The sequence below is a fragment of the Pseudonaja textilis genome, chromosome 1 (genome assembly GCF_049901715.1).
Source record: "Pseudonaja textilis isolate UNSWEBS1 chromosome 1, rPseTex1.2, whole genome shotgun sequence".
In the NCBI taxonomy this organism is placed as follows: Eukaryota; Metazoa; Chordata; class Lepidosauria; order Squamata; family Elapidae; genus Pseudonaja; species Pseudonaja textilis.
In genome coordinates, this window is record NC_141990.1 from 225,503,671 (window position 1) to 225,616,909 (window position 113,239).

At 39.6% G+C, this 113,239-nt stretch overlaps 5 protein-coding genes, 1 long non-coding RNA gene and 1 pseudogene across 8 annotated transcripts in view; 3 read left to right on the top strand and 4 right to left on the bottom strand.

Moving 5' to 3' along the window:
• The window catches only part of LOC113448861 (olfactory receptor 10Q1-like), a 7,131-nt gene extending 4,521 nt beyond the window's left edge, over positions 1 to 2,610 (bottom strand). The window contains exon 1 of the mRNA XM_026719671.2: positions 2,166 to 2,610. Coding sequence (XP_026575456.2) covers positions 2,166 to 2,610 — 445 coding nt within the window. The remainder of the gene's footprint in view (positions 1 to 2,165) is intronic.
• A 3,298-nt stretch (positions 2,611 to 5,908) lies between these two features.
• LOC113448862 (olfactory receptor 10Q1-like) lies at positions 5,909 to 6,863 on the bottom strand (annotated as a pseudogene).
• Positions 6,864 to 13,889: 7,026 nt separating this feature from the next.
• LOC148128054 (uncharacterized) lies at positions 13,890 to 22,114 on the top strand. Its single transcript, XR_015740858.1, has 3 exons — positions 13,890 to 14,050; positions 20,429 to 20,470; positions 20,687 to 22,114. It is a non-coding gene; the product is annotated as an uncharacterized LOC148128054 (long non-coding RNA).
• Positions 15,589 to 40,446, bottom strand: LPXN (leupaxin). The gene is made up of 9 exons (XM_026719689.2): positions 40,285 to 40,446; positions 32,194 to 32,351; positions 31,753 to 31,805; positions 28,850 to 28,952; positions 27,864 to 28,031; positions 27,351 to 27,524; positions 27,098 to 27,179; positions 17,473 to 17,621; positions 15,589 to 16,787 (listed from the first exon to the last, which is right to left on the bottom strand). Exons 1-9 carry the CDS (start codon positions 40,295 to 40,297, stop codon positions 16,521 to 16,523), a joined length of 1,167 nt encoding a protein of 388 aa, XP_026575474.1. The 5' UTR covers positions 40,298 to 40,446; the 3' UTR covers positions 15,589 to 16,520.
• Positions 40,447 to 46,576: 6,130 nt separating this feature from the next.
• On the top strand, positions 46,577 to 67,978 carry ZFP91 (ZFP91 zinc finger protein, atypical E3 ubiquitin ligase). 2 transcript variants are annotated; one of them, XM_026719607.2, is made up of 11 exons: positions 46,577 to 47,038; positions 48,256 to 48,281; positions 52,560 to 52,775; positions 53,133 to 53,169; positions 55,071 to 55,157; positions 55,793 to 55,921; positions 58,116 to 58,166; positions 59,996 to 60,074; positions 62,187 to 62,301; positions 64,208 to 64,307; positions 64,446 to 67,978. In XM_026719607.2, exons 1-11 carry the CDS (start codon positions 46,671 to 46,673, stop codon positions 64,954 to 64,956), a joined length of 1,719 nt encoding a protein of 572 aa, XP_026575392.1. In that variant the 5' UTR covers positions 46,577 to 46,670; the 3' UTR covers positions 64,957 to 67,978. The 2 variants fall into 2 exon arrangements, with proteins under 2 accessions (XP_026575392.1, XP_087776886.1); XM_087920760.1 differs by lacking the exon at positions 52,560 to 52,775.
• Positions 67,979 to 71,793: 3,815 nt separating this feature from the next.
• CNTF (ciliary neurotrophic factor) lies at positions 71,794 to 84,691 on the top strand. 2 transcript variants are annotated; one of them, XM_087920761.1, is made up of 3 exons: positions 71,794 to 74,052; positions 79,131 to 79,445; positions 84,275 to 84,691. In XM_087920761.1, exons 1-3 carry the CDS (start codon positions 73,939 to 73,941, stop codon positions 84,302 to 84,304), a joined length of 459 nt encoding a protein of 152 aa, XP_087776887.1. In that variant the 5' UTR covers positions 71,794 to 73,938; the 3' UTR covers positions 84,305 to 84,691. The 2 variants fall into 2 exon arrangements, with proteins under 2 accessions (XP_087776887.1, XP_026575394.1); XM_026719609.2 differs by lacking the exon at positions 84,275 to 84,691 and having other exon boundaries at positions 79,131 to 81,260.
• Positions 84,692 to 93,368: 8,677 nt separating this feature from the next.
• LOC113448804 (macrophage-expressed gene 1 protein-like) lies at positions 93,369 to 98,016 on the bottom strand. Its single transcript, XM_087920762.1, is given in 3 exon segments — positions 93,369 to 93,569; positions 93,571 to 95,714; positions 97,934 to 98,016. Coding segments are annotated over 2 exon segments (2,163 nt in total). The 5' UTR covers positions 95,677 to 95,714; positions 97,934 to 98,016; the 3' UTR covers positions 93,369 to 93,512.
• Positions 98,017 to 113,239: the final 15,223 nt, after the last annotated feature.

The following is a 113,239-nucleotide window of genomic DNA, read 5'->3' on the forward strand; positions in this document are numbered from 1 at the left end:
CAATAAATTCATTTCAGCATTCGGTGTAGAAAGTTTTGGGCAAACTGTGGCCAAGTCAGCTAGCAGGATCCACCTAACACTTTCAAAAACCTTAAAGGCTCTAGAAGCTAATGCAATATGGTCAAAATTAACTTTGCCAAGCATTATCAAGAAGATGCTATCAACTTCATCAATCACTCATATCATTTCTGAACAATCAGGTGATTGGGATGCTCTTCTCTCCTCCTCCTCCTCGTATTAAGTAATAGCCAGGAACTACTCTCATATTGCCACATTTCAGATGCATTGAAAATGCATGTGGCTATTCAATGTGTATATAAATAGCTTCAATCTCTATTAAAGGAAAAAGGTATATTCTGTTATGTTTGTTCTATTCTCTTCCAAACATTCTGCATTTTCTACTGCTTTACTATGCTTTCATAGTAAAGTATTTTCTACTGTCACTATGCTTCAGGCAACCATGCTTTCTAGTTTCTATTTTTAAATACTTTGGTTTAAAGAATTGCACTTGCCCTTTCCACACTTGTCAATGTGACTAGGAAAACACATTGAACAAAGATGCCACACGGCTATTTGGTGTCAGGTGGCATTGTTTTTTGGGTCCAAGTATTTAATCTATGAATTATAGTTTGTGTTCAAACATGATATGCAAATTTGACAATGATAATTTATTCAACAAACCATAGTTAAAGATCCAATTTGTTATAATGGTTAGGGCATCATGTAAAAGCCTGGAGACTGTGAGTTCTAATCCTGCATTAGATATAAAGCATGAGCAACTCTGTGCCAGTCCATCTCTCTCAGCCCTACGAAGCAGGCAATAGCAAACCATTTTTGAAAACTTTGTCAAAGAAACTGCAGGAACTTGTCCAGGTATTTGCCAGGAATCGAAACTGACTTGAAGATACTAATTTCCATTCTTAAAGTTAAAATACAGCATCTCTTCACTGATGATGTAAAGCTGTTCAATACCACAGGCAATACTGCTACCCTTCAAAAAGATCTTGACTATGTATTAGAATGGTCAAACAAATGGCAACTTCAAATCTCAACAAATAAATGTTCTGTCTTACATATTGGCAAAAAAAATCAGAAAAGAAAATACAAGCTGAATAGTCAAGACCTTGTTGATGATCCAAGCTCTGTAAAGGACCTTGGAATACTCATCTCTAATGATCTAAGTGTTAGAACCCACTGTAACTACATAGTCAAAAAGGCATTAAGAGTTGTTAACCTAATCCTACGTAGCTTTTTCTCTGGCAATATCACACTACTAACTAGAGCATACAAAACATTTGCTAGACTAATACTCAAATACAGCTCATCAGTCTGGAACCCACATTACGTATCTGATATTAGCACAGTTGAAGAAGTCCAGAAATATTTCACAAGAAGAGTTCTCCACTCCTCTACTCATTGCAGAATACCTTGTGCCACCAGACTCAAAATGCTAGACCTAGAAAACCTAGAACTACGTCACCTTCAGTCTGATCTAAGTATAGTATATAAAATCATACAATTGCAATGTCCTACATGTCAATGAATACTTCAGCTTCAACTATAACAGCACAAGAGCACACAATAGATACAAACTCAAGGTTAATCGCACCAAACTTGATTGCAGGAAATACGACTTCAGCAAGAGAGTGGTCAACGTCTGAAATACTCTACTTGACTTTTGGGGAAGAAACCACAGGGTTTCTTCCCCAAACCCCAAAAACTTTAACCTTAGACTGTCTACTATTGACCTCACCCCTTTCCTAAGAGGTCTGTAGGGGACATGCATAAGCACACCAACGTGCCTACCATCCTGTCCTATTGTTTCTTTTATTTTTCTTATATGTACCCATTTCATGTATTCATAACTATGTATATACTTATACCTATTATCTTGTAAGCGATTGACAAATCAAATAAATAAATAAATAATCTGTGGGCTCTGTATAAATAAAAAAGCTCAATCCCTGGGTGTTAGGAAGCATCTCTGCCAAAGGTGGGCTGCTCTGGGTTCACTCGGGTTTGGGTAAACCTGTTGCTAATGTTATGGCTCGTTCAGCAAATTGTCAAATCCCACCCCTGGCTGGCATCTCTCTTTATTTTTCTTGCTGTTTTAACCAAACATTCTGAAACACCAAACTTTTTTGCTGTCACCAGTATCGACCAACTCTTTGGGGCCAAAGTCAATAATTGAACTTTTATCAATCTATCAGATATTTTAATTTTAATTTTCATATCTTTGATTAGGTCAGCATAATCCTGGCATGACTGGCATTCCTTAGCAGGAGATTCACTAATTTGCCCAATATCTTCAGCTGCTACTCCAGTGACTAACGTTATTTTGTCTGCTACCACTTTCTGCACGTGTTCAATTTTTTGTTTCACATAGCCAGTTTTATCCTTACTGCTCAACTTCTGAATTTTTAACAGAGAAGTCCCTAAATCAGTCAAACTTCGATTAACAGTGTCCAAAATGTCCATTTCATAATTATCCAACGACGAAGAGACTGCTGTGCTTTGAACTATGGAAATGTATTTGGCTTTACACTTGGAACAAATCTTTTGACACGGCTTCACATTTGTTTCTGCCACTTTTGTTAAATCATTGGACATGGCTAGATCGACTTTCAACAGCCCATGTTTAGCTACGTGACTGTGTTTGTCTAATAGGTTGCAGCATGACTTTTGCTTCATGTCATACTTTTTCAGATACATCACTTTGGGATGCAAGCAGATTTGGTCATCGTCTGCGAGCTCAACCACCGATTACCAAATAATGATTATTTTTTCTTCGGCAGACAAATTGTCCCACGTAATGCACCCCAATTTCATTAGAATAAAATGAACCATATTGATGACAATTTTTCTCCAACAATGCATTTGGGCAAACTAGGATTGCCAGTTGACTCATTGACATCCATTTCGTATATTATGGAAATTTGCAATAATATAAAGTGTATTACTGCAAAATCTGAAACACAGAAGTTATATAAGGTTCTAATGTTATGACAGTCATATGACAATTACCCCTGTACAGTTCAGAATCCTATAGCTGCAACATCCTAACGTGTGGTGTCACTAAAGTACTTACAGCACATTTAACCGCTATCATTAGTGTAGAAGCACCGCTAGTAAACTAACAGATTCATTAAACATGCAAGAAATGAATTACACACTTTAAACTCCAGCATAAATGAAATTACAACGGCATAATATAAAAGAACATATGTTGACGTACGTGACGTTGCCAGAGCAACATCCTCAACTTTGTCCCTATTTTTAGGGCTTTATACGTCAGCGATGAAAAAACACTTTTTTAGGGGGTTTGAAACATGCTCTTTCTAATGAGAATGATTTAACAGAGTTTCCAGAAGGCCTTTTTTTGTAAAAGCGGGCTGAAAATACCCTATTTGGGGCATTTTTACAAAAAATGTCATCTTTATACTCAATTTGTAAACTATTGGAAAGCAGTAGGAGAATGAAATTTTATATTAAAAAATCTTGTGTTGCTAAGTTATTATGCGCAAAGTTTCACATGTATCATACCTTTCCTTCCAGAGATATAACAAACCAAACTTCAACCTTTTATTGAGCTGCAATATTTTCAGCCAACTTTGCTTGAAATTATGTAGATGGAGATCACTCATGAGAATGTTTTTATTATTGTGTTTAATACAGTACAAAAAGTTGTACAAGATGGCCAACTTTTGTTTCTCTCAACAAAGTATTGCCAGAGATATTATGTCTCAAAGTTGCTGAAACCTCAGAGTCATGCTGTAGAAGGCTGCAGTATGGGGTCAAATGACTATATCTCTGCAAGAATTGCATTGGCAAATGTAACACTTTACCAATGTTAATTGGGGACATGTGTGCATGGTCATACAAAATTTCATTGAAATCCGTGATGGCTAAGCAGGGCACTTTTCTGAAATCACTTGACATGGAATGACCCAAGTATAAAAACTTCATTCTGCTGCTGGCTTGAGATGGAACAATGTCAGGGCAACAATTGATGTGCTTCTGCTGTCCTTATTGCAGATTGCTGGAATAAGGCTTTTTGTTAGGAATATAAGTCACCTAACAGGTATTTGGGTTAGAAATATATAAACCAGGATAAACATTTTAGTACTATATCTTTAAGGGAATGCAAGAGCATGCAATTGGGTGTGGTTTCTCAAACAGCCATAAGATGGAGCCAGAAACCTGGGTTGTTTAGTCTTAGTCTGAGTCTCAGAAGAGAGTGTATCTCTGTTTCCTTCTGTTGAAAAGTATTGCCATTGCTCCATTTCTTCTAATTGACTGATATTACTGGATATAATGTAAGTCTGATACTGAACTGTTTTTGACACTGGAATTTGATATTTGGATTATCCATGGATGAAAACTGACTGATTTAACTTGTGAATGACTTTGAATTGCTTATTTTGGACTTTGCTTAAACCTTTCTGGAAGTAAAAACCTACATTAACTGTACAGTGTATCTGTGTGCTGTATGTGTATTATTCAAACACTACTCTCAAATATGTCTCCCTGTATGCGCTCATTCTCCTAACGGGAAATTACCTCAACACTTTTATTTTGTTATCTTCTATAAAATCATCTCATAACCTGAAGTCCATTATTAAAAAATCTCAGGCTGACTGAGGTCAATGATAGAATCCTACCATAATACATATAGTTAAGCAGATAAGGAATAGACAACTGTGAAAAATGCAACTTGGAATCCCAGATAACATGACCAGGGTTAAGAGATGCTGGAAGATGTTCAGCAATTTCCTGAAGGATTCAAGATTACTTCCTTCTGTGATAATGCTAATACACAACTGGTTTTACACAACAGATTCAAGTCTGAGATGCAACCATTTTCTTCATGACCTTTCTTAAAGCCTACTTGATATCTTTATTCCTCAGGTTATAGATCAAGGAGTTCAGGAGGTGGGTGACAAAGTTATATGTAAGAGCCAAATTTCTATCGTCATCCTCTGAAGTGCTGGACTTGGGATGCAGATACACAAGGCTGCAGACACCATACTGTAGAATCACAACCATTAGGTGGGAGGAGCAGGTGGAGAAGGCCTTAATCCGGAGAATGGCAGCCACAATATAGACATACAAGATGCATATCAGGAGAAAGGGAATTGTTAAAACCATGATGCCAACATTATATAGCACAGTTTGGTGAATTTGTGTGTCAGCAAATGCCAGCTGTAACACAGGTGGTACATCACGTAGGAAATGATTGATCTTGGGTTGGTAACCACAGAAAGGCAAGTTGAAAATTGAGGCAGTTAGCTGCAGACATAGCACTATGGTAAGACGTGAAAGATTAGACAACATCAATTATCATATTCTTAGCTAATCTTTGCAGTTTTCTCCTTTTAAAAGTAAATTTGTTCTCATAAATGTGTAGCTACAGGAACTGATTATATCAACCATTTCAATTCTCCTTTACTCACAGCTATAACCAATTTTAATAGGGCTCTGAATGTCATCAGTAATCACAACTGATTACCTTGTGACTCGCTACCCATTCCAGCTAAAACAAAGGATGACACATTAGTCACGCAGTAGCTCTTGCTCTGTGCACATCCCCTTGCAGTCTTATCTTAGCTTCTGTGGTCATTTTGTGTATTTTTGCATCTTTTTTCATCAGTACAGATAAAGTGAAGTTTTTATTTAATATAAGTATGTATTAATTTTTAGATTTGTTTCTCATGTAAAGTAATCTATCTTTTTACATATTGCCTTAAACATGTACATTGTCTTTGGTTTGGGAACTCATTAAATATATTTATATTATTCCTAATGGGAATAATTTGTTTGGTACTTATCATTTTTGGTACTCATCATGCCTCCTGGAACCAATTAATGACAAGTACTGAGGTACCACTGTAATAATGTTACAGATGAATTAAGACTGAGATGTAACCATTTTCTTCATGACCTTCCTTAAAGCCTGCTTGATATCTTTGTTCCTCAGGGTATAGATCAAGGGGTTCAGGAGGGGAGTGACAAAGGTATATATTAGAGCCAAATTTTTATCGTCATCCTCTGAAGTGCTGGACTAGGGACGTAGATACACAAGGCTGCAGACACCATACTGTAGGAATACAACTGTCAGGTAGGAAGAGCAGGTAGAGAAGGCTTTGTGCCTCCCAGATGAGGACTTAATTGGAAGAATGGCAGCCACAATATAGATGTAGGAGATGCATATTAGAACAAATGGAACTGTTAAAAGAATGGTGACAACACCAAACAGCGCAGTTTGGTGGAGATGGGTGTCGGCACATGCCACCTGTAGAACAGGTGGTACATCACAAAATAAATGATTGATCTTGGGTTTGTTACCACAGAAAGGCAAGCTGAAAACCAAGGTGGTTAGCTGCAGACACAGCATTATGGAAAAGATCAGGGAGCCAATCACCAGCCATATGCAAACCCACTAAGTCTTGATGAGGGTGTAGTGAAGTGGGTGGCAGATGGCTATGTAGCAATCATATGCCATGACAGACAACATAAAGCAGTCAGTGTTCCCTAGAGTTGTAAAAAAGAACATCAGGATGGCATAGTTCACCAGTGGGATTGTTCTGTGGAAATCAGAAATGCTAGCAAGCATTTAAGGCACTATTACAGTGATATAACAGATCTCCAAAAAAGAGACGCTAGCCAGGAAGAAATACATGGGGGTGTGCAAGGAATTGACAATGTAGACAATTGAAAGGATGGAAATATTCCCAGAATATGAGGTACATCAAAAGAAAGAAAGTGAAAATAAGATGTCGTATCTCGGGAACAGTGGAGAATGTCTGGAAGAGGAACTCATGGGCCATGGACTGATTATCCCAGAGTGATCCTGCCAGATACATTTCATCTATCACTGCAAAAAAAAAAAAGGCAAGAAGAAAAGCCAATTAAACAGTAATGTCTAGTCTCATACATTTCAAAGTAAAATCCCGTAGACTGTATGATATTGAGGTCTGCCATTCATGAAATCTCAGTGATTAATCCTACACTTTTTATTCCCCTTCATCTCCTAATTTAGACTGTACCCAAGCAAATCCCAACACCTCCAGGATTGTTAGATGCATTACAATATCAATTATCCCAAACTGACCAAATAGATATAAAAGCTAATATTTACAGAATTTGTATTTTCAATAGATACAAACAAGTATACAAACAATAGAAAACAAGTTCTCACTATTATCATGAATGGGCAACCTTGGAATGCAAAGGAGCCTCTTAAAAGGCAATAATCCCACAGATGAGCGAGACCAGACTTTGATTTAAGTCCAGTTGTGTGAGTTCCCTACCTTTCAAGAGAGCATGGACACAGGGGTATATTTTCAGCCGCTTTGGTGTAAGAAGGTTTAAGACCCAAGAAAACAAAGGGTCGCAGAGTTGAAGGGAATGCTGAAAATACCAGAACTTTGTCTGAGATGAGTGAAGTAGCTGGTATTTCTGTGCCGAATATTATTTCATTTTGCAGCACTTTATAGTTTCGATGATGAGCTACGGTGGTGTAGTGGTTAGAATGCAATAATACTGCAGGCTACTTGTGCTGGTGGCCAGCTGCCTGCAATTTGACAGTTCAAATCTCACCAGGCTCAACTCAGCCTTCCATCCTTCCGAGGTGGGTAAAATGAAGACCCAGATTGTTGGGGGCAAAAGGCTGATTCTGTAAAACTGATTAGAGAGGGCTGTAAAGCACTGTGAAGTGGTATATAGGTCTAAGTGCTATTGTTATTCAGCTCTAGTCAGACCTCTTGGTTCTACTGATAGTTTTAATATAATATTGTTTGTCTTGCCAAGGAAGGTCCTTTCTCACTTCCAGAATTGGCTCGTTGTGGTGTTGCCTATTTTGAGCCTGTGACAAGGAAACAAGGTGAGGAAGATGAGAGAGCAGCTACTGGCTTTCCTTCCTAAGCAAGTCAGCTGTCCAGGCTGCAGTACTGATTACTGTTACTGTTATGTCTTTGGAACTGGTTGGAGTCCCCAACCAGGTCCGCTGTTTGAGCGGGAGCACCAGCCGCTCCCATTGGCTGGCTCCGTTTGACAGCCGGCTATAAAAGCCGGCTGTCGAGCAGAGCCAGCCCGTTGCCGCCAGCTAACCTGCTAGTTAGAAGGCAGATGCGGCAACCCTTTATTCCCTGTAATAAAGCCTGTTCCTTGTTCACTCTGGCTCTTGCCTCTTCCTTCCGCCGCTCTACAACACTGGCGACGAGGGCGGGATATGGTCGAAGGCTAGCCAGATGTGTTTTTCCAAAAAGAGCTGTGATCACTGAAGAGCGAAGCCACGGGCGCTGAAGCCGCAGCCGCCGACGCTCACAAAGAGCGCGAAATTTAAAAAGCCTCCGTAGCTTTTGAGCTGTAGTCACTGAAAGCGAAGCCACGGGCGCTGTAGCCGCAGCCGCCGGCGCTCACAAAGAGCGTGAAATTCAAAAAGCCTCCGTAGCCTAGAGAGACAGTCACCGCCTGTCAGCGCAAACCGTCAGCGCTCTTCTAAGAGCGCGAATTTTGAAATACGACTGAAGAGGACGAACCCTGCATCTTCAAAATGAATGCTAATCCAGCATTCCCACCATTCAAACCAACCGAGGAAACGTGGGACTCATACAAAAATTGTTTCAGCTATTTCCTCGATGCCATCAGTTTAGCAGACGCTGCTGAACACAGGAAGAAATCCTACTTCCTCAGCTATTGTGGAGCTGCAGTTTTTGACACCGCTACAGCACTAGTCGCCCCTCGCACTATCAGAAGCGTACCGTGGGATGAACTCCAAGAAATCCTCTCCAACCACTACTCGCCAAAACCATCTCAGATAGCCAGGAGATACGCCTTCAGAATTAGAAAACAGGCGGAGGGAGAGTCAATCAACGAGTATATGGCAGCTCTGAGGACAGCTGCCTTGCAGTGTGGGTTCAAAGACTACTTAGAAGACATGTTATTGGACCAGATCGTCTGTGGGGTTAGAGACCTGAGGCTCCAAAGACGTTTGTTAGCAAAAAAGGACTTGAACCTAGCTTTAGCCATGGAGGAGCTCTCTGCCCAATCAGCAGCTGAAATTCTAGGTACTCCATTAAAGCCCAGCAGTTCCACCATCCATTCAGAGGAAGTGCTCAATGAAGAAGACCCCACAGACTCATCAGACATTAACCGCCTAAAGCAACAGAAGTCTTCACAGGTAGGAGCGGGGCAGAGAAACAACTTCGCCCCCAAACAACCTCCCATTTGCCTAACCTGCGGAGGCTCCCATTCTAGGGCATCCTGCAGGTTTAAGAATGCCATCTGTCTGAACTGCCAAAAGAAGGGTCACCTCGCTAGAGTCTGCCAAGCAGGGTGTACTTTGCCTCAAAGACCTCCACCACCTTCTAATTCCCAAAGGCAAGTGGAGGACTGCTATACCTGCTACCACGCTAACCATACTTCCCAGACTCCTAATAAAATCAAAATTTCTGTTTCCCTAGAAGGTAAACCCTGCAGGATGGAGGTAGACACGGGATCTGCACTTTCAATCATCTCCTGGGAAACCCTAAAGAAGATCCAGCCCAGACTGTCGAAGAAGCAGCTACAGAGATGCCACCTGACACTGCGGGACTACCAGGGCAAGAACATCCCTGTCCTCGGGAAAGGCAAATTTTTAGTTCAATTCCAAGCCTTTAAAGGCCATTTGCCTTTAGTGGTTGTTAATGGTGCCCTCCCAGTCTGTTGGGGCTAGATTGGTTCCCCTCCCTCGGCCTTAGTGTAACTGGGATCCATGCTGTCTCAACTTCTGACGTAGATGCACTATTTTCAGATTACTCTGATGTGTTTAGCAGCGAGCTGGGTTGCTATTCTGGCACCCCCATCTCCTTCTCTGTGGACCCCCAGGCAATTCCTCTGCGCCTTAAGCCGCGCAGGGTGCCTTTCGCCATCCGTCCCAAGTTAGACGCAGAATTAGATAAATTACTAAAGCAAGGGGTGTTAGAACCAACTGATTTTGCCAAATGGGAGACCCCCATAGTCACCCCACTCAAGAAAGATGGCAGTTTAAGAATCTGCGCAGACTATAAAACCACCCTCAACCGTTACCTGCAGGTCAGCGCATACCCTGTCCCTGTTATTCAGCACCTGTTACACACCTTCGAACCCGGCACCATTTTCGCCAAGTTAGATATGTCCCAGGCATACCAACAGTTCCCTGTTGATGATCAGACAGCTGAATTACAAACCATAGTCACACATAGAGGGACATTCAAGTGTAAACGCCTCCAATTCGGTGTAAGTGTAGCCCCGGGTATATTCCAATCACTCATGGAAAGGATTCTCCAAGGTCTCCCAGGGGTTGTCCCTTATTTCGATGACATCTTAGTCTCAGCAATTGACAGACCTCAGCTCATACAGAGGGTCAGAGCGGTTCTAGAGAAGTTTAGGCAGCATGGCCTCAAACTTAAAAGGGAGAAGTGCACCATCGCCACTAGGCAAGTGGACTTTCTGGGTTATAGGATAGACGCCTCTGGCATCCACCCAATCGAATCCAAGGTAAAGGCCATCCATGAGGTGCCCACACCAACTAACAAGACGGAGCTCCAAGCTTTTCTGGGGCTACTAAACTTTTACGCTTCATTTTTCCCGACAAAGCATCTATCGCTGAACCCTTACACAGGCTGTTAGACAAAGAATCCCCCTGGCATTGGGGACCCAAAGAAGCCCATGCTTTCAAGTCAGTCAAATCCTTACTCACATCGGATGCAGTTTTAATTCAATTTGATCAACGACTTCCCCTGGTCCTAGCGGCTGATGCATCCCCTTTTGGGATTGGGGCTGTCCTAAGCCACAGACTTCCCAACGGTTCCGAGGCACCAATTGCCTTCTTCTCTAGGACCTTCTCTACGGCAGAAAGGAACTACAGTCAAATAGATAAAGAGGCCCTGGCTGCGGTGGCTGCAGTTAAAAAGTTTCACGAATTTTTGTTTGGGCACCATTTTGAACTTGTAACTGACCATAAACCTCTCCTGGGACTCTTATCAGGGGATAAGCAAACCCCACAGGTACTATCACCTAGAATGACCAGATGGACTTTGTTCCTGGCCACTTACTCATTCAAGTTGGTGCATCGACCTGGCAAAAACTTGAGTCACGCCGATGCCCTTAGTCGCTGCCCCCCTACCAGTCCCAGTCGAAGACCCAGCACCGGTTCACGCCATTTTTGAAGTTAATGAACTTAAATTACCGGTTACAGCCGAGGACATTGCTGCACACTCAAAAAAGACAAGATAATTGCCCAGGTACTGGACTGGGTGGGAAGGGGTGGCGGAAACTCAATGTACCGTTGACTTTGCTCCTTTTAAAACCCGTAAGCAGGAACTATCGAAGCTACAAGGATGTCTGTTGTGGGGTACAAGGGTAGTCATTCCAGCCACTCTTCGTGTACCCATCCTGAAAATGCTTCACGAGGGCCACCCGGGCATCGTAAGGATGAAGGCTCTGGCCCGCAGCTACGTTTGGTGGCCCGGCATGGATGCCCAAATCACCAGCTGGGTAAGCTCATGCCAACCTTGCCAAGAAACCAGGGCTGCCCCACCAGCTGCCACACCCACCAAGTGGGAGAGTGCTAGTGCCCCTTGGTCTCGCCTGCACATCGACCTGGCTGGACCGGTGCATGGCAGGACCTTCTTGGTGGTAGTGGACTCCTACTCCAAATGGATAGACCTGGCCCTGCTACCCTTGACTACCACTCAAGAAATAGTTAAGGCTCTGACCCGCTTATTCGCTACCCACGGACTCCCTGACACGCTGGTGTCTGACAATGGCCCGCAGTTCACGTCATGTGAGTTCAGTATGTACGTTGCTAACTTGGGCATCAGACACATACTTACAGCCCCCTTTCACCCCGCTAGCAATGGGATGGCTGAGAGGGCAGTCAGGTCAGCCAAGGAGGCACTCGCCAGATTTGGCCAGGAAAACTGGCACACTAAACTGTCACGTTACCTTCTGAGCCAACATACGACGCCATGCACCACTACTAATAAATCCCCTGCCGAACTCTTGATGGGGAGACGCCTTAGGACCACCCTGGACAGGTTGCATCCCCACTACTGCCCAGACGCCCCTTTAGGGTCTGACAGTCTGGTCAGAGACTTTGTCCTGCATGACCTGGTGTACACCAGGAATTATGCAGGGGATCCTTTGTGGGTACCAGGTCAAGTTGTGTCAGTCACAGGTCCTAGATCCTACAGGGTCCTGGACCAACTCAGAAGGCGATGGAGAAGTGCGACTGATGCCGACCCAGCCCAACCTTTCAGCACCAAGGACTCCCTGCCGGTACCAGTCTGCTCAGACGGAAGCTCCCTGCAGGACCCGGTCTACCCCGTCGACCAGGAGAGTTTGCTGGAGGACCCGAGTTTCCAACTAGAGACACCGAACCAACAGCCAAGCGAACCTGTTTGCCAGCCGGACCTAACGGCTCGCCAAGGTCAGCCCGAACAGGGGGACTTACCGAGCTCGCAGAACACCACACCTGACCTAGCCCATTCCCCAACAACCTCCGAGGCAATTCCCGGGGGCAAGGACTTGACGCCAGCCAGCAGTTTACCCGGGTTGCGACGTTCTTGTCGCCAGCGCAGACAACCGACTTACCTAAAGGACTACGCATGTGCCCAGCTGGGGGAAAGGAGTGTTATGTCTTTGGAACTGGTTGGAGTCCCCAACTAGGTCCGCTGTTTGAGCGGGAGCACCAGCCGCTCCCATTGGCTGGCTCCGTTTGACAGCCGGCTATAAAAGCCGGCTGTCGAGCAGAGCCAGCCCGTTGCCGCCAGCTAACCTGCTAGTTAGAAGGCAGACGCGGCAACCCTTTATTCCCTGTAATAAAGCCTGTTCGTTGTTCACTCTGGCTCTTGCCTCTTCCTTCCGCCGCTCTACAACAGTTACTATCACTGATGCTATAGTAAAAACCTGCAGGGGGTTGGCCAAAAAAAATTTATATAAATAGAGCAGGGGTACATAAGATAAGGCAAGGGAAAACTTATTTCCACTTAGAAAACTTTAAAATAAGAACAAATATGGGTAAAGTGTATGATGGCTTGTCTTGGTCATTAAATCGACAAATTTCCCTAAATCACAATTTGTTTTACCTATTATTTGTTGAATCAGCCTTAAGGGTTACCTTCATATTTAGCAGTGGTCATATAGCACAAAAATAGTCTTTTTTAAATGGAGCTCAAATCCATCAAGTTTTATTTATATAAAAATAGTATTGCTTCTAAATAGATATAACCTGTACATTTCCAATATGAATGGCTAGGACACTGTATTCTCGTAAACCTATAGCTAAACTGATTATACAATCCATTCCCCTTCTGCCTTTCTCACCGTTACAATAGATTTTAGCAGTGCTCAGAATGTCTTCAATACACACAATTATGGTCTTGAACTGGTACATATTCATTGTCATTATCTGAATGTAACCCAAGACTATTATTTTGAAAATTGTTCTGAATGTAAGCAGAATCAATCCCGTTTGGGGGAATAAAAACCTTTAATCAACAGCCATCTCTTAAAATCTTCCTATTTTTGCTCACTGCCTACTGCAGACTCAGTGCTGGAGAAGGAATAAATAGGAATTGAATTGACTTAAAAGTAAAACCCATGCATCTCAAGGTTGACTCAGCCTTCCAACCTTCCAAGGTGGGTAAAATGAGGACTCAGATTGTTGGGGTCTGACTGTAAACCGCTTAGAGAGGGCTGTAAAGCATTGTGAAGTGGTATATAAGTCTAAGTGCTGTTGCTATTGCTGAGTGCTATCTCTTCATGGAGCTGGAAAATTTCTGGCTGAGATCCTAGGTAGTCCTAGACGTTCAGAGTCCACTTAACTCTCCCAGAAACAAATGATCTAGTGAAACTAAATAATGTCCTCTTCTTACGTTGTAAGATGCTTCTGATCCAGGACTATGAAAACAAAGGAAAATTCTCTTTCTCTTGACAATCTTTTCTGGCTCAAAAGATGAAAGGTGAATGAATTTTAATCAAATGTCTATGAACAGATTGGAAAGTGATTTCTGGCACAGCTTTCTAGGTGAGTTATCTGTGAGTCCTTTTCTAGGATGAGTCCAGGTTATTTGCTAGATTGAGTATAGTTGTCAGGTTCTTCTCAATTCACTGAATCAGAAATGGAAGGCAAGCAGAGGTAGCCACCTATTCACAGCCACTATCTTTTCTCCAGCCAGTCGGGGTAGTCTTTATCTTGTTTTGAGATATTATCCCCAGTAGACATGACAAGTAGTTGTTATTTTGAAAAAGCATTCTCCTGTGGAATCCCAGTGTAGCAAAAATTTTAAAGAAAGCAATAAAAACTCCAGAGGCCAAAAGCTTGAAAGAAATTCATTTCAGTATTCTGTGAAGAAAGTTTTGGATCAACTATGATCAAGGTGCAGAAGAACTATAAGAAGAAGTTAATGTAGCTCATTCACATCATTTCTTTGTTGTACATCCTGTTCTCAATATTTTGAGAGCAATAATTTTGGAAGTTGAAAGCCTGTTCTATCTGCCCTTTTTCTGTCTCAAAGAGTCAATTGCCAGGGTCAATATAACTAGTTCAAAAGTCTTGAATACTCAATCTAGAAGATAGTGCAACATGTTGAGAATTAGCTTTGCAAAGCATAATAAAGAAGAAACTATCAACTTACAATTTTGGAACATGGCTTCCGCCCACCATAGCAATGGGAGATTGAGGCTCCACTATGAGAATATGCCCATGGCAAACAGGAAATGGAACATCTTTATATCATATTAAGCAAGCTGGATGAATTGACTTGGATTTTATTTAATTTATAATTTATATGAAACAAATACAAATTGTGTGTATTTAATATTTCAACAATTTCTTGAATAATGCCATTATGCACTTGGTGACTGCTCTGTTTTTATTAGGATATGCAGTGATTGATTCTGCTTTTATATTTAATTTTTACATTTGTTCTCTTGCTTAACACTGAATTATTGCATCTTTATCTTTCATTCCTACTTTTATTTTTTAGATAAATTTGTCCTGTTAAAGCCAAACCTAATAGTAACATAATGTCAGCCTTCAAGATTTTCTTCCTTTGCTTTGCATCTTTCGGCTGTCATAAGTAACTGGGGGAGGAGGGGGGACCTGGTTATGGGAAGTGAGCTGGAGGTGTTACAAAACAGAATTGTATAAGTTGGGGAGGAAGGTTCTTGCTTAGGCTTCTATCCTATGCTATGCACAGCTGCAACTCTTTATTAAAATATGTCAGGGTCAACGGACAAAGGCCTCATCACCACCTGGAGATGCCCACATGAAGCTATAAACAACTTTTAATTGGATGAGCCAATTGAACTATTGGGGGTGGGAAAGTTGCCATCACTTTGTATATGTGATTTATGCACTCATTTTCTCAGATTCAGAATTCTTTTGTTGCTACCACTCGACTTCCAGTAAAAGATATCTTTTCTCTAATTAATGGAATCTAAGTATTTCTTTCTTGATTTTGAATGGAGCACCATCTGACACATAGTCTTATTTTTATGCTAATCAGCATCAACCAGATTTGCATGCAAAATACTGTAGTTTTAAAAATCAAACACACAAAATTTCATGACCAACAAGAAAATAAAATTTATTCTTCTTTATGTATTATTTAATTGTTTACAAGCAAGATATTGAAAACAAAGATATTCTTCATCATAGTGTGTATAAAAACTTAAGAAGATTAAAGGAAGATAAATATTCAAATAATCTGGCAAGGGACTTCAAAACATTTATATAAAAGATACCTTAATGGAACATTGCTGCCAGAGCCATTCAGAATTAGCAGCATTGGATGGGCAAGATGTAAATGGTGTAGCACAAGGAGAAGTACACTGATTCCATATCATTTACTCCACAGACTATACGTGCATCGGCAGTGCAATTTTGCACAAGTCTAGCATTAAAAAGGCACTGATTTCTAGATGCATTGGTATATCTTCCCCTTGTCATCTAAATAAAATTTTAAATGAGATTATCCTACTCAAAACAGTTTTATCCACCCTGACCAGGAAATAAGCCTAAGTAGCTTTTGAAAAATTTTCATAGATCTCTGCTATTAGTTATAAAGATTATAGAAATAATGAAAGGTATTTCTGCAGATGAATATGTGTTAGTTCAAAAACCAACTTGTTTTATCAGCTGAAAAAAAATCTCAACAAACATTTATATATACTCTTAATACCGGTATTTCTTTAAAAAAAAACCAGATCTCCAAATAATGAATTCTAGTAAAGTTATTTAAATTCAACACAAAAGCTACATACCTAGCAGTTGGTTAATTTGAAAACACTAAAGTATAAGAGTGTTACAATGTGGGGCAAATTACCATATTTGTTATGATATTTAATTTTGCCTAATTTTGTGGGTTTTTTCTTTTACTCAAGAGAAAATCTCTGGAAGCTCTATGCCCCAAGAAAGTGTCCTAGGATTGCAGTCTTATTTTTTGTTTTGCAATAACATTCTTGGGAAGAGTAATGTTTTCGATGCTTTTAAGTTAAACGAAGAGCTTTTTAAAGCAAGAGTTACAGTAGGTTTTTTCATTCTGCTCCTGAAAAATACCATTGTGCAACTGAGTAAGGCAAAAGGCACAAACAAAATGCTCTGGGTGAAACTTGTGCCCCATGGCACTGACGCACCGTCCAACAATAGGTTTTCCACAACCATGGCACACTGTTCCCTGATGTTGATGGAAGTGAAGCTCACAGTATGGCTGACCTTTCAGTTCAAAGAAAGAACCATCAGTAAAACTGCAGAAACAATCCTGAAAATAGAGGAAAGGAGCTTGTGTCAAGGTATAGAAATATTTCTGAGATTGGAATATCGTTAGATTCTTCCCAGTGCTGCATTGGGTAGAGGCACATTGATTGCTAGTCCACTACTATTTAAAATAAACAACATTGAGTGTTTTTATTCTCTAATTCGTTATTTTCTTCTTGGAATTATGTTTGAAACATAAACCCATCCAGGATAGAAGCTTACAAAAACAATTAATCCTACCCAAGGTAGGATTTATTCAAGTCAACATAAGGACACTCAAGAATGGGCCCACTTTTTGCTAATATTACAGTTCAAATTGTGTTGTAGTATTCTCTTCCAGCTTTAACAAAATTAACTTGTTATCACCAATATTTGGATGGTGTGTTTATATGTGGGTGTGTATGCATGTAGGTATGTGTGTACATACATAAAAATATACCTTTGTAGCACAGGTTTAATATCAGATTTTAATATTTTTAGTTTGAGAGACTTTCTTATATCAAGATACAAATAACACATTAATTAGCTGGCATTTAAGAAGTCTAATTATATTCAGGGGTTGTGACCAAAATCTATCTGGAGCCCCTTAGAAATTGGCTGTACCACTAAACCCAATCCCACCACATAAATGTCCCTTAATTACCATCTACCCAAACAGGTACTAACTCTGGGTGATTCCATATACTTACTCTGCACACAAAACATTCAGGATGCCATACGGCATTCAGAGCTGACAAATATTGATTCATCACAGGACGATCACAGCCTCTGCATTTGGGAGAAAAAATGCTCTGGAAATCTTTCTGGCAGTATGGCTTTCCATCTTTCACCTGGAAACCTACAGAAGAAGGTTTGGGAACATAATAATTAAAAACAGTGAATTAGTCACACAGACACAAAGGCATGCTATCTCTTTGCTTGGAAAAGCAGTACAAAAGGAGAGGCTCTTTTATTAGGATCAGTGATCTTCAGACTAGTTCAACATTGATCTGTTCAAGATCTTGGTTCTCAAAGCAAGAACTATTTTGACATGTAGTTCTTTTTATGAGTTATTGCAAAATGCAGGCGTGAATGTTTCGCCCTAAAGGCAAAAACAGGGTGGAGACAGGAAGAGAAGGAGAGGGAGATGGAGACTTAAGAGACTGGTAGAAAGGAATCTGTAATTAATGGTTTTCTATTAGCTTCCATACAAGAAATGCAGTAGAAGATATTACATCACTGGCATTTAATTCTAATTAGATTAGCATGAATGATCCATAGTCATTCATCAAATTGTTATAGGGCTTGGAATCCGAAAGGAACATTTTTTCAGTATGGTAGACTTGTAAAAAGGTGATGAATTATTGGAAGATGCTATTTAAAGTTAGAATAATAACTAAACAAAAAATAGAATATGTTCGAGAGTTGTGATTATTACATATTTTTGATGGCAATAACTCTAAATAAAAAGGAGTTAATTGTATTCTTACTCCTGGCTGCAGAATTGAAAATTGCTTCAAACTGGAATTTCTAGATAACCTATAATTGAATAATTAGCATGCAAAAGTATGGCCAATTGTTCTCATGGAAAAAGTGACTGATAAAATTTGAAGGCTGACTTCTCTAAGTGCTGAATCACAGTTTTATTGGTTCTGGAAAGATTATATACAATAAGTTGTGCTTCTAATAATAACTCTTCTACTGATAAATTGAATGTTATGTAACCTATGATCAAATGTTGACAGTTAGGCACTGTTGTTTTATATTCTTCTTTCTTTCTTTTTGTTTTACAGACTATTAAACATTAAAAAAATAAAAATAGGTTGTGGTATTCTACAATATATAATAAAGGAAGCAATAAATGTTTAATGCACGCATGAATGACTTATAAATTTAAAAGTCTAGTTCTAAAAATTACACCTGTAATAGAATAGCTGGGGCTAGCAATGATGAATTGAGACAAGTGGGCAAAGAATCTGGTTATAGGTTGGATATAATCAGTGGTGGGATTCAAATTTTTTTACTACCGGTTCTGTGGGAGTGGCTTGGTGGGCATGGCAGGGGAAGAATATTGTAAAATCTCCATTCAGATGTGGTATTTGCTGGTTCCCTGAACTGCTCAAAATTTCTGCTACCGGTTCTCCAGAACTGGTCAGAACCTGCTGAATACCACCTCTGGATATAATATTAGATCACATGTGCTTGAATTCTATGTTTGCTGGAGGTTTTGAATAGTGGTAGCTTCATTGCTTCCTGGGAAGAAAATGTCCAAAATGGCCACATATGGTTGCACTTCAGTGTCTGCATGGTGAGCAATGAGGCTGCCCCTATGTTATTGCCACACCCTTCAATCTCTATTTCCAGATGAGCCCCCACTCACAGCCAGAGGAGGTGTGCTCTTGGTGCCAGGTTGATAAGGACTGAGTTTCTCAGCCAGAAACCTCCAGCTAGAATCTACTTTGGATAGTTACCTTCGATATACCAGAAACAGCTAGATACACAGACAGGTGATTAAATATTTCTGCTGGTTTCTAAGATTGAAAGACTTAATTAGAACATTGACTTACAGAACACAGAATAACAGAGTAGGAAGGGACCTAGGAGGTCTTCTCAGTCCCCAAGTCTTTATTAATTATTTATTGTTGATTAATAGTAATTAATGGTTTGTTAATAATTATTTATTATGTATTATTTTATTGCACAGCTTAATAACAGAAATATTATCATAATCCCAATTATTTGGAGTAGCTTTTAAAATGCAACAGAAAACTGGAATAAACTGGCAAAAAAATGAGATCTTAGATCTCTGTGCAGCAGTATAACTCGGGGTGTTCGGAGATCTCATTTTTGCCAATGCATGTAGAGTGTGTGCAATATAAAAAAACTCGGCATGAAGGGATTTCTATATATTCTATGTATTGGCGACCAAGCTGGAGAAAGAAAGTAATGCCGATGTGCATTCCTGTACCTTTGTGAGTATGATGGAGCTTTTCATTTTCTAGGGGAAAAAGCAGGCCCCTTTTTACAAGCCAACTTGCCCTAGATAAAGGTTTCATGATGTACTAGAATGAAATACTTTGAACATAAAATACAAGCATGCTGAGAATGTTAATGGATATAGCAATAGCAACTTAGACTTATAAAGCTTCACGGTACTTTACAGCCCTCTCTAAGCAGTTTACAGAGTCAGTATATTTCCCCCAACAATTTGGGCCCTCATTTTACCCACCTTAGAAGGCCCTCATTTTACCCACCTTAGAAGCAAGGCTTCGGCACGATCCCTGCTGCGCTCGCCGCCGAGGTGCCTCCGATCCGTTTGGATTTGGAGGATATAGCTGCCCTGTAGAGGCAGCTGAAAATAGGGGGAACCTGGACAGGGGTTTGGGGGTGTTGCAGACCCCTTCCCCAGCCGGCAAAACCCCCTTTTCCCAAGGCGGTGGAGCGGCGGTCAGCAATGGCCGCCACAAAGAAGCCTGCAGCTGGATAAGATCGTGCAGGAGGAAGAAGGTGAAAGTTTTTTTTTTCTGGCTGAACCGGACAAAGAGGAGCTTTTAAAACCTGGAGATTTGCCTTTTTTATTGCTACATTGCTTCCCAGAAAGACTGTGCAAGTGGTGAGAAAGCTGTGAAAGGGAAAGTTATTTCTTCTCACTCTCCTTCCCTACAGAATAGCAGATGGAAATCTGGAAATCCTGCTTGGGCAAAAAAGGTAAGTAAACCTAAAAATTAAAGCCAAGGGGATAAAAGATTTTGGAACATTGGAACTAAAAATCAAAGCTTATTGCTATAAGTGGGAAGGAAGAGGTAAAAAACTTATTCTAAGACTCCATTGAAGAAGACTGCTTGAAGTTTTTAAGATTAGAAATTAATGACAATAAGGCTTCTAAAAAATCATTTTGAAATTGTCTAATTGAATCTCACCCAGGAGGAGGGAGAAAAAGAAGAAGAAGAAGAAGAAGAAGAAGAAGAAGAAGAAGAAGAAGAAGAAGAAGAAGAAGAAGAAGAAGAAGAAGAAGAAGAAGAAGAAGAAGAAGAAGAAGAAGAAGAAGAAGAAGAAGAAGAAGAAGAAGAAACAACAACTGTTAATGGAACAGGTTGTGCTGATTTGGATTGTTTTGTGACTTTCTGACTGGGATTTTGGGGGGACTATTCCTTGAAGGACTAAAAACATTTGGGTTGCTCTTTCAAATAATAATAATAATAATAATAATAATAATAATAATAATAATAATAATAATAATAAAAAATGGCATTATCTGTGCAAGAATTGCAAATAGAATTTCAAAAGCTACAACAAGAGAAACAGGAAGGTAAGGGCTCTCTTGGATCTATCTTTTGTTTTTTGGAAATGGCGATCTCTACATACCAAGAAATACAAGAACAAGAGGACCGGGATGAAGAAGGAGAAGCCATCTTTAATGGACAAAAAATCATAGCTGAAAAGAACAAGTGGGGAAAGAAAATGGAGAATTTAGAACTTAAAAAAGCAACCAAGAAAGGGAAAAATAAGATGAAAAATCAATACAATGCCAGAAAGCAGCAGAAAAGAGAAACACAACAGAGAGGGAAGTGGAATTTGAGAGATGGAGGGGCAAAAAGATCAAAAAGATCAAAATTGATAAGAAAGGAAGGGAAAAAGGAAAGAGAAGCCATAAAGGTTTAAAACAAGATGAAAAAAAAAAGGCTTTTTTCAGAGACAAAGGGTAAAATTTAAATTAAAAAAATATATGATTCTGCAAAAATACATAAGATTGTATCGTAGATACAATCTTATTTGAAATCGAGTTAGAAAACTGAAATATTATATGAGTTAATAATGTACTAAAGGGAATATATAAAATGTTTAAGAGTAAATAATACAGTTTAATTTTCTGTGGAATGCTGTTTTGATCATACTATAAACTCAAGCTCTTCTTTATTTTTGTTTTATTATTTTACTTTGTGTTAGGCAGAATCAGTATGGAAAGTATGTATTATTTTAAGTATTAAATTTAGGGGAAAGATAAAAGTTGTCATGCTTCAACCAGTGATTACAGGAGAAATATTGTATTGAAAAGAAAAGATAAATAGATAATTGAAGAAAACAGACAAAAGATATAAGTATAATTATTTAAAATGAGATGAAATAAATATAATAGAATTATGAGAGTGAATAGAGGAGAGAAAATATATAGAAAATACAGAATGTTAATTAAGATATGAGGTAGTGTATTGAGTGAGTATGAACTTGATTTATGTCTGTATAAAAAGAGGTAACCCGGGGTAAGCTGCTTTCCAAAAGAAGTTTTAGGTATTTATGTTTTGTGTTTTGTATGTCCATGTTTGAATTAATAAAATCTTAGAAGAATGTAAGAAGAAGGATGGAAGGCTGAGTCAACCTTGAGCCTGGTGAGATTTGAATTGTCAAACAGCTGGTAGCCGGTGATCAGCAGAAGCAGCCTGCAGTACTCCATTCTAACCACTGAGCCACCATGGGTCTTATAAACTATGTGTTAGCTTACAAAAACTATAATAATAAAAGTGCATTCACAAGACATTATGCGACAAATATTTTCAACAGGAGGCTCTAGGATCAGAGTTGGTGCTTTTCATGAGTTGGCGATATCAGAGACTTTAAGAGGAAAGTTACTGGACTAATAACTAAAGGGTAAAAGATTTGCTGTTACGACCACAAGAGGATTCCAAGAAGTGAACCCAAGAACAGATCTATTATCAGTGCAGATGAACCATTCTAGACAGAATTCTGGAACATTAAGTTCTGCCCCCTTATCTTTCACACAAAATAGATAAACATGAACATTTAGATTTTTAGATTTGCTCTGTTTCAAGAAAGCCTAAGATTCCTCACATAGCTTAAAGAAAATATCACTACAGGCACCACAGTAAAGGCAAACCGCTATGAAGCAAAAAAGTGGAGGATTAAAAAAAAGATTTTGAAGCAAAAACCAGAATGAGCTTCAAATAAGAAGCCATTAAAGATAGAGCTTGACATTAGGAACATATGCAATTTGATTTCCTCTAAACTTTATTCTCTCTCATCTAGTGCAATACCAGGCTGACCTTGTCTAAGAAATATCAGTATGGTTAATATTTGAGTGAGGAAACTATCCAGATATCCCCGGTCTCAAAACTGCAAGAATACAGTCATCAGGAGTTCAACTCAATTTGCTAAATATTCACTTTTTAGATCAAATTGAGAAATTGGAGAATATTCTAAGAGGAAATGGCAACTGTCTTTTGGTACTGTGTGGTCAAGAAAAATGCATGGCTGTTTCCATGTAGATCAACTCAAGGGTATATTTATCTAAACTTCCTTATATAGAATTTGAAAGTGGAAACTACAGGTTGCTGCTAACAAAAGGAAATTGTTTTGTTTATTACCAATCTTACCTATTTAAATGCTTGGGATATTTTATACCACAGTTTGTTTGCAGATATTATATTGTGGGTGTTTATAAGGCTTCTTTTGGACTTCACAATCTCTAGAAAGGCACTGTTTCCTGTGAATTTGCTTTGTGTTCCTATAGTGACCTCATCCTTGATACATTCATTTAAGTTTCTATTAAGGCTTTAGGAAGATTATAGACTATTCTTATAAGGTTAGAGTGAACAAGTTTTCCCCTCAGTTACTAAGACTGTGCAGTGCAAAAAAAAAAATCGAGCTTGATTTCAGATGACTTTATGAACATGTGTACTTAATTTCCTTGGCAGCACTATGGAAATGAACTGTCATTGTCTTTTTTCAGGATTGGTTGATTGGTCAGTTGATTTCTTCTCTGTCTGGTCTATAGACCTCAGCTTTTTCTTTCATTGAAGTATTAACCAGATCTGAACAACCTTAGTTGAAAAGTTCACTCAATTACATTAGAAGTTATGAATGAAATGTTCATGAAAGAAACAACTGCATGTAAAATATACCTGTTAGGCCAAAACACTAGACTTTATAATGACTTGAGCAAAGCAACAAAATATGGTATAAGAACACTATCCCAAAAGACAATCATTCTGACTATTCTGTAAGTGATATAGGATGCCAAGATTTTTGCCAAATTAGATATTGCCAAGGGGTTTTGGCACTTACTACAAATCTCCAAGCACCAAAATCCAGTCATCTGGCAATTTTTACCACATACCATGAACGTTATCACTTGCATTGTTTCTAGTACCTCTGAGAGTTTTCAGTATACAGTCCTCAGTTCTAAGGCAAAATGACATAGTTTTAACATTATGGGTCTGATGTATGTTGCTAACAGTGCTAAAATAACAAACTTCAGGCTATGTATAAGAATAGAGAATATATTATTCTTTAACCTTTGCTGAATTCTTCCTTTGTCAGGGTTACAGCGGTAAAAAGAGGGCTCAGTTTAGAGTCCTTATGGAACCTCAGATGAACTGCACCCAGTCCCCCTTGATTGCAACTGAACCTTATTTAGCTCTAACCGGGTGCTGACTGTTAGTAGAGTATATATAGGCATAGGCTTTTAGCAATAAATCAGTTAAATTGAACACTCATGTGTGGTATGTGTTTCTTATGCCTGACAATTCCAGTGTTAAAGAAGGTACTTAGCAACTTTATCTATGTGGAATGAAAATTCAGTAGAGTATCAATTTGCATTGGCTTTATTGGAACTGTTTTTGCTCATTTCCATTAAGATTCTTCTAATTACTGGGAGTGATAGATAACACAGCAATGAAAGGTTGTTTTGTTTCTGGGACTGTGCATTACTAGATATGTTTGGGCTCTGTTGGGTTGTAGACTGGATTTTTATGTTGAGGCCCATTAATATTTAGAGAAATAGAGTTATTTATGGAATGATTCTATTTCAAATATGAGGTCAAAAGAAATCTATTGGATATTGTGAGCAGAATGTGGAGAACAATTAAATTAAACCAGTTGTCGCAATGACTATTTTAAGGACTTTCCTTGACTTCAAATAGAATTTTTTTTGGAATAAAGTTTTTTTCTTTTTTCTTTTTTCCCCATTTGTCTGTACACGTAATTCCTCAGCTTACAGAAATTAATTTAGTGACTGTTTGAAGTTAAACTGGCACTGAAAAAAGTGATTAATGACCATTTCCCACACTTACGACCATTGCAGCCTCCTCAGTCATGTGATCACAATTCAGACTCTTGGCAACTGATTGATAGATTTATGATGGTTGCAGTATCATAAATATACCATCAAGCAAAGTCAGTGGGGAAGCCAGATTCATTTAACAACTATAGTACTAACTTAACAACTGCAGTGATTCATTTAACAACTGTGGCAAGAAAGGTTGTAAAATGGGGCAAAACTCACTTAACAACTGTCTTGCTTAGCAACAGAAGTTTTGGGCTCAATTATGGTCCTAAGCCAAGGACTACCTGTATTTCTCTTTATAAAACATGTTAAGATAAAATAAATACACTTGATTAATAAAAAGTTTCTATTGAATTAACAATCTAGTCGAAGTCAGCTGCCATAGCTATGAAGAGAAGGATAATTGTTTAGACAAATCAAGCCTGCTCATGCCACTAGCCAGCTTGCTACCGTTCATACTGAGTAAAAATATAACTTGGTTCACCGTGAGGTCAGCTAGTGCTTTGCTAAACTTCTGCAATTCTTGCATGTTTCAAGAAAGAACAATCCATAATTGCACAAAGCAGTTATTGCATTGGAATCTGAGTCACCATACCAAAGAGGAAGGAATTCTGCCAATGCAATAAAGTTCTGAAAGTTGCTTCTAAAAGCATGAAGCAATAACAGTGAGCAGTGCTCAGGGGAAATTCTCCCAGATGGCCAAGAAAGAAAGAATAGTGCCCTTGGGTTGCCTAAAAGACTTAATTTGGTTAGAATCCAGCTTATCTCTAAATTGACCTGTAAAACTTTTTACACTTTAATTCTAATTAGGAGCTTGGGAACCCGAGTTTTATTAAAATGAGCTCAAAGATCCACCAGGAGCTAATTACTGGATCTCAGTTCCTGGTGTCCCATTAGTGCTCATCTGTGATCAAATCCCACTGTGAATGTGCTGATGCTTTTCTGATTTTTGTTTGTCAAACAGAAAAGAAAAACCAATTATTTGCAGCACGCTACCCGAGAAAAATGAAATAGAAACACTTTAATCAGTGCTCCCCTCTGATGCTCTGTGTATCAGCTTACACTCAGGAGATATAAAACGCATTCAAAGAAAACTACGATACTGGCTTCCATTAGAAAAAAACTGGTATGACCTGACCGATCATACATTTATGTCATGCTATTTCCTCAGAAGGCAGACAATATTGTGGGGTCCTTAGTATTCTCTGAGCTTGGTAGTTTTCTTGCAGATGTTTCATCATCAAATCAGGTAACGTCTTCAGTGCTTTTATCTAGTTTGATAATGAAATATCTGCAAGAAAACAATCAGGCTCAAAGAGCACTTAGGACTTCACAGAGCTACAAATATTCTCTTCTATCAGCGGACAACATGATATGACATGAAGAAAAAGCATAAGAAATAGTAAGCCAAGAAAAATTAAACACATGAGATAAATGAAAGGAAACAAACTGCAGCCAATTTATACTGACATCATTTATGATGCCTTCATACTTTCTGTCCTTGTGAACCTTCTATCCTTCCATCAAGTCCATACTCAACTTCGGCCATTGCTTTTTGTCCTTCAAGGATTCTGCTTCTTCTTTAGAAACACTTATTGACTCCATCCAACCGCACCTTTTTCTTACTTCTCCTTTTTCTCAGTGCAGTCACTCTTCCTTCACATATTCGCTTTACAGTTCAGCCCTCATTCTTTCTCCCTGTATAACTGAACCACCTAAGGTACTTCTTTAATGCGCTCATTTTTGAACCCAATCCACATTCATTCAGCACCCATACTCTCACTTATTCATTCCTTCTTCCTTGACCCCATCTTCTCTTGTTTTCTTGTAGAATATAAGTGCCCCATTTTCTTTGCATCCATTTTTATATTTCTCCTGATATACCAAATTCTGACTTCTATATAACAAATGCAGCCAGAAGCATACATTTATTCACAATCATTTTTGCATCTTTCAACAAGATTTCTTACTCCATCCTACTGGCAACTTTTCTAGTGACATTTTCCATCTTAAAAAATTCTCCATCCATTTTCTCATTTGTAAATTCATATACAGTACTTCCTTGAATTTTTCTTTGCTTGTGTATAATATTGAATCACTTCCCACATAGTTGGAATGAGACATCTGGGGCTAAGAATATGTCTACTTGGAAATATTTCACATTCATCTACCTAGATTATATTTATACCTATAGATAAAGACATTAAACAAGCTTGCATAAGCTAAGCCAGGAACTTTGAGAAATAATGACCCACCATCATCGCCAAACACAGTCCCACAATGTGTACAAAAGAAATGTTCAGGGTGCCAAGTCTGATCCATAGCGGTTAGGATTTTCTGCAGAGAAAAAAGAAAGCTTTACTGGAATAATATTATATATGACAAATATATCTTTGGTACATGGAACAGGGAGGGTGGCATCATTTTGTCTTTAGCCTCAGATAGCTAATGTTTGGGACCAATTATGAAGGCAGTTGATTACCAGAAGGCAGAAACAGTGATACATACCTCCTGGATGGGTGCCTTACAGTAAGCACAGCGAGGAGAGAAGAGCTGATGGTAGTCTTCTTGGCAGTAAGCTTTGTTGTCCCGCTCAAAGAATGGCCGGGAACCCACTTCTTTTCCACAATGGGTGCATGTGAAGTGTTCGGGATGCCACATCTTTCCCAGAGCTGTAATTACCTAGAATTCATTAAAAGATTAGTTGAAGACATTGGATAAAGATACTTCACTCTTTACAGTGCAGACTCTCTCAAACAGAAGCTACGTATTCTCAAAGATGCTCTGTTTTACATCAAACTCCCCTCATTGGCTTAGTGAGCAACTGAAGCTCTTTAGGCTAAGACATTAAGATTCTCAGTGATAACATTGCAAAAGAAACTCTAATTTTCATTCTTCATTATAGGTGTCATGCAGTTTAAAAGTATGACAAATAAGCAATTGGCTGTAGCAACCTTGGTGAGACTGAGAATAGTAGAAAGGGCAGATAGCTAGATCCACTATTCCCACCGCCATGCTTACCTTTCCAGCAATAGGTTTGTGGCAAAAGGCACAGTTACCCTTAGGCACAGTAGCAACGCCAAGGTCCTGCATATCATGAGACAAACTCTTCAATATGTTGTCTAGGTTGTCCGTGGTGTTCCCTTCTGCTGATGTTGACTGGCCAGAAGTGGCCAAGCTATCTGAGACCTACCAGAGAATAAATAATTTGCAATTGTCTATCTTTTTGTGTAGCTTTCTCTGCTTCCAGGACAGGTATTTATTGATCAATTAACCTGCAACGTTCACACACTTTTATAAAACATTTTCGATGACATATACTCTTGCATATATCCCCACATCTTTTCTCTCCTGAAAAAAAATGTTTGGAACAAACAGAATCATGCTTTTCCATTTGAATGGCAAAGCTAAGAACTCTTAATTAGGCAATACAGTAAAGACATGGTTCTTAAACAAGTTCTTTTTTATTTTGTACATTCATCTGCACAAGGCTTTTAGTTCCCCTAATTTCCTATGCTCAAACTACATCCCCAAATGATATTATGAAAAACCCTGTCCCACAGTTTTCCAGATCTGAAACACGGGCAGTTAGGGAGGCTGTATCAGAGTGATCAAAGATGCAGGACCAAGAAAAAAAAATCCAAGAACAAGATGGAATCATAAAATAAACTGGATATACACAGAAGCATATGGATAATATAATGTACACAACCATGGTGAGAAATAACTTAAAGACATTCAGAACAATAGTACTCCATTCTCGCTTATTTTTAAACCCTGTACTCTCCCTTTATGGTTTTTTTTCCTGTCAATGTGAATTTGAAGTATGCAAGCTGACTTTAATATAGCAAGTTCCATCTTTTCTTAATTTATTTGCCAGTGTTTTTCAACCTTAGCAACTTCAGTATGCGTGAACTTCAGCTCCTAGAATTGGGAATTTATTATAGTCTGTATAAACAATCAGTTTTCATTTTCAAAGGTATTTAAGTTAGAATCCCATTATTCACCTTGGATTGGATTGTTCCCAAGCAAGCCAAAAGATCGTCCAGTTCCTGAGCAACTGAGGTAGAAGATGAGGAGGACACTGTTGGCTGTGGGGGTAAAACTTTGCTACAAAAAATAAAAATATTTATGATCAACCAATTGAAAGGAATGAAAAAGTAAATCTTTAAATTCTTGCATATACTATCATTCTATCTGTCATTGTTTATAATACCTGCTCAAAAAACAACCCACTATTTCAATTATTTATTTATTGGCCTCAAAAGTTCATCTCAGAATATAATTCAAATTTATGAATGGCAAAACCTGTGATTTGTTTGCTGTTCTACTGTATTAGTATTAGGGAAACCATAATTCTGCCTGTCCTTTTATCAAGTTCCCATTTTCTACACAGCACTGACATTGTATGCATGTATAAAACAGCCAAATTTGTGAAATGCTTTAGAAATTTAATGCAATATGTGGAGACCACACATTTTCATATCATTTAATTCATCTGTCTTTTACACATCATCAAGTGATGAACTGGCAAATCAAAATATTCCTTTCATAAAGCAGTTGAAACTTTCACTATGAGGAAAAAATATTGAGTTGCAACACTCAACTTTTATGCTAATATCTGAACTAATTTATGATTTAAGTCATCCTAAAATTTTCTGGTTAATGGCATAAGAGTGTATTATATGGATGATAATAAAATACACTGCTCAAAAAAATAAATAAAGGGAACACTTAAACAACACAATGTAACTCCAAGTCAATCACACTTCTGTGAAATCAAACTGTCCACTTAGGTAGCAACATTGATTAACAATCAGTTTCACATGCTGTTGTGCAAATGGAATAGTCAACAGGTGGAAAGCATAGGCAGTTAGCAAGACATCCCCAATAAAGGAGTGGTTCTGCAGGTGGTGACCACAGACCACTTCTCAGTTCCTATGCTTTCTGGCTGATGGTTTGGTCACTTTTGAATGCTGGTGGTGCTTTCACTCTAGTGGTAGCATGAGACGGAGTCTACAACCCACACAAGTAGCTCAAGTAATGCAGCTCATCCAGGATGGCACATCAATGCGAGCTGTGGCAAGAAGGTTTGCTGTGTCTGTCAGTGTAGTGTCGAGAGCATGGAGGCGCTACCAGGAGACAGGCCAGTACATCAGGAGACGTGGAGGAGGGCAACAACCCAGCATCAGGACTGCTACCTCCGCCTTTGTGCAAGGAGGGACAGGAGGAGCACTGTCAGAGCCCTGCAAAATGACCTCCAGCAGGGCACAAATAAGCATGTGGCTGCTCAAACAGTCAAAAACAGATCCCATGAGGGTGGTATGAGGGCCTGATGTCCACAGGTGGGGGTTGTGCTTACAGCCCAACACCGTGCAGGACGTTTGGCATTTGCCAGAGAACACCAAGATTGGCAAATTTGCCACTGGTGCCCTGTGTTCTTCACAGATGAAAGCAGGTTCACACTGAGCACATGTGACAGACGTGAACAGGGTCTGGAGACACCGTGGAGAATGTTCTGCTGCCTGGAACATCCTCCTGGATGACTGGTTTGGCAGTGGGTCAGTAATGGTGTGGGGTGGCATTTCTTTAGGGGGCTGCACAGCCCTCCATGTGTCAGGTAGCCTGACTGCCATTATGTACTGAGATGAGATCCTCAGACCCCTTGTGAGATCATATGCTGGTGCGGTTGGCTCTGGGTTCCTCCTAATGCACGACAATGCTAGACCTCATGTGGCTGGAGTGTGTCAGCAGTTCCTGCAAGATGAAGGCATTGATGCTATGGACTGGCCCACCCATTCCCCAGACCTGAATCCAATTGAGCACATCTGGAACATCATGTCTCGCTCCATCCACCAATGCCACGTTGCACCACAGACTGTCCAGGAGTTGAGGGATGCTTTAGTCCAGGTGTGGGAGGAGATCCCTCAGGAGACCACCCCATCTGCCACCACATCAGGAGCATGCCCAGGCGTTGTAGGGAGGTCATACAGGTACGTGGAGGCCACACACACTACTGAGCCTCATTTTGACTTGTTTTAAGGACATTACATCAGTTGGATTGTGATTTTTTGTTGTCAGCACATTCAACTATGTAATGAACAAAGTATTTAATAAGAATATTTCATTCGTTCAGATCTAGGATGTCTTATTTTTGTGTTCCCTTTATTTTTTTGAGCAGTGTATATTTTCTAATATAATTTTCATCCACTCTGCAAGCCAAAATTTACATTATATACTAAATCACCCAGGGTTCTTGGAAATAAGGATGAATAATTTCCAGTGCTTTATATTTCTGACTCAGGATATACCATATTTACATTCAGCCATACAGATAAATATTCCTCCTACTTAAATGTTATTTAAAATACCAACTTGATTTCCTGTTTTGAAAATTAATGACATTATTATAACCATTTGGTGATATTAACGGAAATTAAAATAAAGTGACTCGATTGTACCATCCTACTAAAAGTTCATTGTGAGTAGCCTGGAATTAATAGCTGGGGGAATTGATAAACTTTTGTGTATATACAGTAACTGTCTATGCACACTCTGGTACACATTTTTTTATTGGGCGAGCGCCATCTCATTCCAATAAGGTGCCACAATATTCTATCAAAATGCAAAATATGCCTTGGTAACTCCAACCTACAGATAGTGACCCATTTATTGGATAAAAAAACGATATACTTACATTGGTAAATGTCCTAAGAAACCTTTATTTAATCCATGGGAAACTGCTTAAAATGTCATGTTACAGTTTGGAAATGAGCTTTTGTAATGAAATTGATCTTTCTAATTTCTTTGCTCAAGCATAGACAAGTTACGACAGTGATACAGCTTTAGAAGACATGAAATGCAAAACAGTGGTATAATTTGAGGTCCATTTATCTTTTTCTGTAGTTACCTGTAAATATCTGCATCTTCTTTATGGGTTTGAACATTGTGTGCTGGTTCTACCTGGAAATATATAAATATATAGCAGATACGTGTAAGAATACTTTGTATGCCCAAAGTCCCCCATATGAAGAAAATGCTCAGTTTCTAATTATTATCGTTCTGATAACTTCAATCCTTCAGAAAAAGTTGCACTGTCCTGTTCATCCAAAGCAGCCTTCAAACTATTGTCTTTCATTCTGGAACCAGTTCTTCTACATGTTGTAATGGTCAACTATGTCCCAGATACAAATTGGAGGCAAGCAAACGGACTATTCGGTAGGGAATCTGTTGTATATCAGAACAAGGATGAGCCAAAGGCTGGAATGAATTTTCTAGTAGGGTCAAATTTGTGAGCACTTCCTTTCATAACCTGTAGCTTCCTAAGACTTATATAGCTTAAGAAAAATACCTTTTTGGCTTCTTGAGGTGTTGATTTGTGGTGTTGGGTTAAATGGCTTTCTGTTTTTGCTGGTTTGTTGTCGCGCTTGAGAAGAAAGCAAACAGTTGGGTCTGAATCATTCACACTCAGACTCTCCGTTGTTTGTTCCAGTTCTGCCAACAAAGCATCTAAACAAAACCATTATGGTTCAAATACATCTGTCTTTTTGTCTTAGTTTTCTACAGTTTTAGTTTTCTATTTGTAAAACTATAATATTGCTATTAAATGTCTCCTTGATCTGTGATGGCCTAGACAGGGGCAAAGAGGAGTGGAGGAAAAGACCTCTTGCTATTCCAGACTGCTGCCACTATAGAAAACACCAAACTATATTTTGTAACAGAGAGGCAAAAAAGAATTGCTCATCAATTTAGGGATTATTCTATCCTCCCCAGAATGAATAAATTGACAGAAAAAGGTAGGTCCAAAGCTAAGTATAACCAAGAGATAGAAACCCAAATTACTATAATCCCGTAGAAAAATATGAGAACAATACAAGTTAGCATCCACACAGAGTTCCTTCTGGAACCAGTCTTGTCAATATAGTCATTAAAATGATATAAAAGATACAATGCATGAAAAAAATTAAAATAATTCAGTGAGAGAACTGTCTTGACTACTGATAGCACTGCATTAACCAAAAATATAAAAATTAAATATGCTTGTTTACATTTTCTCAGAAAAGGAAACATCAATATAGTCACAGAACATTTCTATTCTCGGTAACAGAATGCATGCTCTTTTTAAAAAAGATTTTTATCTAATCCTAGGTTAAGGTCTGAGTGCAGATTGCTATATGTGTTCAGAGGATATTTTGGTTGCACATTAATATCTGAATTTTAAATAGCACTATATTTTTAATTCATAGCCCCTTGTTCTGAAGTTAAGAGAACATGTGAAATGACACATTAAAAATATGACACATTAAAAAAATATATTAAAATATCCCTATTTTAAATGGCCTCTTTATTGTTTAAATCAATAAACCAATTTTTTTTTTTCTTTTTTTTTTTTTTATAAAAGTTTTTATTGTTTTTAACATACAAACAGACAGACAAAACATAAAAACATCAGCTCCCTATATTTATATACAAACAGTGAGTCGGTTGGTTCATCAGTTTTGTGCGTTCTCTTCATAGTCACAATTACAATTACCTTATATAATAATTCTTATTGTCAATACAAACTTATAAATCATCATATCATTATTAAAAAAAAAAGAAAAAGAAATTTGACTACGCTTTTATTCGATCATGCCTTTGTGAGATAACTATATTTTTAAGTAATTTATTCTAAAAACAAATCATATAATCGTACCAATTCTATCCTAAAATAAAAAAGAAAAAAAGGAAAAAGAATACCATTATATAAATATAATATCCAATACCAAAAATGAAAAAGAAAAATAAATTCAATATTATTCCTATTATCTCTAGCATTTCAAATACTTTCTATTTTTGTATTTCATCATTCAACCATTGATAGAAAAGATCCCAAATTATATAAAATTGTTTATCTTCTTGCTCTCTAATTTCAAAAGTCAATCTACTCATCTCAGCACATTCCAATATTTTCTTTATAACTTCTTCTTGTAATGGAATTTTCTCATTTTCCAATTCTTTGCAAATACAATCCTAACTACATGATCAATACATTTTACAATCAAATATTTCAACTCTTTACTATAAGCATCTGGTAAGATTCCCAATAAAAAAATACTCGGTTTCAAGTCTATGTGCTTCTTTGTCATTTTTTCCAGCCATGTGTGGATTTTGGTCCAATATTTTCTAGCATCCTCACAAGTCCACCACATATGGTAAGTATGAACCAGGTTTCTGATGACATTTCCAGCATTTTTGGATTTGTTCTTGAACATTCTTGCTATCCTTGTCGGGAAAATGCCACCTGTAAAACATCTTATACAAATTTTCTTTATAGGCTGTAGACATTGTATTCATTTTATAATTTGCAACCATAAATTCTGCCATTTCTCTAAATCAATCCCATATCCAAAATTCCTCCCCCAAGCAATCATAGTTTCCTTAACTTGATGTTTATGTGGCAGGAACAGAGACATAGAATTGATTCAATTGAGAAAGCAGAACTGTTCTATGCAGAAGTTTTTGGAGAGAGAGAAGGAGAGGCAGAAAAGGAGGTTCCATTAACTGAATCCCAAGAGGAACAAATGGAGATTGGAAAAGAAGAAGGTGCAGTAGGGGGGACAAGTGGATATTAAAAGACCAGCGTGAATCAAGACCCATGAGAGTGGTTAAATCTAAATACAAAATATAATCATGGAAGAGAAAAACTGATTACAATGAATATAAACGGACTGAATTCAGCTGCTAAGAGAGGAAGATTTTCCATAAATTAAAAACTAAAATTTGATATAATTTGTCTACAAGAAGTACATATTAAAAAGCAACATGAACAATTGTTATTACAACCAAAATTAGGAAATTGTTTACCTCTTTGACTCAATGTAAGAAAAGAGGGTGGTGGTCTTATATATTAAAGAGGCTATCCCAGCAAAACTGATTTATGCAGATGAAGATGGGAGAATGTTAATAGTGGAAATAATGGACAATAATAGAAAGTACTTTTTGACTGCAATCTATGCCCCGAATGATAAACAGGAAGAATTTTATAAAAATTACATATTAAGATGGCTGGATTGGACTATGTTAATATAATTATGATGGGAGACTTCAATGGAATCGTGGACAATAAACTTGATTATATTGCAACAACAGCAAAGTATAATAGAAAAACTCTTCCTAAATCTTTTTAAAATGACAGAGGAATTAACTTTAAAGAGACATGTGGAGAGAAGAAATGCTAAACTTAAGCAATACACTTTCTACTCAAATAGACATTTATCTGCGGTCCAGACTTGATATGATTTGGATTTCAACAGACTTAATGTCTAGCGTTCAAAAGTAAATATTGAAACAAGCACTTGGGCGGATCATAACCATTGACAAATTAAATGGAAAGGACAAAAAAAAAGATCGAGATGGACGTTAAATAATACTATTTTAAAGGAGAAAGAATTCACACAATGGATGGAGAAAGGAATTGGCCTTTTTCTTTAAAGAAAACAGAAAGAAGACACCTCATTACAGAATGTTTGGGATACAATGAAGGCTTATGCCAGAGGCTTGATAATAGACTATACAAGAAAAAAGAATATTAGGAAAAGGCAAGTTTTCAAAGCCTTGGAGGATGAATATAAAAGACTTCGAAAAAGAACTGCAGAAAATGCCACAGAAAAAAGGCGTTAAATTGAAACTGGATATAGCTAAACATAAAATGGATTTAATAGATAAAGAAGAACTGGCACAGAAAATTAGCAGCTAAACTGAACTATTTTGAAGATGCAAATAAGCCAGGTAGATGGCTAGCATATAAGTTAAGAAAGGAGAAAGAGTCGAGGAAAATATTGCAGTTAATAGATGACCAAGGTAAAACTTGTCATGGCAGCAAAGAAAAAAAGAAATTATCTATGACTTTTATAAACATTTGTATAAGAAAGAAGATATTGATGAGGAGAAAGTTAAACAATATTTGCAGAATGCAAATTTACCTAAGATTCCTAAAGAGACTGAAGAAATGTTAGGAAGTAATATAACAATGATGGAGTTAAGCCAAGCACTTGAAACAAAATAATGGAAGGCACCAGGTCCAGATGGGTTTCCTGTAGAATTTTATAAAACCTTTCAAGAATCATTGTGTATTCCACTCTTAGAGGTTATGAATGAAGTCATGTTAAAAAGATAACACCTAAAACATGGTCAGAGGCTTATATTACACTTATTCCAAAAGAGAGGCGGATTTACTTCAAATTAAGAATTATAGACCGATTTCCTTATTAAATGCAGATTATAAAATTTTTGCTTCAATATTAGCGGAAAGACTTAAAAAGTATTTGAACAACTTCATCCACCCAGATCAAAATGGATTTCTGCCAAAAGCGACAAATTAGAGACAATATGAGAAGTGATTCTAGACACCTTGGAATATTATGAGGCGCATCCTGAAAAGCAAATGGCTTTGATATTTTTAGATGCTCAAAGGCATTTGATAATGTAAATTGGAGATTTATGTTACTTTTAATGGAACAGATGGGCTTTGCTAGAAGATTTATTCAAGCAATAGAAGCAATTTACAATGAACAAACAGCTAAGGTAATGATGGAGGAGAATTTACAGATCCTATTAATATAGAAAAGGCACAAGACAAGGTTGTCCTCTTTCTCCCTTGCTATTTGTATTGACTTTGGAAGTGTTGAATAGAAATATCAGAGAAGATAAAACTATAAAAGGAATGAAAATTAAAAGGAAGAATTTAAACTACAAGCTTTTGCAGATGACCTAGTTTTATCCTGGAAGATCCTATAGAAACAGCCTGAAGCTGTTGGAAAGATAGAGGCATATGGGGAGGTGGCCGGTCTGAAAATAAACAAAGATAAAACAAAGATTTTATCAAAGAATATGTTGCTGAGACAAAGGGAAGAACTGGCAGAACTGTTAAAAATTCAAGTTACAAATAAGGTTAAGTATTTGGGGATATATTTGGCGTCAAGATGTAGTACATTAAAGGAGAACAATTATATTAAACTTAAACAACAGATAGCTCAAGATTTGAAAAAATGGGAAAACCTACAATTGTCATTAATAGGAAGGATTTCAACAATTAAGATGAACATTTTACCCAGAATCTTATTTTTGTTTCAAACAATACCAATTAGACTTGGAAAAGAATATTTTGAGGATTTAAATAAAATTGTTTTGAAGTATATATGGCAAGGCAAGAAAGCAAGGATAAAGTTAAAGCTTTTACAGGATGCTAGATCTAGAGGAGGGTTTGGCCTGCCTAATTGGGAGTTGTACTACCAAGCTGCAAATTTGATGTGGGTTAAAGAATGGATAACATTAAGGAAAACCAGATTGTTGACATTAGAAGGTCATGATTTGTTGTTGGGTTGGCATGCATTTTTATGATATAAGGGAACTAAAACATAGGGGTATTTTAGAAGACATTATATACGGGAGTCTCTGTGGTTAAATTGGGAGAAGACAAAAAAACAATGCTATTTGAAAATTCCAGTTTGGTTATCGACGATAGAAGCGTTTTCTTACCCTATAATTTATAAAAAGGAACAAACAGTTAGCTATGGGGAATTATTAGATGAAAAGGGTGAACTTAAATCGATACAAAAATTAGAGGAACAAGGTATACAGATGAATTGGTTTTCATATTTGCAAATACATGCAAAGTATTATGAGGATTCCAAAACAGAGGGATTTTATGATAAACAAACTGATTTAGATAAGATTTTGATGGGTACTGATGAAAAGGTGATTAAAAAATTATATGGTTACTTATTGGAAATTAAGCTGGAGGAAGAACAAGTTAAGGAAACCAATTTTTTTCTTGTATCTTTCTGTGTGTGTGCAGGCACACAAACACATACAAATCTTATATAAGTATATACAAGCAAACTGCTCAGAGCTATATTTCCTCTGTGCTTCCAGGAATTAGTCTCCACATCCTCTATTCAGTTAGCTTGTATTTTTTATCTCTCCTTGTAATTCAGCCAAATAGTTCTTCTTCCCACAGGCAACACACTTTCTTTATCAATGGGCAACTTTTAAAAAGTCTCTTCATCATTTCTGCTTCCTCAAGATACTTTTTGATCATTTGTTTTTTTTAATCCAATCACACATACTATTTCCCTCACACTTTAAAATACGCCTTTTTGGTATCCTATGAGGCTTTCCCCTTCACAACTCATGGAAACAGACATCATAAAATAACCTCTTGCCCTTTTACTGCCTTGGACACACCCCTCCAAGTCACCTCTCCAAAACCAAGTAAAAGTTTGTCCTATTTTTATTGGCAGTTAATTCCATGTGCCAGCCTCACGATGCCTGGCATTAAAAATTATAATAACCATTAAACAACTCACTATCTGTTGTTGCCTTTTCACACTATTTAAAATCTGATACCTCTTTCTAATCATAAGACTATGTATATGCCAAATAACTTAAAGTTAACGTCATCCTTTCAAGTGTGAAGGCACAATGAAAAGCTAGAAACAGGAAAAAATATATAAACGATGTACTTGCAAATTTAACCTGTTTGTCTCTTTTAGACTGCAAGACCCTTGTAAACACCTGATATACTGGCTTGAGTGTTGATATATTGATTGAAAGACACATGTGGATGTTATCAAACCACTTCCATATTTCAATAAATCCCTGACTGACAAGTTCTTCTTTTCAGTTATTTCTGATTACTTCAAATGAGGACTTGCAGCTATTTTTTAAGACTGAAGAAATCTCCTGATAATATGTCCTCACATCTGAAGATTATAAAATTTTGATCTGGCTTGTAAATGCTGACTAAGCAGCAACTACACCTTCTTGTGTAAGTGATTATTAATCCTATAAATCCATATATATTATAGGATCAAAATATTTTTAAATAATACTTGTATTAAATTTGTATGCTACCCAACTCAACAGTTCTGAGTGTCTCACAATAATTAGACAAAGAAATTTGTTACAAAAAAATAAATAAAAGATAGAGATAAAAGATGGCAAGTATGATAAAGCGAGGAGTCACTGTTTCTTACCAAAGGCTTGGGTGAAGGTATTCATGACTTTGATAAACAACAGCAGAATAGGGCCCATCCAAAATTTGGGAGGAACCACTACAGAGATGGTGTACTTCCAGAGCCTAATAAATGTTTAATTGAAAGAACCCAGAGAGTGCCAACTCTAGTCACTACTCAGAGTTACAATTTGGAAAATGGGCGGTTATATAAATCAATATAATAAATAAATAACCAGTTCTAAGCTGGTATTTATCTCAATTAGCATGGAGCACTTCAGTTCTTGACTGGAGATCAAGTTTCAGAAAAGAATGCAGAGATTGTAGGAAATGTTTTGCTTCTCTATCCCACATTATTAACAATGGTGTAAATAACTGTGCCAGATCTGGACTTCTTGGTGCAACAAAGATCTGCTGCTACCATATTGCACTCATCAAATTGAAGTGTAAAAAAATCCTCCTGACAAGAATTGGATTAATGAAGGCTACTTGTTTCATTTTCATAACATATGCTCCTTGCCCAGCAATAACATCATGCAACTGATTGCTAACTCCAAAATGATTTTGGTTGAATAGAAGTGGGATGAATGGCACTTTCTTCCATACTAAATCTCTTTAATAGAACAATTGCATCTTAAAACACTGTTAAGTCATTGTTAGGGATATTTTTGTTCACTTTTCATCTTTTAAAAAATATAGTATACAGGGCTACCAGCATGCAACACAAGTAGATAAAACATACAAGATAGAAATTATGATGGGATTGTTCTCTTGTTTCATGCTGGAAACATAAAAAATGTGTATAGTAAAATGTTATAGACTTCAAGAGATATGAGCTAGAGGGACTCCAATCTCTGTGATCTCTATTAATCACTAGTGGCAATAGCTGATGGGCCAGAGGAAGTGAGGGCTAGCCCAGTAGGATCAAATTTAAAAACATATTTTTTATATTTTCCTAGTTCTATTTTGATATGAAATGTTTGTTAACAATTTACATAATATGTTTTTCCCTGCTGAAATAATCTTCTTATTTATTGTATTACATATCATCACATTTCAAAATATATATATTTTTAGAGAAAAAAATCCTGATTAAAATAAAGGTAAACTTCATCGGTTTCTACTCCTAAGTTAGGTTCTTGGTTCCTCTAACATTCTGTTTCAGTGTGAATTCACTTTTTCCTATACCAGCAAACCAGATAGGTTGCCGTGGTTTACAGCAATCCAACCATTATGGTTTGAGGAGGGAACTGTATTAATGTATACCCATCAAGCAGCAGCTAAAGGCACACAGCCTCTGCCTTGTGTTCAAAATCTTCTTGCCCTCTTCAGTTTTTTCTGTTTCTCCTATTCTGCATAAGATGAACTTATTTGCAGTACGATTACAAACCCATCTCTGCAGTACTTACTTTTTTGCTATACTAAAAAAGAAAAAGAATCACTTACCTAAATCATCCATGATCTATTTCCACTGGGTCTTCTTGCCCGAATCTCTGAGTTTGTTGAAAATCTCTGAGTTTGTTGAGTAATAGAAGGGGAAATGAGCAAGATGGTGAGGGTGTAGGGCAGTAGTTTGCACAGACTTTTTCAGTTCCTCACTCTAACTGCACTTCCTCTCTTTAGAGGTTAATGTTTCTTTCCCCTATTGTGGGTTACATCTTAAGCGGATTTTTCAAAAATTGTACTCAAATGGGTACAACAGAAAGAGATGTATATCTGATGTGATCATTGTGCAATTTTTCTTATAGATAGGAATTATTTTTTTATCTTCACAGACACTAAAACACAAATAAAATACAAACCATAACACTTTTAAAAATCATTTATAACAGAAATTAAGCATATGTAGGCTATGTCCAACAACTTCTAAAGCTATTGCTACAGCACAAAATTTGCTCACTTTTGGAGAAGCTTCATAATACTGGTCCTTTAACAGGAAATGTACAATTACCTGTTGGAACAAGTTCAAATAATTCATGATTAATTTGATCCTCCACGATTCAGGAGTATACACACAACTGTTTTAATTTCAGTGTCTGAAAATATGCAGAACTATCTTAATAGCAAACTGCATTAAATTATCTCATCAATTATCAACTGAGAACATCCAGGCACACTAATGTAAGCATTGTTCTATGTTAGGTCCTGAAGATACACTAAAAATGTTTGGGGATCTTAAAAAGCAGTTGTGTGAGCTCATTATAATACTGATGCGAAATGTCAACTCCATCCTTTGCATATCGAGATTTATTTATTTTTTCTTGACCTGAGCCTATGTTCAGCATAGAAAAAAAACAGGAGGATAAGTCCACAGTAAACCAGATCAGAAAACTAGGTCAGATATAATTAGATTCCTCCACAGGAAACTATGATTGTCTATCAATACATGCTGGGCTAGAGACTCATCCCATATATTGGTTTGAGCCAGTATTTTAACTTGAAGAACCTCAAACAGCCTCATGGCTATAGAGACATAGCCATTCGTTCTAATGGGAGATGCATATTTGCAACTAAGCAAGGGGCTTGGAGCACAGACCTCAGGAATTTAGATTAGAGTCCCTCTGGGGCAGCGATATTTTTATCCTATACATACACTATTTTTCACATATAGCAAAGGACTTAACATTTTAGCACTCAATAGTTTAATTGCTGTAAGCATAGAGGTATTCCCGATACAGCTCCGTATCTGGTTATTGTGCTTGCAGCATAAGGATTCTAGATGGAAATTTCCAGGAGGCAGAGGGCTGAAAATAAATACCTAGATATTTGAAAGGTTTCATGGCTGCTCACGTAAAATACTGCTGATTGGCATGTCAAATGGGCAGTTCATGCTTTAATTCTATCTTTGGGGTAATTTACAATCCCTAATTCATGAAGTTAAACAAGTATTATTTTCCTCTAAATTTTATGTGACTCACCACTCTTGTATCTTCTTTTGATTCACTTGCACTGCCAAGCAAGCTAAAAATTGCTGTTTTAAATGTAATTAATACATATGGGGGGGGCACACATACTGTACATGTTCACATACAATGACATCTGGAACTACTGTATTTTGAAGGCTGGGTGCTTGAACTGACCAGTTTCCAAACTCAGAAATGGAATAAACATTTGGATGCCTTAGATGAGCCCCTTATATACAAATATCTAACAGCTTTTTTCTCTCTCACTGTCCTGTGGATAAGGGACATATGGGGATGGAGATTGACTCAAAAGGTTATTAAATTTAGGCTCCTAATATTAAATAATGCAACTACAGGAGACTTAGAGGGAGAGGTCACTTTCTGGAATGGGAAAGACATTCATATTCTTGAAAATATGCTAATTGTCTAGAAACTGACTATCTTGGTGCACAAACATGATGGTTATCTGTTTTCCCAATACCTGAAGCCTACTAAGATTTTTTACTAATTAGAACATAGAATAATAGAGTTGGAAGGGACCTTGGAGGTCTTCTAATGTTGTGGCCCATCAGCGGCCAGAGGAGCTGGCAGCAGACTCGGACAGTGAGGAGGTTGAGGAGGAACCTGCGCCAGTCCTGGAGTCTGAGGAAGGCTCTGATGAATGCTCTGCGTCAGAGTCAGAGATGGGGCCAGCATCGCCTGACAGTTATCAGCTGCCTTTGGAGTCAGAGATCAGTGGGGCAGAAAAACAGCTGGAGCCTGTTCCCAATATGCGCATGTGCAGAGCTGCCAGGAGAAGGGAACAGTTAAGGAGCAAGGGTCGACTCGGGAGTAAAGGCAAAGGTGGACAGTGAATGGCCCCTCCCATAGGGAATAAAGAGGAGCAAAAGGGGAGTGGTGTTTGCAAGAGACAATTAGTTCATTTGATTAAGGTGAAGATTTGTTCCTGACTCCTTGCCAAGTATTTTCTGCTACAGCATTGCACTTGGAAGTTATCAGCCTGGCAACTCTCCCAGCCTGATAAGGTCTGTGATTGTAAATCTCTCTTGAAAGACTGTTTGCTGGGACTTTGCTGGATATGAATGAGAGGAATTCACATTAGCCTAAATAAAAGGGATTTTGTAGGGACAAGAAGGCTGCTTTGTGATTTTGTGAAGCCTAGGTCAGAACATCTAATCCAAACCCCTGCTCCATCGGGAGACCCTATATCATTTCAGACAAATGGTTCTCCAGTCTCTTTTTGAAAGTCTTCGGTGATGGAGTACCCACAACTTCTGAAGGAAGTTATTCCATTGGTTAATTGCTCTGTTAGGAAATTTCTTAGTTTTAGGTTGCTTCTTTTCTTGGTTAGTTGCCAACCATTGTTTCTTGTCTTTCCTTTTAGTGCTTTGGAAAATAGCATGACCCCCTTGTCATTGTAGGAGCCCCTCAATTATTGGAACAGTGCTATCTTGCTCCTCTTAGTCCTTCTTTTCATTAGACTAGATATACACAATTATTGTAACCATTCTTCGTATGTTTTAGCCTCCAGCCCCCTAATCATTTTTGTTGCTCTTCTTCAATGCAGTATTCCAAGTGTGGTCTTACTAAGGCTTTGTAAAGCAGTACTACAATTTCATGTGATCTTGATTCTAGCCCTCTATTAATGCAGCCCAGGATTGCATTGGGCTTTTTGGCTGCTGCTGCACACTGTTGGCTCATATTCAAGTGATTGTCCACCCTCGTAACAAGTACAGGAAAATTGTGTGTGCTAGTACTTTTTAAATGACACAAGGGAGATCTAAACTACTATAGATATTTTCCAGAACATTCTCACATCAATATAGAAATATCTAAAGCCTGCTGCAGTCTGTTCAGAATGTCCATAATGAACACAAGAATGGTGAAAATTGATAGCATCCTGCATTTATTATTTTTTTTCAACTAGCAACAATATTTGATAAAAACACAGTAAAAGTTAGATGTACTAATGGCAAAGAATTGATTGAGGCTGTCCAAAGGAGTCCAATGTTCAAAGGAGCCAAACATATATCCTGGGTCCCTACAATATCTATGTTAATTATTCACTTTTTGTCTCTAGCTCATAATCTAATCCCACAATATATGTTGATGATAGTGCTATCCGTTCTGTAACCCAAGTGGATAACTATTCTAGAGAAATTAATAAATTTAATATGTGTATAAAGTTAATCAGAAATATATTAATACAAGAATTATTAAAGAGCTGGAAATGCTTAATCAAAATTGCTTAGAAATTAGTACTTTTGGATTTCTTCCTTCTCTAAAGTCTATGCTGTATCTTGGCTGTATCTATCTATTCTTGGACATATTAAAATTTGGTTTCCTCTAGTGATTTACTACTACATTCTAAAAAGACAAAAGCCTTGTTAATGCAATATTTTATTATTTTCATTCAGTGAACTTGTTACCAACACACCTTAGCCTTCAGTAATATAAAACAATCTGTATTATTTAAACAGGCCACTGGGTGTCAGAACTGCACTGCAAGAGTAATAAACACAGTTTATGCATATATCCTGCCTGACTTAAGCATCCACCTATACCCAGTTTAGATATCTGAAATTTATTTTCTAACTATATTAAATTCTGAATGATTTATCAATCTGGCATTTCTACACCACCATAATTTCTACTCTCCAATCCTTTCTAGGCAGTTCAAACACTAATTTTACGCTACAATTTTGGATTGTTGAAAACATCATTTTTTTTTCTTACTGAGAGGTCAAAACCAGCATCAAGTATCCATATTTAGGCTCATATTGTGCACGATTTGACTATAAATGAACCATTACTATGAGGGGGAGTTGAAAATCAACAAAACACAATTTGTTTCAAATAGCAGCAAAATTTCTGTGGGGATAGAAGAGAGGCTGGGCTGAGATAAGCTGAAACACATGTTAACAAATGGGATCATGACCCACTGGTAAAGACATATAAGCTTTAACATGGAAATAGCAACATCATCTTTCCTGGAATTGTAAATACTGTGCAGCTGAGTCAGAAATAAATCAGCTCAGCTGGTGAAATAAGGCAATGGCTTGAGATCACACAGGTGCAGTTACTTCTGTGAAAATGGTGAAAATTCTGGAGTGTGTGACAGTCTTTTTACTCATTAAATGAGGACTTTTTAAAAAAGGGTATCTGTTATTAAACAGTAAAGGAATTTGCTCCTGCTTTCTATTCATTTTTATTTTATAATGCTTTAAAGCATTGTAAATTTTCTTTGCCTTTAAATGCAGATTGTATTGAACCAAAATAGATGCTTGCTTCATTATGCATTTTCATCTGATTTTGCCTCCAAATAAACATAAACAAAATGGAGAAAGGAGGTTATAACTGGATGGTACTGTATATGCTTCATATGCAAAAGATCTTAATGTTCATTTAGGGCCAAAAAATCTTGGGGAGAACTGCTGCCTCAGAATAGGCAAACTTTTCCTAACATAGTGGCATCCAAATGTAGGCATATTATTATATTCTGCCATTACGGCCCCTGGGTATGAAGAGAGCAATATTCCTACAATTTTTTGCATGAGTCAATATAATTTAAAAAAATAGAAAATAAATGTGAGCAATGTATTTTTTTTTACATATACTATTGTATGTCTTCAACCACTGCTATTTCCCTTGTACCCAAATAGCACTGACTCAAGGAAAGTAAGGTTTTTTTAATGTTTTTATTAGCAAATCCGAGAGGACAACAACAGAAATCAGGTTAATGTCCTGTGTTGCATTATTTTATATGTCCCGGATACACAGTAAAGCCGCAGCTACGATGTCATTGTTCCAATCTCTTCAAAATCTAAACGAACATTAAAGTACCACCAGATGTTAATATGTACTAAATCACCTTTTTAACTTTTATAAAAGGACAGTGGTTATATTTCAAAGCAATATAGTGAAAAACTATCAAACACTTTATTGTAACACTATGTTCCGTAATACTTGCTTCTCATATATCTTAAAATCACAAGTACATTTATGAACCAATCAGTCTCCTCAAAGAAAACAACAGAAACTGCACGTTAAAAAAAACTATAACTCCCATAATACTTTCTTAGACATGCGCTGACACGCGCAAGTCGAGAACGGAAATGCGTGCGTATTCCATAAGACCCGCCTCTCGCTATCGGACGCCATTTTGTCGCCGACTTTCAGCCGCCGTACGACGGTGCTTTTTTTTTCTTAAAGGAGAAGCGACAATGTTTTTTTTTTTTTAAATCCCCTGCAAGTATGAAACACCGAAAACTGCGGTCGATGTGAAACTGAGGAAACAAGTTTCTGGAAGGTACCTCCTCTCTATCCGCTTCACTCTTGAAAATAGAAGCTCGGGGATAGACTGACCCAGACCGCGGGGCGTGTTGTGAGGAGGAGGAGGAAGAGGAGGGGGGAGTGCGACAGCAATAGGATGAGCGATACTTCTAGTTTTATTGAGGCCACTTTAGAGCAATAAATGTTCTGGAGTTGGAGATAAAGCGCGTGGGACATTTACAAACGCCTTTTCGGCAGGGCAACGGAGGGCATTTAATTTGGCGCGCGGGAGCTAACTGTTAAAACGGCTCAGTTATGCGAAGCGCGCGCCACGGCCAGAATTCCGACAGCGCCCCCGCGCGCGCGCGTCCCCGGTGAACCTCGCCCGCTGATTGGCCTGGAACGAACCAGCCCGGCTTGCTGCTGTTATTGGCTCGTTTTGGGAGAGAGGTGGGTGAGGTGTGTGTCTTTGCATTTCTCTCCCGATTGGATGACACGGAGAGGTCTTGCATCCTGCTTGAACTCCGAACTTGCTCTTGATTGGCCAAAGTCACGCGAGGGGCGGGAGTCCCGTTATAGAGGCGGAGTGAACGGCGGGTGCTGCTGTCAGAACCGGGGGGTTAGCCGCTGTTGGGGCCTCCTCCGCTAGCTGCTCTAATGCCGGGGGCGCCCGAGCAGGCGGAGACCCAGGAAGAAGAACCACAGCAGCAAGAGAGAGAAGAGGAACGGAGTCCGCCTCCTAGCGGCCGCCGGCGTCCCCTTCCCCCTCCCACAGTCGCCGCCGAGCAGGGGGCGGAGTCTAGCGGCAGTCGGGTGCTCCGTGGAGGTCGGGAGCGCGGACGAGCTGCAGCCGCGGCAGCGGCCGCCTCCCGCCGAAGGAAAGCCGAATATCCGCGTCGGCGCCGAAGCAGTCTCGGCGCTCGGCAGAACCAAGAGCCGGAGGAGTTGCCGCCTGAAACTGGAGCGCCGCTCTCGGCCACTGCACCTTCTGGGGCGACCGGTCGAAAGGGAACGGCACGCAGCTCGTAAGTATCCAAGCCTTCTAGTGCTTTTGGAGAGGTAGAAAGTTTTTGCCTTTAGTTGGCCCCGGTCGCAGTCTGTGACTTTCGACTGCAGAAACTTGCAAAAAGTAGAATTTTAATACTGACTTTTCTCCGGTTATAAACTAGAGGGGCCGTTGCCTTTCACGTTTGTTGCAGGTTGGGTTGTTTAGAAGAGGGGCCTCCAACCTTGGCAACTTTAAGACTTGTTGGACTTCAACTTCCAGAATTCCTCAGCCAGCTAGCTGAAAATTTAAAGTTGCCAAGGTTGGAGACCCCTGGTTTAGAAGGGTGTTGATTGGTGGGTACCTTTAACTGAATTCTTGCACCCTAACTAAAGCTGTAATAAGTGTCTTGTTCTCTGAATCACTTTCCCCCCCATAAATATGTATTGTTCAGTACATCTAACATCAGTATTTTACCTTTTATCTACTGTAAGTTGTAGAAAAGTGTTGGTGCCTCTTTGTGTAGCTCTAACCAATTTGCAGTAACCCTGCATACACCTTTATTTGAAATAAGTTCTATGTATCTAGTAAAACTCAGAGTGAATAGTCCTAAATTTAGATTTTAGATTGGAAATAATCTAAGCTTTGGGTGGGGAATTTTTTTTTTTATTAATTTATATAAAATAACAAAAGAAAATAGGAAAGATAGGGGAGGAAAAAGGGAAAAGAAGAGTGTAGGAAAAAGAAAGAAAAGGCATTGACTTCCAACTCCTTGGTGCAGTAGAATAAGATAGAATCTAACTTCAACTTTTTACTTTTACATAATAGTATAAACTAGCCATGTCTATAACAACAAACCTATCTAATCTGTAAAACCCAAAATCAAAATTTCAATTTTCCACCTTAAGTACAAAGTACAGAATTGATTTCCAAGTAGAAACCAAAGTAATTGTGTTTTTTTCTTTAATCAAAACAATCTAGCCATCTGTTAACTTCAACTTTTGCAACTATTCATCCATTGTGGGTAGGGGGAATATTAGAAAAAAGATTTACATACCCATTATTGTATTTTAATTTTGTTGTATTATAATAAAGGTGAGCATCCTCGATTTGTGCAGGCCTGGCTTCTACGTGTATAAGGAAAAATATATGAGTGAGATGACTAGAAAAATACACATTTAGGAACTTCTATAAACATCTACATCTTAGTATTGGGCATTGTGCTAATTCACATCACATGTTTAATTTCTATTTCAGGTGCTTGGATAAAGCAACAGTGAAAGGTAAGATTTAAATTATCCAACAGAAGGATGGGTGGTGATTGTTAAGATACATCATCAATGGTCAGAAACACTGAACTTGAGATAATTGGATGTCAGCACTTTTATCTTAGATTGGGGTGCCGAGACAAGCTTGTAATCCTGCCAGTGTACTAATTTGCCATGCTTCTGACTGAATCCCTCTCTGAGCTTGAGGTGATCTGGAGAAGGAGGAGATTTTCATCATCCATTGCCATGGTCAAATAATTCCTTCATCAGTACCACTGACCTTTTGGGACAGTGGAATCTATTTGAATGGTCTGTCTCGGGCAATTGCCAGCAGATGCTGGGGAGTTTCCTGACACTCTGGAAAACTGTTCCATTCCCTGCTTAATACATAACTGGAAATAGAAGTCACTCCAAGCTTGGACAGTGTTGCTCTGAGCTTGGTTGCCACCATCCCTCTGGCAACTGATTTCAGTTAGCGGCTAAATATTCTGCAGCTCTTCGGGAAATGAAATGTCATCTGGAGGAAATGCCAATGGAGGAAAACAAGAAGCTAATCTGATTGAGCCTGGGTATGTGCCCATGTTCAAGGCTACATTGTTTCAGTAAGGAAGGCAAAACATGTTTATTTCTCCTCATTTCATCAATGGTCTGTCATTCAGAAGCCTTATTTAAAGTAATTCTTTTCTGGGAAGAGGCAAGATGAACATCTCACATCTGGCTGCTATGAATAATGTCACTTTGCTAATAAATTGAATCTGAATCTTTTAATAATGAGTATTGCACCGTGTTATGAAGTTTGGGACTCTTTTTGGTCTGTGACATCCAAGGAAGTAGAATACTGTCTAGCTTTTCATCTATGCCTACTTCTTGTCCCTTGCCCATCCTGACTGTTGTGAGCAACCTGAATCCAGAAAATTGTCAATGCTGTTTCTGAGGAGATGATTTCTGTCAGTGTTGAGGTAGACTAACTGAAACCCTTCCAGTCTAATTTCAAGCTTGGACACGGGACAAGCACATCCTTGACCTTGGAATTTAGATGAGATTAGTGCACCTCTTCATTCTTTTGGATCTCCTGGTAATGTTTAATGTTGTCAACCATGGCGTTTTAGTGGAGTGCCTATGGAGTTTTGTGATTACAATCAGAAGTAGTTTTGTAGTGGTTCCTCTTTATTTGTTATAGGTAATTTGAATTGGAGAGGGGGTGAGAGGTTGGTCTGATGCCTCTGTTTTATGGTGTACCACAAGTGTTGGTCCTCTCTCTCTCATATTTTGTAATATCTAAAAGTATACTGGGTTAGGTCATCTCAGTGGTTCAGGGTATGCTGATGACATCAGCACCATTACTATAAGGTAGTGGTTCTCAAACAGTTTGGTCTTGGGACACCTTTACATCTTTAAAGATTATTGAGGATGCAGAAATTTTTGGTTAAGTTTATATCAATATTAACCTCATGAGAAATTAAAATAATTTTTAAAATATTTACTTACTGGACTTCGTGGATCCTTAGGGCACCCAAACCCTACTTAAGAACCACTACTGGCGGGCAAATATCATGGACACCTTGCCCAGTGCTAGGAGGCAGTAAAAGTCTGGATAGGAAAGAACCTATTAAAGCTGAATCCTAGTAAAACAGAATTACTGTTTTTGCATTCTCTGCTCTGGATTCTCTGTTGGCTAATGTTGTCTCTAGATGGACAGACATCAGCCCTGAAGGAGTAATTTGCAGTTTGGAGTTCCTCCTTAGTTCATGACTTCTTCTCAAACAGCAGATATACTGTAGACTGACTAGAGAAGACTATCTGGGTTTGTATGGTGCACCAGTTGCACCCCTACCTGGTGATGAAGGACCCAGTTACAATGATTTCCTGACATATTATTGTAATTGCTGTAGTGTATTTGCTCTTTGAAAACTACAACTGGTCCTTGCCAACACAGATAATATTTTGCAAGTCTTTCACTGATTACTAGTGATCTTCAAGGTATAATTTAAGATGCTGATATTAATCTATAGACAGCCAACTTGTCTAGTGGTTAAAGCATAAGGCTAGAAATCAGAAGGTTGTGAGTTCTAATCATGCTTTAGGCATGAAATCAGCTGGGTGACCTTGGGCCAGTCCCTCTCTCTCAGCTCTAGAAAAGCAATGGCAAATGGGTGGGATTCTGCCGGTTCTGTCCACCTCTGTAGAACCGGTTGCTCTATGTCTGCTACTGTTTTGACCTGCCCACCCGGGCTCTTACCTGTCCTTTATTTCCTGCTTTTTCAAACTCAGCTGCTTTGTACAGCACAGCTGCGGTTGAAAAAGCAGGAAAAAAGGGCTTTTCCAACCACTGTGCACCCACACACAGCACTGCTCAGCTGTCCGGGCAGCTCAGCGGGTCGTAAATTGCACTCACGCAACTCGCACATGCGCATGTGACGCAGAGCGGTAGAACTAGTAGTTATACCGGTCAGATCCCATCCCTGATGGCAAACTACTTCTGAAAAACCTTGTGAAGAAAGCTGCAGGGACTGTCCATGTAGTCATCAGATATTGAAAAAAAAAACTGACTTGGGCTAAAAAATGGACTTATAAAGCCCTTCTGAGCTTGGCACTTGGGTATCTACAGGACTGCTTTTCCAACTCCAATGGCCCTATTGTTTTAACAGCAGCCTAATCTGGTTGTCATAAAATAATATTAACAGTATGGGCACTTCTCACTTTACAGCTACCCATTTAGCAACTATTTGAAGTTACGATGGTGCTGAAAAAGATTTATGACCAGTACTCACACTTGTGACCACTTATCATCTCCATGGTCATCTCTTATCATCTGATTACAATTTAGGTTTTTCACAATCAGTGGGGAAGATATCCTTCTTAATAACTAATATGATTTACTTAATGATCACAGCTGGAACAGTAATTTGAAATTAAATTCCTCTATAGTAGTTGATTTCAGGAAGACTTTAGTTTTATATACAAGTTGTCCTCACTTAATGACCATTTGTTTAGTGACTGTTCAAAATTATGATACTGAATAAAAGTAACTTAAAATTAGCACTATTGTAGTAGTATTGCAGTCATGTGATCACAATTCCACTTACAACTGTTGCAGTGTTCTACAGTCATATGATTGCCATTTGTGACCTTCCCAGCCAATTTCCAACAAAAAAAACCCAGAAGGTCACAACTCATGGTTAAGTTAATCCTTATATCTTAACCGTATCAAAAAAGGACATAAAATCAGATCCAGTCACTTAGCCATAAGTTAAGGACTACTTATAAATACTTATTTGCTCTTTTTTATACTAGTAAGGAAGGGTAATCAGCAAATTGAAAGTCTTATTTTTCTGGAAAGCAAACATTCAGGAAACCAATATAGAAATTAAACATGTTTTATCCTGTAATCCCTTAATTCGGGATAGAGTTGGAGTGACTGGATGGACCTGAGCGTTTATTGGTCAGATGCCCTTCCTGATGCCATGTGGAATTCGCAGCAGATATTTTTCTTTGCACCCTAGGAGAGAAACATCTGCTGCTACCTAGGATTGAACTTTCAACTTTGAGTGGGAGGCAAGCACCTTTACCACAAAGCCTACATGCAGCTCTTTTTATTTTAAAAAAATGTGAAAAAATCAAAAGGTTTTTGTGGAGGTTTTTTTATTGTCTCCAGTAGCTAAACCATGCTGCAGTAGTATTCAGAATCAATTTTTTATGGTTTGTTTTTTGTAATACTGTTGTGATGCATACCTTCATTAGGGTGAGTAAAAATTTAGAAGTAATTATGAGCTTGAATTTTATTAGATCAGATTCATGGATAAGGCAATTTACTACAATTGACAAAGTTGTATTAGAATGCTATGTCCGGTCTTGGTTATATGTATGTAAGAAAAAGGTGTACAAAGTAGACTATTCATTTCATTTTTAAATTAATACCTCCTGTCTTCTTGATTAGATATAGTTAATTAAAGTACTCTGCCCATTTGTGACAATTACTCTGCGTCTTTTTTTTTTTTTTTTCAGAATATTTAACAGTGAAACCTCTTTTGTTAATTATGATCTGGATAACATAGGCTAATAGGATCTGAAACTACTCTGTGGGACAAAGTCCTGAAGAGAGAGGAATAAAGCCTCCTTAGATGGAATTTTCCTTCTTTATCTGCAGAAACAGACAAATAAACTAATGGCTTTGCCTTTCTAAAAGGGATAAACACTTCTTTGATCTATTTCAGCTCTGTGATATTAAAAACTCAGAAATTTCCTTTCTTGATCCAAGTGCATTATATATATATATATATATTTATATCACAGATCCCAAAGAAGAGACAGAAGAGAAGGAAGTTTCCACTACTGTGGCAGCTGGTGCCTCAGTCACTACAATTAAACCCAGCCGGGGTTGGCGTAGCAACAGGGCAACTACGACTGTTCAGCAATATGATGCAGAGAATTCCCGAAGTTCCAGATCAAAGACAGGGTCCCTGCAACTCATTTGCAAATCAGAACCAAATTCAGACCAGCTAGAATTTGGTATGATGGTTTTTGTTACTGGGAAATAAAACAATAGTATTTTCAGTGAGCTTGTAAAACTTATAATAAATATAAATAAAATCACAGATGTTCTATTGTCCCACAAGGAAGACTGTTAAAAAGATAATTTTGGTTAATCACATACAACAGAATATATACTCCCAAGACTTTAAAAGCAAAATTATTCATTGAGTAGTATGTACATTATTTTACTATTATATTTGTCTTGAACAAGAATTTCCTGTATTTCAATTTAGAGGCTTAACATCCATCATTTTAGCACAGTAGCATAGATATTTGTAAATACTGATATATAGGTTGTTCAGATTTCTACATCTAAATATGTTTCTTTTGTAGAAGTTACTGAAGAGCATTCATCTCCAACTAGAATCAGGTAAGGAATTATACAGTGGCTAGAAGATTAGCTAGGATACAAAATATCCTGGTTCATAAACAGTAGTTTAAAAAACTATTATCCTTGAGTTGAACTTAACTCTTGGTGACTGATTGGGGGCAACCATGTGGTTTTCTGAACAATATTGTAGAAATGTCTTAGGATTGCTATCTTCTAAGATATTCTTTAACTTTTGAGTATAGCTTATGGTATTTAATTCTCTACCCAAGTAGTAACGAGACCTGATTTCTGCTTTGTTTCCAATTCCGGACACTACCAGGTGCTAGGAGGAATAGAAGTTCAGGGAAACTGTTTTAATCTTTTGAGGGGATTGTTCCGAAATGATTATTAAATACAAAAGTATATTATTGCTGCAGTTTAGGGAGTGTTATCATTATGCAAGTAATATATATCATTTGTGGCAAAATTTCTATATGGAGGTTCTCAATCATCCAGGTCATGGTTGTCCCAAAGGTGTTTTTCCAAAAGGCAACTTCACTTTCTTGTTTTTTTTATTTGAAAACGTTTTGCTTCTCATCCAAGAAGCACTGAAAAAAGAACCTTTGGTATCATATGTGGCAATTTTTGCCATATATTGATGACATGCAAATTATCACAGATGTAAATTTCATGGAATGCTTCATCCAAAATACTTTGCATTCAAGAACTTTCTGGAGGCTGTCAAGATCATAATTTGGTCAGTTGCATTTGAGGAATGCTAAATGGGGTTCCATTAAATATAATATATATAAAATATAAAATATAATATATAATAACTTAGTTAGAACTTAGTTGTAACATATACAACCCAGGAATTTATCTTGTTAAGATGATTTAAAATACTAGTTTTATTTTTCTCTTGCCTGTGTCACCTTAACAAGAGGTATGCTGTAGGTTGTCTTGAATGACCAGGTAAACATTTCCTGATTTTGAAAAATGGTTGTTTTAACTCCAGGATGTAAGTGTGTGTGTGTGTGTGTGTGTGTGTGTGTGTTTTGTAAACTTAGGTGACTACATATTTCCTCAATAAGGAATGAACATATAATTGAATTAATTCTCCTGCAGGACTATTGTAGAATCATTATAGTACAGTTTCACAGGAACTCTAGTGTCAGATTTTCTCTATCGTGAATGTGACTCTCTTGAAACTACAGAATTGTTGAACATATGTTTGGTATTTGAGAAAGCTTATTCTCTGGAGTCCTTGGTGCTCTCTGAGTTGGTGCTTTTCATGCAGATCTTTCATTAACTGGCTGGGTAACATCCCCAGTGCTAGAAGAGAGAGGGTTTTGCAGCAGAGAGGACTCTATAGGATTCGACAGTTCAATCCTGAGCTATATATATTCTTTTGTATTGAAAACTTATTCTATTATATCTGGATCCTATGCCTGTTGGAAAAAATGTCCAGAAAGATTTAGGTCTGTGTTCTAATGGCACTTACACTATAACTGACCATAGTCAGCTGATGTCTTGTAATTATATAAAATTTCTGAGCTGATGACAAGCTCAGTTGTGTTTTCTCTTCTGGACCTAAGTTATCCAATATTTTAGGAATATAAAAAATTATGTCCTTACAATCTAAAAAAATAGTTAGAAAGTAAGGTCTAAATGTTCTGCTATATTTAGTAACTCACATTAATTGAACTGTTGCTAATATGATTCCTTAGTAAATGAATATGTTAACATATTCTTTCTAGCACATGTTCTGGAAGAGATTGGTTTACATTAATAGAGGACTAGAGATCCATACAGTATTGCCTCTTATCCAGTAAGTGTAACTGAAAAAAATTACAAGATAGAGGTTATAAGAATAGACACATAAGAGATCTTGACTGTTTTCTGTCCACAAATGTTTACTTCATGCAAAAATTGTATTTTCCCTTTTCTTTCTCATTGTCAAGTGATGAAGAAGAAATGCTCATCAGTGAAGAAGAGGTTCCCTTCAAAGATGATCCCAGAGATGAAACTTACAAACCCCATTTAGACAGGTGCTCTATTTTATTTTTGGTGCAGAGAGCAGTTGTATAGTTACTTCAAAACAGGATGGGCAGCAAATAAATTATTGTCAGTCTAGCCTGTTGTAATAAACTATCTCACTGCTAGAACTCTTAAGTCTTCTGTTACAATTCTGCTACTATGGCCAAATAAACTGTGTTAAATAATTAAGACCAGGACTATGCATATTTAAAATTGCAGATATGACAAATACCAAAAAGAAATCCATGTTGAAGAACTATCTATAAACTTCAGTATGACATTTCACTAGAACAGGGGTGTCAAACTGGATTCCTTTCAAGGCCTGGATCAGCATTGTAGTTCTCCCCTGGCCGGCCCAGGGTAGGGGTGGGTGGGGCGGACACCTTCTGCAGCACCCTTCTGGCCGAAACAGGGCATGGGGGGAGGCCCCATTTTGGCCAGCAGGGTGATGCAGGAGGCCCACGCCTTGTTTTGGCTGCCAGAGGCACCACAGGTCAGTTTTTTGTAATTTCCAGGCCACCCTCACAGGCCAGATTTAAGCACCAGATCTGGCCTGCTGGCCTTGCGTTTGACACCCCTGCACTAGAATATTCATCTAGAAAATATTTACGTTCTTGGGTATGTAATATATAATGGTTATCTGCAGAGATGCTCCAAAGCAAAGAAAACAAACTGGGAAAGGAAAAGAAGAAAAAGAGAAACAGAAGGAGATTAAAGTGGAAGTGGAAGTTAAAGAAGAAAGTGAGTTTCGAGAAGATGAGGATCCGCCTAGGAAGTGAGTATCCAAGTGTTAGATGCTGTGAATTAGAGTGTAGCCAGTCCTCTAACTCTCAGTAATACCAAGACTTTGAAAGAAACAGACATGATATTCTTCCGATTAAAATCGGAATTCCGATTTTTTGGGGAATCGCCCCCCCTTTCCCCCCACCCCTTCTTCTCCACCTTCCCCTCCCCTCGGAGGCCCCGAGTCAGGAGTTGCTACCGCTGGCGCGGCTCTGCACGGCTCCAGTCCCGCGTTGCCTTGGGAAGGGAAAGGCAAAAAGGAAGAGCCGCGGCAGCGCTTTGCAACGGCAGCAGCGGCTCCCGGTTTTGCCTTTCCCTTCCCAAGGCAACGCGGGACTGGAGCCGCGCTGGCGGTAGCAACTCCTGACAGCCCCAGTCCGGGTGGTGCAAGCGGAGGCCGCTGAGCGGCAGGAAAAGGGAGCTGGGCAGCCACAGACCAGCCTCCGTGCAACACGCCACCGCCTGGCACTGGCGAGGGAAAGCAGCGGGCGTTCCCCGGGCGGCGGCCTTGGCCCCACCACCAGGGAAACGGCTGCCCAGCTCCGGAGCTGATCCTCACCTGACCAGCTGGAAAGGAAGGGTGTGTAGCGTTGGTGTTGTATGTGCGATTTCTTGGCGTGCAGCGGGGGGTCTCTTTTGGCTGGCCCTGATTTTTTTTTCAGAGTGGAATATCATGCCTGAAGAAACCAAATTTAGGGATGGTTCTTGCTCAGCAAAATACCCTTCAGTTCTGAGATTGGTTAGGGAGTCAAGCTGTTGGTTACTGCATTTGAATGACTAAAATCAATCGGGTGGTTGTTTAAAAGTGTTTTAAATGGCACCACTTTTAGAAGAACTGAAAATGGAACTTAAAAAGTACAAAGAAGATGCACAAGAAGGGAGAGGGTTGTTTTTTTTTTTGCTTCATATTTCAATTCTGAGAAATGGAGATTTGGAACTATGAAACAACAAGAAACGCCTGCAGAACAAGAAGATTGGGACAAAGAAGAAGCCATCTTTAATGAACAAGTAATTTTATGTAGGGGAAAAAAAGGAAAGGGGGGAAAGAGAATTAAAAGTTTAAGATTTAGAAAAACAACCCCCAAAAAGAATAGTTTGAAAAATAAGTATAAAATTAGAAAGCAACAGAAGAGGGAAATGCAGAAGAGAGAATTAGAAGTAGAGAGACAAGGGGGGTAAAAAGAGGAGGGAGAAGAAGAGAGGGAAGAAAGAAAGGAAAAGAAGTGATAAAGGTCAGAAACAAGATATAGAGAAACAGGGCCTAGTTAGAGATAATGGGTGAAAATCTAATTGAAAAAGGGATTCTGCAAAGGTACATGATAGTATTGTTATATTAGAAATAGAAATAATTTCAGAAAATATGAAACAATGTATGATTAAAATGATGGATAAAATAGTTATCGTAATTTAGTGGAATGTTTGTTAATAAATAAATATAATAAAATGAGTATTTAAGGATTTATAAAACATAAGTGAAGAGAAATAGGGGAAAAATTAATTATGGAAAGATTATACGTGTCCCCAAGGAAGTATGATATTTAATTGAAAAGAAATGTTAAGACTTTAATGAATATTAATGATAGAACTGAATTGGAATGGAATGAGGGTTTTAATTACATATATTTATAATCCTTTTTTTTAAAGAATATAGTGTGTATTTTAAGAATGTACGAAGCAGAATTTGATTGGAAGTTATGTATTATGTATTATATTGAATGTTATAACCTTAAGGTGTACATTGAAGTTTAAATAAGAGTTGAATGGATAAAATTAAAAGATATAAAGGTGTCATACTCCAATTAGTAACTACAGGAGAAAATTTGTTTAATGAGAAAAGATAATATGAAATTGAAACAGGACAGACAAAAGTATAAATATAATGATTTGAATTGAGATGAGATAATCAAAATAAACTTGAGAAAAGTAAAAGAGGGGAAAAACTATATAGAAAATGCAAAATAGTAATAAGATATGGAATAGAACACAAAAACGAGCATGAAATTGAGTTTGTGTTGGTATAAAGAAGTGTTACCTGGGACCATGCTATTTTCAAAATAGATGTTTTACTTGTATAATGTTTTTGTGTGTGTGTGTGAAAACCCAAATAAAACTTTAAAAACAAAAATTCAGTTACATATTTCAGGTATGCCTTCATTTTCATGTTTCACTTTGTCTTGATGTTTCAGGAGAGGAAGGCGGAGAAAAGATGACAAAAGCCCTCGGCTTCCTAAAAGAAGGTAAGTTGTTTTTGTATTGCTTAAAAAGATAATCGTAGGTAAAAGAAACAACGCTGGCCTGGATGAAAGATTTTGGACATAGCATAAATTTGGATGATTGGCAAACCTTATGGGATAGAAATAAAAAGATAAACTTGGTGGCACCATATAAAGAAAACTTATATAAAATGTTTTTATCAGTGGCACATCGCACCATCAAAATTGGCAAAAATGTACCCGAAACTATCCCCCAAATGTTGGAAATGCAATGAAGAAATTGGAACATATCACTTATGGTGGAATTGTAAGAAAGCTCAAACATATTGGCGGAAAATTCAGAAATGGATAGAAGAGATGTGCAAAATTAAAATAGAATTCAGACCCAAAAGTTTTCTATTGGGAATTAATGTGGGAAAATACAATAAGGATGTAATATACTTAATAATCCATGTCACCACAGCTGCAAGGTTAGCTTATGCCCAAAGATGGAAAGATAATGAAACACCAGATGAGATGGAAATAATTAGGAACATTTGGATGTGCGCCGAAATGGATAAATTAACTCAAGAATTAAAAAATAAGACCAAATCTGATTACTATAAAATTTGGGAGAAGTTTTACCACTGGTTGAAAAAAGGAATTATTTACTGATGTAAGACAATTAGGTGTGTCAGGATGTATGCACCATGTTCATTGTTGTATTTAAATGTCTTTCTTTTTTGTATATTTAATAAAATTTATATATTTTTTAAAATAAGATAATTAGTACAAACCCATTTACTAATTAATGAATATTTAATATATTCATCTCTTATTTTTTCTTAGTTTTGTGTGAAAGTAATGAAAGAAACTTGAGATAGGAAATAGATGTTAGCTGTCTAATTCATCAGCTATTTGTAAAAAAGCCATACCTAAGGAGGTACCTTCCTAAACTGCACTGCAATCTTACATCTACTGATCTTTCAATGTTATGAATATAGTATACTTTCAGAAATTATTAAATTCAGTCGTCCTATATATTTGTTAGACATGGTCATCTAAGGAAAAAAAAGAAACTATACAATTTATCACACCTGTAGATAAATTCATTGCATCAAAACTGTATTGAATAAGTCACAAAAATATAGCAAATTCCATAAAGTTGATAGCAAGCCAGAAAATTTTAAAGGGATAAATAACATTTCTAGAAGTTTTGATTTTCACAACTTCTTGTTCCCAAGAACTATATTAAGCTCTGTTTGACAACTTAATATTTTAAAGAAAGGCTTGAGAAATTTGTGGAACAAAATATAAGCAGAATACAATATTTCTTATAGTGGATTTTGAAGATTGCACTTAATTTAAATTACTTGTATTTAACATTTATGCTAATGATGAAATTAAATCATTTAATATGGTTTTTAACACTACTGAGCTCTTATTATCCAGCATGTACATTAGAAAAGATACTGTGTTACAGGTGGTCCTTGCATAATGGCCACTTAGTGACAGTTCAAAGTTATGATGGACCCTCTAAAAGCGGCTTATGACTCGATTCTGGAATTGCGACAGCTGCACATTCTCTTGTCACATGACCACATTTTAGGCATATGGCAACTGGCCCACCTTTATGGCTGGTTGCAATGTGACTGTGATTTATGACTTTTTTGCTGGTTTCTGTTTAACGACTGCCACAAAAAAAGTAATAAAATCAGGTCTGATTATGTGGGTGCCTCGATTTACAACTATCATTCCTTATGATGAAAATTCCAGACTTCTTTATGGTCTCAAATTGAGAGAAACCTGTTTATTTATAATATTTGTCAAAGTTGTGCTGTTTCCACTTTGTTGTTCACTAATGTGCATTTTAGGAAGAAGCCTCCAATACAATATGTACGTTGTGAAATGGAAGGATGTGGCACAGTTCTTGCACACCCTCGCTACCTACAGGTAAGAATGTTTACAAGCAAGGGAAGGAAAAAAAGATGACCTTCTTTGTTCTCTATTAATTTCTTCTTTTCTTCTCTTCTGTGGACTAGCCTAAAAAACATTGCAACAATTCTCTCATGCTCCAAATACCAAATGCTTGTTTCATACCATGGCATAACTTAACTTTTCAACCTTGTTCATGATTCTTTCTCCTGAAATGCTGAATTGTAATTTATTTTTTCTGACTACAGCTCAAGGTTGACTTAGCCTTCTATCCTTCCAAGATCAGTAACACGAGGACCCAGATTGTTGGGGGCAATATGCTGACTGTGTAAACCCCCAAAGAGTGCTGTAGAGCACTATGGGGCAGTATATAAATCTTATAAGTGCTATTGCTGCTTTTTCATAACCTTTTGCCTCTTTTTTTCCCCTCCGCTATTACATTTTGTTAATTTTATTATCAATTCCCACATTACACTATGCAGGATTTCTTGCTCTTCTCCTGTTTTGACATTAGTCTTACCCAAACCCTCCTTATTCACCCTATTCATTATGAACTATGATATTTTTTCTTCATCTGTTTTTCTTTAGCATTTGAACATCCCATTGTTTTTCTTGTGCTTAAATATATATATTTATTTTGCAATTATTACCTCATGTATCTTCCTCTGAGTTCTAGACTACTGGAAGGTACTTTTTATTCTCATAATTTCAATATTCTCACATCTAAATCTTATTGCAGAATCTAGACTCAAAAAATTTCACAGGGATAAGAAAGTGAAACATCTTTTACATCACTGGTAATATGGCCTTCGTTGTTAGATTTTTAAAAAATCAAATTTTATTTTGCTATTTTAAGTGTGGTTGAATACTCTTTCCAAATCGGTTTCCTTCATGTCTTACATTTCTGTGATTTTACTTTATTGAATTCCCTTCATTTATGTTTAAGGAATTGAATTTTTAATATTCTTCCTGTAAACTTTGTTTCCTTAGTAGCTTTACTCATTTTCTGCATCCATTGAAAACTTTCCCACTCATCCAACTAATAAACAGAGCCTTGGATTTATTGACTCCTCTCTTTTCTCCCTACCTCCCCACCTCTTGTTGCTTCTCCCTGCACAGCATTCCAAAAAAAACAGCCTTCCCTTCTTTTCTTTCAGCATAATTCCTTTTTATGTCACAATAATCTTTTACCTTGACTATTGCAATCTTTTTGGTCTTTTATCACACCTTCATTCACTCACACACATCCCACACAGCACTGAGTCAGTTTGGTTTAATGGTGAAGGTGCTGATTAGAGTCAAACAAATATCTATATTTTTAAAAGTGAGATAATTACAAATACCAAGACCTGTGAATAGAAGTAGAATGCCTATAGCAAAAGACAGCTAGGCCAATAGTAATAAGTGCTCTGGGTGTAATCCCAAAATGTCCAAAGCACCATTTGAACCTGATTGGCATTGACAAAAATCACCACCAGTCAATTGCAAAAGGTAGTTTTACTTATAACAGCTTACATCTAGTGATGATACATTTAAAATTCTTAAACAGCGTCTGCCTGTCTCAAGCCTTGTTTAAATATCTGGCTGACTGTGACCAAGCATAATGAAATTCTCATTATTTTGAACAACTTCAATTCTTACATACCAATATTAGGGTAGATATTAGGTACAGATGATATTTGAACCTTAAAGCTTCAATTATCTATATTTCTTAGTCACTTTCCAAATTCTCTGTGATGTGTTTCTATTAAAAGAGCTAGTTTGGTGTGATTAAGGCATCAGGCTAGAAAGCTTGAGACTAAATTCTAGTTCTGCTTTAGGTATGAAGGCAAGTGAGTGATCTTGAACCAGTCATACTCTCTCACCCTTAGGAAACAGGCAATGGCAAGAAAACTTGGCCAGGAAATTGCCAGGAATCAACATTAACTCAAAGAGACCAAAAAAGAGAGAATTTTTTTCTATTCTATAAAATCTGTACACATAACATTTCCAGCATACGTTCTTTTAAGTTCATGTTTTAATCTGTATATTTATATTGAAATATAAGATGGCTATTAGAATATTAAATGTGTTTACCACTTTTTTTGTATAAGATTGCAGGTAATAAAAATAGAGTTTTCTTGTTTTCAGCATCATATCAAATATCAACATATGCTAAAAAAGAAATATGTATGTCCTCATCCCTCTTGCGGAAGACTTTTCCGGCTCCAGAAACAATTGTTGCGGCATGCCAAACATCACACAGGTAATATAGGTTGCAAAGAAAATCCCCACACTGTCTCTTTAAGGAGAAAAGTAAATTTCTTGAATAGCCAAGTCTTTAATTTATATATATAAGGCAATGTTGATGCAGATTGCTTCATGACAGATACACAGATGTTCTGTGGCTATATCTAAAATGAGAATGACTCAAACTGAAGGATACAGTTAGGATATTACTGCTTCCAGTCTCTTAATATTTCCTTTCCTCATTTCTTTTACCTGTAATATAGATAAGAATAAGTTACACTGATTCTGATATTCATAATATAAGAGATATTATGCAATGAATTACTATGATTTGCAATTAATATAAATAAGAACAATACCATATATGAAACCAGGCAATTGGAGTAAACTGCTTATTTGTCAGAAGTCACTTTTGACAAATGAACAAAATCAAGTTTTGACAAGGTTGGAACATACTGTCTACCTTCCTTATTTTTTAATCTCCCTATTTCAAAATCTGAAGTTCTATGAAGAGTTTGCAAGAATATGAGCAGAAAGGAACATATTTCCATTAAGATATGTACAGCTGCTTTTACCAAACTGGGTGATCTCTTGGTGTAAGTTTCAACTCCCATAATTCCATTGGTAGATGGAAAGCAATGGTCCCAATATCATTAACCAACAAGCGTTATGATCTTTTCGGGGGTGACTTAATTCCCCCCCCTTGCATCCTTGGGTGGGTGGGCGGCGACGGCTTGGATGAACCTGAAGAGGTTACCGGGAGAGGCCGCCCAAGGCAGTGATAGCACCCACCCATCTGTGGACAGGGAGGCAAGGCGACGGCCTGTGCCGTGTCCTCCAAGCTGAGCCCCGGTGAGTCAGCGCCGCTGCCCGTGCCGCTGCAGCGTTTGGAGCTGCCGGCGCATTTGGAGATACGTAGGGACGGAGACGGGTTGGGCGAGGGATGGAAAGGACGGGTGGCTTCGGGCTCTCTCGCCGGCCAGGGAAGCAGGGAGGAGCCCTGGCTGGCTGTGTGTGGCTGCACCAAATGCGCAGTGTTGCTCTAAATGCCGCGGCAGCACGGGAGAAGGGAAAGCAACAGTGGTGGAAGATCTCCCAATACGAAGTGCCCCACCAATGCCAAGGTCAACATCCAAGCCGTCGCCGCCTGCCCACCCGAGGATGCAAGGGGGGGAATTAAGTCACCCCCGAAAAAACGACCTAGCTGTTTTTTCGGGGGTCAAAAAAAAATAAGGCCCGGCCTTATTTTGTGAGAAACATGGTAGAATCATGGGCTAAAGGGAGGGAGGAGTAAAGAGGAATGTCAATGTGGAGTTGCTCCATGGGAGGAAGTATTATAGACCAGACCAGTGAAGCCTTATCTTCTGGTTCCCAAGGGAAAACAGCCAGTCTGGCAAGATTCTTGTAATATAGATGACCTACAATACAGAGCAATAAAGGAGAATAGTTGAAGCTCAAAGTAGAAATGAGGGGTCCTTGGTGCTCTCTGAGCTTCATTATTTTCTTGCAGATGTTTCATTACCCAAACTAGGTAGCAACCAAGCTCAGAGAAGGATGGCTCACTACAATAAAGGAGCTGTGTTGGCCTAATCACAAAGTTTGTTGCTTCCTTGTGCCTGACACAGAATGAATAATATATATGACCTTTCAAATACAATGAAAAAGATTTTAATTTATTTCCTCTTCCTTGGAGAAAGAAGAAAAACTAGAATATATAAACCTCAGAATAAGAATGGGACTGTTTCCTTAAGATTCTATATGAGAAATACTTCCTCGTCAGTATTAGAAAATCATATTTATCCTTTTAATGTTTTAAAATATTATTGTTAATACTGTGATTAGGAAATGGCAGATTCTTTTTGAATAGGTATGGATCTGGATTAGATTCAGGTTTTGATGTAAAATACTATGCCGCTTTACAGATCAAAGGGATTACATTTGTGAATACTGTGCCCGTGCTTTCAAAAGTTCCCACAATCTGGCAGTTCACCGAATGATCCACACAGGCGAGAAGCCATTACAGTGAGTAGTGTCCTTGATCTTGCCTATTTTGTTGTGAGGGATTAGACCAGCTGCATCGATACTTTCTTTTCCTTTGTATTTCTCAAATATTATTCTGACGAATAATGAATTGTCTTCCGCTCCCTCCTTTTTCTGTAGATGTGAGATCTGCGGATTCACCTGCCGGCAGAAGGCCTCATTAAACTGGCACATGAAAAAACATGATGCAGATACCTTTTACCAGTTTTCATGCAATATATGTGGAAAGAAGTTTGAGAAAAAAGACAGCGTTGTAGCACATAAAGCCAAGAGTCACCCAGAAGTGCTCATTGCTGAAGCACTGGCTGCCAACGCAGGGGCTCTCATTACCAGCACTGACATCTTGGGTTCTGATCCAGAGTCTATTGTCCAACCTACGGATGGCCAGGGCCTTCCCCTTCTTCCAGATCCCATTGGAAACACCACTCCTGGAGAGTGCCTATTGCTGGACTCTGATGGGATGCCTAAGGCCTACTGCAGTGGGGGTGACCGGGTCAACCTGATGGCCGATGGAAAAATATTCGTTGGCACCACTAGTAGTGAGAATACAGAAGGGCTTGTTATCAGTACAGAGATTCTTGGAGCTACCACTGAAGTTCTAATTGAGGATTCTGATTCTGGAGGACCGTAGTGGGAGAGGAGCACATGTGTATTGGGACAACTTGAACTTGTATTTAAAAGAATAAATCCGGAGAAGCAACTTATTCAACATAGAGAAACTAAACATAAAATAAATTACTAGTCAGATAACTAAAGGACCTGTCGTCCCGTTCCCCCACCCCCCCCAGCTCACCCTTTTCTTGCAGAGTGGATCACTACACTACATTTTTTTCACTGTTTCCTTCTTGGAGAGGAATGTTGCCTTTACACAGAGATTGACAAAGCAAAAGAATTCTTGCAATGCTGGGAAGAGAAGTAGCTAAGCCTATCCCTCTCCCAGCCCTCCTAAAGTAAGCAAACTTCCAACTTCTTGACCATATTGCAAGATTGAAAATGCTTGTACTCTGGACCAATATTTCATTCTTGAAACTGTATTCTTTTCCTCCAGTTGTATCAACCTGTTCTATGCATTACTAAATTCTGACCCTTGCAAGCTCTTCTTTTTCATTTTAGGGCTTGGGGATATAGCTTGGCACTTTAGAACCCCTCCTTAGGATGAGCTGTAAAACAGCATATTTTCCCCATATTTTGTATCTTCCCATCCATAAGAAAAGAGAAGGGATCTTGAAATGTTGGTGCTTGCTTTCTGAAAGAGGAGTGCCATCTTTCCATATAAATTGCTCTGTGGGAGAATCAGCTTATAAATAGGCTTATAAAAGAAAACTTGCACTTTGTACATGTCTTTTTTTTAAAAAAGTTGTGATGAATTCCTTATTTATTTGCCTTCTTAAAGGGGTCTATTTTAGTTGCTGTCTAGAGAATGTTTTTGTTTCAAAACTGAACATCCTGTGTAAGGGATATAAAACAACAGGCTTCTTCAGCAATCCATGTTTAGGAATTCTTATTAAATCTGAGTGAAGGAAATACTTCGGGAGCAGGATAGGTCTTTAGCACCCTCTCTAGTGAACTGCTGTGAGCTCCTGTTTGCTTCAGCATTTGTTGTTTAAGGATGTAATGGCTATTCAAAAAAGTCGTGTCATGCATTCCCTCACTAACCACCCTACTATTTGCTTACTTACACTGTGGTGCTTTTCTCTCTTGATGTGGATGGGCTAATGCCATTAACAGGAAGCTATGTCTTGAAGAAGTTATATTAACTGCTTTAAAAAGCCTTGACTGCTAACATGCTCTGCCTCGTGAGACTTTGATATAACTTCAAACGTCATTTAGGGACATTATTTGATTTAGAGTGGTAGCAGCATCCGCTTTATTCAGCTTAAAATCCACTATTCTCAAATATATGCAATTGTTTCTGTAGAATTCGACTATCACCAGACAGGTCTAGATTTGGAGAGAGATAGGGTTTTAAAAACATGGAAATACCTTAAAAGATATATCACATGATTTATATAAACTCTTCACTGTTACCTGAGAAGTTATGATGGTACAATATCCTGGTAGTACTTTTCTGTTAATGACCTAACATGTGATCAAGAAGTAAAATGAATTTGCAATTTAGACTTTATTTTGGAGCTGTATCCTGTATAATTCTAATCCCTTCTGTATAGTGCTGGCTGGCATCAACTGCGATTATTCCCAGCAGATCTTTTTACAATGCTAATTATCTGAAAGGAAGACTTGTTTGTTTGTTACGTTGAAGCCAAGAATCAACAGGGTCTAAACTGAAGCAGTTACTGCAGTTCATTACATATTTTCTGTGATTCCTGCCTGGCTAGATGTTTGGCAGCCATTCAGATATATAATGTGTAGGTGGCATTGCATGCAGCTCAGGACTGCATGTTCCACAAGACTGTTACTGCTACAAATTGTGTGATTAGCATTGGTGCGAGAAAAGTATTTGGAGCTGAAACCATGTGCATACTACTGAGGAAACTGACTTCTGTCTTGCTTACAGTATGCAGTATTTTGCTAGGGTAATGAACAAATTACAATATGAGCCCTGTTTGGCAAATTACTTGAAGTATTTATTCTGTTTGGCTATCGATCTCTTGTCTGTTTCTAGCCTGTTTCATGGGGTGCAAGTGTGGTTTTATTAAAATAACAATCTTATATTTAGCCAGGATAACCATCTGCACTCTAATGAAAACTTCTGATTTAGATTTGTGGTGACTGTTTATCAACCAATAATAATTCCTTTAATTTTGTTCCCATCACAAGCATGTGGTTTTGATTCAATCAATTACAGCTGCAGCAAATTATTTCTATTTTCTTCTAATAACACCCCCCCCCTTCTTTTCCTTCACTGGAAGAAGCATGGTGCTGGGAATTGAACTTGTTTAATTTTCCCTCTACCAGATGGATAGTTTACAGTAACTAGTTTAACATTGTTCCACTCCATATACAGTTGCATAGCTCACTCTGGTTCTCTAAGAGTTGGACCCCCTTCCTGTTAATATTAAAGGATAGTGCATATCACTTTTTGTCAGAAGTTGACAAAAGAGCGCTTTTTTTTTGGTCACATGAATAATAATACTCTTTTTAGGCCTTTATTTTACTACAATATAACTGGTGAGAACACGAGTGTTAGGTGTTCTTCAAGGACTAGTCTTCTATTGTGTGAAAAGTACTCCATCTACTTCAAATAGTTTCTGAAAAATGGCACAATGCTGAAGTCTTTGCAGCTTGAGATAATTGTCAGATCTCTGGTAATATGGTAGCGAAGACCAGGGAGAACTGCACTAGCATTGTGAATCCTACCAGAGAGAGGACAGGATTTGCAATTTTTAGCAGAACTACCTGAAGTAGTAGCCACTGAGTGGCAACAGACCTGTGTTGCATTGTGGCACACCCCTATTTTTTAGTGTTAAATAACAGACGGTTGAGTTAACAAGTCTTTGATTCCTTAAAAGCCTTGTTGCGTACAAAATTTCCAGAAAGTGATAGTGGAGCTTTAGATGAGGTGCCAGGATGGAGGGGTGGTGATCCATGTTCATAGACATTTGTGTATACAGAAGTAAATAAAACAATTAAAAGGGATGCTTTTTTTTCATGTCATGTCTTTAAATTCAGGAAGCCATAACCAAAATAAATACTTAAAGGGAAAAGCAGTCTGTGTCATGTTACATGCCAGTTACATGGAAGATATTCACAAATGAAGTAGCTTCCTACACACAGCTGTAGGTCTTTCTTCAATGCCCTGCTCTGAAGATTGCCTAGGAAGGAAGCAACAGTGAGATGTGACTAAATGGAGCACCGTAATCAACTATCACTGTCACAAAGGAATGCATTTTTATAAAATGTGTCTGACTAGTTGAATGGTTAACTACATAATGCCTGTGAAATTACCTCTTTAATACATTGTGAAACTATCCCAAAAAGCGTGCATTATTTGTGGAAGTATCATGAAAAGTGGCTGTGTTTGTAAGTTAAAATGCTGCTGCATTATTTGAGCAAAAAAGGTAACTTATTCTCTCCTATCATGATAAATTTAATATTTCTTATACTGAGCTTCAAAATCTTTGGAAATAATGTTTTGCTTCAAATACAGAGTTGTAGAAAAATTGAACTACAGAATTTATTAATAAGAGTATTGTTTATGATTCAGTATGTTATTTTAAAGATCACAGCTTGAAGAGAAATAATCATGGCTGAATCATTCTTTTGGAGCTTTTAGGAAAAAGGGATGTTCCTTTTCTGACAAACAAAATTTATACATGCCCTGTATACTCCGTTCAGAAGAAAGGAAGTTGCCATTTTCTTCTGAGATTCCTGAATATTTTGGATAATACATTTCTTCCCCTTTTTACCCAGTGTGGGAGATTATGTATATCAGCTCAGTTATGACATTTCTAAGGAATGGAATGTTTTTGATCATGCATTGGCTATGTCAGTGACATTGGTTCTGTAACATTTGAATTTGGACTATCTAGATCTGTAGAAAATATAATTCTAAAATATCCTTCAAGGAGTTATAGAACATAAAGTTCATTACAAAGGCAACAGTACTGTACTCAGTATTTCTAATATTATTAGAAAGAGGAAACCAAATTGGAAATATCTTCTCAACTTAAATTTTTTGAAAATATTCTGAAGGATTGTATAGGATTCTGTCACCCTGAGTCACTTGTTGACATGGATAATTATCAAATTGATTAAATACATTTCAATATAGTAGAACGTTGAAGGAAATTGGAGCAATCTGCTTCATTTATGCTTCTGTTAAGATGCAATTGGGTACAAAATGAGTAAAAGATTGCTAGCACATAATGGCTTGTTTCAAAATATGTCAAACATGGTAGCAGGATTAGTGGATTTTTTTTAGAAAAACAATTGTACCATATACCGTATTTCTCATATAATAAGGCCATTTGTTTTTTTTGAGCTCCCCCAAAATGGCTAGGCCGTCTTTTCGGGGGTGACTTAATTCCCCCCGCTTGCATCTTCGGGCGGGTGGGCAGCAATGGTTTGGATGTTGACCTGGGCATTGGTGGGGCACTTCATATCGGGGTCAACGCAGGCAGCACCATATCCGGGTGTGCAACAAAAGTACTTCCTAATGGCAACCCCCCCCCCCCACCATTCCCCCCATTTTGCATGTTTTAATATAGGCCTTAATTTGGGGGGAGGGGCTTAATTTCATTTCATGCCTATAAAACATGCTGGGACTTCCTATTGCGGGAGGCCATATTGTTGGAGAAACAGGGTAAGAATGTGACAAATTAGGGGGAGGCTAAAGAAATGTTTGGTGAAAACCAGTGAGTTCAAGCCAGATTCTTGAAGTCTGCTATATTAGACAATAACTTTAGACAATAACATATCCACCAAATAACATTGGTGGATCGGATTTTTTTTTCATACTGATGGAGTTAATACACTTAGTACTTGCAACAATTGACAAGCACATGATGCAGAAACCAATCTAGAATAGGGAAACTTCAGTGCCATCTTAAAACAGATTAGCATGCTATTATTAGGAAACCAGAATATTATAGCTTATTTTGCTAATCAGAAATGAATTATAAAGCAATTATGAGCCTGAAAGCCAGCTGGGTGACTGAGGCTAGTCATACTCTCAGCCCACCTCAAATCACAAGGTAGTAGTTGCGGAGAAATAGGAAGAGGAAGGAGTATTTTGTTTTTTCACCACCTTGAGTTACTTAAAATAAAGCTAGGGTAAAAATCAAAATTTAACTCACAAATAGTATTGTGTAATGAGATAGTTCCTCTTGAAAAGTTCATGACTTCATAGGTGCTAGCTGGAGAGTTGTAGTTCCTTTAGGAATTAAGATTTGAATTGTGCAGAATGTAAACAGTTTTTTAAAGATCACTACAAGGCTTAAAATTCAGTGTTGGATTGATTTGCTTCAGATTATTAAAACAAGAAAACTTAAAGCCTTATAGAAGTTGGACCGATTATCTTCTATTTTGATTTTACTAAAATACGCAGTTTACTTTCTTGTTGAGTTATGAAAACAAGTGCCAGAGAACTCTACCAAGCCAACAGAAACCCCATGACATAATACAATCATGTGTAACAATGGTTTGATGGCAATTTTCTGCTACAAAACTACTAGAATTTGAGGGTATTTTGCAGTTATACTTTTACATTTCATCTTTTATATTTCATATTTCATTTTCCTACAATGTTTATTTCATTTAAATTATTTAGTAGCTTATCCTTTATTCTTGTATGGCAGCTTTTATGACAATTATGAAAGCAACAATCACATCAAACATTACAGCATCAAAAAAAATCTTAAAAATAGGGGAAATTATCTGAATTATACAATTAGGGATTAGCACTGCCCATACATTGTACTAACCAATGCAAAAGCAAGTCAATCAAAACTGTTGGGCAATTCTTATTACTTTATGGAACTTTCATCAGATCAGCTTATTTTAAACTAAGAGGTTGAAATTTATTAACGGTATCTCAAATTCTGCAGTCAAAGAAACCTGTGTAGAATAAAATATATTCACAATGACTAATTCATGTTTCATGCTGCCACAATTTGCACACATTTTTTGACTATTTAAATCATAGGGTGCATTATACCAAACCATCTTGACTAGCCAAGCAATGTTCCAGAATATGTAAGTAATTGATAAAAACTACTCCCAGATGATGCTAACACTTGTGCTTCCATTAAAAATGTAAACTCCGAAGGCTCATCAAGCCATATATCTTGTGTTTTAGGCAAGGGATAATGAGAGTTGCAGAACAGAAAATATTACGCAAGATTTTTAGTATCTATGACTTGTAGGAAAAAAGGAATATTGATTAAAGCATTGTTATTTTCCATTACATTTTATATGTTGATGGTAAATAGTACTAAATGTATGAATTGTTTGCATATTTCATCCATTTCTGGATAAAACTTGTTTAAAGGTTGGGGTTCTGCAAAAATGGCTTTCTCTTCACACAAGTGTATAAACAACAAAGAACAACAGTACCTTAGAAGTAACTAAAGCCATCCAAAGGACATGGGTGCTTTAAGAAAGGCTGCACTGATCATACCTTTTTAAAATGATTTGTACATTCTTAGTTTCAGTACAACATTTGGTCTTGCATATACTGAGTGCTCAAAAACCCATTTTTCATTAAATTAAACTGAAGAAAAAGTAAGAATCCAAATATATTTATGAAACATGCTCAGGTTCCTGGGAGAATACTTAAGAATGGTTGACTTAAACTACCAAACATTTCCTGAATAAAAAAGATCTCTGTTTAACCCTTTCAAAGGCAATAGAATTGTTAGCTTGGCACTGAGGTCCAGCTAGCCACATCTGAAAACAGCTTGTTAGGGATACACCCTAGCAGAATCTGCACAGCAGTCAGGCAGGCAAAGTATGTGAGATAAACGTTTTTGTAGCTTGCACTCAGTAAAAACAGATACACTGTGCTAGTTAAATAGTTTATTCCAGTAATAGTTTTAGCATAGTCAAACAAACAGTCCATATATCATTCACTAATTCAGTTCGTCCGGGGATTATTCAGTTGCAAAGTCCAGTGTCGAAAAAGAGGTCAGTAAACTTACAAATATCAGTCCAGTAATATATCTCCTCGCAGTAGAGATGAAGTCAAACCACCTTTCTTCCTCCAGCAGCAACTCAGCAGTAGGGAAAACACGCAGTTAACAAACCATCAATCCATCAAAACAGCAATAGTCACGAATCCAACAGGTTCTCTTGCTCCCTCTTATGGCGGTTTCACACCGCACCCAAAATTACATGCTTTGCAGTTAAAGTGAGACACACTTAAACTTACTATCATAGTTTATATATATTATTTTACCCAAACCACGTTAGGTAACCTTGTTATTCCTAACACAGCTACCAAAACCCAGTATCTTTTATTTCCACTAAACATGCTCCCAGCAGTGTTAGTGCAAAGAAGTTGGTCTATCTGGAAAAAGAATGAAAGAAAACCTCCCCTAATGTTTTTTGGTGGCCCAATTTCTCCAACTGGTGAGATGTTGATGCCAAGTGGGAATATTTTTATCTATGGGTAGATGCAGCTGCGGTTTTCCATTCTTATGAGAGTTGGGGTTTAATTCCTTGCCTTGCTAAATGCCATGAGCCTGAATTGTAGTTTTGTATCTCAAAATCGGGAAAAGATGCCACCTATTTTTAGCATTCAAGCTCAGATGGGACTTCAAGAACTGTACAAACAGGGCTGAGGGGCATACATCACTCACTTCAAGTCTAGAAGATGCTAGAACTCAGATTGATAAATGTCATATTTCAAATAGCCTGATCCTAAGAAATGTATGGCATTGTAAGTTATCAACGGCATTGGATTGTTCTTGAAATGGCTCAATAGCCAGCAAAGGGCTGGAGTTGCACAATATGCTCACCAATAACAAAGAACAATGGCTGTGTTCCTTCCAGCAACATGTTAAGCTAAAATAAGTGACAGTGTGGTTTATCATAGAACAAACCTCAGAACATAATCTATTCAGTTTAAAATAGCCATTGTGATCTATAAACACAGGGTTTATAGTGTGCTGTAATAAAGGGATCAGGTGTCATGATTGTTCTCTAGCTACTGTAGTTAGGTGCTACATTTGTGCCAGTTAATTTGTAAGGCAGCCTCATGTCCAAATGTGTGTGACCCAGTGGCCAAGCTGGTCTTTCATGGGACTGACATTCCCACAACTCAGTTTCTAGTCTCAACGCTGGTAGCTCAATGGGCTAGCTTTGGCTGTTATTTTTATAGGTTGGATTGGTTGTGGTGGGAAGCTTAGAGATTTTGTTTTACATTGATTTTTAATTTGAATGGACAAAACAGAAATGTCTAAAACAAAAAAAAGCATTTTTTTCTTGCAAACTCCACACCTGCATACCGTGGTTTCAAGTTGGCTGGAAGGAGGGGAAAGTGCTAACTCCTCTGTTTAATACCTGACGAGCTGAATTAATTGTCTGAGCCAATAAAGGGGAAACCGGAGAAGCCTGTAAGCCAATACAGTATTGCAACAACAGCATCAATTCTTAGGCTGCACCTAAACGCCCGAGGTTCACATTTCCGACCTTTTCCAAAAAAAACCCACCAAGGTTGCATATGGGCTTACTGACACGAAGCAGCTTTGTTTCACAACGGGAAAATAAATCCTGCTTAGAAGAGGCTCGAAAGGGACCTTCTGAACTCCTTTTGATGTCTCCTGGTCGCAGAATGGTTAGATCACCCCGGGTTGAATTTGCAAGGATTAGCTGGGCCGCCGAATGGGTTATCCGCCGATCAAACTCAAACCCAGAGCAAAGCGTTACAGAGTAGAGAGCAGAGCGAGCGAGCGAGCCAATCGCCGGGGGCCAAAAGGTGACCGAAACGCCCGCGTTGCTGCTCTCAGAGGGTTAAGCTCCGCGCCTGGAATGTGCAGTTTCTTCTCAGGCCGCGGGGGACGGAGCGGGCGGGCGAGCGCGTCAGGCGCACCCCGTGAGGAATTCTCTCGCTCGGGCTGGAATGTAGGAGCTGAGCGAGCCTTTTCCTGGTCTCCAGACCGCTTTCCTGACGCGAGCGGCGCTTCGTCGGCTCCTGCTTTCTCCCCTGCGGGCGATGGCTACCGCGGAGCGGCAGCCCGGGACCTCTCCACACCGGGACTCGTGGCGTCGCACCGTTCTTCTCCTGAGGAAGATGCGCTCAGATGTCAGCAGCCTCCTGGAATGCTACGTGAGTTCCTCTACTGCGCGCCTTCCTCTGTGTGTGCGCTCGCGCAAGGAGAGACGCGTGTTTTAGGGCCGGGGTTCAGGTTTGGTGAGGATAGGGCATAATCCGGAGAGAAGAGAGCCTTAGGCTGTTGCTTCCATCACTATTTTTTTTTAACATCCCAACGGGAGTTCTGTTAAGACTATCAATTAATGAACACCATGCACTTGTTAGAAAATTGTATAATACCCAAACAACACATTCTGTGATTTATACACAAGTGTGATGATATCTGAGTAAAATCTTCCATCACCCCACGGATGCCTGAAGGAAATGTGTGCCAGTGGTAACTGCAGCTCCCAAACCAAGCTTGTGCGGCTGTATTATTATTATTATTTTAATCTGAAGACTGCCACCAGCTCTTTACACCAACTCCCTTTAAAAAGCCATCTAATATTAGGGGATGAATTATTAGTATTCTGAATCATATAACTGGAATGGACAAACGCTATGCATACCGGCTCTTCCTGCCTACCGGCAGAGTCATCCACCCCCAGCTGGATGCTGAACTGCAGAAAACAAATTGCCCAAGTCACAGAGTGAAATGTATTGTTAAACAATAACTAACAAAGACATTTCAAATGTCCTAGAATTCATGCCCATCAAGGTCTCTCTCTCTCTCTCTCTCTCTCTCTCTCTCTCTCTGTGTGTGTGTGTGTGTGTGTGTGTTTGTACCCATGTGCGCAAAAATCATAAAGTGCTTCTCCCAAAAGGAATGTTTTACAGTTTATTGCCTTAGGGATGGAGAACTTAATTTTTTTTTATCAGCAATCAAGATAGAAATGAAATAAGGGCTTGATTTTATTTATTTTAAGGTGGGTCTGGTTTTGTCAGGAAAGAAATTGGGGGGGGGGGTAAAATTCTGTGATAGAATGCCACCTTGTGGGAGACTATGTGTATTGTTTGAAATGGTTTTTAAAGTCATGACTACATCACATTTATTTTAATGAGTCTAACAGACACACAGATGACTATCTTGACCAAACTAATTTCACGTGGTAGGTTGGGGGATGATAACCATCATCCCCAAAAATGATGGGTGGCATGATAATGAAAAGAGATCTCCATATACATATATTGTAACTCCTAGAGGATGGATGGGTTGGTTTTAGTTAGATTTGATCTACTTCCTTTGCTACAATGATCAGATGACCAATTTCTTCACATGATTATTTAGTAAGCTTGAACTCTTATCAATAAATGCCCTATTACACTCTTGAAGACACATAGGATGGGGATGACTGTTTTCTTCACTTATATCAGTGTTAGGGCTAGGGTATCTTCAAGGGCTAATCTGAAAAACAAATGATATGATATAATATAATCCTATCTGCATCAAAGAATTAATTATTCCAAATACTTACTTATTTCTTCAGAGAACAATAATGATGTTTCTGTTTGCCTGATTTTAGTATTGGGGTGACAGAAAATTAAAATTAATATTACTAAATGCACTCCACTTGACCCATTCTTTAAGAAAAATCTGTCATTGTATGTCACAATACTGGATTCTTCAGATGCTAGACAGGATGTGAGCAATTGGCTCTGGGAGATAATCAATGCTTCTTAAGGGAAGGAATAACACTGCCTCATTTGAAGGAAGTAGCAGGGCCCTCTTTCTTGTAGAAACTATCCCTGGACCAATCTGTGTTTGACAAAGTTCAAGCAGTGTTCAACCTGCAATTTTGGGGCATATTTGTCAAGAATTTGGTGAGTAATCAGCTATAGAAGATTGTTGAGGACATTGGTGATTTGGAACTTTTTCAATCAGAATTCAGGTCTAGTAGAGGTTAGAAACAGCATTTGTTCCCCTAGTAGGTAGCTATTTCAGGACATAGATATGGACCTTTCTTGGTCCTTTTAAAGCTTTCCATGGCTTTTCATACCACCAATTTTATCCTTTTGGAAATCTAAGGTGTCCATTCCATCCATACCTGGGTCCTATCTCCACATATGACCCTTCATCTGATCCCCAGGGCCTCCTCTGTACATACATTCCATTATCTGACCCTTCATCTACTCTTATTTGAGTGGGAAATTCCCTTCAGTGGCCATGTGGGGAAACACTCCAGTTCATGGAAATTTCAACAAATGTTTTGCCCCTAGTGGTTCAAAATGGGGCAGTGGAACTTCTGTGTTTAATATTGGCATTTTATTAGTTAGGCTTCAACTTAGTTCCATCTGTAATTGTCCAGCATGTTGGGCAACTATTGCTCTCTATCTCTTGTGATCAGATCTCATTTAATTGCATCTGTTTGTTTCAGTAATTGAAAAAAAAATTCATTTTAGTTTGCTAGGCCAATGCCTAACTTTCTTCCTTTCCTATAAAGATTTAGGACTGACAGTGGTAGAGTTTGGGGTTTTATGGTTATGTGCTTATATTTTCACTTTATGCTGTTTAGATTTTTTCAGGATTGGGGCAGATTACAAATATTATAAATAAATAATAGATGAAACAATGTTTTCCTTCAGAATATGGCCTCAGAAAGAGGCAGTGCTTAGCTGACTCAGCTAATTTTGGAAGCTAAGCTGGTTCAGCTCTAATTAATCCTTGGATGGTTAACCATCTCTGAATGATAAAGCTGCTGGCTCTACAGTAAAACATAATGGCTTGGTTTATGCAACATTACAGACCTACTGCCCCAAACTCGATTTCGTTGAGGGCTACATCAGGGTTGTGTTTAACCTCGGGGAAGGGGCTGGAGTGGGCATGACCTGATCAACATCACTCATTTCCAGGGCACCTGTGGTGGCTTGAACATTCTGCCAGTGTAAATGGATTTCTGGGCTCTATTTTCGGCTGTGATGGCCTCCTACAACCCTTTGCCAGTGAAAACAGAGCCCAGGAGGGCCTGATCTGGCTCCCGGGCCTTGAGTTTGACACCCCTGGCTTAAAGGATCATGAAGCCATTTTTAACTTGGAAACAAGAGGTAGTAGGTATGTCTTTCACTAGTAGAGTTGAAAATTTAGGAGCCATTTTCTTTGGACTTTGGGAATTAATAGTGAGAATGAGGCCTTCATTCCCATTTGTATTTTACTACTTTTAATCTGTAAATTAGGTGATCTACAATTATTGTTGTAAATCACCCAGAGCCATTTAGGGGAGATGGGCTGTATAGGAATTCAAAAAAAACAAACAAATAATAATAATAAAATAAATATAATAAAATAAAAAGCAAGCAATTTTGCCACCAATTCTTAGTGCTGCAATCTTAGGGTGTTTGGAGATAGTCTTCAAATGAAGGTTGACATTTTTTTCAACCATTATTTTTTAACGTCTTTATATTTGTATTTAAAACTTATTTGACTAAACTCAACCTGTATTGTAAGACCTGTGGTCCAAAGATTCCTAATAGCTGAAAACCGTTAACAAGCAATTTCTAAAAGTGATTTTAAAAAGGAACTGTGGGAATCCAGTGTCCTTTCAAAGATCCAACTGTGGTTTCAGCTAGATGGTTATTCCCTTATCTAGTGCTAAAATCCCAGCAGAAACTACTGCCTTGCAGTCTCTTCATGAGGATCAACTGTCTAGAGCAGGGTTGCCAAACTTTTATATCTCAGGGACCATCAAACTCATAATTTTAAATTCTGCGGACCACTAATATGAATTTTGACTGACGGTGGCTTGCTGACGTTGGTGGGAGAGAGAGAGAGAGAGAGAGAGAGAGAGAGAGATCTGATTTAACCTCGGAGGGCTGGTGGTGATATTCTCTCTCTCTCTCTCTCTCTCACACACACACACACACACACACACACACACACACACACACACACACACACACACACACACATTTTTATTACCGGTTCTGTGGGTGTGGCTTGGTGGGCATGGCATGGCTTGATGGGCGTGGCTTGGTGGGCGTGGCATGGGAAGAGATACTGCAAAATACCCATTCCCTCCCCACCCCACTAACCTGCTTTCCAGCTCTGTTCTCCTGTGCAGGACAACAAAAGAAGACCCAGCCAATCAGCTGGGACTTGGGAGGCAGAGAATAGATGGGGGCGGGGCCAGTCAGAGGTGGTATTTACCGGTTCTCCAAACTACTCAAAATTTCTGCTACCGGTTCACCAGAACTGGTCAGGACCTGCTGAATACCACCTCTGACACATACACACACACACACACACCCTCCAAGGCAGCCACATTCCTAACTTGCTTTTCAGCTCTGTTCTTGGGGGTGGGGGAGAGAGAGAGATCTGATTTAACCTCGGAGGGCTGGTGGTGATGTTCTCTCTCTCTCTCTCTCTCTCTCTCTCTCACACACACACACACACACACATGTCCCTCACCCCTTCCAAGGCAGCCACATTGCTAACCTGATTTTTAGCTCCGTTCTCAAGGGAAGAGGGAGAGGGGGGTTAATTCTGCAATCCCAAATAAAGAACGACCGATTGGTAGGGAAACGGGGTCAGGGATTTTCCTGCAGACTTTTTTGGGAATTTTTCCAGAGTGTCTGCAGAGAGACTTTTTAGGGGATTTTTCCAGGGTCTCTGCAGACAGAGACCCTGGGAAAATCCCCCCAAAAGTCTACAGAAAAATTCCCCACACCGTTTTCCTACTGGTCAATCGTTCTTTATTTGGGATCACAGGATGCCGTTTCCAGCTCTGTTCTTAGGAGTAGAGAGAGAGGGAGGGAGGGAGAGAGAAAGAGAGAGAGAGAGACACTTTTGGCTTCATGCAAGGAAAGCAGCAAAAGCAGCAGAAGTCTTTCTTTCTCTCCCCCAAATCCCGCCACAAATGAATCTTTGCTAGTGCAGCCTCTTGGAGCAGGTTGCCTAGACCTAGAGCACTTGCGGGTGATCTCAAATCCTCTTCTTGTCCAGAGAGGAGTTATTGAAGAGCCTGTCCACTTGCTGGCTCTTCATTCCACTGCATTTGTCAGTGCACTGTTTCTTCCTTGGATGTCCTGCCGCTTGTTTTCTCTGTTATTTTTTTTTAGTTTGTATATTTTTAATCATTGCAATTGTAATTTTTAATAAAAGTGCTATTTAAAATAATTTTCTCCTCCTATCTCACTCTTGCTACTCCCCATTGTTTCAGGCTGAGAAGCAAGATCTGGTACAACCCTTCAACTTTGATTTGATCGATGTTGATTTGATCGATGGAGTACCTCTAGCTGATGTTGAAGAATGGAGTGAGCTTTCAGATGCTGAGCGTCTGGGGAGCAACTTACAAGCTTATTGGGCATTTCAGATTCTGCTGGATCAAATCTTGGAAGAGCAGAGAATTGATTTAACCCCAGAGGATGTAGCCTTCCATGAATCTATCCAATCAGTTTTGCTGCAAGTTTCTGCTTTAGCTTACCAGCTGGAGGAGCTGATGGTAACACTGAAGCACAATGTGCCAGCCAAAGAGGTAAAAAATACAAATAACCCTGATGAAAAAAGCTTATTTGAAAAGAAATTAAGGGGCATGAAGGTGCTACAGGAGCTTGGCCAGTGGACCGTCAGGTCAGTCCGAGACCTTCACAAAATCTCTACAGCTGTTCAGGCATCACCCACCACCGAGAGTGACAGCCTGGAAAAATGAGGATCTGTTGGATTCTTAAGCTTCTTTAAAACAAGGTCTCTCCCCCATTTGTGGTGTTTAGATTGAAGCAGTATGGCCAGCCTGAGCAGGTGGAGAAGATTGGAATGAATTCCCCTCCCATCCATATTAGTCTGTATACAGTATGCAGCCCATTCCTGAGTAGTGAAGAATTTCAAGAGTACCAGTGCTACATGGTGACTCTAGGCTTGTAGTGTTATTGTGCTATAAGGTTTATTTGCAAATACATGCAGGCTGAGCACCGGATGGGTAGTCATAATATTAACACTCCAATGGATTCCTGTTTCCTGGAGTTTTGCCCGGAAACTCTCTTTGCCTCTGTCTAGTTCCAGCCTAGACTCATTCTGTGCTTCGTACATACAATTCATTAATCTCCTCCCCGTGATTCTCCAAGGAGGAAAGACTCATCCTCTTCCATTGCAAAGTTATTTGCCAGTGTGTTTCTGGTTGCCTTCTTCTCTGCTGAGAACCTAACTATGACTAGCAACAGCCCCTATGTTAGCTTTTAAGGGCCACCACTTTTAACGGGCATTGATTTTCCAAGTATGGGCCCCAGAGGTTGATGAGGTAGTGTGTTGCAACCTTGCCACTTCAGCCCAGTGGTGTACCTAGTATGCCTGATGCGCAAATCAGATCCTTTTTATTACCTCCCTCCTGTGTCACCAAGAACTTACTTTGGTGTAGGGTCCTGTCATAAGCATGAAGCCAGCTGGCTCATTCATTCTCTCATAGCCTTAGGGAGAAAGCCATGGCAAACCACTTCTGAAAATGTTGGCAAGGCAACTGCAACTGTAAAGGGAACTTGTCAAAGTCAAATCTGATTTTAAGGCCTTTTCCTTTATCACTAGTGCACCTGTCAGTTGTTCTTCAGCGGATTAGCATGTTGGAACAATAACCCAGATCCATACTTGCCACTTGCCTCCTTGTCATCTTTGGCAGCACTCCCCTTGTGTCTTACCTGGGGGAGGGGGTGGATCGATTTTCCACCACTTCCATAGTATTGTTTCAGCCAGGCTTCTGTCTATTTTTCAGTAATTGGGTGGTCAGTTGACTTTAATCAGTGTGTGGATGAGTGGAAAACATCATGGGTAGAAAATGTCAGATTTGCCCTGACAATCCTCCTCCCGGAGTCAACTCTCTACTCAGCTGCTGCCTCAAGTGATAAAGAAATACTTGATTTTGGATTATATTTTTGGTACAAATTTGACTTTACAGTAAAAATGCAGGGGATGGGAAGACATACAGAAATACAATTATATAATAATTTGTCAAAAAAGGCAAGTGTCCATGTTCTTATGGACAAAAACATAAGGAGTCTTTGTTTAACTAGAAGGTCATCACATTTTCTCTGAATTGTTTCTTCAGGTGGCCATGATTTCAGAAAGTCTGAAAAACACTGCCCTAGGGCAACCACACTGAGGCACTACTTAAAGAAAGCCTTTTATCCCTCAACAGGCAGAGTTCAAGCATCCTGTGAAATTTTAATGTGGTTCATTAGATTTTGGTTTAGCATGTTGTATAAATACGCGTTGTAATTTATAAGCTGTTTTCCCAATGGCATATGAACTCACCAATTGTGGATTAATTAATAAACCATGATTAAATTAACTGTGATTAAATAGGAAGGAATTGGATTCAGATTAACCATCTTTTATTTTCATTACTAATTTCTTTTTTTAAAACTTTGAGAACAGGTAAAGAACAAAAAGTAAAGTCCTTTTCTTAAGGTGGAATTAATGTTATTATTGAAGCCAACAGGATCAAAGTATATAATTACATTTCTTTTTTTATTTATTTAACTATCCTAAATGTATAACACAATACTGCCAAGGTTGGCATTCAGGAATGTTTCTTTGGACTTCTCCTTTCCATTCTCATCAGCAATAGGTCATGGTGCTCAGATGAGGCACAAAAGAAATAGGTGTATTTTTAAGGATGTTAAATCATTCCAAGTTCTAGTACCCTGTTTCTCCAACAATATGGTCTCCCCCAATAGGAAGTCCCCTCATGTTTTATAGGCATGAAATGAAATTAAGCCCCTCCCCCCAAATTAAGGCCTATATTAAAACATGCGAAATGGGGGGGAATGGTGGGGGGGCTTGCCGTTAGGAAGTACTTTTGTTGCACACCCGGATATGGTGCTGCCTGCGTTGACCCCGATATGAAGTGCCCCACCAATGCCGAGGTCAACATCCAAACCATCACTGCCCGCCCGCCTGAAGATGCAAGGGGGGGGGAATTAAGTCACCCCCGAAAAGACGACCTAGCCATTTTTGGGGGGGCTCAAAAAAAAATAAGAACCGGCCTTATTGTATGAGAAACACAGTATTTAGTATGAAGGAATTTGGCCAAGAAATCATTTCTGTAAGTTTATATACAGATCAGTTTCAGACAACTATAACAAAAGAAATAGGATTCTATAGTATTTATAACTTTATGCTTAAACCTGAAAAACCAATGAAAGTATGTAGTATAGGACTGAAGGCTGTTTTTCTGTTTGGGGCAGAAATCTCTATTTGGTAACCTTGGACAAATATAGGACTAGAGTATTTAGGAAGGTTATGAAAATGGATTTATGCATGTAGTAGAAGGTAGGAAGGATTTGTGATAATCTCTCAAGATTTTGTACCAGAGTAATCCAAGGATTACTTTCTAGAGTAAAAGTAAATAGAATTAAGTAACATTGATGCAGTGCAAAAACTGATGGATGTTATTTTTGTATGGTCAAAGTTAAAATGAAATATTTTAAAATAGGCTGATCTGTAATATAATATATTTGTGGATATGTTTTTTCACATATAAAATAAATACGCAAAAAGAAATTATTAAGCCAGAAAAAATCAGCTCTATGAACATAATCAACCTTAATTTGGAGAAATTAAGCATTTTGGTGACAAAAGTAAAGACAGAAAAAGAGAGGAAGGATAGGAAGAATGTGAATAGGGAACTGTAATAAGGCTATGGAATTTTTGAATTTGTATTGTACTTGCCCAGCAACCATCTATTTCATTGTCCAAGTCTTCTGATTTCTAGATTAAAATGAAGAAGCAGGGATTGACCTGTACTGACCCTACAGGAATGTACTGGTTACTTTAGGACACAATGGCTATGCTTATGTCATGGCAAATCTGCAGCGCTGGCACCCAATTGATGGGCAAACAGAAAGGTATTCTTCCCGGCAATGGAATGAGCATCAAGATGACTCAGCTAATCAGAGTTAATTTGCTGGCCAGCAAGAAGTGCACTGTCTGTGCACTCAATTTTACTTTATGCTGCCATCTTTAGCCACTTTACTCATTTCTTATGTGTGTCACCACATAAGTGGTGTGTCATTGGGAGACTACAGATTGGGAAGTAGGGCATGATGGGCATCTCCTCCATAATGCCTGCTTGGAATGCCCTATACCATAATGCACAGCAACATTGGAAATAGGAACACCTTCTTTGACAAGACCTGTCAGGTTACAGAAAAAGATTCCACAATATAGAACTGTAGTAAGGCTCTGGAAAAAAAACACAGAATGACTGTTGAATGAAAGGATTATTATTTTGTCTATGATAGTGATGGTGTGTGACTCTCCCCCCGCCTCAAATTTGGGAGAGCGTTTAGTTTTCCGAGGGGTGTAATTCCCTTAAATTTTGTGAGTTGTTTGCTACTATGAATAATGATAATGAAGGAAAGCCAAGTTGCATGAAAACCACTCTCTGAATAGTTGTCCTTATTGGAAATATTGATGTACAAAATTTGTCAAAGGTCATTGCTGGGCATGTAGGATAGGGGAGAAAGAACAAATAATTCTATTTATTTTTCCGTAAAAGCTCTGGTCATCTAAGCTATGGACTCTTGGGGGACTCTTGTTTCCTACTTACAATTTATACTTTTATATGTTATATTTATATGTTCTTTCATCGGGTTGAATCCAGACTTGCTCTTCTGCCAATGAAAGGCTCTTTGGCTCAGATTCTGCTGAAGTTCCCACTAAAAAAAATCGAGAGAAAATAATTTTTTTAGTTCCCCTTTTTGCAGTCTTCAAAGCTGCCTCCCATATGATTTTGAAATGATCCCACAGTCTTCCAGAAAAGATTTCCAGCCAACCTAGAGAGGAAGGTGGATAAGGAACTGATGATAAGTATTCCTCCCTCTTCTGCCAGTAGGAATACCTAGTTTCAGAATTGTGAAACTGGGCAGATCTAGAACCTGTACATTGAAGAAACATGAGAAATAATTATTTTTTTCCTTAATGGTGTCTGCCTTATCTCTATAGTAACTTGAATGTTTATTTATCCTCTTTTAAAACAACGTGAAGTGCTTCTTTTGGCATGTTTGTTCAGCTACTGAAATATACAAAATATGTGAAATGTAATCATTATGAATGATTCTCTATTTTTGTACTGTAAGCTAAATTTCTGATAGAAGAAAATGTCTAATAAATGTTCAATGTGATGTCTTTGATTAATGAAAATAATACTGACAGTTTTTGCTTGTAACATAAAGGTATAACTAGTTTGGTTAAAATTAATATTTTATTAAAATATTAAAGAGGATGTTGTATAATCAAGTAGCACATTATTTTAAATTCAGTATATTCAGCTCTCTCAATAATTGCCTGTAGAACAAATTCCTTCTCTCTCTTCAGCTCTTATTGCTCTACTCAAATCTGTGGTGATTCAAGAAAAGAAGAGAAGATGGAGAACTTGTCCAAAGGGAAATTAATTAATGTTTGGATACTGCTGAATGCATTCCTTTTCATTCGGGTGTTCTAAAAATTGTGGAAAGCAAATGTCACTTCAGAATAGGCATTCTGCTTTTACATGCACTGGAAGAAATGCCTCTTCTCAGACTATGCTAGCTGTGGCACATCTGTGTGTCAGTTAATGACTACCAATGGATGTTTTGTTTTGTCTCAGAGTGATTGTTTTATAGACATGGAAATTTACTTTGTGATTAACTCATATTATAAAGAGGTTTTATTTGAAGAAATCAGAGCTATTTATGAATTATATTGAAAATTGTTCAGAGATTTAAAAAATAAAGCATGTTATTTTAAAACAAAGGGTTTTCCCCCAATTTTTGTAGTAATTATTCAAATGGTAAAATAATTTCAAAATGTGGAATATTTCAGGCGAATAAATTATAAGCATTGGGGGAAGAAAACAGGAATGCAGATAATGCTGCTACCAGCAGAGAGCAGTGATAACAAAAACTTTCAAGCTCACCTTTTTTACTTTTAGAACTTCATCCTTCCAAAACAGCTATAATGCTGGAGAATATTTCCTGTACATTTTATTCCAAATCAAAAACTATTCAAGGAATCACTGGCGAGCTTTTGGGCCAAACAACAGTGATCTGTTGACATTTTCACCAGCAGTTGCAGCTGGCATTTTCAGAGGCAGAGTAAGGAACTGATTGGTTGAACTTGCAAGCAGGTTAATGGTTGGTCCACGCCATAGGAATCCAAAGGGTGGTTCCTGATTGGTTAAAAATAGACCAAATAGTTTCAAAATGGATCAGTAAGATGAGGAATCAGGGATCAGCTTATCAGGTTCAAAAATAAGAGCTTGGTCAACCCATTTCAGTTGCCTGTGAGCATCTGACAGATATACACAAAGCAGCTCACTCTGTCTCTGAGTGTCTGTCTCTACACTTTGAAAGTGTGAAAGAAAGTAAGAACGGGGTGAGGCTGGTGTCTAGGTGGAAATACCTGTATTTGCAAAACATTGCTTAGGAGGAGAGGGATTTCTATAGTTGCAATTAAGTTTCCTAAGAATATGTAACAAAACAGAAGTTGAATCCTCTCCTGCTGTGTCAAGTTACCAACTGTTTCTGATCTTCTATTACTGAGCTACAAAAATTCAGATGACCACCAGATGGCAGCAAAGAGGTTGAGCGTTTCATCTCGAGATACCTAGAATAGCTAAATCTTGGCAATTTTAAGTGTGAACTTCTTCAACATGCTGGCTGGGGAATTCTGACAATTGAAGTCCATACTTCTTAAAGTTGCCAAGATTGAAGAATGCTGTTCTAGAAAATGCTCAACTGTGGGGAAGTCTGCAGCAAAAAAAGATGCAAATCAGACAAAAGAACTGGGAGGACAAAAACGTCAAAAATTTATGGTTGGCAGATTATTGAATATGGGAAATTCCAATGTTGGTTTGTTTCTGTGTTTGGATCCTCAGTGTTTTTGAGCTATTGCCATTAATTGTAAATTATCCCTTCATCATGGCCAAAATCTTCTTTATAATGTTTCAGACAAAAGTCCTTTTCAGTAAAGGGAATTCACAATTTTAACTGGAAATTTCTGCCACAGTATTACTGGCTATTTTCTTCTCTCTTGTCCATTATTTCATTATTTCCTGCTCCCTCTCCCGCCCCTTCCCTCCTTCTCTCCCTCCCTCTCTCTCTGTGGAAGATAGCATTAAATATGGTTTCCTTTCAATTTTTTTAAAAATTAAGGCATAATTATATTTTGTAATTTAAAATTTTCATGAGAGAAAATTTTACAACACTCGTAAGGTTTCCACAAGCACTGTATATGGGGGGGGGCAGGGCGGGGGACAGGGCAGGGGAAAATAAATATCAAAGCTCTGTTGTAACATAGTTGTGTTGTAACATTGTTGTTCATGGCTGGGAGGTCAGTGCAAATAAAAGTAGAAGACCAATTAGCTCATACTTTTAAAAACTTTTCTACATCAGTCAACTTCCATTCTTATGGCTTCTGAAAGGCTTCATAGAAAACTCACCTCTTAATTGGCTTACGTCTCCTGCATAGGAATTGCTTAAAATGGTATACAGAATTCACAAAACAAAAATTAATGAATTACAGTAGCATTTCTTAGCAAAATTCCTCCATATGTGTATATCTGTAGTTGTCATACCAAAAATGTGTGTGTGTGTGTGTGTATGAACAAATTAATAGTGATAGGCACTTGGCATGCAATTTCTTGCACATTAATAGTAGTTTGTAAAAGAGAATGATGTCTTGAACAACATGTTGAAGACAGAGAAGAAAACACACAGTGAAACTGTGCTTTCTTGTACTTTATCCACTGCCCACTTTATGTGTATTCAGTTCCCATCCGTCTCTCTTTAGAAACTGGAGCACAAGATAGTCTTGATTGATTAAAAAATGAGTTGAAATAAGCATTGAGTCAGAGACAAGTACACGGTGAACTTTGCCGAGAAACCTGATAAAACAATGAATGACTATCTGCTTGTGAAGTAGACAATTTGGGAAATAACATAGCATTGACCTAAATCTGATTAACTCTATAAACGTTCCCATGGCAAGAAATCTGATTCAATTAAATAGGTCGTTCCCCATTCAATTTTGTGCTTCATTCTTGCTCAGTTGTGACTGTGGAGCAGGAGCAGGGGAAACTTTTGTGGCTGAAGACCGTACTTAATTCTGGGGATGGGCTTGAGAGCCATAATGATGGGTTCGTGATGCAGACTAGGAGCGATTGCAAAATGTCAGAACTGGAATTTTCCATTTCTTGTCCCACGTTGATGTGTTTACTTCAGACTGCAGAAAGCTTTCATTAGGTTGCACACTACACATTTACCTATTTTCCAGTGGTGGGATTCAAATTTTTTTTTACTACTGGTTCTGTGGTTGTGGCTTGGTGGGCATGGCAGGGGAAGGATACTATAAAATCCCCATTCTTTCCCCACCCCACTAACTTGCTTTCCAGCTCCGTTCTCCTGTACAGGGCAACAAAAGAAGACCCAGCCGATCAGCTGGGACTGGGGAGGCAGAGAATAGATGGGGGCAGGGCCAGTCAGAGGGGGTATTCCAAACTACTCAAAATTTCCACTACCACTTCTCCAGAACAGATGAGAACCTGCTGAATACCACCTCTGCTATTTTCCCTTTACAAAACCTTTGTTAAGTGAATCACTGCAGTTCTTCATTTAGTAACACAGTTATTAAGTGAATATGTGAAAAATGGGCATGTCCCTTTTTTAAGTGCCATTATAACTTTGAACGGCCATTAGGTGAACTATGGTAAGCTGGGGACTACCTGTGTCTGTGCTTCTCACCTCATCTTAAACAAAGCTGGTGGTCCCTGACCCATCACAAACATGTTTCTATTTAACTGCTTACAATTTTCAACTATTCTAGTACCAATTTTCTAAGATATAAGGAAGCTAAACTAATATCAACATAAGCCAGAATTGTTCCTCTCGCTTGAAAAGCACTTCTTCCTTCTGTCTTTTCAGAAGCAAAATTCTAGAGAAAAGAGTATAGGAGGAGTACAGTAACCTATTATTGTAATTTTTTAAATCATTATTTTAAAAAAGAAAACCACTGTTATTCCAATATTTCACCTTTTCCCTAGAGTTGCCTGTTTATTAACTTGTTTGTATGAAAGGTCTTGAGGTATGCTGCCCAGAATCAGCTTGTGTGAAATGGGCAGCCATATAAATTTGACTAACTAAATAAAGTCTTCACACTTTTGTCCAAAGATTGCATCAAACAGTTTTAGGCTTGGTTTCTGCATTATTTCCCTAGATTCACTGCAACAGGAGAACACTTGTGGTATTTTAATTTGCTTCATCATTTATTTTTGGACAGAAAATGCTGTTACAGTGGCAGGCTAAGAACTAAAAGGGCCTATAAAGATCAAGATTCCTTTGTGTTGAGCTTAGTCTTTTGTTTTCTTGGCAACCATGGAAGTAGTTTGCCATTGTCCTCTTTCAGGACCCTTTTTCAACTTCCTTATGCAAATGACAGCTCTGTGATTTCCTGGGGGCGCCCTTCAAAAGCTAACCTAGCCTGACCCTACTTAGTTTTTTTTTTAATAGCTGCAGTCAGCTATTGTTGCCATCTGCTGCACTATCTCCTATTTAATAGATAATGTTTCTCATTTGCAAGTCCAGTTAACTTTTATTATAACCAAGGCTAGGTAATTAAAGTATTTGAACAAGCTGTATGTGTTGAACACACAGCAAAATATTAGGAAAAGAGGAAATGCCATATTTAGTCTAGTGCTGAGTAGAATGTTTTCATATTCTGATCAGAGGTGACTGTTTCAGCCAGCCGGTAACTATGGATAAATGCTTGATTGGGTGTGAAATTTAAATTAGCTTGAGTTCCCCCTTTGATATGAGTTCATGTCTATCTATACATCAGCTACTAGACTGTAAAATGAGTTACTCCTCTCTATTCATAATTCTGTTTGTGTCTCAATTTGCCACACTGAAATGCAACAGTCTTCACAAATTGGAGAGGTAAAGCTAAATCAAACCCCCCAAATTATTTAAAGCTTACGATATATCAGCCAGCTGCAGAGTTGCAAGAATGATAAATGAGATGAAGAATTAATATTAATATGCCTTTGGCCTTATGTGTGCAATAGAATTAAACTGCAATAATGCTATAAATCTATATTGTTTTAGACTTAAGTCATAGCATCTGAAGGAAATGAGAACCTCAGGTCTTTAAAAAAAAAATTTTTTTTATCCTACTTATCCTACTCATATACAATTCAAGACATCAAACATATCAAATACTCTTTCCTCCTCCTATTTTCCCCACAACAACTCTGTAAGGTTGGTTGGGCTGAGAAAAAGCGACTGGCTCAAGTCACCCAGTTGTCTTTCACATAATAATGGAGGCCTGGAACTCATTGTCTCCTGGTTTGTAGGCCAACACCTTAACCACTGGACTCTTGGACTCACTGGACAAATGGACTCTTTTTAAAAAGAAATTGTGAGGGATTCAATGGATCCAATTGCTTCAAGCTTCATACATGGAAATACCATTCTAAAGTCTGTTTCAGTATTCAAAATGCATTGACAGACTTTTAATTCAAGGTGGTAAGCCACATTCGTTAAAATAAAACTTCAACAATTATTTCAGTATTTTGTAGACTTTCATTTATTAGGCTACTGATGTCAGCGGACCAAAAACAGCAGAGGGGAAAAAATGCACTCATGAAATACAGAAGGAAGAAAATTGGAAGGGATGGGAAAAGAGGAATCACTTCTTATGCAGTAGAAAACAACCACTTGCCACTAAATCTTCATCACTGTTGAGAAGATGGCCTCTTGCACTGCAAAGGGATTCTTCACAGCAGGCCATTTGGCACATATATTGCTCTATCATCCAACAATGTAATTCTGGCATCAACTTTACCACTGGCATCTTTGGATTTTAATTCTTCTATCTAGTGTAAAATGGTTCCTGGCACAAGATAACAGTTTCTATGTAAGAGGTGAGCTTGGTACCATTTAAGAGTTGCTACAATCTCTTGCGTTGAGTTATAAGTACTCTGTGTAGCAAATATGTTTTCTCTCTCCTTAGGGTCATAAAATATCAGATGTATTTATGTTTATATTGAACAGGTACAGACATTCATGGTTGTAGGCTGAAGCCAATAGTAAACAGACCAACCAAAGAATGTCTAAGACCATCCCCACCAAAACTGACAGAACAAGAATATAAACTGACAGCAAATAGCACTCCTTTACTAGCACTGATGATGTTACCTAGTTTGGATAATGAAAGGTCTGCAAGAAAACAAGCAAGCTCAGAGAGCACCAAGGATCCCATGTAGGCTGAAGTGTTTAATTGAATCTCTGTAAATGGGATGTGTCAGTTTCCCCATGGAGGGTTGGCAGTAAATAGCAGATCTCATTTAACCCCATAATTGAACTCTTGGTTGGATGTGACAGAAAACTGCCAGACTTGGTTAGATTAGAATGTACATGATGGATAAAAAGGACGACTCAAATACAATGTTACCCCCACATCAGTCCAAAGGGATTTCTGTATCGAGGCTTGAGGTGTTGAACACCTGGCTTCTTTTCCTCCTGCCATTGTGAATTAATAGACATTTGTTGAGTCATAGTTGAGCTGTGATTATATAATGACCATCGCTGGCCCAGAAATTGCTGGTTCCCACCCCACCAGGTTCTGTCCATCTTAGGCATTTGCATTTTTAAATATGATGAAAAACTATGCATGCCAAAGGATTAAAAATTTGTTCTTTGAATCTGGGATTATGTAATAATATTCTCAGCATAACTGAAGTTCATTTCAAACTATACTTTAAAAGAAAGTCTTATGCTTCGAAGCTATACAAGTATCATTTTACTACTTTATACTCTGTACAAGTCAGGGGTGGGGTGCTACTGGTTCTGCCAGATTCTATAGAGCTGGTAGCTCTGAAGAGCAGCAGACACCGAACCAGTTCTGTGTCTGCTGCTGTTTGGCGCACCCACCCACCCAGGCTCTTACCTGTCCTTTATTTCCTGCTTTTTAAACCTCAGCTGCTTTGCACAGCACAGCTGAGGTTGAAAAAGCAGGGAAAAAAGAGGCTTTTCAAACGCTGTGCATCTGCACGCAGCGCTTTTCAGTTGTCTGGGCGGCACAGCTTAAGGTTTTTTTACATGCATGCGCGTGCAAAACATAGTCACTGAACCAGTAGTAACATCGGCTGAATCCCACCCCTGGTACAAGTTGAGGAAAACCAAGGACCTTCCAACAAAACTGAGACCTAAAACCTACTATGTACTTATACAACTTTTGTAGGGATTACTCAAAGAGTGTAAATGAAGTGTCGAATTTACCGACAGAAGATAATATTTGTAACTCAGGGCTGAACTGTGTAATCTTTGGTGTTCTTTGAGCTCGATTGTTTGCTTGCAGACGTTTCCTTTACCAAATCAGAGGTGGTATTCAGCAGGTTCTGACCAGTTCTGGAGGACCAGTAGCAGAGATTTTGAGTAGTTCAGAGAACCAGTGGTAACCTTCCCCCTGGAGTGGGGAGGGAATGGAGATTTTGCAGTATCCTTCCCCTGCCACGCCCACCAAGCCATGCCCACAGAGCCAGTAATAAAAAATGGTTGAATCCCACCACTGTACCAAACTAGATAATGCCCCAATCACTGGACAGATGTTTTCTCTCTGCCTACGGATCCTAAAGACCCTACTGATTTTTGTTCAACTGTTCTATTATTGGAGCACCAATGGCAAAGAAATAAAGAGTAGCCACTGCTATGGGGAGGCTGCCTTTCTGTCCAGCAATTGAGAGGTCATCAGTTATATCTCTATGGAGCCTGGAATGCTAACCCTATGGGCAGGGTCCCTAGGACCATTAGCTGTCTAGAATTGAATAACATCAAATAGATGTTTGCCAATCACCTCTTTTAGCTAAAAGCTATTTGAGTGTGCAACAGTTTTACAGTTCCCATAAAAACAAAATCAGGTTTTTTTAAAATATGAAAATAATAATATAAAGTATTTTTAAAACCATAATGGGGGTCTTTTAGGCACCTTAGCTAAAGATGGATTTCTATCCCCTAAGACTTATAAATGAAATTATATATGAGGAAGCTGGAAAGAGAGAGAATCGCTATCTTGTTTCTGACCCAGTCCTTGCCAGGACTCAAGTTGCAAATGAATGAGGCGTGAATATAATTCAGAATAGTTCCAATATCAAGACAAGCTCATTTAATGATTTTGGCTTTTAGTGAAGTATGTGTGTATTTGTTTTGCCTTGAGCAAGCACAGCTGCATCAAACAATGAGTCACAACCTTGCTAAAAATGAGTAACAACAAACAATGAGTCAATACCTTGCTAAAAATGTCATGAATCTAGAAATTCTCTGCTCTCACAGTTGGATAATTCTACTTCCTCCCATTGTCTAACAGATAAAGGAACAACTTCATTATTTTCTGGTCTGAAGAGGCTAAATAAGATTTGTGTGAGATGGGTGAAGTGATAGTATAAGAGATTCTGTCTGTGATGACCCAGAGTGTAACACAAATGTAACAAAATCCAAAATGTAAATAAATGTCCTTTAATGCCTCCAATTTGGCCCCACTGTTCAATAATATTCAGTTGGAGATAAGACGTACTCAAAAATAGTCTTCAAAAGAAAGCAATACAGTCCGAATTTAATGAGCAGATAGAGGTGAAATAAAAAAAATATAAAAGAGCAACTAACCATGAATTTCCAAATATATCAACTTATTGTGATAAACCAAGAGAATAAACAAAAGTATTCAGCGATAAAGCATTTCAGAATATTGTCACATATATTTGGCTTAAGGCAAAATTGATCTCTATTTTCCAATACAAGTTGAGTTTTGTAATGCTTTAATAAACCTATACGTTTCCAGAATAAAAGCAGTTATCTCAATCTTACCAATTAGGGCTAATTACATAAGGAAGTGATGAAAAATCATCACCTAAGTGGTGATGATTTTTTTCTAAACAACAACACAGAATTTATTAAACTGACAAAGAATGTCTTGAGCTATTGCCAAAGCAAGCTTGCTTCTACTTGGTAGTGTTGCTCATCCGCTTTTTAAAAATGTATCGATGGCTGTCAAGATGCAATTAAAGTAAAACAAATCCCCTTACATATAAATGAATTCTCAGTGCATTACAGAAAGAGCTGTTCTTGCTCTAAATCATGTCTCAGTCTGCTAAAATTACTTTTAAATTCTTTCCTATCTTGTCTTGTCTGTGTAATCTGTTCTCCTTCATCTGCAGAACTACAGTTGCTCAAACAAAAAGCTATATTGTTACCTCTGAATTAATTTTCTTTTGTTGATGTAATTTGACATTCAGGATAAAGTCTAGCTCTTTCAACTGATTTCTCTCAGATTGCTTCTTTTACCTGCATTCAGGTAAGTGAATTATTCATTACCTATTAATTATTCACTCGATTCAAAGCAAATTATTTTGTTCGCTTTGGAAGGTGGTCATCATCATTTCGGTCAAATGTTTTTAGGTACACTCATAGTTAATGCTTACTTCCCCTACCCTACGCAGCTCTCCATTATTATTCTGCCTCTCCCACTTCCCAGATTCAGCTCCCACAATTGGAATTAAACTTCAAAGAATAGATGAAAAGGTGTTTTAAGCAGCACTAAGTTCTGGAGGTGTCTCCGCGGTTCTATAGTTTCTGCCATCAATTGACTAAGTCCTCATTTATCTCCTGTTGGTAGCCTCTCATCTTGTAACGTCGAATTCTGAACACAATAAAAAGAAAGATAACCAAGACTACCATCACTGCGATGCAAATCCCAGCAATGGCTCCACTTGATAGTCCCAAACTGTCGTTTCCCTGGAAAAGAAGAGCTATTTCCTTCCCTTCGGTGCCATTGGCCAACCTCCAGCTCCCACTCTGCTGTATTTTGACCCAGGCTTGGCTACCTTCGGTGCTCACCAGGATCGTTTCAGAAAGGCTGCCATTTGGGGACGGCGTGCGCAGGAAAGGGGGGAGCTTGATGGGAGCCAATTGCTGAGCAAAAAGTGTCCCTGCCTGCAAACAATAGAGAATTTCACAGCCATCGCTCAAATATGCCTTATGTTGACTATGTCCAGCTGGACATTTCATGGGGTATTTAGTAGGAGAATCTTGGTAGAAAAAATCCTGGAGGATTCCAGGGCTTTGGCCCTTCCGTAAGCCTGCCAGAGGATTGCCAGACTGGCAGCTGAAGAACCCACCAAAGGGCACCGCAAAGCGGGAGCCCATCTCGTAGTCATTGCTGACGCACACCTTCAGATTATCAAACAGGACCAAGGGGAAGAAGTAGGCCGGACAGGTATAGGTGCTAGTCACTGGGTTCTCATTGCCGGTACTGTAGAGTCCTCCAAAGAGAAATCCGGTACTCTGAGCTACTGGACCTGTGGCAGCACACCAATAAGCAAAGAACTTCACTGTGCTGGGGTAGTAGCGGATGCCGCACACCTTCTTACAGCACTTAAGGACAAGCCAGCAAGTATGGCACTGCTGATGACACTCCATCTTGGGCTGGTTGGCTGTACGCTGTTCTTCATGCAGCAGGACAGCCAAATAGTTCTGTGGGCAAGAGTAGCTGCCAGTCAAGGGGTTCTGGATACGGTAGGCTTGGCAGAGCTCTTCTGGGTCCTGTCCCGAAACCCCACGGCACTCCTGAAAGATTCCACCAAAGGTATAATTGGTGCTGGGATTTTGGCACGAGCCATCATCAACATTGGCTTGGAAGTTGAAATTCTTCGAGCCGGGCTCAACGCAGCCCGGGTGGGTGTTGATTGCATAGTAGAGGCGGATAGCATTTTCCACCGTAGTGGCCACTCGACGAACTGTAGGCTCTGGCAATTCAGGTAAGGCATCAGGGGTGATGAAAAATGGCAGTGGAAGCCCTGACTTGCCTATTGCTACTAAACCATTGGGGATGCCTTCCTGCCATTTCTGGAGGGTGATGCCAGGATAGAAGGGCACACTGCCCCAGCCCCCCAATTTGGAATTTATTGTATTTGCCACATACTCCTTAGTTATGTTACTCAAACTTTCCATGGAGGTCCCAATTCCCACATTGACTTTGTGGAAAAAAGTAACAGAGGCAGAGGCAGTGATGCTTGCCTTCTGAGCATCGTTGTCCAGCAAAAACTTTTTTTTCACCTGATCTTCTTGTATGAGGGACGCTCCAGCCTCCACACTTGTGAGGACATGTGTGCCATAGCTTAATACCAGCATTTCTGCCATGTACTCAGCAATCCGACTCTGGTTGTTCTCCAGCTGGTTGCCTATGCTCACAAGCTGATGGCGGAAGTCCTCGTGGAAAGTGAAGGACGGTTGAGCTTTCACAGAGTAGATGTGATGCCGTACTTGCACTCTTGTGGTGACTGTCTCATCATAGACATTGTGGGTCTTCGTTTCTTGGCAACCAGTGGAGAACCTGCCATTGAGCACAGTGAGGTAGGATGCCTCAGCGTTGATGGATTCGGAAAATGCATCAGTGTAGGACAGCCAGTCTTTAATAATTTCAGAGTGGATCTCCATTATGCTCTTCTTGAGGGGCACCACAAAGACATCATTGGGAATGAGGTACTCACCATCTTCAGTGGTCTCGCATTGGGAGTAGTTGAGGGTCATGACCTTGCCCATCTCCACATTGCGCAAGTTGTCCCAGCCACCTCCAGGTAGGACTTCTAGTACCTTTTTACCTTGAAGTTTACAAGCTTTGAATCCTGGATCTTCAGCTCTTGCACTCTCTGTATTCATCAACGCCAAGACGGCCCAAAGCCAAAATGCCATGGTCAGGGAAGGGAAAAGGCCACTTCACTTGCACAGTCCTGAAAAGAGAGAAAAGTTTCGTTATTTAAAAGGCTATTTGTTATTACTTGAACCAGCCTTCTCCGAGATGATGCCTCCACATATCAGAACTCATAGCCAGCATCATGAAAGTTCTACTTTCAGCAATGATTGTGGTAGGGGTTCTGGCTTATGCAGTCTAAATCACCCATTGAAAAAGAAAAAATGTGCATGCACGCGCACACACACAGACACATCCATCAAAAAAATTCAACAACTTTTTCCACTTTTACGGATGAAAACATAGTCCTAGAGGGGGAGAAAACTAGATAAGATAGCAATTAAATGTTACAAGTACAATTTCTGGCAATTCAGTTGAAGTAGAAAGAACTGATGATTTTAAAAATGGCTTACTATTGCTGCAAAAGTTAATATATAATCCAATCCTTTCAAATAACATTTTGCTAAACACAAACATACAACACAGACAGACAAAATGGCTGCAGTACATATGTACTAACTAGAGCATCACTGGTGGTTTTATAATACGTATCAACCAGGTTGCTTCTTTGAATTGGAAAAACTATGACAAACCCAAGTTATGACCTTATTCTGGCTTTCTGCTGAGAATTACCCTCCCGCTCCCATTTGCCTCTGACAGTGGCACAGGCGGAGTGGGGAGGGAATAGCAGCCAAGATAACTTACAGAGTGAGTATGAAACAGTTGCAGAGAAGCACTGAGATAAGGGGGTTGGTTTATTCTCCTGAGAGTAAGATAAGAAGCAAGGCTGGAAGCTCATTAAAAAGAGATCCAACCTAGAACAAAGGAGAAACTTTCTGACAGTGAGAACAATTAATCAGTGGCACGGTTTTGCCTCCCCAACTGCTCCATTGCTGGAGGTTTTCAAGAACAGACTGGACAACCATTTGATCTGGATGGTGTAAGGTCCTCTGCCTTGACCAGGTAGTTGGACTAGATAACTTCCAACTCTATGATTCTATATTTTTTGTTGAGTAGAAAATCTGTGGCAGCTTGGCCTCCAAAACAAAGGTAGGACACATTTAAAACTCTGCAAATCTCCTGAACTCTCTAGCCCTAATAGGGGTTGCCTCTGAACTTTGGAAAACTAATCTCAATTCATTGCTTACCTTGCTTGATTCTCCAGGTCCACTGCTTCTTTCTGTCCACCAAAGGAATTTTCAACTACTTGGCTCTCGACCAAAAGAGACTAAATAGGAACTTAGATTCCCCCCACCCCCCACCAAACAACAGGATTGGGCAATTGAAACATGATGGGAGTGTCCCTACTGAGGAGAGAGAGAGAGAGAGAGAGAGTCATGCATCACATGATTTTTCAGAAAGCAATTTTCATGGAAACTGAAACAGAAACTTCCCTTCTCTCCGCTTCACCTCCTTAGCCCCCACCCCCACCCTCTTTTGCATACTTTCCTTATGATAGGGCTTTCAGTGTAAATAATTTCTGTCCTGGGCACAAAATTCATCCATCTGTGATAAGGAGGAATTATTAACCCAAAAAGTCTCTTGTCCTACAGAAATGTTATGCATTGCAAATCACGCGTTTCTCTTTTTCTCCTGTTTGCTTCCCCCAGAGTTTATGAACCATATTTATGGATAAGTAGTCCACAGTACATTTAGTGACCATTCAAAATGGCACCGGGAAAAGGGGACTTAGGACCGTTTTTCACAGTTACAACTGTTGCAGCATCCCCATAATCATGTGATCAAAATTCAGATGGTTGGCAAACTCATACTTATGACCATTGCAGTGTCCAGGGGTCATGTGATTCCCCTTTTTGCAACCTTCTGTCAATGGGCAAGCCAGATTCACTTAACAACCTGGTTACTGACTTATCAATCACAGTGATTCACTTAACAACTGTGGCAAGAAATGTCGTAAAATGGGACAAAGCTCACTTAACAAATTCTCATTTAACAACACAAATTTTGGGCTCAATTGTGGTCATAAGCCGAGGACTACCTGTACTTAAGAAGACATCCAAGAAATGGCTGCAATTGGAGATGAACAAAAAAGCCTGAGCTCTGGTTAAGATGTGGAAAAGGTGACCGAGTTCCCACCGGTAACGAAATAAATGTTTGGATTTATTTTTACTAACAACCCATGAAACCACCCTGAAGAGAGTAGAAGAGTAAAAACCTAGAGAGTAAGAGCTACCCAGGACTAATACAAATGGCCCAAAGAAGAATTTGACAAGTAGGCTCCCCTTTCCTTGTGCTCACCTGAAAGAATTCTGCCTGGTTGCCCCTGGAAATCAGTCAGTTCAGCCTCAGAGGTTTGTTTAGCAAATATTTGCTCCCTTGTTTTATCTGCCCTTTGATATCTTCTTAGGTCATACTGTGGCAGTCAGCATTTCTAAGCCAATGGCACACCTACTTTTTAGGCTGCTCTTCAATTGTCCTTCCTTTGCTCCCCCCACCCCGCCCTCCATCTACAGCTCTGCCACTTTGGAGATCAGGATGACATGGTTGATTTGTGGGTATGAAGGGCCACTTCAGCTACTTATGGAAACAATGAGATCCACATCAATGTCAGTCTCATACAGAACAGTTGTCCACTAAGAACTCGTGTTGGAAGGGTTTGAACTTCAGAACTGTTGTTGTCCACTCAAATTTAGGTACAGGTACAGGTAGTCCTCGACTTAAGCTAAGGGGAGATTAGAACTCACCATCTTCTGGCTTCTAGGCCAACACCGTAACTACTTCACCAAACAGCTTTCTATGTTAATCAGCAGGAATTAGCCCTGTAGCTTTAGCTGCCAAGAAATATAAGTAGTCCTCAGCTTATGACCACAATTTAGCCCAAAATTTCTGTTGCTAAATAAGACATTTGTTAAGTGAGTTTTGTCCCATTTTATGAATTTTCTCATTCAGTGGATGACTGAAGTTGTTAAGTTAGTAACCCGGTTGTTAAGTGAATATGCTTCCCTATTGACTTTATTTATTTATTTATTTCTTGAATTTATATTGCCGCCTATTTGCCCATGGCAACTCGAGGCGGCTTGCAGAATCTAAAACAATGTTTGAAATTTAAAAAAATAACAATAAAAACTAACAAAAAGAATCAAATAAATTAATGAAGTGCAATAGAACAAAATCTTGAGGGGAAATAATAAATAAAAAAATAAAAAATCACACACACCCCAACTCCTCCCCCCCCACGCCCCAACAACAGCAGATCACGCGAGAGATTTGATGGGCTCCCTCCCGCTCTGGGTTCCCCAGGTCTTCAGTGCCTTCCGGAAGAGTATTAGAGAGGGGGGCCATTCTAATCTCTGGGGGAATGATGTTCCAGAGAGAGGGAGCCACTTCTTCTGGGTCCCATTAGGTGTATCTCCTTCGGGGATAGGATCCGCAACATTCCCTGCCTCTCCACTCTTATAGGTCATCAGAAGATTGTAAAAGGGGATCACGACACCCCAGGACACTGCAACCGTCATAAATTTGAGCCAGTTGCCAAGCATCCATATTTTGATTATGTGACCATGGGGATATTACAATGGTCATAAGTGTGACAAATGATAATCTGTCACTTTTATTAGTATCATAACTTCAAATGGTCCCTAAGTGAGCTGTTGTAAGTCGAGGACTACCTGTAAATTCATTTGATTGGTTTATTAGTATTGAAATGGAAATCCCAGGCAATTATTGTTACATATGCTTATATCTATACTTATATGAGCCACGGTGGTGCAGTGGTTAGAGTGCAGTACTGCAGGCTACTTCTGCTGACTGCCAGCTGCCTGCAATTTGGCAGTTCAAATCTCACCAGCTCAAGGTTGACTCAGCCTTCTATCCTTCTGAGGTGGGTAAAATGGGGACCCCAGATTGTTGGGGGCAATATGCTGACTTTCTAAACTGCTTAAAAGTTCTGTAAAGGCATTGTAAAGTGGTATATAAGTCTGAGCGCTATTGCTATTGCTACCACTAGAAAAGTCAATTGATATATCAGGAATGATTCTCGAGTCAGTGAAGATGTGCTCTCTATGTTTGCACATTCTGACAATTTCGTTCCTGCTTCACATTGGCTATGGATACCTGCACACTGTATTAATAGGTAAGTCTCTTTTCAACATAACTTTATTCTTGGCCCCCCTTTTTTTCTAGGTTCTTGGCTTAGCCTTTTTGCTTCTGGATCAGAAACCATGCACTATGCCAGTGGTGACTAAACTTTTTGGGCTCCTGTGCCAAAAATTGTGCGTGTGCTTGCATGCTCACGCTTGCGTGCCGGCACCCAGAAGGCAATGCATGCCTCCCCATGCCCCCTATGCATGCGCATGCAATCCCCACCCATTCCCACCGCCCCCTTACCTTCACTGAGCCTCACTGCTTATTTTCAGCCAGTTTGAAGCTTTTTTTGGCCTCCCAGAGGCTTAAGGAAGGCTTCTGCAGGCTTTGCAGGCCGAAAACTAGCCCCATTTTGTCACTTCCGGTATTTTCGGAAAAACAGGAAATGACAAAATGGGGCTAGTTTTCGGCCTGCAAAGCCTGTAGATGTCTGCAGAAGCCTTCCTCAAGCCTTTGGGAGGCTGAAAAAGGCCTCAAACTGGCTGAAAATTAGCTGTGAGGCACGTCATGCCAGTGAGGTAAGTTTGCCCGCAGCTCACGTGCCGGCATAAATGGCTCTGCATGCCACCTGTGGTACGTGTGCCATAAGTTCGCCACCAGGGCACTATGCCATCATTCTGTGAGTGGAAATTATTATTGCTAAATGACCTGACATCATGGGACAGTAGCATTTTTGTTTGAAAATGTAAGACCCGATTATGTAACTGTTTTGCTTTGTGTATGTACTGGATTTTCCATTGTAGCAGATTTCTAATGAAAAAATAAAGAAATTGGTGTTGACATAGCCACTCAAAGAAATACCTTACTGAAGCTGACTATTGCACTTTCAGATCCAGAACTACCGAGTCATGCTTCTGGGCTTCCCAAAAGTACTTAATTTGTCCCCACAAAAGGCAGAATGTTGAGTTGGAATCTGTGGGTCAATCTCTGTGTCTCAACTTGACCTTCTCAAGAGCTGCACCCTTGGTGCCCACATGCTTTCGAACTGCTAGGTTTGCAGAAGCTGGGACAAGTAACAGGAGCTCACTCCATTACGCTAGGGATTTGAACTGCCAAATCTTTCTGCTCCACAAGCTCGGCGTCTTAGCCACAGAGCCACCACGTCCCTTAACCTTAACACAGACACAAACTAAGATGCTGTCTCTTAGAAGAGAGTATAAGAACTTCATTAAATGAGGTTTAAAGAGACAAAGCAAAGTTATTTGTGCATGTAGAAATAATACTTGCTGTTCATCAGCTGGGCTGAAGCTGGCAATTGTAATTCCTAGATTTTAAAAAGGCAATAATCCTAATCATTACAGGTCCAATATACATGCCTAAGGTCCATATGCATTACAGCACTTTGCTACAGGCTGATATGATATATTTGCAAATTGAATTTAAAAGGTTGTTTAAAAGACTTGGCTTCTACCTCATGGTGATTCTTTAATTATTTATTAGTTAAAGTCAAAGACCGCAGATGGCTATTAGAAGGTACGTTAATACAGCAAATTGACACCTTCCCTTATTTAGAGGTAGCCTTCTCTGAATCTGGGTCTCAGTTTCATCTCATTTACTTCCACATACATATGAATTTGCTATTAAAATTAATACATTAATAAATTGTTATTTGGGTTCCTTGGCCCCAATTATTGAGATGTATACAGGTAGCGCTCAGCTTACACCATTCATTTAGTAACTGTTCCAACTTACAACAGCACCGAAAAAAGTCAATTATGACCATTTTTCAACTCAACAACTGTTGCAGCATCCCCATGGCCACATGATCAAAAACAACTGGCATGTGTTTATGATGGTTCCAGTGTCTCGGGATCATGTGATCACCTTTTGGGACCTTCTGATAAGCAAAGTCAATGAGGAAGCCAAATTCACTTAACAATCATGTTATACTAACTTAACAACTGCAGTGACTCATGTAACCACTGTGGCAAGAAAGATTGTAAAAAGGGCAATACTCACTTAAAAACCATCTTGCTTAGCAACAAAAATGTTGAGTTGTGGTCATAAGCCAAGGACTACATGTATGACACTGTTAATTGTTTCACTATTCAATGAAAAGACTTCCCACCTTTTTACTTAAATTTTCTTTTTTATTAGATTATTGGATTCTTTATTGGGACCATTGTCATAGTACAAACACATACAAACACATTTAATTTTTATTTTGTTCCATATCACTATAGGAACAGAAACAGATAATCCAATATTCAGAGTAGGGTATAGATATACGGTTGATTCATTGGAAATTGTGAATATATGTATTTGTGCTATGTAGCCTACAATTCTACAGTATGTACCAGAATCAATCTTATTTAAATACAGGGACTTCTGAGTAAACTTGAATGAGATTTTATTGTGCATTTGCTTTTTTGACCTCCCTTGGTGAAATATTTGTGCTGATGGATAGGTATTATTGAGGTCAAGTTTTTTCTGAGCAATTATTTGGCTCAGGCTGTACACTTGTCTAAAAAAAATACTCAGAACTATCTTTACGTTGACACTTGTGTTAAAGCTTCCAGTGCTCTTTCAAAGCTCACCAGCTGTCTCTCATGGTGAGAAATAAATAGACAACATCATTAAGTAAACTTTTTATGTGATACTGTTGTCATGACGGCAGTGTTTCCTCTTAGCTACCATATATAAAGCCACCTTGAGACCTCAGCCACATTTTCATTGCTTTCCTTCTGCTTTTTTCGTCTTCTGACCATTAAATGACTTGAGTGGAAAAATTAGGGGAGGAGCGGGGAAGGAAGAAAAGCCAATTTGTTCCCTTATAGTAATAAGAACTACTGAGGCACGAATTTCCATTGCATCTATTTTTCAAACTGTCCTCTGGAAAAAAAAAGTAAAAAATAGAAAACTACCCCCTTCCAAAGATACTGTTCTTGAGGTGGTGTTTCTACCAAATATTTTTTAATTGATCAGTCCTCATACCATTCCAGAATAACAGAGTTGGAAGGGACCTTGGAAGTTTTCTAATCCAACCCACTGCTGAGGTAGGAAACCCTATACTATTTCAGACAAAGAGTTGTCCAATCTCTTCTTAAAAACTTCTGGAGGCAAGTTGTTCCACTGATTGTTAAAACAGTCAGGAAATTTCTTAGTTCCAGGTTGATTCTCTCCTTGATTAGCTTCCATCCATTGCCTAAAATGACATTCCGGTGGGGGGAAAAAATCTGGTAACTTTCCCATCAAAGAAAGAACATTGAAAGGGATTGAAGGGAATTATCTTCTTTCTTGGAAAAGCCTTTTAAGGTGACCTCTTTAGTGTGCAATTCCTATGCCTCTTTCAGAAACATTTATGAAGCTCTTCAGATGACATTACTATATATAAAACAGCTGCCTGTATTTAGACTTTTTTTTTTTTTTTCATTTCCTTACTTCAGAAAATTTACTGAAGACCAGAATAGTGGCACAATTTGGAGGAGGCAGTAAAGAAAATGCAATGCAGAGACACCATAGATCTTCTAGATGTTCTGTTGGATTAGAAGATCTCCAATGTCCTTCCAACTGTTATTCTGTACGGTATTCTGTATTCTTGGAGAAAGTGGATGTCTTATTGATTGACAGTGAGAACAATCAACCAATGGAACATTTTGCCCTCAGAAGTTGTGGGAGCGCCATCAGTTGAGACTTTCAAGAAGAGATTGTACTGCCATTTGTCAGAAATGGTGTAGGGTCTCCCGCTTGGGTGGGGGGTTGGACTAGATAACCTACAAGGTCCCTTCCAACTCTGATTATCTGTTATCTGTTAACTTCCGAGGGCAAGCTGTTCCACTGGTTGATTGTTCTCACTGTTAGAAAATTTCTCCTTATTTCCAGGTTGAATCTCTCCTTGTTCAAGTTTCCATCCATTGTTCCTTGTCTGGCCTTCAGGTGCTTTGGAAACTAGCTTGACTGCCTCCTTTCTGTGGCAACCCTTCAGGGGATTGGACTAGATGACCTACAAGGTCCCTTTCAACTCTGTTAATCTGTATCTATATCTGGCTTTTCTCCCACGTTTTGGGCCAGGGTTAAGTGATTGCATTGGGTCAAGTCATTGTTTTTTTCACCCCGGTCCCCATTTTTCATATAAGGGCTGGAATGCGAATGGGGCTTAAATTCGTGAGCACTGAATCACACCAACAACGGTCCTCCCATCCAGCCCCCGCCAGTCCTTTCCTGCTTTCCAGTGAGCGGGAGACGATCCTGATGCTGTCCCTGCCTGGCCTCAGCGACACCTCCTGGAGTGCCCCAAGAGGCCATAATAAAAGCCCAGGAATTTATCAGCAACTCGAACCAATGTTCGCTTTCGTTTCTGGGCTAGTGGCTGCTTTCTATTTCCCTGTCTTCAAAAAGAAAAAGGGTGGGACTCGCTCTTGGGGATTGTTTCAGGGCCCAAATCACCGTCCCGGAAAATAAGTTTGAGGAAACAAATCACTTTGTCTACGGCCATCCCTGCCTTTCGAAAAGCCCACGCAAGAACTTGCGGAGTCCATTTCCCCCTTGTTTTTGGTGTTCTGGGAGGTTTGCTGGAGGTCTCCCCATTGTCATCTTCTGTTTCCAACCCTCGGCTGATAGAAAGCGACCCGTAAAGGTAAAGACTTATTGAATGTACTCGTGAACGCGAAACAATGGATAAAATGATTGGGATCTCCTTTATTACAATACTTTCTCTGCCGACAAGGGATATAACTGCTGTCTAACCAGCTAATTTAATGTCATTTCACTCGGCGGGGGCGCGAGAAATCATAGTTGGTTGATCCAGCACAAGCAACCACAAGCTAGATATTTTGATCATGGTTTAGTTTGGTGTGAGTTGCTGAGCTAACTTTGGTTTACTTAGTAAATGGGGATAATAAGCGAAAAGTTTACCTGCTCAAAGTAGCAAAAATGCCCTAGCCTAGCTGAAAATGAATAAGGGAGTGGGTTAAAAAAAAAAAGACGAAATATCAGGAGAAATTCAGTACAGGTAGTCCTCAACTTATAACAGTTCATCTAATGACTGTTCAAAGTTACATCACTAAGAAAAGCACCTTAACAACTGTTTTTCACACTTACAACCTTTGTAGCATCCCCATCTGGTCACATGATTTACATTGCGATGCTTGACAATTGCCTCACATTTATGACCATTGCATTGTCCAGGAGTCATGTAATCAATTGCCTTTTGTGACCTTCCTGACAAGCAGAGTCAGCGGGGAAACCAAATTGACTTAACAACCGTGTTATTAATTTAACAACTGCAGTTATTCACTTAACAAATGTGGCATGAACAGTCATTAAATGGGGCAAAACTCACTTAACAAATTTCTGACTTAGCAACATAAATTATAAGCGCTATTGTGGTTGTAAATTGAGGATTCCCTGTATAATCCTTTCCTTTGGGTTTTCATCTCTCTCCCCCACCCCCTTTAGCAGCAATCAGGATGGAACAGTTGAAAGATGATTCCATTGCTGGAACCAGTGATGAAAATTCAAAGGTAGAATTCTTGCTTATTCTGAATTGATCACTGTTCTCATTTTCTGTATATGGTGAGGTGTGCTTTTCATGGGCATGTCATGACATGCCCTTCATTACTCTCCCCTTGCCTCCAAGTCTGTGGCTTAAACTTTTTCAGGTTGTGGGACATGTTAACATTTATCATTCCTATTATATACACAATTGTGGGATCACAGCTGCCGATTCTTTAGCTGGGCTTGGCCTTCCTACACATCAAGTTCTTAGAGAACCGAGATGTTGTAAAGTATCAGCAGAGTAAATGTGTGGATCCAAGCAGCATGGCCTTTTGTTAAATGACAGACGTTTTGTCAATGTACAGATCCTCTTAAGTGCCATCAAAGTTTTTTGGGTATCTGGGAGTTATTAACAGATAACAGATAATCAGAGTTGGAAGGGACCTTGTAGGTCATCTAGTCTAACCCGCTACCCAAGCAGGAGACCGTACACCATTTCTGACAAATGGCAGTCCAATCTCTTCTTGAAAGTCCTCCTCTGACTCTTCAGCCAGCCTCTGCCCTTCCCCAGCCTCCTCCACAACCTCCGGAGCCACACTTCCACTCCCTGTTCCTCCTCTCCCTTAGAGTCAGTCTCCACCAGGGGCATGACATTGTCTTTATCCCTGATGGGATGCCATTTCAGAAAATGTGGGGCTGTTTCAGAAGGCCCACTTTCTTAGTTTTCCAAGAGGGCAATGTTTAATAGAGAAGACCTAGTTGTTCTACTTATCTACTGGGTGGGCAGAAAAAAATTGAGATAGGCAGTTCCTTAGATAACTAGGCCCTATGCCATACAGGGTTTTATTGATGACAACCAGCACTTGAAATGGAGATGGAAACCAACTGGCAGCCAATGCAGCTCACCTAGCTAGCAGCAGTGACACATGGCCATAGTGTAAAAGCAACTAGCATTGTTGCTTGCGCTGCTGCAGTTTGAACCAGCTGTAGCTTCCAAGTTGTATTTGAGGGCAGCCCCAGGTAGAATACATTGCAAAGCCCAATTATTAGGTCATCAGGCCATGAGTAACCACTGGAAGGCCTCCGGTCGAGGAAGGATGAGCCTGTGCAATGGCACTACCTGCTTTTTCAGCACTAGCTGCCAGTCCAGGAGGACCCCCAAGTTGTACTCCAGACTCAAATGGGGAAGAATTACCCTATCCATGACCAACAATGAAAACTTCCCCAACCCCAGTAGGGGTAGGGGATAAACAGCCACAGCCATTCAGTCTTGTCTATAGCTGAACAGCCTGTAGAATTTAGGTCAAATGGAAAGTTGGTTGAGTTTGAGTCTATTGTTTTTTGTCCTTAGTCTCTGAGAATACAGTTTGAAAATCCTGTTCTCATCCACACTGCCTCAAAAGTCCAGTGTTAAGTTTGGGTAATGAGAGGCTGAACCAGAGCATGAGTGCAACAAATACTTTATTATAACAATAAAGGACTGACCGTGCTTGCCAAGCCTGGAACTGGCTCGCAGCGATCAGCAACGGGTTGGACCCTGCAGCCTGCTTTTATAGCTGGCTGCTGGGGAGAACTAACCAATGAGCGAGGGGGAAAACCGCCCCCGCAATGTGAACGGACCTGAGTGGGAACTCCTAGAGTTCCTGGGACATAACACCCCTTCTCCCCAGATGCGAACACGCATAGTCTTTGAGGTAGGCAGGAGGTTTATGCTGGCGTCCAGAACGGCGCAGCTCTGGTGGGTTGTCTGTCAGTTCAGAGTCTGTAGGGGAAGGCAGAATCGGTAGAGTGTCACTAACGCGCCCCTCGGTTCGGGTAGGCTCGGGACTCGTAGAGCTGGTCACTGGGGACGTGCTCCCGTTGACTGGTTCGGACTGGTCCGCCATCTGGACGCGCTGTCCGTGTCCGGATTCCCTGGAACGGCTGCTGGTGTAAGCAAGTCACTGGGATTGATGCTGATGTGGGGTTGATGCTGAGGCCTCGCTCCTGTTTGTAATTCTGGGTCACTGCTGACGAGGGTGCTGTGACGCCTTCGCAGCTGGTCCAGGTGCCTTCTCCATATTCGGCCGTCCTCCAGTCTGACTCGATATGACCTGGGTCCGGTGATGGCCACGATCTCGCCCGGGATCCACAGAGGGTCTCCAGCGGTTCCTCGCGAATACGGGTTCCTGTAAGATAAAATGTCTAACCCCGATGTGGAAGCGAGGGAGAGTCAGGGCAGTAATGTGGGTGAAGCCTGTCCAATACAGTCCTCAGGCGCCTGCCCATCAGGAGCTCAGCTGGGGACTTATTGGTGACTGAGCACGGAGTTGAGTGCTGGCTCATCAGGAAACGCGAGAGTTTGTGGTGCCAGTCATCCTTGCTGAACCTAGCTAGGGCTTCTTTAGTGGTCCTAACGGCTCTTTCCGCCAATCCATTACTGGCAGGATGAAATGGGGCCGTGAAGATGTGGCGGATGCCCAGGTTGGCAGCGAAACGGCTGAACTCGGCTGATGCGAACTGTGGGCCATTGTCGGAAACAATGGAGTCAGGCAGCCCGTGTGTTACAAACAGGTGAGTTAATACCTTGGTAATCGCTAGTGTGGTGGTCGTGGATAGTTGTGCCACGTCAATCCATTTAGAGTAGGAGTCCACGACCACTAGGAACATTTTCCCATGCAATGGGCCGGCTAGGTGAATTCTGGACTACGGAGCGCTGGCGCTTTCCCACTTAGTAGGGGTGGCAATAGGAGGAGCTGGACGGGATTCCTGGCAGGGATTGCAGGAGCTTACCCATCTGATGATGTCCTCGCCGAGGCCCGGCCACCATACGTAGCTGCGTGCTAATGCCTTCATTCTGACGATGCCAGGGTGCCCCTCGTGCAACGCCTCCAGAACTCGGGTACACAGTGAGGTCGGGATGACCACTCGAGTGCCCCACAGCAGACAGCCCTGCAAACTGGATAATTCCTGCAGGCGGGTCTTGAAAGGTGTAAATTTGTTTTCAACATCTCCGCCCAGCCACCCCCTCCTCACCCAGTCCAGTACCTGGGCGATTGTTTTGTCTGCCTTGGTTTTGGCGGCAATGTCAAGGGCAGTGATGGGGAGGTCCAATTGGGTGACCTCAAAGATAGCGTGGACCGGAGCAGGGTCTTCAGCTGGAGCCGGCAACGGGCAGCGGCTGAGAGCGTCCGCGTGGGACAATGTTTTACCTGGGCGGTGTATGAGTCTATATGAGTAAGCCGCTAGGAAAAGGGTCCATCTCGTCATTCTAGGAGAGAGGACTTGAGGGGTCTGTTTGTCCCCAGCCAGTAGACCCAGGAGAGGCTTATGATCCGTGACCAGCTCGAAAAAGTGGCCAAAGAGAAATTCGTGAAATTTCTTCACTGCTGCAACAGCTGCTAGAGCTTCCTTATCGATCTGGCTATAATTGTGCTCTGTTGCAGAGAGCGTCCTGGAGAAAAAGCGATGGGAGCCTCGGAGCCATTGGGGAGCCTGTGGCTTAATACTGCCCCAATTCCAAAGGGGATGCGTCTGCTGCTAGCACTAATGGAAGGTTGGGGTCGAACTGAATAAGGACCGCCTCTGACGTGAGTAGTGATTTGACGGCGCGAAAAGCGGAGTCTTCTTTGTGACCCCAGTGCCAAGGCGATTTTTTATCCAATAGTCTGTGCAGGGGTTCTGCCACTGATGCTTTATGGGGCAGGAAGGACGCGAAAAGTTCAATAGCCCCAAGAAGGCCTGCAGTTCAGTTTTGGAGGTTGGAGTGGGTGCCTCGTGAATTGCCTTAACCTTGGACTCCAGGGGTGAATGCCTGAGGCGTCAATTTTATAACCCAGAAAGTCCACCTGTCTAGTGGCAATGGCACATTTTTCTTTCTTTAATTTGAGGCCATGCTGTCTGAACCTCTCTAACACTGCTCGAACTCTCTGGAAGAGTTGGGGTCTGTCCCTGGCTGAGACTAAGATGTCGTCAAGTAGGGTACCACACCAGGAGGCCCTGCAAAATCCGCTCCATGAGGGATTGAAAAATGCCTGGGGCAACACTTACGCCAAATTGGAGATGCTTGCATCGGAAAGCACCCTGTGGGTGACAATGGTCTGGAGTTCCGCTGTTTGGCTGTCAACAGGGAACTGTTGGTACGCTTGAGACATGTCCAATTTGGCAAAAATGCTGCCAGGTTCAAAAGTGTGTAATAAATGCTGAATGACGGGCACTGGGTAAGCGCTAACTTGTAAAAACTTATTAATTGTGGTCTTGTAGTCCGAGCAAATTCTCAGGCTACCGTCTTTTTGAGGGGTGTGACAATGGGCGCTCCCACTTGGCGAAATCTGTTGGCTCAATGACCCCTTGTTTTAATAATTTATCCAATTCTGCATCTAGTTTTGGCGAATAGCGAATGGGACTCTATGCGGTTTTAGCCTGATTGGGACTGCCTGGGGGTCGACTGCGAATGAGATAGGGGTACCATTATAACACCCCAGCTCATCGCTGAATACATCTGAGTAATCAGCGAATAAGGAGTCAGTGTCAGAGGTTGAGACAGCATGGACTCCTGTTAGCCCTAGGCCGAGATGGGGAAACCAATCGAGCCCCAAGAGTGTGGGGAGATTGCCGTTAACTACCACTAGAGGTAGGTGACCTTTGAAAGCTCTAAAATTGACAAGGAACTTGCCTCTGCCGATTACAGGAATGTCCTTCCCCTGGTAGTCCTTCAGGCTAAACTGGCACTTCTGGAGCCGGCTTGTTGATAGACTGGGCTGTAGCCTCTTGAGGGTGCTCCACGAGATAATTGAGAGCGCTGACCCTGTGTCAACCTCCATGCGACACGGTTTACCTTCTAACAAAACGGAGAGAGAGATTTTACTAATGGTATGGCAAGTGTGCTTGGCATGGTAGTGAGTGCGACAGTTCAATACTTGCCTCTGAGGTCCAGGATGTGAGAAGGTAGTGTGCCTTTGTGCCGAGTTTTGAGAGGCTTGACAGACTCTCGCGATGTGCCCCCTTTTGTGGCAGATGTTGCAGGTGGCTCCTTTGAATTTGCAGGCGGCCCTCGGATGAGATCCACCACAGGATAGGCACAGGGTGATGTGCTTGGGTGGACTGATGCTATCTTGCTTGGCTCCTACCTGCGGATGCCTGGCGTTGGTGAGGCGGTGGATGTCGGTTTCATCACTAGGGGCTTCCTCTACTACCACCTCCTCGGAGTGGACTGGAACTGTCGTTAGCTTGGGAGTTGGGCCATGGATTTCGGTGGCTGAGTGTGCTGCCAGTTCTGCTGCCAGGGCCTCCTCGATGGCTTGTGCAAGGTTGAGGTCCTTCTTAGCGAGGAGGCGCCTTTGGAGGTGGAGATCCTTGACCCCGCAGACTAGTTGATCGAGGAGCATGTCCTCCAGGTAGGTTCCAAACCCACAATGGAGTGCTGCGGTCCTGAGGGCGGCCATGTACTGGTTAATGGTCTCTTTGTCTGATTGCTTCCTCATACGGAAGGTGAATCGCCTGGCAATCTGTGAAGGTCTGGGAGAATAGTGGTTAGTAAGGATTTCTAACAGTTCAGACCATGGAACGTTTTTAACTCACGTGGAGCCACGAGTGCTGTGGCAGTGTCAAAGACGATGGCTCCACAGTAGATCAGGAAATATGATTTTTCCGGTGCTCCCTGCATCAGCCAGCCCAATTGCGTCGATGTAATGGTTAAAGCGGTTCTTGTATGACTCCCACTTCTCCTCATCCGGTTTGAACGCTGGGAAGACTGGATTGGAATTCATAGTGAGGAAATCGATTGTACAATCTGTGGAAAAATCTCTCTGGGGCAGCAGCAGCAGGTTTCTAGTGCCTGTGGTAGGCAAGTGATTTCAGCTCTGGAGAGGCTTTTCACAATCCTCTGTCTCTCTCTGGGCTAAACACGAGGTTAGGCTGCCGGCCGTTGGCAGCGTTTGAAATTCGCGCCTGCGTGGGCGTCAGTGACTTGACTTACAGCACCGCGCTGTACTTTTAGGTTTGAAATTCAAATGACAGCCGCTTGAATTTCGCCTAAAGAAACGCAGGCTGCGGCTCGCAGCGCTTCACTTTTCCTGTAGCTAGGCTAACAAGCGGCCACAGACGCTTCTCACTTTCGCTGCTGGCTGACCGCTTTCTCTGGCGGCGGATCAGCGTTAGCTCTCGCCGCTTGCTGACCGCTCTCTCTGGCTGCGGATCAGCATTGCCTCTCGCCAGCCGATCGTTTCTCTGGCTGCGGATCGGCGTTAGTGATTCAGCGGTTGCATTGTGCTTCTGGTAGCCATCCCACCTTCGCCGCCAGTGTTAAGTTTGGGTAATGAGAGGCTGAACCAGAGCATGAGTGCAACAAATACTTTATTATAACAATAAAGGACTGACCGTGCTTGCCAAGCCTGGAACTGGCTCGCAGCGATCAGCAACGGGTTGGACCCCGCAGCCTGCTTTTATAGCTGGCTGCTGGGGAGAACTAACCAATGAGCGAGGGGGAAAACCGCCCCCGCAATGTGAACGGACCTGAGTGGGAACTCCTAGAGTTCCTGGGACATAACATCCAGGAATGGGTTAAGCTCCTCCTTCTGATGTGATAGAGCTGAGTCTGCATTATAAAAAAGTCAGCCCCTGATAGTCTCTGGAAAAAGTGCTTATAAAAAGCTGAAAGAAAGTTTGAACATCACAGGAGACAGCTAATACTTGTAAAATCAACTCCCAGGAATCTGGTGGAGCTCTGTCTCCAGGAGAGTGGGGATCCGCTTTCCTGCAACGCCGAGGCTTCGGCACTGCCTCACAAAGGGCTACGGACCCAGGGAGTGTTCGCAGGAGCCTCCCATGCAGCCCCGTTGATCGCGTGGCTTGTTGGTGCTGCCGCCAGCCAAGCTGCTTCACAGCTGACTCTGGAGCCTCAGTTTCACTGCTTCTCAGCTGTTGCGCTGTTATTCAATTGCTCAGGGCCTGGTAAGAGCCTAAAGAATGAAGGAGGTGGTGAGGCCATCCCAGAGCCATTCCATGTGGTGGGTGGCCATTTTGTTTTAGCCAGGTGGTCATTTTGTTTCAGGGAGAAAAGCTGCCCCAGGGCCTCACAGTTTTGTAACTCGCCTGGCCCAAAGTAACAGGCAGTACCCCAGTGGGGGAAGCTCACAGCACCCTGGGTGTCTGCTCTGTTCACAATATGGAGAGGGAAGCCCCTCAGCCAGGGCTCAAAGAATTGGAAGATACCCAAGACTCTCAAGCCCCTTTGAGAAAGAAGAAAAGACAAAGAGGCCTTTCTGCTAACAGAGGCTGCTGCAAAAATCAGAGCCAAGGCCCTAGCTCCCAGAAAGACTTCAAAATCAGAGCTTAGGGCTGAGAAGAGAAGGCATGCTGCACTTGAGAAGCAGTTTGCAATGGCTTTGGCACAGATACTGGCCCAGATTCAACAGTTTTCTCACTCTGGGAAGGTGCATGTTAGCCCTGAAGTTTCTTCCAAGGGGGGTGAATCTTCTCCCAGTCACCTGTTAGCTTGGTCCCCCGAAAGTGGAGGAAGAACAGTTTCCTCAGGACCTAAGCAGATCAGGGCCTATCTCTAGACAGGCTACCTGAGTGCCTGGCCCTTCCTTCCTCGGTGGTCAGGGGGCTCAAGGGGGCCTAGGCCTAGGCCTGAAGCAACCTACATCCCCATAGCTGCAGGCCTACGTCCTGAGGAGAATAGACCCGAGGACCTCAGGGAAATGGTCTCTGTAGCCATAAGGCAGGGCCTAGCAGAAGGATTTAAACAATTCCTTCACCCACAAGGGGGAGGCTTGCCCTTTGTACATCAGGGTTTTCCCCAAGGGGTCCTCCTCTCACAGAAGGGTGTTTCCAGACAGCAGTTCTGTTTCCAGCCCTCCCATTTGGAGTGGGGGAAGGAAGAAGAGGAAGACTATTCCAAGGCCTCTGATCACATTTGTTCTAGTCATTCTGAGGAAGAAAAAGGGGAACTCATAGACCCCAATATGTCTGAGGAAGAGGACTTCAGAGTTGATCAGCCTCCTTCGGCAGGGGTTTTTAGGCCTTCCTTATTCAAGCCTTGTT

Coding starts and splice junctions, on each gene's coding strand:
- LPXN (XM_026719689.2), bottom strand. Junction 31,806..32,193: donor CACCTCAAGAAGCCAAAAAG/GTATTTTTCTTA, acceptor ATATATTTCCAG/GTAGAACCAGCACACAATGT. Junction 27,525..27,863: donor ACAAACCTATTGCTGGAAAG/GTAAGCATGGCG, acceptor AATGAATTCTAG/GTAATTACAGCTCTGGGAAA.
- ZFP91 (XM_026719607.2), top strand. CDS start 46,671: ATGCCGGGGGCGCCCGAGCAGGCGGAGACCCAGGAAGAAGAACCACAG. Junction 53,170..55,070: donor TCATCTCCAACTAGAATCAG/GTAAGGAATTAT, acceptor CTCATTGTCAAG/TGATGAAGAAGAAATGCTCA. Junction 60,075..62,186: donor CACACCCTCGCTACCTACAG/GTAAGAATGTTT, acceptor TCTTGTTTTCAG/CATCATATCAAATATCAACA.
- CNTF (XM_026719609.2), top strand. CDS start 73,939: ATGGCTACCGCGGAGCGGCAGCCCGGGACCTCTCCACACCGGGACTCG. Junction 74,053..79,130: donor GCAGCCTCCTGGAATGCTAC/GTGAGTTCCTCT, acceptor CCATTGTTTCAG/GCTGAGAAGCAAGATCTGGT.